The sequence below is a fragment of the Populus trichocarpa genome, chromosome 10, assembly GCF_000002775.5.
Source record: "Populus trichocarpa isolate Nisqually-1 chromosome 10, P.trichocarpa_v4.1, whole genome shotgun sequence".
Taxonomy (NCBI): Eukaryota; Viridiplantae; Streptophyta; class Magnoliopsida; order Malpighiales; family Salicaceae; genus Populus; species Populus trichocarpa.
The window spans coordinates 15,320,484-15,458,548 of NC_037294.2; the positions used below are offsets into that span (position 1 = coordinate 15,320,484).

A 138,065-nucleotide genomic window follows, 5' to 3' on the forward strand; every position below is an offset into this window, starting at 1 on the left:
TGGTTGCTATTTCCAAACCACTAAAGTTATATTAAATAAAAATATAAAGCACCGAATAGCAATTTCTTGTACACATAGCATAAGCCGTCAAATAAAATGAAAACATGTTGTATATTTTTTAATTAAATATATTCGGTTTAAGTTAAAACGCACAATGACTATACTGTCACCAGCACCGGGTAAAGAACCAATCAGATAAAAGAAAATCACGTCAGCATACGTCCGTTAAACTAGTAAACGACACACGCACGTAAAGGAAGCAACGAGAATCGTTCGTGCCTGGCAAGCTGAAATCGAAGGGGTAGCAAAAATAAATAAAACGTTGAAATTTCAACTGAGAAAAATTGATTAATTTTGAAAACTCTTGCTTACTTTCATCTACCCAAATATTAAAAAATATATAAAAATAAATTCCTAGCTATAACCCCCCCTCTCTGCCTCTAGCATAGCGCGTTGGTTCGATTTTTAGGAAATAGAAGAAGATTTCGTGTGAAAGGTAAGTTAAGTTTGGTATGCAATTTGTTATTTTGATTTTATTTTCTTCTTCTTTTTTGTGGTTTTATTAATGGAATTGTGTTTGGATTTTGTTTAATTAAGGTTTATTTCTATTTTTTTTGGTTGTTCACTCAGTGTACTTGTTGGTTTATTGAAATTTGTTTAGGTCTAGGGTTTTTAATTTACGACTTGAATTAGAAAGACCTAAGCTTAAAATTTGTTTATTTGTGTTAACAGAGCAGTGGATTAAATGAGGGGAAAGGGAGTGTCGAGAGATTGTTCTTGGCGTAGAACTCGATCAGGGAAGAAAACGATAGGGGGCCGCGAAGGTCAAGGGAGTCTTGATAATATTGTTGTGATTGATGTTGATAGTGATGAGTTTGAAAACGTTATTATCGTTGACGTTCCAGAGTCTTTACAACAGAAGCTAAGAGGTTCTAGTGCTGTTAGAGAAGGAACAAGATCTCCATGCATAATAAGCGTTGATGATGATGATGACGACGACGACGACGATGAAGAAGAAGAAGATGAATGTTATACAGTGGATGATCATGAAATTAATGAGCAAGTTGATGGTAACTTGGATAGTGATGGCACTTCTAGTCCAAGCAGTCCTGCCTCTGATCATATCGAGAAACCTGTTCACAGGGATGCTGATGGTTGTCGAGTTGCTGAGGAGAATAGACCTGTGTTCAAGCTGAGAAAGTGCAATAGAACTTATGCTGAGAAAGCTACCTCTAGAAATCGTTATGGTTTAGATTCAGATGCTGAGAAAGCTACCTCTAGAAATCGTTATGGTTTAGATTCAGATGCTGAGAGTGATTCGTCTGAAGATAATACCTCTGATTGTGAAGTTATGGAAGGTTCTTTTGGAGAGGTTCGTGAACAGTGGGAAAAGGCTTCCCTAAAGAGAAAATCCATGCGCTGTAAAGGTCTGGATGATCAGGCTAGTCCATGCAGTTCTCACAGTGATGTTCATCCAAATGTTGAAGTAGAAAACAAGACCAAACAAAATTCAGAACCTGCTGTTTGCTCTAGTTCAAGAAATGTAAATTTTGGGAAAGTAAACTCTTGTGCCTCCAATGATGCTGGAGATGGAGTTTTAGGTGGGTTTCCTGCCAGTGCCAAGATGGGAAACCCTTTTGCAAAATGTAATCAGAAAGGCGAAAGCTTTTCAGGGTCATGGAAATCGAGAGCAGATGAGAATATTCATTTTCATTGGACTGGTGATGATCTTTTTGGAGGAGAGACATTCACAGGTGATGGTGATATTTCCTGTAACAAGTTTCAAACTGTAAATGGCCCTGGCATTAAGTTTCCTCCAGGACCTTCTTCACAGTCCAATCAAGTTAAGGATGATAAACAATATCATGATAGAACATGTTTTCATTATATGGAACAAAACACCACGACAGAGCATTCTTTTCCAAATACCCAAAGAGGGCCTAGCTTGTACTCAGATGACGGGAAAGCAAGTGATTTGAATGACAATGACTCTTTGCCTGATGGTCACCATTTTGATGAGATACATAATGTTAATAACAGTCAAATTGGTTCAAAGGAGGAAGATAAAGAATTTACTCAGGTGCTATCTAGTTGCAAGACTTGTTCTAATGATGGAAGATGCAGAGAGAAGTTTGTGTCTTGCACTCAATCATCTGAGGATAAAGTGGTTGAAAATGTTGTAGCTCCCTCATGGACTACACAAGAAGTCAGTGATGAGAAATCTGATCACTATGAAAGAGCTCCTAGGGAGAAGTCTTCACAATGTCATGACACACTAAGTAAGCGAGGGATATCAAATTCTGCAGAAGGAAAGGAGGCATTTACTGATTTTGCATCCAGCAGTCAACCTTGTTATGAAAGGGATCCATTATGTGCTTCACACGGTGATCTTTTGCTTTCTGCTGAAAGAGATATAATCAATGAGCGAGAAAAGCTCAAGGAGACTGATGAATACAAGCAAGCAATAGAAGAAGAATGGGCTGCTAGACAGCGACAGCTACAGATTCAGGTTTATTCATAAATTAGTACTTTGATTTGTTGCTGATCATTGTGCTGTGCGAACAAAACATTATTTTATTAATAATTATACACGCATGTAAGATTGAGGTTGGTCTTATCACAATCATTGTCAATTAACTTCTATTACATTTATATGTTTTCTTAATGATCCTTTTGTGATTATTTCTTTGTCTATGTGAGTGGAGTTGTGGTTGAGTTGGAAAAAATCAGGTTGGGTTGAATAGCTAGTTTCTTCCCCACTTTTTTTTTTTAATCTTTTGAAGACCACATCTTTGAAACCTCTGGACACTTTAAGCCATGCTTTTGGTGCAAACCATGATCTCTGATTTGCTTTGGAAGAGATTCAAGTTGATTTTTAGTATAAAAGATAAACATCTGATATTAAATGACTTTAGAATGCTCATAAGTAAATGAATATTTCATCTCATTTGCAATTTGTGTGTTCCTTCTCAGGCAGAAGAGGTTCAGAGATTGCGGAAGAGAAGAAAAGCTGAAACTTTACGTATTCTGGACATGGAGAGAAGGCAAAAACAGCGCTTGGAAGAAGTGAGAGAGACACAAAAGAAGGTTTGATTCCACATATTCTCCACTTGCATTTATCTATTCAGCATTGCACGTGTTGACATCAGTTTTTATAAGTCCTTACCTGTTCTCTGATGCCAAATTTAGGACGAGGAGAATTTGAACATGAAAGAGAGATTTCGTGTTGAAGTAAGGAAGGAGCTTTATAGATTGGAGGTTACATGCTTTAACATGGCATCATTACTTCGTGGCTTGGGAATCCATGTAGAAGGTGGCTTAAAACCCTTGCCAAACCAGGCAAGTCAAATTCCCATGCACTCTGATTATACCATCTGTTTCTGAATCATATCAATACACATGATGTGAGTGAAGTCTTGGTTGCTTGTTGAATTGATCCATGTTTCCAATGGTCCTCGCATCTTCCAACTTTGCTTTTACTGAAGGTTACGATACAGAAACCTGAATCGATGGTGTTCCATATTGAGCTTTTATATATTACCTTAAACTAATTGGCCTATAATGATCCTCTGGCAATGCCTTTTTTTTTTATATATATATATATATTAGATATGCATGTATTTTAAGAATAGAACCCATGTGTATTAGATCTCATTCTCATGCAAGCAGCCTTAGAGAAATGGCCACCAAGACACCATATATTGTTTGATTCCGTGCATGTCTATATCTTTTAATCCCTTTAACTGTGTTTAGTGGTCATTTCAGGTGCATGCAGCTTATAAGCGAGCCTTGCTAAAATTACATCCTGACCGTGCATCAAAAACTGACATTCGTCAGCAGGTTGAGGCTGAGGAAAAATTTAAGCTTATTTCTCGCATGAAGGAGAAATTTTTGTCCACTTCATATCACTGAGTTGCAATAAAAGGTTAAAACACCACTAATTTTGTTCATTTGAATTGCTTCTCACTTGAAACGTGCAGAATCCTTTTTATGGTTTTCATCATTCTGTTGCCAGTCTGGCGAAGAGGGAAATCATATTTGTGAAGCAGTTATAATATTATGTGATCAGAGAATTGTCTTAGAGTGTCCTTTCCACATGTTATGGGTCTGTCAAGAATAGAGTTTGTAGCACTGTGTCAGTTTTTCGAGGAGATTACTTGTGTCTATACCCAGTGGTCGTAATTTTTCATTTTGCAGTTAGCATAGTTTCAATTCATTGATGCTACTGATTAAAATTTTGTATAATAATTATAAAAAAAAAAATTGCGAATGCTGCTCTACTTCTGCAGCTTTTTTACATCCAAAGCTTGGTGCATGTATGTCAGCAAGATGGACCTGGTGTTTAGCTTTGATGGAATGATTGGGACTTGAGATGAAGTGTTTAAGTGATGCCATCGGGACTGAGGTAGGTCTTTGATTCATTTTTTACAATGTAAAATAAAAGATCAGCTTGTTAAACTAAATGTGTTTATGATTCAATTTGTGTTGAAAATATTATACTTGCTGCAGCACCTAACAGTTTACACTGTTGTGCAAGGAAATTAAACAACAGTCGGAAGTGTTACCATCTAGTAAGATAATAAAAGTAAACTTATGTATTGGTATCTCGAAAATCAGGAGTTGCACATGTAGGATTAATGATGTATCAATTCAGTTAACTTGAGTTAACTCGGTTTTTTTTTTAATTTTTTTAATCAATTTTTTATTTTCAGTTTTACATTTCATTGTTTTATTTAATTTTTTTTGTACGGAGTTATCTTGATTTCACATCTAGATCGTGAATTTAACATGTTGACTTAAGTTAGGTTTTTTGTTTTCTTTTAAAATCGATTTTTTTTAATCTATCATTCACTATTTGATTTGATTTGGTTTGGTATGGTTTGATTTGGTATTTGAGCTTTAGATTATTTTTTTTTATATGTATTTAGTTATCCCATATTCATTTTTTTCTTTGTTATTAAATAGATTTCTTCTAAGGGTATTTTTTTATTATATTAGAAAATATTTTTTTTAATCATTGTTATTTTTTTTATCATTTTTTTATATATAATTATATTATTAAATTAATCAAGTTTATTAAAAATACTCAAATTAATACGTGAAATCCTAAATTTTTTCTGCTTGTTTAAAATATTATCATTGTCTAAGTATTTATCTATTTTTTGTTATGAAAAATATAACTTGGTCGGTGACATAGCATAAGCCACCCTGAAGATATTCGAGCACTTCCGTTCTAGCTCTCTTGCAAGAAGAACAGTCCTAGTAAGCTAGCTCGCGGCTGTTTCCTGCCCCGCAACGTAAAAAGTCTTGCACTCATCAATCAGATCATTTATCGATATCTTCTTGCTCCTATCTTCATCCTGATATGCCTTTAGAAGTTGGCCGAAGAAATCATGTCCGTAACCATCCAGTTTTCCTGAACTTGCTTCTTCCTCCCTTTTTTGCATCGTTTTTATGAAGTCTTCGATGCTTCCTTCCAGATACTCTGTCTTAATAAATCTTCTGCTACAGCGGATAACTCCAACAAGTTGTTCAAAGAACAGAACTTTGTACATGTAAAATAACGCGAGGAGATACTTTTGTTTCAATTGTTTTATAATTCCGTTCTTTCTTTCTATAACTGCTTCAAGACTATTAGGTCTAATTCGAGAACTGTTGGATTACGTACCTACCCCATGCTTTGGCGTTGAAATTCGATAACTATTTCTGGACATAACAAGAATAACTCTCATTAAACCTTGAGAAATAGTTTAAGCTTCTAAATGGTCATGAGTTCGAGTCTGTTCATGGTTACTGGAGGGTTATATGGTCGTTAATTCAGAGCGCATGTGATTAGTCGAGGTACGTGTAAGCTGACACCGATATCCATGTTAATAATAATAAAAAAGAATAACCCTCATTAACATATAAAAAAATGCAAGTAGCTGCTTCCAAAAGCTGTCCTGGAGATTACTTCGGATGTCAAAACCTTGAATTCTTGGAATATATCAATCTCCTTTCCTTCATATTGATGCCTCCATCTTTCAAGCATCGCACCCTCACCTGCTGAAATTACTGGAATCATACTCTATAGACAAAACAACATGAGATTTTTTTTTTATATAAAATTAATTATATATCAGCTTCATGAACATTGCAAAAGAAAATTTAAAGCAATAATTAATTTAGTCTCAAACTCTCTGCATGGAAATCATGGTAGGCCAGTTTCCTCATCCTAAACCACTTTTCACCTTCTGACGTTGCAAGCCCATTCCCTAGGTGTTTCTGCACATGGCTTTCAACTTCTATTTTGGGGTATGCTGCTTCTTCGTTGTTCAATACCTCTTTGATCAGCCCCGGTTCAGTGGTTACCAATCGAGCTCGAGTACCATGCCAATAAAGGAAGTTCTTCCCTACAGAAATTTGTTTCACAGATAATTGATAGGATTATTGGTAGTTTATATATTTTTCATAGGGAAATTAAGTCCTTATATTTTTATGTGATTGTAAACTACTCCTTTGTTTTACATTTTTTATGAATCCTATATTTTAAGCAAGAAAGTCATTAGAGTTAACTATAACTTAGTCTTTATAGTTTAATGAAAGTAATTAGTTAATATCCATAGTTTCAGAAGCTACATGTTTAATCCCTACATTTTTAATCTGTTTATAACCCGGTCCTTCCGTAAATTCCATGCTCTTTTCAAATTTGTGTTTTTTTTCCTTTTCTGAAAAATTGATTACATAAAATAAAATTAGGAAATATAGGAAAATTTATTTGGAAAGAATGTTTTTTTTTTTTTTTAAAAAAAAGGGACTAAATTGAGGCGTTCAATGTTAGTCAAGAGACTATCATTAGTTCTGATACTACAAGGACCAATTAATTTGTTACAAAAAACTAAGGGACTAAGTTATAACTAACTCCAATCTTTATCGATATATAAAAAAAGGAGGTGATTGTCACCGTAAAGCTTCATCCATGCATAAATGTGAGGTTGGATCATAGGAAACAGATGATGTGATAATTCATGAGCGCTGTTCTTTGTTTCATTTATCATGTTGATAATCTCTTTGGTCTTCCCTTACAAATTGTATTCCCATACAGAAATTTGTAAGAAGGTCCTTTGATTCCCTGTGGCTTCATCCGAGACTGAACAAGAATTGGAGTCCACCATACTTCGTTAAAGAATTTAATGAGAATTGTGATAAAGTATAAACACAAATAATTTGAAAAGTAGAATAAGTGCATGTTACAACAATCAACTGTCAAATCTAATATTCTTGAGTTTAGTTATGCATTAAATCCGAGTAGAAGTGGGTCTAGCGAGTAGCCATATCCAATGTTCTTGAACTCAACGACACACTGAGCCCGAGTACACGTGGGTCTAGCGAGCTACCAGACCAAACATCACTGAGCTCGATATCATGCCAAGCCTAGATGAATATAGAACTAACAATCTTTCTAGATCTCATATTGAGTCACAAGACTTTATTTGTTTATTCTTGATCTTTAACGTAAAATATTAAGGTTAATGATACTATCTCCCAACACCTCTAAGTGTATAAAATTTTAATAAGTACTTGCAATTTTTTCATCAATATTAATAATGTGTAAGAGATATTTATCCCTTATTGATACTATCAAAAGAAAAATTATTTTCAAGTTCTTTCTCTTCACAAAAGGATAAGAAGACTTTCTTTTTTAATTGTGTTTTACTCGAAAAACTAGTATTTAATATTATTCAATGACACTATATAAATTAGAAGGAGATCGTAATTTTAATTTTGTTTGTGATGATATTTTACCTGATTTTGTTGCACGTTCAAAAAACCATGAAAACTGTAATCCTTATCGGATGAATTTCATACGTGATGAAATTGTAAATAAGTTAATGGAACAATAAAAAATATTTGATATAAAGTATTATTTATTTAATGATGTAACAGTGGTAGTTAAATCTACAATATTTAAATTAAAAACCATCAATATATATATATATATATATATATATATATATATATATATATATATATATAGTTATTTTATAACCTCAATTTGAAAAGCATGTAGGGTGTTACATTTAGCTTTTGTGGTTGAGGTTGTGGTTAGGTATAACCCAATTATGCACAAAACTCAACCACAAAAGCTAATTTTTCTTGCTTTTTGTAGCTTTTTTAGTGGGTTCCACACCCAAATCTCAACCTCCACCTCTAAAACAAACACGGTCATTGCGTTTGAAAAGCGCTTTCGAAAAAATTTTAAATTTTTTTTTACTTTAAATTAATATGTTTTTGATGTTTTTAAATAATTTTGATATGCTGATCTCAAAAATAATTTTTAAAAAATAAAAAAACATTATTGACATACTTTTCTGAGTGAAAAGCACTTTGGAAAGCAATCACAACCTCACTTTCAAACAACCACAGTTTTAACCAAACATATATAAATACCAAACCAACTTCAACAAAAAATAAATTTTATAATTTTTTTTTTCAAACTACAACCACAAAAGCTATCACAATACCAAACACATAATGCCGTCTTCCGTACAGGCAACAAAACACAGCAAATGCATGCCAACATTTAATCGAAGTTTCAGAATATCAATATTCTTCATTTTCTTGATAAATTTAGTTTCAAAACCTCCAAAGGGAGGTTCTGAAACCTCATTAGATATGGATTCAGAGTCTTGTCAATAATCTTTGAAGAAATAACACATTTATGCTCGATTTGCTAATTTCTTGAAGTATCATAAGCTGAAGGTCCGAGGATCCCTCCAAATATATATTTTGGTGTAAGAGACAGATATGCGAGGAGTCTCTCTTCATATAAATCTTACGTTAAAAAAAATCCTATGGAAAATACTCTTCAATATCCATATCTAGTAAAGTAGACCACTTGTTTATGACAGAGAAAACGATTGTTGCAGCGAATGATATAGATACCTTCAATCTGAAAAAAGCCGTCCAAGAGAGTATTAAAAACCATCCTTAGTCTTGATTCGAGTTTTATTCAAATTGGTCTCTTAATATCAGCAAGGATAAATTATTATTATTTATACCTCCTCAAGATTGTAATAAATAATTTTTATTCACGAAAACTTGAAGAACCTGCTTTTTAGACGTTGTAGCAAATACCTTTTACATCCACAGACATGGAGCACTAAGCCGACTTGACTTGGTGGGTTATTCATCACCGGTTTTATTCAATTAAAAATATAAATTGATTATAACCCGGTTAACATGAAAAAAACCATTTAAAACATGTTTAATTTTTTTATATATATAAAAAAATATTAACTGATCCAGATCAACTTATCTAATCCATGATGTGAGAATTTTCTCTATCCTGTTAAAAAAAACTATGACATGGAGAGATTTCCACGCACCTCTATATATATCATACTGAATTTTCGGATGTCTTCACAAGTAGGAGTAGCCTGCGTCAACTAAGCAAGGCAGCAAGCAAAGTCCGGTAGCAGGATTTGACTTAAAAAAAGGAGCAGCTGGGACGGAGGGATCAAGAAAAAAAAAAAAACTGTGGTGTATATTTCAGAGGGGAGAGGCCTGTAATATTTAAAATTAGAAGGATGCCACTATATTCTCCCTTGCATTTGTGTTCCACTTTTGGAATGTGAAATTGCATTTTGTTTTAATTATAGTTTTAAAAATATTTAATTAATTTTTGCATAGATCCTATTTAAAATTAAAAATATAAAAAAATTTATAATTTATAATTTTTTTTTAAATCACAAAAGTTACTATAATATCAAACACTATGATGTTAAGGATAACCCAACCCTTGTTTCACATCGAGCTCGAAGTTTGAGTCTTGGACTAGACCTTGGTTTTCTTTTGCAGCTTGAAAGGGTGAATGAGCTTTAAGCATTTATGCTTAAGGAATTTCTAAATGCACAATTGTAATTACAGGTAAGTTTCGAAATTATTCTCACATACTAGAATATGTTAGATGAGCAAGTGACTTGATATTGTGGTTTGAATCAGTTGTCAACTCTAAGGGTTTTTTTTTAGTTCTTATTCGGGATGGCAATGGGCGATGGGGGATTTCGCCTCCCCTGTACCTTTTCCCTTGTTCTCAAGCAGAACAAATCTTTTCCGCAAACCCTGATACGGCAGGGTTGCCGACTTGCTGGGTGTGGACCAAGGATATACCGTCTCCACCTCGAAAAATCCATTCTGATTTGAGGAGTGAGGCACGAGTTTATCAAGGCAGACAAAATTTGCCACCTCTAGCTAGTTATTCTATATTTTGGCCTTGAAATATTGACAGAAGTTAAAAATATGTTTCTTTTAGAAAAGATCTCTGAACTGATGGATTTTTTATTCTTCCTACATCTTTACCGAGTTATCTGATGTGTTTCTTTTAGGAAAAAAAAAAAAGTACTGATAAAGGAGACTTTTTAAAGTAGAATCAAATATCCTGAAGTTACATTTGGGCTAAATACTAGCACAACATTTCCTCAACCTTCCAATCGTCATCGTTTCTGTATCTTTGGTGATCATTTATATTTCAGCTAAGTGCTTCGGGACGGAGTGTAGCGTTTATAGATATTCAATTCTCAATCTTACTACACAGAAAAGATTGATCTAGCCATCAAACTGAAGGCTTCAATCTCTTGTTATTGAGAGCGATATGCTCACATTTTAGGGAATACAGGAATTATCAGAACAATTTGGGTTCATATGGTTGGAGAATGACTTGAACTCCATGCTGTGGGCACATTGTTAGAACTTCAACTGGGCAGTGGGCATAAGTTGGTGAGAGAGTAAACCTGTAACGTTGCAGGATCATAGAGAGTGCAACCTTTGTTTCTGTAAGACTTCAACTGGGCAGTGGGCATAAGTTGGTGAGAGAGTAAACCTGTAACGTTGCAGGATCATAGAGAGTGCAACCTTTGTTTCTGTAAGTGCAAAGTTCACCCCCACACAAGTTCGAGGTCCCAAACCAAATGGAAAGAATGCAGCAATGTTATTTTTTGTAGCTTTAGCTAACCCTTCTGCAAATCTCTCTGGTTTAAAAAGATGAACATCTTCTCCCCATATTTCAGGATTTTGATGAAGTGCTAAAGTTGAAATGAGGACTTCCATATTAGCTGGAACAGTTATTTTTCCCATTTTAATTTCCCTTTCAACTCTCCTTATCACAACAGCAGCAGGAGAATATAGTCTTAGAGATTCATTAATTACCATACTCATCTACAAAGAAGAAAAGACAGAAAATATAGTCAAAGAACTGAATCAAATGGTAAAATGTCGCAAAGTTCATAATTTTGGTTAGAAGCCGTGGTGGCATGGTTGCTTACAATTTTCAATTTTGCAATGCTATCTTGACCTGGATTTTGTTGGCCAAATAATTCAAGCACCTCATTCCTTGCTTTATCTTGCCAATCTGTGTGAATTGCTAGAAGAAGAACACTCCAGGTAAGTAAGCTTGATGTCGTTTCCTGCCCACCTACATAAAAAGTCTTGCACTCATCAATGAGGTCATCTACTGATATTTTCTTGGTCTTATCCGAATCGTGATAGGCCTCTAGGAGCAATCCAAAGAAATCATGTCCATAGCCATCTATATTTCCTAACATTGCCTCTTGCTCTCTTTTCTTCATCATGTTCATGAAAGAGCTTCTTATTGTCGCTTCCAGATTTTCTGATTCAATGTCATCACTTGTCTTAAAAAATTTTCTGCAACAACAGGAAAGGCCATTCATTTGTACAAAATTATAACCTTGTAGATATGAAAAAGGGGGAGCCTGAAAATGAGAAAAGTAAAAGATTAAAAAAATCTGGTCAGCCAGATAATTCTCTACAAGGAAAAACTCATTTCAGGCATGATTATGCCGATGCATGCACATATATGCTGTTTACCCAATTCCAGGAATTCTAATTCTGTAATTGTTTCCTGAAATAATGTGAGCCATCCTCGTTAGCATATCAAATATGTGCTGCCCTTCCAAGTAGCTGCTTCCAAAAGCTGTCCTGGAAATAATTTCTGATGTTAAAACCTTGAACTCTCGAAACACATCTATCTCCTTGCTCTCATAATGTCTCCATCTTTGAAGTATAATCTCTGAACTGGCAATCATTGCTGGAATCATATTCTGCAGAACATAAAAACGGTGCTTACTAGTTGTTGGTTGAATTACCCTAGGTGGGTAACTTTCATAGATACTTGTGCTGTTTATCTACTTCAATAGTAGTTTAATTATATATCTGCTAGCTTCACGAACAGTTCAAAACCAAAACAAGAATTTACTTTTAAGCTCCCTCCATGGAAAGCATGGTTGGCCAGTTTTCTCATCTTTAACCATTTTTCACCTTCTGATGTGACAAGTCCATCACCTAGGAGCTGCTTTACGTAATTTGGGGCCTTTGCTTTTGGGTATGCTCTATCTTTGTTGTTCAATATCTCTTTGATCAGCTCAGGTTCTGTGATGATCAATTGTGGTTGTGGACCGTACCATTGAAGGAAGTTCATCCCTGTACAGAAATTTGTAGTCAAAATTAAATTATATAATTCTGCTGACATTTTGTTGATATCAAAAGTTATAATTCATCTAAATTTAAGCAAGGATATTGCTTTTTATCTAAAGTATGAGAAGATTGTTACCGTAGAGCTTGATCCATGAATAAATGTGAGGTTGAATTATAGGGAATGTATGATGTAATACTTCCTTGGGACTGCTCCTAATTTTACTTATCATGTTGATGATCTCTTTGGTGTTACCATGCAGGAATCTATAAGAAGGGCCTTTGATTCCTTGTGACTTCATCGACGACTGAATGCGAATTGGAGTCCACCACACTTTATGAAAGAACTTGACGAGAATAATGACAATGGATAAGAACAGACAGCTTGAAAAGTAGAATATTGGGTTCGCCATTGCTGCTAGAAGAATGTGTTCTTCACTGACTGAACATAAACAGAGGAACCCTGGTTTTAATATAGAGGGCTTTGGTACCTTGGAATTGTTGTTTACATGAGAGAAAACTACATTCCCATCTGGCTCTATCCTCTAGACAGGTAGCAAAAACAACCACCACGTGTAGATAGTGAGCTGCATTGTAGAATCTATCGAAAAAAGCAGCAAAAACAACAACCACCTGTAGATAGTGAACTGCATTGTAGAATCTATCGAAAAAAGCAGTCCAAGACAACCTGTCCAAAATCACAACCTTAAAGAACTTGCTCGTTTACCATTTTGCTAGTTTTGATTTTCCTAGAGTTGTCTTCTTCTTCTTTGTTTTGTTCATGACAATTTTATGAACTGGATGAATGCTAAATACGAACAGATTTGAATGGATAGATTTTTTTTAATAATTATTTTACTCGATAATATTGTAAAACTCGATTCAAACCTGAACCTAACTAATATACATAATGGATATGCAGTAAGTTACATGTAAAAATATTAATACAATTAACAATCCATCTAATTTGTATCAACAATTTGGTCTCTTGTTGCTGACGACGTGGTGCAATTCATTATCTTAACTATCACCAAAGCACCGGCCTCTTGCCGGCAGTCTGTAGACAAATTTCAGACATTGAAAACTACATGAACGTGGCGTTAAAAATCATGCTTGATGTCATTTATGGTAGCTGTGATCTGAGAAAACTTAGGAAAGTTTTCTCTTTTCTTGTTTGAACAAAACGAAGATGCCAAGACACCAGAAAACTTCTCTCTCAAACAGTACTGTAAGGGCAATTAAGGATGATTTATAAGCCTTGCTGTCATCGTTCAAAGACAAATAATTAAAAAGTTAACTATAACTTTGTCTCTGTAGTTTAGCAAAATCAATTAACTAGTCCCCATGGTATTTCAAATTACATATTTGATCTCTATGTTTTTTAAACAATTTATAACTTCTTTTTATCTATTTTAATTTTCAATTAACCAATCTCATGGTTTTAAAACTGTTGATGTAAAAAAAAAAATATATGTTGATGATATCTTAGAACAAAATAATAGAAGATGTTCCGTTTAGTTACATCCAATTTTATTTTTGAAAATTTTAAATTTTCTTAGTTTAATTTAATTTTTTTTGAATCAAATTGGCTATTAATTTATTATAATTTGTTCTAGAAAAACATAGTTTAAAGATATAGGATCAAAGTATTAAAGGAGGCAAAATGTTTGACCAATCTAAAATTAGCATGAAAGTTCTTTTTGATCACTCAATTTTTTTTGTTTGATTCAATCTTTTTATTTTTTGAAAGTTTCATTTCAATTTTAAATTTTTTTATTATTATTTTTCACTCTTTAATTTGAGAGAAAAGAGAAAAACCACCAAATTACAATGATAGAGAAACAAAGTTATCAATTTTTCACAATTCGATGAGAGGAGTTAGATGGTGATGATTTTTTTTCCTTATAAACAAGCCTGAAAGTGTAGATCGAGTTCTGTTTAGATTTTTTTGGTTCGATTAATTTTTGATTTTTTGGGAGGTTTTGTGGTGTTTTAAGGGTAATTAGTTTTTTAGGCTTGTTTATGTGTTGATTATTTGTGTTTTATGACGGAAATGAGTTGAAAAAAATGAGTTTTTTTAGCTAAAATTTCAATTCTCTAAATTTTCTAGTCACCACATCGGGGGTGGATTCTAGGTTTATAAGTGACGTGTCGTTCACTTCAGCAGAAATGATGTATCATTTTTTATATAAAAAAAGATAGATGGGCGGGCGATTGTCTACCTCTGGGTAAAGGAAAAAAAAACATTGCCTAGCATTTACTTTTTTTTTTTATTCTTTTTTTTATTTTCTTTCAAATTTCTTAGCAAACCTTTTTTTTTTTTCTTGCATTATTTTTTTTATTTAAGTTTAGATTAGATGGGTCACACCATAAGACCATAAGACTTGAGTCCACCTAAAATGTTATTATGTTAATATTTATATAAAAAAAACAACAAGGTATATAGTTTTTATAGTCAAATATGGTTTTGATTAAGTTTTGATCAAGTTGGACAAGTTGTACTTGGACCTATTAAATTTACTAGTTATACTAGTTTAATTTCCACACGATATAAATGACATGTTTTAATTGGTGAAAAAAAAAAAAGCATTATGGTAACCTTAGTCAATTTTATTAAGCGTACAACTTCGAATTTTGAATTCACAATCCGAATTTTTCATGTTGCTAAAAATCATGTTAAAAATGGTTGTATGTTTTTTTTGCACCAATTTTTTTTATCCGTACCGCAACGAAGCACCGGTGACTAGTTTGATATAGGGATTGAATAATTTATTTTGATAAACTATGCAGGGACTAGGTAAAACAAAAACTGCTATTGAAGAACTGTTCTGATGCACTGCCACCATGTCTGTCAAGAAATCTGTTAGTAGCCCTACTTTTCAGAAAGAGAATATGACATACAATCCTATCACCTGTGTGTTTGACAAGTTTAAACATTCTGTATCCTTGACTAGAATACTGGTTTTAACCCAACTAAATTTGTTTTTTCCTTCTGACAGGCAAGTCTTTCCTGTCGGTAAAAATATTTCCCTGTCATGTTGCAGCATCAACCACCGCCATAATGTGAGCTTATCCTTCCCTTCTGATTATTCAATGAGAGATATCGTCGGCAATGGAAAGATTAGAAATTAGGGGGCCACAACTATTGATGATGCCCTTCTCATCACTGACAATTCTGAGAGTGACAATTGACAGGTATGTTACACCAGAACAGATAAAAAAAAAAGGGCATTTAGACTTTTAGAGATTGTGCAAGTGCCTAAATTAGACGGCTAGAAGTTTTGTCATGGAATCTTTATATGGAATTGTAAGTAACTTCTTTCAACCATTCTGAGATGCCATTTTCAGCCTTAATTTATATCATTTGGAAGTCGAAATGCGGTGAAATGTTGCGAAATGAGATGAAATAATTCATTCTAGGCAAGGAACTAACATGATGAAATTATGGATAACATAAACTTGCCTAGTGGATCATATATCCTTACTCCTCCATTAAAGCTTTCAAGCAGTATTTGCTAAGCACATTGCTCAGACGGAATTTGATCCAGCTGTTCTTCGAAGTTAATAACCATGTTTAATTGTGCAGAGACTTTCTTTATGTGGCATAGATCCATTTATGTCTAATAAATGAATTATATTTCCATAACTTCCTGCATCAGATTTATTTCAAAGTCTTTGTTTTCATCAATACTATCTGCATTTTGCAGTCCAAGTGTAATCTAGCATATCTCAAGCAAGCCCCTATTTTACAGTGCCTCGAATAGGATTTGAAGTCCATATCGTGGGCTTATTGTTAGAATGTGCTCTGGCGAGTGGACATAGGTGGGTGACAAAGTGAACCTGTAATGCTGTAGAATCATAGAGAGTGCAATCTTAATTTCTGAAAGTGCAAAGTTCAAGCCCACACAACTTCGAGGTCCCAAGCCGAATGGAAGAAAAGCAGTGGCATTATTCTTGGTAGCTTCGGCCACCCCGCCTGCAAATCTTTCTGGTTTGAAAAGGTGAGCATCTTCCCCCCATATTTGTGGATTATTGTGAAGTGCAAGTACTGACAAACTCAGAGTCATCTTTGCCGGAACAATTAGCTTCCCCAGTTTGACTTCCCTTTGGACTTCTCTCGTGAGATTGAAAACTGGAGGATATAGCCTTAAAGACTCATTAACAATCATGGTCATCTACAGGGAAAAAGCAGAGAATTTATATACCTAACTGATCAGAACATGTTTATGCACGTATTGATGAATTTGATTAGGCACTAGGGAACTACGGTATGCTTACAGTTTTCAGTCTTCCAATACTATCAGGACATGGATTTTGCTGGCCAAATATTTGAAGCACCTCCTCCCTTGCTCTGTTTTGCCAATCTGTATGAATTGCTAGAAAGAGAAGCGTCCAGGTAAGTGAGCTTGTGGTTGTTTCATGTCCAGCAACATAAAAAGTCTTGCACTCATCGATCAGATCATCTATTGATATTTTCTTGGTCTTATCATTTTCATGATAAGCCTTTAGAAGTAGACCAAGAAAATCACTTCCATAACCATCTGGTTCAGTACCCATCATCACCTCTTCTCTTCTCTTTATAACCTTTAACATAGAGTCCCGTATCCCTCGATCAAGTTTCTCTGATTCAATATCATCCCTTGTCTTGAAAAATCTTCTGCCAAAACAGAATACTAATAATAACTATGCATGCGAAAATGAATTGAAAAAAAAAAAAACTTCTAGGAAAAACAAAAAGATACTAACTACACTACTATAAATCATGTTTTAGTAGAAAAGGAGAGGTATGATGCATACTTAATCCCAGAAATTCCAACTTTATAGTTGTTTCTGCCAACTATGAGAGCCATTCTGGTCAGCATATCAAAGATGTTTTTCCCTTCCAGATAACTGCTTCTGAAAGCAGCCCTGGAAATAATCTCTGATGTTAAGACCTTGAATTCTTGGAAGACCTCAATTTCCTTTATTCCCTCCCGTCTCCATCTGTCAAGCATTGTCTCTACACTCACGATCATTGCTGGAATCGTCCCCTATAAGAAAAATGATCTGTTTGTTCAATTTAGTTTCTGGAATACTTGCATCAGTACACTTTGCCGTAAATCTCGTCAACAATGTAAACATCACAATTAATAACTTACTTTCAAGCTCTCTGCATGAAACGCGTGGATCGCTAGTTTACGCATCTTAAGCCATTTTTTACCTTGGGACAATACAAGCCCATCCCCTAAGAGCTTCTCTGCATAATTCTGGATCACTAATTTAGGGTATGCTCCATCTTTATTGCTCAATACCTCTTTGATCAGCTTAGGTTCAGTGATTACTAATTGAGCTTGGGGACCATACCAATTAAGAAAGTTCATCCCTGGTAGCATTTGCAAATTTTAGAATTTTCATTTAAATAAACTTCCAATCAAGAATACAATCCTTGAGAACATATAAATCTTACCATATAGCTTGATCCATGAATAAACATGAGGTTGAATTCTAGCAAGCATCTGGTGTGATAGTTCCATTGGACTGCTCATGATTTCATTTCTCATATTGTAAATCTCTTTGGTGTTTCCATGTAGGAACCTGTAAGGAGGACCTTTCATGCCTTGTGACCTCATCGCAGATTGTATTCGAATTGGATCCCACCATACTTTGATGAAGAACTTTATGAGATGTAGAATGAAAAGCACACACAGGCAACTTAGAATGAAAATTATCAGGGCTTCCATTACTACCACAGCCAAATCCCTTCAACTACTAGAGTTATTGTCAACCCAGAGATTCACTCATTAACAAGGGCTCAGGAAACGTGAGAGGTTTGCAGAGGAAATAAAATATGTACTAGTTTTGTTTTGGTGTCAGAGGGAAAAAGATATTTTATTTTGAGAATCACATGTTCTTTTCTGCCCAAAGTCACATTCTAAAATAAACCTGTCCAGAACATTAACGAGAGATTCCATTTTTAACCAGGCAGCTAACTTACTCGGTTGTCACATGCCTCTCAGCTAAGGGATGTGGCAAAGAAAAAAGTTTGTCTGATAGCGATTTTTTTTTTATTATTATTCTTCACTAGCAGTGTAACTTTTCCTTGCTGGTACCATTCTCCCTCCGAGGATCCCACTGCCACAGGACCACAATTGATGGTGATCTTTTCTTTTTATTCCCTTTCCTATTAGAATAAGTTCAAATCTGTTAGTTTAATACTTTACCGCTATGTGTGGACGCAGGCCTGAATTATTATTATTTTTTTCATCAAAAATGACTTTCAGCATACGTGTTTTTAAGAATGAAAAAAAAATCTGTACTAGAATCATAGACTCAACTACATAAAATAAGTTGTTAGATGATATAAAAAAAAAGCATTAAAAAGGATAACAAATTAACTAAAAAAAAAAAAAACAATCACCATAACTTGGATTGTTTTTTTTTATATATATATAAAAAAATAAGACAAATAATATAATTTCATTTCTAGCTAATTAAATGTAAAAGAATGATGTTAGGTAAAAAAAAACTTGAATTAACCGAGTTAGAATAATAAATTTATAATTCGGGCAATAAAAACTAAGTGGATCCGGGTTGAAGAATTGAATATAAGCTGGTGAATGTTACATTTACTGTTTTTTTTTTTATTGGCTATTATAACTATAATGTGGTTTGACGTGCATTGGTATGCTTTACAAACACCAGAAAAGCAACATTGGTAACAAAAGCAAGCACCTAATCTCAAAGCTTTCTCCATGGAAAGCGTGATTGGCTAGTTTACGCATTTTTAACCTCTGGAAAACACAGGTCCATCCACAAATAACTTTCTGATGTATTTCCGGGACCCTCCTCCTTTGGAAAATGCGTCCTCACTGCTGTTGAAAATCTCCTTCACCATCTGAGGATCTGTGACCACCAATTGAGCTCGAGTACCATGCCAATAAAGGGGGCTAGTCTCTGTACCAATTTGTAGACGTATTATTGCAAGTTGTTTCAAGAATTCTACCGAGAACACTATCACTGAAAATCCTAATCAATTATTATTCTTACCAAAGAGCTTGACCCATGAATAAATGTGTGGCTGAGCTTTTGGTAGTGTATGATGAGACAAATGATCGATGGGATTGTTCAAGCTCTCCTTTCCCTTATTGTTTATCTATTTTGTGTTTCCATGGAGGAATATGTAAGTAGCGCCTTTTATTCCTTGTGATCTCATAATTGATCGCAAGAAAATTGGATTCTAAAGGACTTGCAAGAATAAAGAGGAGGTATAAACACAGATAACCTGAAAGCCAAGTTACTTTTTGATAAACCTAAATTTAATAGAAAAAAAACTATCAAAAGATCCAAAAAAATCCCGGGCATGGTAGCCTGATCTCATGCTGGGCACAAGCCCGGGCTTAGTCATGGAAACTCAAGCCCACCATTTAGCCACATGTCTATTGGTGGGCGAACACCCAACCTTGTTGGGTATGCTGCCTAGTTGGTGCGGGGTGCACTGCCCAACACCCTATAGTGTGCTGGGAGTGACATGCACAACCTTGTTGGGTGTGCTGCCCAGCTGGTGTTGGGCGTGCACCCTAATAACCCTGTGGGCTCGAGTTAGTACGCATGAGCCTGTTTTTCATCTCTAATGGGTTCAAACACCTTTCCCGCGGATCCTTCAGTGTTTTATACTGATTCAATACATATTATTTTAAGTAGAATATATTTTAAAATATGACAAGAATAAAATTACACTTCAGCCTCTCATCTCCACAAAGAACAAGACTCATGGAGTTTAAATACACCATGACTCCTTCAAACTTGAGATTCACAATCTTTTTATTCTTAACATTTTCAACATATATACTTTCAGAATCTATTTTTCTAAAATATCATTACACTTTATCTCTTTATAAAGTTAATAACTTAAGCATTAAAAAATCCCCATTTTCATCATAGGAGACTTTTTGATGATACCTTCTATTATTTACCTTAATTTATCAAAGATCATCTATTCTGTTACCAACTTCAATCCACCTAAGTTTTTTTATATTAAGCCATCAAGTATTTTGACTAAAAAAAATTAAATTATTTAAATGAATAAATTATCTAAAATATCAATTTTATTTCTAAACGTATTGAAATTCAGGCTCATGGATTTTTATCTACATCGGGTTACTCTCGATGATGCAAGGTTCCTAGGGATCTCAAACTTGTAGTGGGAGGTAGAAACTAAGCACTAGACTTTGGCTTTACTGGCAGAAGAGAGAGAGAAACCACTGTACATCAACTATAACATGTTTCTGTTTCATTGACTTCGAGTAATGCCAATGGGTGCATGTTTTTGACGTGATAGCAAGAGATTTGTAGCTCAACCACATCTAAGACGACACGTTTCCCCTCTTGTTTTGGTTTTAGACCATGCAGCTAGTTCTGTTCTCAGGCCTCTGTCTCCCACCTAAGATTATACAAAGTATTAGTTATCCTGTCATAATCAGTTCTGCTAGAGTAGTTTCCGATCACTGCTCAGTGCTCACAAGGAGATGTGCTACCACTATATTTCCCAAAGAAATAAGGTTACACATTTTGCACTTTTTTTCCCTTTTCTTCAATCAACACCTGTCTAACTTAACACCCCCAAAAATAAAAATAAAATCAATGCCTGTCTTAATATATTAACCGCCATCGTTATAAACCATTCTGCATGGAAACAGAACAAGCTAGGTAGGCTGAACAAAAAACAAGAACTGCCAACCAATATGCTTCTTTCGTTAGCTTTACTCCCAGCTTTTCGCTCACTCTAATATAACTCTTCACATTTTTGAATTACTAATCTCAATCATTTATGATAGCAGGACAATTATCACGTGAGGAAATCCATGAACTATAGAAATTTCGTGATTACATTCTTGCGTAGCTTAATGGATTTATATTTGATGATGTTACAAAATTCAAGAAATATAATAATAAGTTATTTAGTGTTTGAAATAGTAGTTAACTTCTTCTTCTTTTTAATCTAAGAAACTCTAAGCTTACAATATAAGTTTTGAGTACATGTAAAAACAGTCTCTATCGAGAAATGATTTAAAGACCATCCGATGATAAAATTAATATTTTTATGTAAAAGATATTAAATAACTTAAAAGAGTCTTAAATTCTAGGAACAAAAATATTTGTTCTTGAGTTTTAAGTTTATTAATGCTCTGAAATCTAAATATTTTTATCTTAAGAGATAAGAAGTTGTGAATCATTTTTCTAGATGGTTCATAGAGTATTTATACCCTCTCAACCTTGTCATTTTCATAAAAAAAAAGCTGGAAAGTCCTATACTTTCGGCGATATTAATTAGAGACAATATCTCTTACATATTATTAATGAGATAATAAATATGATAGGTTTTTTAAAAGACCTTATTACCTATAAGTATAAAGAAATCATTACCTTTATATGAACAATTATTCTAGATAGAGAGACATAATGATTTATTATATCTTTAACACTTATATTGTAGAGAATTGTATAGGATCATTCATAAAAAACCTTAGAATTTGATAATATCTATGTCTTTAACCCTTATATTATAGAGAATTGTCTAGAATCGGGCATAAAAAGCCTTAGAATTTGGCAATGTCTAAATTTTTTAGGTCTAGCCTTGGACTTGGTCGACTGTCAAGTCCAAGCGTTTTGGATTTGACATGTTTGCTAGACCCATTTAATTTAAAAAGATTTTTATTTATAAAAATCTTAACAAAAAAGTTAACTCATCAATATTGGATGCTCAATAATCTTTCGATTCATGATATCTGGAGGTAAGAAAAATACAATGACATACATTCAAAAATACAGAAATACAATTACAGTGAAGATTTACAAGGTCTCGAGCATGATTTGGACTCCATGTTGTGGGGACATCGTAAGAAGGTGAGCTGGTGAGTGGATATAAGTTGGAGATAAAGTAAACCTGTAATGTTGCAGGATCATTGCAAGCGCAATCTTTGTTTCAGTAAATGAGAAGTTTAACCCCACACAACTCCGAGGTCCCAAGCCAAATGGAAGAAATGCATTCATGTTATTGTTTGTAGCTTTAGCGACCCCATCTGCAAATCTCTCTGGCTTGAAAAGGTGAGCATCTTCTCCCCATATTTCAGGGTTATGGTGAACTACAACAAGTGGAATATAGATTTCTGTATTTGCTGGAATAATTAGCTTCCCCAATCTTACTTCCTTGCGGACCATCCTTGGGATGTGAATAGCAGGAGAATATAATCGTAGAGTTTCATTGATAATCATGCTCACCTATAGTAGGAAATGAGAGAAGGTTTGGATGAAATTAGCTGAAAATAATATACTTGTTCAAATTTCCAAAGTTGGAGAGAATATAAATTTCTAAAGCTGTTAAAAGCTAAAATAAATTAAGTACTTAACAACTAGAATATTATTGATGTGTTGTATTGAGGATGCATGGCATTTCATCAAAAATATCACTGAGATTTTTTAAATTTTGCTAAAAGTCGATCTTATTCTAGTTATGTCATGCTTACCGTCTTCAGTTTTGTGATGCCTTCTGGGTTTGGATTTTGCATGCCAAATAATTCAAGGACCTCCCTCCTGGCCTTATCCTGCCAATCTGTATGAAATGCTAGAAGAAGAACAATCCAGGTGAGTGAGGTTCTGGTTGTTTCATGTCCAGCAAAATAGAAGGTTTTGCATTCATCAATGATGTCTTCAACAGATATTCGTTTTGCCTTATCTGTTTCATGATGAGCCAACAATAGTATTCCAAGAAAATCACTTCCAAAGTCACCCCATTTTCCCTCCATGGCTGCTTTCTCTCTATTCTTAATCATATTTATGAAGCAATTTCTTATCTCTTGCTCGAGCTTGTCTGATTCAATATCATCCCTCATTTTCACAAATTTTCTGCAAGTAGAAAAATGATAATTCAAAATCCACCAAGGTTTAGCACTGACAAAAGGTAGATCAATGGATTGGTCGGAAAAACTTCAAATTGAATTTCGCATTTCCACAACTAACACAATGAGTTTTGGAGGATTTTTTTTTTGAAAAAAAAAAAATGGGTTGGGCCTATGGCTCGTGAACTTCTACAAAACAAGTCTTCTACAACATATATCCAATGTTTAAGTTAATAAAACGTAGAAGAAAAATAATGTATAGCAAAGAGAACGAGAATGTAAGATAATGTATATTATAATTGTTGTGTGTGATATTATATCATGACATGTTTGTTGTTTATTTAAGGACATAAGGTATTTATGCACCTCACTCACTTGAAATGGCGTCGTGGAAAGTGAAGTTGCAGATATTTCATGCATGAATAATCATGAAGAATAATTACCTCTTTAGTGCGCATGTAACCCGTAAAATGAGTCATTGGTTTAGGTTGTATTAGAAGTATATATGGAGGCTAATCAAAGAGACAATAACATTTTTATTGAAAAATATAAAATTTATTTCTCATGCAATTAGAAGTATAATTTCTAGAAATTATCTTATATTAGACAACGTATTATGGGATGTGTCAACCTCTTTTCCTTTTTGTTTATGTTGTATTTCCTTCTTTATAAAATATTGGATTAATCTTTCTATCTTTTTTTAGGGTATAATAGTTCTTAGTATCGTGCTTGTAGCCATGATAAAAGAGACAAGATTTATTGAGGTTTAGTGTATTTAAATAGTTATTTAAAGGAGAGGGATATTGCACAATTTTTTTTTTCTAATGGCAATCAATACCTCATTGTGTATGGAGGTTAGAGGAGTGGTAATAAGCTTAGAAAACATTAGTCGATCACAAATAGATCCCTTTGTGTTCCTCTTGGATGCATTAGGAATGACAACTAAGAGATGGATGGCATTTGGAAGATTGTATTATTTGATACTGGAATTGAAGGTATCCTGACCTGATTATGTTGGCTTCTTTTACTCAATATGAATTTTCATTGTCTATTTCACTTTAAAAAGAATTCAATCATGAAGAATATGTGGTCATTCCTATATAGTATAGTTATAGACCTTACTAATCAAGATTTCAGTGACAATGAGTTTAGATGCAGACCTTAAAATGAATATTAAGCATTTCCTCATTAAACTTTTAGAGATATACGTTGGTGCTTTTGTCTTCTCATTGTATGATGAGAAAGATATCAACTATGCCTTTTTTAGTTGGTATATCTATGTTGATGCAATATACAAAAGTCAAGGATGGAGTCAGGCTCTAGGTTATGATATTATGCCCAAGTAGATCCATGAATTATCATCAAAAATATTTTACACATAGCATCATTATATTGTGTTACAAACTCCAAGCTACTTCTTACATTCTACATGTGTTTCCTCGAGTATATAAGCCCGTCATATTTTTCTAAGTTCCCCATCACATACACATAATCTTTGGAGATATAGGTATGCAACACCAGATTACAAAGTGAAGACTCCCCTAGTTGGTGGGGGCGATATTCATTTTCAAAATCTTGTATCGTTACTAATCTCATCCCATGTCGAGTTCTTTTTTATGAGGAGTACGTTAGTGAGATTTAGAAGGGAATCAATGGTGATAACCACTCTTCTGACTAAGACTTGTGATGCTTTACTTTTAGATCTTTAGAGTTCACGTACATAGCACCTAGTTTGAAAATACTTTTCAATACAGGAGTGGCTCTTTTGGAGGGTTAGACTAAGACTATTCTCATGCTTAATTTCTCATGTGTCATTTTGTCTTATTCCTTTAGAAAACTGGAGTGCTTTATGTGTATTCAGTGGCACATATAATGAAACTAGTTATTGTGTCACTCATTTCACTGAGTTAGTGGCAAAGTTCAAAGTTGTTCTTGTGTGGCTAGAACAACTTTAATAAGCATTTTTATTTGATGGGAAATTTGTTAGAGATATGAAGGGATTGATGTACTTGTGATAAGGATGTTGGTTACTCTCTCATGTCCTAGCATTTCTAAGTCATCAGTCATGAAAAGAACTTTTAGTGATATGTGAAAAGAGAATGAACTAGTTTTTGTTCAGTTTTCATAGACAACACTACTAACGAAGCTGGAAAAACTTGAAATTAAATTGGATGTTTCCATAACTAACACAATAAATTATGAAGGAATTTGTTTAAGTTAGGTTTGGCATATGGTTTTTGAACTTCTTTAAAATAAGTCTCATGTGGAGATAAGGGACCTTTTAATGCTTGGGTTAGTAAATTATATGAAAAAAATAGTGAATAACAAAGAGAACGAGAACATAAAAGAGTTTATGTTGTGATTGTTGTATGTGGTGTTGTATCGTGACATATTTGTAAGGCCCGGCCCACTCCCCCTTGTAAAATATTGTCCGTTATGGCTTAGCCCAACCCAGCTTCCACGCCTCACGGTTTTGTTCCTAGCAACCCACAGGCTCCAAAACGCGTCCTACAAGGTTAGATACCAACTGCCTTAATATACCATGGCTCTGGACACTCTTTTTTCGATATGGGATGTTACAATCCCCCCACCTTAAGAACGAGCCGTCCTCGGCTCTGATACCATATGTAAGGTCCGACCCACTCCCCCTTGCAGAATATTGTCCGCTATGGCTCAGCCTAACCCGGCTTCCACGCCTCACGGTTTTGTTCCTAGCAGCCCACAGGCTCCAAAACGCGTCCTACAAGGTTAGGTACCAACTGCCTTAATATGCCTTGGCTCTGGACACTCTTCTTTCGATGTGGGATGTTACACTATTATTTGGTGACCTTGAGTATTTATACACCTTGTGGAGAGTGGAGATGTAGATATCTCATGCAAGAGTAATCATGAAAAATAATTACATTTACCTCATATGTAACCCGTAAAATGAGTCATTGGTTATTTGTCTTAGTAGGAGAAGATAACATCATATTGGCCATTAACAAGATAGGTAGGTGTATGATATCTATTTGCGAGGAGGGTAGGCACCTGTACCAATAACTCTACAATTGAGAATTAGGTGCGCGTAGTGTAAGGTGATCGTGCGACGCCTTACTGACAATGCATGTGCCCTAATAATTAGGTGTGAGCCACATAGTAGTAGTAAGTGCCGTACTAATAAGGCATGCGTTCATAACTTTGCAAATTAGGTGTGCCATGTATTTGTGCGGCAAAAGCATATGCATGCCATTTTATTTTCTTTTTTTCTTTCTTTTCCCTTTCTTCATTGCATATTGTCCGGTCAAGTAAATTTAGGAATTGAAGTTGAGAATCATAGAAAAATTAAGGATGTAATCAGAGAAAAAGAAGAAAAGTTATTGGTGCGTATATTACACTTGTCAATATGTGAACAAGCCTCGTCGGGTTCTAGCAGCATGTGTCGGTGAGATCATTCTAGCTCCAATAAAAATCTTTTTTGGTGTCGTTGAATTTGTATCAGCAAGCTCTCTCTCATGGTATGATGCAAGTTCCATTCGAAGATACAATAGTGCTCTATGGCTTGTCGTTCTTTTTTTTTTCCTCTCTATTGGGACGTGAGCCTACCTTAAGCTAACTTCTTTTGATGTTGATCTTGTTCATGCTTATTTTTAATTATTGGGCAGTTAGGCCTTTGGCCCAACTTTTTGACTGGATAACAAGCTATCCAATCCTTGTTTGTTTAGCCTATGAGCCTTTTCGCCCATGGCAAACTATTTATAACTTCTATTTTTGGCCACCACAAGTTCACAAAATATATAAACACCAAGTTAGTTAGGCACAAATAGATAGATGAAGTTGGAGAAATGTAGGAAACATACCTAATTCCAGGAATTGTAATCTTATAATGGTTCCTGACAATAATGTCACCCATTCTGGTTAACATGTCAAATACATGTTGTCCTTCCAGGTAGCTGCTTCCAAAAGCTGTCCTGGAAATAATTTCTGATGTCAAAAGCTTGAACTCTTGAAACACGTCAATCTCCTTGCCATCATGTTGTCTCCATCTTTTTAGCATCACCTCGACACTGGCAATCATTGCCGGAATCATGCTCTGTGAAAGAAAAGAAGAGAAACTCTTTGATTGATATGAGTTGTTTTAATCTGTATGCACTTTAAAAACAATTAAGAAAACTGGAAAACAGTACTACTTTCAAGCACTCTGCATGGAAAGCATGGTTGGATAGTTTTCGCAGCTTGAACCATTTTTCACCATTGGCTGCTACAATTCCATCCCCCAATAGCTTCTTCATGTAAACTGGAAGATTTCTTTTCGGAAATGCTCCGTTTTTATTGTTAAAGATTTCTTTAATCAGATCAGGTTCCGTCACAACCAGTTGAGCTTGAGAACCATGCCAATACATGAAAGTCATCCCTAGACATGATTTACATACAAGAGAGAGAATTTGTAAAATTCCACAAAGTTGGTGTTTTGGATTAAAAAAAAACTGCTCAGAACGAAGCTTTGTTGTTGATTTACCATATAGCTTGATCCATGCATGAATGTGTGGCTGTACTATCGGGAGCAACTCATGATGTGATAACTCCATGGGAGTGCTTTGGACACTCTTTCTCATATTGATAATCTCTTTGGTGTTTCCATGGATGAATTTATAAGAAGGGCCTCTGATTCCTTGTGACCTCATCATGGATTGTATGCGAATTGGTTTCCACCATACTTCTTTCAAGAACTTGACAAGAATTGAGAGGAAGGCTAAACACATGCAACATGAGATATAGAATGCCAGGTTTCCCATTAATTGTCGATGGCTTGAACTAGATTGGAATACGAAATTGGATTACACTCCTTGATCAAATTATATGAAGGACTTAGAGGAGATTGTTATATTTTGGCAGAGGATGAGGAAACTAGATTTGTTGTATATATTTACTGGATGGAAGTAACGAAGAAGGCACTCGGTTGCTGCTAAATTTCTAGCAAGAGATGTAGTAATTATTGGATAGTATTGCCGGCTTCCATGGCAGAACCAGTCTAATTAACTAGAAAACATTGTAGTCGTGCCAAAACCTGACAGCGACACATAATTAAGCCCCATAATTTTATACATATGCCACTTTCACAGTTAAGTGGCATTTCTTGCTTTCACACTGAGGGCGATGACATGGTATCATTAATTTCTTGCTTTCACACTGAGGGCGATGACATGGTATCATTATTCTTGTATGCTGTCATGCTCTTATGATAATATTTTACTAGTATTTTTTTTGGCAGATGCCTTGCCATTAAGTTACCCTTTTTCATAATGGATTTCTTTTTACCAAATCAAATGTTTCGACAGAGTTGTTACTGTTACATATAGAGATGAATAGATAGATTGTAGATTTAGTTTGGAGAGATGGGTAAACCCAAAATACAAAATTTGGTTTAATTCATTTTTTCCTTTTCAACTCTCACTCGTGTTTTTCTACAGCATATGTATTGTGCAAAAAATGCTTCCAACCTTCCACCCAGTCTCTTATCAGAATCATCAGCAATTACAGACTATTTTTGAGGTTTTATGAAACATAACAATAGTAATACTGTACTCTACACATTCCCAACTTTAGTATTTTCTTCTTCTTTTTTTCTCGTTCTGTTAATCACAGTGCCTGGATCATGACTTGAACTCAGTATTGTGGGCACATTCCAAGGAGGAGAACTGGTGAAATTAGTTAAAGTACTTTGAACATGACATAATAAGAAGTTGATAAATTCTGTTAGACGCTATAATGGTTTTTGCTTACGGTTTTCAATCTTGAGATGCCTTCTGGACTTGGATTCTGTTGCCCAAACAATTCAAGGACATCGTTTCGAACTTTTTTTTTCTACCAATCTCCGCGCATTGCTAGCAGCAAGACAGTCCAGGCAAGCGCACTTGTCGTCATCTATTGTTCTACAGTGTAAAAGTTCTTGCAGTCATCCATCAAGTCATTTATTGTTATCCAATTCGTCTTATCAGCACTGTGAGAGACCTTCACTAGTTGTCCAAGAAAATCACCTCCATAACCACCCATTCTCCCTGTCCTTGTCTCCTCCTCTCTTTTCTTTATCATCTTTATAATGCTGTTTCTTATGCTTTGGCCAAGTTTCTCTGCTTCAATATCATCTTGTGTCTTAAAGTATATTCTGCAACAATAGAAAGTGGTTGATGTAAAACACTAAACAAGTGAAAACAGCTACTCCATCATAACACTTGTATGGAGTGCTTTTCCAGTTGGAGATCAAGGAGATTTATCTTTCGTCTTAAAAAAGTTTTTGGAATAAAGGAGAACTATCTTCTTCAACATTTCAAATATCTGCTGCCCTTCCAAGTAGCTGCTTCCGAAAGCTGTCCTGATTAAAGAAATTCTGTAAAAGTTCAGCCAAATACAACAAATGACACATGAAAAGCTTTATTTCCTATCAGTTTACAGTTTCAGACCGTAACACTGCACAAAACTATTTACCCCCCTCAAGTACAGGAAATCTGATCATGACCTTTTTCTCCGCTTGTAAAGCATGGTTGTATTGTTTTCGTGGCTTGAGCCATTTTTCACCCTTGGCTCCTATAATTCCATCCCCCAGTAACTTCTTCTCTAAACTGGAAGCTTTCTTTTCGGGAATGCTCTGTCTTTGTTAAAGATTTCTTTATCAGATCAAGTTACGTCAAAATATGTTCATCTTGAATACTTGTGGATTTGGCCTCAATTTTATAGTTTGTAGTAATCTACCTATCAACTTCTCGACAAAGAACCCTCTATCCTAACAATATTTATAAAGCTGCATAAATTAAGACGAACCCCAACTCTTCATATGACTTCTTTATTGCTTTTCTGTTTTCATTCACTTCCTAAGAAGCGGAACACTTTTTCTTTCTTTTAGAGCTAGAATGCGTCATTATACATGTCATTTACAAACACACCAGTTGTATCCTCTCTAGGGGTTACAGGGAATACACAAGTCGATGAAATGAATGATTATTGAGGCATTTCGCGTACCCATCCATGGCATTAAAATCTTGCATACAAGCACATGCCCAACTTGGTATCTTTTGTTCTGTTTTTCACACTGCCTTGATCGTGACTTGAAGTCCATGTTGTGGGCATATTGCAAGAACGAGAACTGGTGAATGGACATAATTAGGTGATAGGGTGATCCTGTACCGCTGCAGAATCATTGAGAGTGTAATCTTTATTTCATTATATGCAAAGTTCATGCCCACACAATTTCTAGGTCCCATACCAAATGGCAGGAATGCAGAAATGTTATTTTTAGTAGCTTTAGCCACCCCTTCTGCAAATCTATCAGGCTTGAAAAGGTGAACATCATCTCCCCATATTTGAGGGTCATGATGGAGAGCTAGAGAGGGAACATGGACCTCCATCTTTTCTGGAATGATTAGATTTCCCAATTTTGTTCCTTTTTTTACTTCACGTAGGAGACCGACGACAGGGGGATATAACCTTAGAGATTCATTGATAACCATGCTCATCTACAAGGGAATAAATTAAAAACAAAATTAATCAGATTATAGTTTGAGCATGACCTAATAACAAACAATTGTTGAAAAATTTCATTAGACTCCAGACTATATATATTGATTTCACTTACAGTCTTCAATCTTGAAATGCCTTCTAGACTTGGATTCTGTTGGCCAAACAATTCAAGGATCTCATTCCTTACTTTTTCTTGCCAATCTGCATGAGTTGCTAGCATTAGAACAATCCATGTAAGAGCACTTGTTGTTGTCTCATGTCCAGCAATGTAAAAGTTCTTGCACTCATCAATCAAGTCATCTATTGTTATCCGGCTTGTCATATCAGCACTGCGATAAACCTTCACTAGTTGTCCAAGAAAATCACTTCCATAACCATCTATCTCACCTGCCATTGCCGCCTCTCTTTTCTTTATCATCTTTATGACACTGTTTCTTATGAGTTGGCCAAGTTTTTCTGATTGAATATCATCTTGTGTCTTAACAAGTTTTCTGCAACAACAGAAAGTGGTAGGGGTAAAAGAATAAGCATGTGGAAACAGTTACATGATATACTACAACCTGACACTTGTATGGACTATGGGGTGCCTGTTCCAATCTGTATATTGAATAATTGGAGATCAAGGAGAGAAGTTCGCTTACCCAATTCCAGGAATTCTCATCTTAAAAAGGTTTTTGGAGAAAATGAGAACCATCCTCGTCAATATTTCAAATATCTGCTGCCCTTCCAAGTAGCTGCTTCCAAAAGCTGTCCTGGAAATTATTTCTGATGTTAAGACCTTAAAGTCTTGGAATACTTCAATCTCCTTGCCTCGATGATCTTTCCATCTCCCAAGCATCATCTCCACGCTCGAAACCATTTCCGGAATCATATCCTATTATGAAGAATATTACCAGCTGTTCGAAGAAGCTCAACATGCCTAAATGACACCATTTGTTTGTTCAAATGAAGTATTTAAATGTTCAGACAATTATCATCTCTTTTTTTTAGTTTAACGTGAGTGTCCGGGCCAGCTTGCGCGTACCTCAACTAATCCCACGGACCCTGAAGTTAACGACCATGTAAGCCTCCAGTGGTCATCATATGAGCAACCACAGGGCTCGAACATGAGACCAGAGGGAGCAAACCTCTCTTCATCCATATGTATATACATTTTAATATACAACCGCGTAAATATGTTTGATGGACACTCGGAAGCAACTAAATGAAAAAAAATAAAAAATACAAGAATTACTTTGAAACTCTCTCCATGGAAAGCATGATTGGCCACTTTGCGCAGCTTAAACCATTTTTCACCTCTGGTTGTCACAAGTCCATCCCCAAAGAGCTTCTTTAAATAAGGTTGCACCTCAGGTTTGAGGTAATTTCCATCTTTATTATTCAAGACTACTTTAATCTGTTCTGTTTCATAGACTACCAATTGTGCTTGACTACCTTTCCACCAAAAGAAATTCTTACCTGCACCAATATGGTCGATATAATTAGTGATTTCAATCAAACAAGATTTCCATCAAGAAGAGAGTTTCGAAATTTCAACTGACATATGTTTAATAGTTACCATGCAGCTTGCTCCATAAATAAACATGAGGTTGAATTCTAGAGAAGGATTGATGGCATAATTCCGTGGGACTGCTCATAGCCTCTTTTCTCAAGTTGATGATCTCTTTCAAGTTTCCATGAAGGAATCTGTAAGAAGGGCCTTTCACTCCTTGTGAATGCAAGGCAGATTGTATGCGAATTGGGGTCCACCACACTTTGTTAAAGAAGTTGATGAAAAGCAAAAGAAGGTATAGGCATCCGCAACTTGAAAGGAAGATTATGGTGGTTCCCATGGCGGCCACCACAGCCATGTTTTATATATTGATCAGTAGATGTTTAGAAAATCTTCAGCTTGTGCTTGGTGGCATAAAGTGTATTTTAGGAACTCGTTATACGACGATGATCATCGAATTACAGTAGTAGAAACTTGAGAATTTTGTCGATTCAGATTTCAGACAGACTGGCATTGTAATAAACCACAGCATATCCCTTTCAGTTTTTATGTTGCAATAAAGATGAATATTGCAAATGAGAGGAAACAAGGAAGAACACGTAGTAAACACTGTCGGTTCAAGAGGTATTGGTAATTTCCAATAATACCCCTCTGCTATACACTACAATAATTGAATCATGCATGCTGACATTTACACAGGAGGAATACATGTACATGCAGAAACGGACACACATTAGAATTTGGATTTGTGAACGTTGGGTTTCACCAACATGGTTTGTTTTTTTATCCTACCCAGGCCATGACATGGGTCTGTTTCGATATTTTCTTTGTTGTGTTGCCGCCAAAAGGAAGACAAGAACACCTAGACGAGGGCACAGAGTGTTACAGAACTGGTTAAATCACGGAATCCAATAACCAACATACAACGAATGACACTTGACAAGCTATAGTTCCTGTCAATCTACAGAAAATCAGACTGCGCAGACAAAACTATACACGTCTCTTTCAATCACAGAATATTTTATCATCCTCTGCTTGTCATCCTTGTTCCCAAAGCTGCTAGAACAATTCTTGACCACCAGGCATTTTCAATTGAAATCTCTGTAAGCTACACTCTCATCTTGATTTAGTTACTCTGATTCTAATTGATTACTGGGCCTGGGTCATAGGAGCTTTTTCCAGATCTTTTATTCAAACCCACTTGGGCTACACTACTGAATGCTAGGCCCATAAGTGAAACTTCTACTACCACCTCGGCCCCATTGTTTTTCATCCTTGTCAATGTTATTCGATGCTTCTTCTAAACAGCAAAGCATCGTCACCGCTTCTCCACCGGAATTTCAGAAATGAATTAGGCTCAACATTAGCAAGCTGTATGAAGGCGGATTATTTTATGACCGGACATGGTTAATAGATTCGGAGGAGTGGGATGGGCTTCTGGGGTAGATTAATGTGCAAGGTCAGTATAAGTTGCATCCAGTTGAACAATTGTGAATTTGGCCTCTGGTTTCCACTCTTTAGCAATCTAATTATTGATTTTTCTGGCTGCTGTTTCAAATAAATTAATAAAGCCCTCTATCCTAACAATCTTTTGATACATTACAGACCATGATTTACTAGTTGTTTTCTTGTATGTGTATCACGTCATCAACCACAACACTTTTTCTTTATTTTACTTTTGGGTGAGTTAGCATGCCGGTACGGTTGAATTTGAATAAAATGATGAAAATAATGGATTTAATAGATTTAATGTATGGTAATAATACTTTTAAATTATGGGCTAGAATGCATCATTTACGAACATAACAATATCCTCAGAAGAGATTACAGGTAATACTCTTGTGTATGAAATGAACGATTGTTGTGAAAATCTTGATCTTCAACTCTTTCTTCTTTTTTTGTTCTGTTTTCACACTGCCTGGATCAGGAGTCGAAGTCCATGTTGCGGGGACATTGCAAGAAGGAGAACCGGTTCCTGGACTTATTTAGGTGATAGGCTGAAGAACCATTGAGTGTGCAATCTTTGTTTCATTATATTTGAAGGTCATGATGAAGAGCTAGAGATGGAGCATGGACCTCCATATTTGCTGGTATAATTAGATTCCCATTCTTGTTCCTTGTTTGACTTCACGTAGAACACTGACAATTGGGGGGTTTAGCCTTAGAGATTCGTTGATAACCATGCTCATCTACAAGGGAAGGAAAAAAAACAAAAAAAAATAGTTGAGTACATTGAACATACAAGTTAAATAGTTGTTTCCATCAGAATCTGTAGTGGTTTTCAGCTTTTCGCTTACAGTCTTCAATCTTGAGATGCCTCGTGGACTTGGATTCTGTTGGCCAAACAATTCAAGGACCTCGTTCCATACTTTTTTCCTGCCAGTGTGCTTGCATTGCTAACATGAAAACAGTCCAGGCAGTCTGCTTGCATCGCAGTTCTGACAAGCCGAGCTGATTAACAATAGATGACTTGATTGATGAGTGCAAGAGTTTATACATTGCAGGACACGAGACAAGAAGTGCACTTGCCCCTCACTTGTTGTCCATGAAAGTCACTTTATAACCATCCATTCCACCTGTCATTTCCTCCTCCTCTCTTTTCTTTATCATCTTTATAATGCTTTTTATTATGCTTTGGTCAAGTTTCTCTGCTTCAATATCATCGTGTCTTAAAGTATTTTCTGCATACAACAATAAAAAGTAAACGTGTGAAAGATGCAGCCCAATTTGTCAATAGAATAATTGGAGAGACAATAAGCTTCACCTGATTCCAGGAATTCTTATTTCATAAAGGTTTCTGCATCCAAAAGCTGTCCTGGAAATTATTTCCGATGTCAAAACTTTAAAGTCCTGGAATACCGCAATCTCCCTATCGTCATGATTTTTCCGTCTTTCAAGCTTCACCTCCACACTCGAAATCAATTTTGGAATCGTTTCCTATAAAGAACAAAAATATTGTCAGTTATTAGAAGAAGCTCTTCGACATACCTAAATTTCACCTCTAGTTGTTAAAATAAACTATTAAACTGTTGAATAATTAACACCTTTGCATGAGTATATAAATGTTAACATAAAACTAGGTAAATATGTTCGATGGACACTTGAGAAGCAACTATCCACAGTAACAAATTCAAGAAACTACTTTCAAGCTCTCTCCATGGAAAACCTGATTGACCAATTGGCGCAGCTTAAACCGTTTTTCACCTCTAGTTGTCACAAGTCCATCCCCAAACAGCTTCGCTATACAAGGTCTGGGCTCAGCTTTGAGGTAATTTCCATCTCTATTGTTCAATATCTCTTTAATCTGTTCATGTTCCGGGACTACCAATTGTGCTTCACTACCTTTCCATCAAATGAAATTCTCTTTACAAACCATATTTACATGGTTAACAAAATTAGTTATTTGCATGCAAGAAGCTTTCAATCAAGAAGAGAGTTTTAAATTTTAACAAACATATATATATGGTTAATAGTTATAACAGTTACCATGTATCTTTATTCATAAATAAATGTGAGGTTGAACTCTAGGGAATGGTTGATGGCATAATTCCATCTCTTAAGTTGAAGACCCCTTTAAAATTTACCTGAAGGAATCTGTAAGAAGGGCCTCTTACTCCTTGCGCATGCAAGCTAGAATTTATGCAGATTGGAGTCCACCATACTTGGTTCATGAACTTGATGAGAAGCGAAGGAATGTAGAGGCATACACAGCTTGCAAGGAAGATAATCGTTGTTCGCATGGCCACCACTGCCATGATTTATCGAGTATGTACAGGTTTAGGTCTTTCAGAATTTTTTATATCAGTGAGTTACAGAATAGTGTTTGAAGCTTCGGAATTTTGTCAAATCAGACAAACTGGCCTTCTAATAAAATAATCATCATGGACATGTCATTAACATAAAAACAAATCACACAAGTTTGATATAAGATTGATTGTTTGCCTGGAAGTTTCTGTCTAATCAGGATTGCATAGGTTAGTGTTGTTTGTCGTATCCCCACATGATATATCCCTTTCGTTTGGTGGTTGAAGACATGCTTCGATTATTCATACTGGCCTGTTTATATGAATGTGCATGTCCGCCCATGGACATGCATTAGAATTTGTTGGACATATCTTTAGTCTATAAACTACACCAATTAGCAATAAGGAATTTGAATTATGATCATTTCACCAAGAAACTTCTGTTTTTATCCCGTAAAAGATTTTACATTCAATGTTTTCTGTTGTTTGTTTTTACTAAAAGTTTACTGAAGCTCCAAAAGAACACATAAACACCTTGCTGATGGCACAAATTGTATAACAAAGCTGGTTAAATTACAGAACCCAATAGGCAAATACAACAAATGACACTTGACAAGCTATAGTCCCTATCAATTTACAGCCAATCGGATTGTAAAGCTGTACAAAATACTTATTTCTCCGCTAGACATCTTATTACAAAGCTGATAGAACAATTCGTGACCAAGAGGTTTTTCAGTTGAATTCTCTGTAAGCTTCAGTTTCAAGTGCATCCATATTTGCATTATGTTTTTCCAACAAGCAACAGCTTTCACTCTACAATGAGTGAAGGATTACCTGAACTCCATTTCGTGGACAGAGCGTAACTGCCTCATATGGTGAGTGGGTATAGGTTGGGGAAAGGGTGAAGAGGTATTTCTGCAAAATCATCGACAGAGTAATTTTTGCTTCAGTTGTGGCAAAGTTCAAACCCACACAAGTACGAGGTCCTAACCCAAAGGGAAAAAATGCAGCAGGGATGTTGTTTGTAGCTTTAGCAACTCCTCCTGAGAACCTTTCTGGCTTGAAAAGATGCACGTCTTCTCCCCATATTTCAGGGTCATGGTGAAGTGCCGCATTAGCAATGTACAGGTTCATGTTAGCTGGTAGAGTAAGCTGCCCAATTTGAACTTCTCTTTCAACTTTCCTCATAAGGCCAAGCACCGGAGGATATAATCTTAGAGTTTCATTGATAATCATGGTCAACTACATGAAAAACGAAAAGAAAAGAAAAACTAGTTAGAGCTTGAAGTGGAATGATTGGCAAGTAATTTAGAAAATATTTTCAGACGTTGGTAAGAACCAAATGCGTTTTTATCTATAGATTTGATTTTATAATTTCCTTACAATCTTAAGTTTTGCGATGCCATCTAGATTTGGTTTTTGTTGGCCAAATATATTGAACACCTCCTTTCTGGCTTCCTCTTGCCAATCTGTATGGATTCCTAAAAGCAGTATAGTCCAGGAAAGCAGTGAATTAGTGGATTCCTGTCCAGCAATGTAGAATGTCTTGCACTCGTCAACCAAATCTTCTATTGAAATCCTCTTCTTCTCGTCCGCATCATGGTATGAATTCAAAAGAACTCCAAGAAAATCATTCCCAAATCCATCTGCTTCTCCAGTCTTCACCTTTTCTTCTCTCTTCTTTATTATCTCCATCACAGAGTTATGTATTCCTTTCACGAGTTTCTCTGATTCTATTTCATCCTGAGTCCTCCAGAACTTGCTGAAAACATAAATAAAAAAGCAGAACACTAACTAAAAGGACAAGTCTTGGATTAAGATAACCATATTAAGCATATTCATCATCTTCTACAAAATGACATAGTTATTGTCTCCAAAGTTCTGAAGTTCTCTGCTTATCATTTTACTAGTAATTAGGCCTAAAACCTTCAGGTATGAGAACTTACCTTATGCCAGGAAGCCTAAGTTTGTAGATATTCCTATGTATTATCAGGGACAACTTCGTCAACATGTCGAAAATGCTCTTCCCCTCTACGTAACTACTCCCAAAGGCTGTCCTGGAAATTATTTCTGACGTCAATAACCTGAGTTCTTGGTAGACCTCGATCTCTCTGCCTTCATTCTGTTTCCACCTTTCTAGCAGCATCTCAACACTGGCAATCATTTCTGGAATCATACCCTGAAAATCATTCCTCCACACAATCAGCAATTGACCAGATATTCTCTTACTGAGTTGTTAGTGTGATGAGAATTGATAGATTCTGGTTTGCTTGTAAGTACAATTTATTTGCCCTTCATAAGCTAGCATTTTTTACCCTGCCAGTGTCTTTGGAGTTTTTTGTTGAGGATTGTTTATATGTGATCATTAGATGATTACAGACAAGGATTGTAATAGCATGAATGATGGGAGCTTACTTTCAAGTTCTCTGCATTGAAAGCATAAGTGGACAGTTTTCTATGTTTTGTCCATTTTTCACCTTCTGATGTTGTGACTCCATTCCCTAACAGCAATCTGAAATAGGCTGGAATGTCTCCTTTTGGATAAGATCTATCTTTGTTATTTAGTATCTCTTTGACTAGCTCCGGCTCCGAAACAACAAAATGAGCTTTAGGACCATACCAACTAAGATAATTCCGCCCTACTCACCAAAAAAAACAAAGATGAATTTTAGAAAGAAAAGTACAAAGAAAGAGAAGAATATACTTCGTTAGCTGTTTTCTTGAAGTTTGAATCATATTGAACAAGTTGTTACCATATGTGTTGATCCATGTGTAAATTTGAGGCAGAACTTTGGGAAATATGTTATGTGATAAGGTCATGGGTTTGGCCATTGCTTCTTTCTTCATGATCAGAACTTCTTTTGTGCTCCCATGGATGAACCTGTAAGAAGGGCCTCTGATTCCCTGAGAAGCCATGAAATTTTGTATGCGAATGGGAGTCCACCATAGTTTGTGAAGGACCTTGACGAGCGTAAAGATAAGATATATGCACAAGGAGCTAAAGAGAAGGATTATCATATTTCCTAGAAAAACCATTCTCTTGCTTCTTCTACAACGAATTTCAAAGAGTAGGTATGAAACGCACTAAAACGATCTTCAGTATTTTTTGGTTTTTAAGGTTTTTGAAGGGTTAGGAATCTAAGTTTGAGACAATAATGTATCAGTATTAAATAATCTGCAAAAGATTGCTTTCATTAGCTCAGCATTTATAAATGGTCCCAAAAGCTTTGATTCCATGTATAATCAGCCAGTTACGTACATGAATAATTTATTTGAATCTGGCTTATAATAGTTTGATGCTGAAAGCAACAGCATCCCTTGGTAAATATTGTTATAGTTCACTCCACATCAACAACAATAATGCAGAACTAGAACACTAAAGCAAGTTCTTCTATAATTTATGCACAGGACGAATTTTGGCATAATGTATGTAACGGTCTAAGGAGCATTAAATTGATGAGCCAATGGCATACCATAATCAAGGAGCATCTACAACATTATGCACAGCACGCGGTCTATAGCTGGACAACTTGCCTCCTGGAAGACATTTTCAGGACTTGTCATTATTGTTGTTGGCTCTGAATTTGTTAATATCCTCATAGAGGCAACTTTGGATTTTGCAGTTGTACCAAGTAAAGAAATGGGACCAGACAGCAATAACAAATTGAAATGAATATGGAATAAATCAGGCTAAGCGGCTGCATGAGGCTGGAACTTGATTAGGTGGAGGAAACATGGGTAAGAGAGTCAGCCAGACAGAGCAACGAGACGGGCATCGTCAGGTAATGTGGCTCCTATACTATAGTGGACTCCAGTAATCTGAACCAGTTCTGTGTAAATTAGATTAGATGTGATTATTTGCCAGGCAGTTTTAGCCCAAAGGATAGAATATGTTAGCATTGCTGATTTCACCGCCCAGGCTAATCCCTACCATTTGCAGGCAGCGGGCAAGAAACCATATTTGAACATCCTTTCCTGGAGTCTTGCTTTAGGCTATAAACCGTATCACTCGAGAAGCCTTGTAAATAGATGCCATTTGGAATTTAGCATTATGAGCTCATAAACATCGATGGATTTCTCCGATATAGTCGTATTATCTCTAAATGAACCGCTTACATGGTCATCTTCGCATGTTAATTCTGCTATTATTTTTGCTGAAATTTAATTGAAGTTCAATGAAGAGAACATGATCACCTATCTTACATACAAACTGCGCCAGCAATGATGGTTAAGCACAGAACCCAACAGATGAAACTTTACGAAGTTATGGTACCAATAATTTGAAGCGAACTAGAAGTGAAGGCCTAAAAAACCCCTTACCTTCCTCAATCACAGTCCCAGCATGACTCTACTTGACATAATTATTCCAAACTCCAAAGCCACCAAGAACTATTCCTCTCTCGGAGGCATATTCGGTTGAATTCTCTATCTGCTACGGACTTGGATGCTTCCATGTTTCGGCTTTGTTGCATTGAATGTTCATTTTTCAAAAGACTAACTCGGTGATGAGTGAAGGATTGCCTGAACTCCTTTTTTAGGGCGAAGTGTAACTGCCTCGTAGGGTTAGGTTGGGGAAAGGGTAAAGTAGTATCGCTGCAAAATCATTGAAAGAGTAATTTTCATTTCAGTTGTGGCAAATTTCAATACGACACAAGTTAGGGGCCCTGATCCAAATGGAAAAAATGCAGCAGGGTCGTTCTGTGTAGCTTGAGCCACCCCTTTTGAGAACTTCTCTGGCTTGAAAAATGCACATCTTCTCCCCATATTTGAGGGGCATGGCGAAGTGCCATAACATTGATGCACACGTTTATGTTAGCCGGCAGGGTAAACTTCCCAAGTTGAATTTCTCTCTCAACTTTTCTTGAAATGCCAAGTGCCAGTGGATATAGTCTTAAGAGTTTCATTGATAATCATGTTCACCAACATGAAAAAAACAAAACCAAAGGAAAACTGGTGAGAGGTTGAAGTGAAATGGATACCGGTTTATAAAATAATTTGCAGACAATGGTAAGAATTTGATGATGTATTCTGTGATTTCCTTAAAATCTTAGGTTTTGCAATGCCATCTGGATTTGGTTTTTGTTGGCCAAATATCTTGGCTTCTTCTTGCCAATCTGGATGGATTGCTAAAAGCAGGATAATCCAGGCAAACAAGGAATTGGTGGGTAGCAATGTAAAATGTCTTGCACTCATCAACCAGGTCTTCTAATGAAATCCTCTTGTTCTCATCTGTGTCTTGGAATGCATTCATGAGAACTGCAAGAAAAACTTCATCAAATCCATTTGCTCCTCCGTTCTTGACCTTTTCTTATCTTTTCTTTATTATTTCGATCACAGAGCAGCGTATTCCTCTCACAAGTTCCTCAGATTCTATCTCATCCTCGGTCCTCCACAGTTTACTGCATAAGGAAAATGGAAGCTTAACTGAAAAGAGGAGGTGTTGGATTAAAAGATCTATATTAAACAACGGTTACTACTATCTTGTCTGGAGATTCACTTTTGTTTTTCTATCCTGAGTTGTTGATGGTGTTCTCCGCTTATGAAACTTCACTCATCCCACCAGCATTTATGTCTAAACCCTAAGATCAGCTATGAGGAACTTTCCTGATACCAGGAAACCCAAGTTTATAGATATTCCTCTGTATTATCAAGGACAACTTCATCAACATGTCAAGAACATTCTTCTCTTCTAAGTAACTGCTACCAAAGGCGGTCCTAGAAATCAACTTCTGATGTTAACACCATGGATTCTTAGTAGACTTCGATCTCTCTACGACTCTACCTTCGTATTGTTTCCACCTTGCAGCGTCATCTCAACACTTTCATTTAAAGATTAATTATGACCATGAAAACTGTTGGTGATGAAAATAGGAGCAATTGTTGGAGCTTACTTTCAAGTTCTCTGCATTGAAAGCATAAATGGACAATTTTCCGAACACACAAGATTTTCAGAGAAGTAAAGGGGAAAGCAACGAGCAAAACTGTTGAGTTGTTTAGAATAATTTTCCTTTTTTTGGTGCCAAGAGTTGTTATCCGAATCAGCTCAATGATTAAAGGACCAAATCAATTAATCATGCCAGAAAAACTCCATTAACGCTATTGCTCGTCCATGATTGCCGCTCACGCGTGGAGGTCATAGGCCATTTACAAGTACGATCAATGGCTTCCTTGATTATGAGTTGCTGTGAAATTATTCTCGTTTATTACAGAACATCATTCGTTCTACGAACAGAGTACATGATTGAAGAAAATTAATAATCTTTCGGAATTAGGAAATGGGCAATAATTTCCTAATTGAGTGGGAAATGAATCCTGGCTAGAGAAACTTGTAAAAAACCATATAAAGCTCATACTCCATCTCTATTTTCCTATCCTGTAATGGAATTTACTATAAACTTTTTAAAAAAATCATATAAAATAAGATTTTTTTTTGAATTATGTAATTGAATTTTATTGAAATATCGGGGTTTTAATTTTAATTTAACACAATCCAAGAAATTAAGATTAATAAATGCATTTAGATAAGTTTAACGCATCTTAAGGGCACTTGTAAGCCTCCATTTAACTGAGCCCTTCAAGAGATAATGGGGTTTCTAGTTTATTCTTCTTTCCAGCTCCTTGCCATTAGCCGTGAAATCTCCATCATCCAAACAACTTAATCAAACTGCCCTATTTTTCTCTTTGATGCGGCTAGGAAGTGATCACCAATTAACCTTAGGAAATTGTTAATCGGAAAAAAAAAAATGGAATATTTTTCCGTTAGAAGAATGGTCAGCTCAATAAAAGCGCGTTGAAGGTAGAGTTGATTGCTAATTATATTTGAAATTTCTAAATTAGCCTTTTTAAAATGAAGTATATTTTTAATTTTCCTATTATAAGTGAGATTGATAGACTTGATTCTAAACGAAGTATATTTTAGAAGAATAAATAATAATTTAATTATCATGAAAATCCTTATAAATAAAGGTTTTTTTTTTTGCGTTTCAAAATTGTTTTCCAAAAAAATTAAATTTTTTTATTTTTTTTACTTTAAATTAATTTTTTTTATGATTTTAGATTGTTTTAATATACTGAAGTCAAAAATAAATTATAAAAAATATTATTTAAATATATTTTTAAATAAAATTATTTTAAAAAACAACCACTACCACAATAAAACAAAAAAAATTAATTAGTTATTTCACTAAAAACAAGGATCAAATAATAATTTATTCAAATAAGAAATGGAAATAGATGAAAAGGGAGTGACTGTAAGCAAAAGAAGATATTTTATTGAAAATAATTAGATATATGCTGTAATTTTCCTCCTCTTCCACAGAACTGCTAGTCTCATTGGCAACCATTGAAAATGGTCAGAATCACTATAGCTCACGCTGAATTTTCAGAAACTTTGAGACCCATAAAAGGTGTAAAAGAGTGCTGAAAGTAAAATTTTATCCTACTCGATGGGTAAGTAATGGTAAATATTCAATTAATTTTATTAAATGTAGAGAGCAGTGCTGTGAAGATAAGTAGCTAATTCTGAGGGTGACTATAAGAATAAGCATTTATTTATTTATTTATTTATTTGAGTGGCTAGCAGCTGATTTCAAAGAAGAAACTACATTGTCATGGGGCATCTATATTCAAGGTAAAACAAGCCATGGATCCGAATTCCGCCCATGAATCCGGATTCTTTATTTTTCTCAGTTTGTCTGTCTGTATTTGCACGTCCATTTCACTACAAATTAAGTCTACGCTATACTTTTTAGGAAGCATCGTTGTAGGGGTATTAATGTCTGAAAGTTTACTTAGATCAAAGTTAAAAATCAATAAATTAGAATTAGAGTTTTTTTATATATAAAAAAAAAAAAACACTAACTAAAATGTGCTGCTCATCAAAACTCTTCAAATTATTCACGTCACTATCCATGGTTGTTGTTTTTTTACCTCTTAGGTACTTGAATTACTTTTTTTTTACTTTGTGGTGGTTTTTGTGCATGCTCTTGCATACGTGATGTGACGGGAATTATTCTTGCATTACATTAATTGCAAATCAATATTACGAAGTAAAATTATAGGTTACGGTTAAAAAAACAAGAATTGAATTTAAAAAAAAAAAACTTATTTTTCTTTTTAATTTACATTGTTTAAGAGACGAGATTTTCTACACTTTGATACCTATTGTCTCAAACTCCCAATGGATACGTTATAGGTAAAAAAATCTTAGATAGTCAAGAGGGAAATTTAGGGCCCATGATTTGCCACCGCTATCCAACATATCATAAGCATGCAACTATAGGAACCATGTCTGAAGGTCCGACTAGAATTTCCTCCTCCTCTCTCTCTTACGAGATTAAACCGCTATAACAATCGTGCAAGACTAACTTGTCAAAGCAGCACCAAAAACCTTTCTGCCCCTGTTTCTCAACGTCCTACCGTCCAGTAGCCATTGTTCACTGCCTAGAATTCCATATTGTGTCAATGAAGACCGAAAACAGAAATGAAAACTCGTTGCTTGCTCCAATCACGTTTCTTCCTTTCTTCTTCATAGCCTGTTGCACACTCCCCTCCACTGCTGACAAGCCGTCATATTACATCCCCCCTGACAACCCTGCATTTGATTGTTCTCCGTCAGAATCATCACACGATGCAGGATTCCCTTATAGCAATAGATATGAAACTGATTATTCATCTGTTTCCAGAGTATATGCCATAGATCCTAGCAACCGTGAAAAACCGAGAATTTCTGCTTGCATCTTCAGGAAGCAGTTCTCCTTTCCATTCATTGTCTCTGATGGCCCCAAGTTCCTTCGACTTTACTTCAAACCAGTCACATATTCAGGGTTAGACGTATCTAAGGCCTTGTTCTCCATCAGCGTTGGTCCGTATACACTAATAACTACTTCAGAGTCATCCTATTCTAAATATTTCCCAAATAGTGATTATGCTATCAGGGAATTCTGTGTCAACACGGATGGCCAGATATTAAATGTAACTTTCACCCCCTCGTCAAAGGTTTTGGGTGCCTACGCTTTTGTCAACAAGATTGAGGTAGTCTCAATGCCATCAAAGCTTTACATACAAGAATATGCTCCATTGTCACTTGTAGGAAAGCCTTCTCCTTATTCCATGGGGAATTCTAGAGCCCTCGAGATGATGCACCGGGTGAACATAGGAGGAGATGTGATCTCTGGTCTAGAAGATACTGGCATGTTTCGTCGCTGGACCTGGGATGGTGATTATTTCAAGAGTAATGATGGAAACACAAGTATTGTTGAATCAGAAGTTGAAGTCAAGTCGAGCTTACTGGTGCCTGCATATGCTGCTCCACTCCAAGTTTATAACTCTGCCAGGACAATTCTACATACAACAGAAAGCAAATACCGAGCTAGATGGATGTTCCCAGTTGATTATGGTTTCTATTACCTTGTTAGACTCCATTTCTGTGAGATTTCTAGAAAAATTAATGGAGATGGACAAAGAGTTTTCAGCATTTACATCAACAATCAAACTGCTGAGGATCATGCAGATGTTTTCAATTGGAGCCATGGGGCTGGAATTCCCATTTACAGAGACTACGTTGTGAACTTTTCAAGCTACGGTGAAGGCGTAAAGTATCTATCAATTGCATTGGGAAGTACTGATGGATCATCTGCAAAATTTGGTGGTCCAATTCTGAATGGGCTAGAAATTTTCAAGTTGTCTGACTTTTCTAACAATCTTGCAGGTCCTCATCCATTTGGGGTCATAGTTGCATCTCATCAGCATTTTTCTGTACGACATGATGCAGAAAGCTATCATGATGTGGAAATAGTTAGACGGGTAGCCTGTGGTCTTGTGCTTGCTTATTTTGCAATAGCATTTCTAGGCCACTGTTGTTTATTTTCTTCTCGTTCAAATCGACGGAAAAAATCATCTAAGCAAGATCAATCATTAGGCTATTGCCGAATTTTTACAATTGCTGAGACAAAGTCAGCAACCAATAATTTTGCAGATGGCTTACTCATTGGCACCGGTGGATTTGGGAAGGTCTACAAGGGATCCATTGATGGTGGCATCACAAACGTTGCTATAAAGCGTGCCGATCGAAGTTCACACCAAGGCTTAAAAGAGTTCCAAACTGAAATCTCCATGCTCTCAAAGCTCAGGCACGGCCACCTAGTATCTTTGCTCGGATACTGCACTGAGGAAAAGGAAATGATACTTGTTTACGAGTACATGGCTCAAGGCACGCTACGTGATCATCTCTACAAGACACAGAAACCTCCACTTCCATGGAAGCAGAGGCTTAAGATTTGCATTGGTGCTGCACGAGGGCTGCACTACCTTCACACAGGTGCAAAACATACTATCATCCACCGTGACATCAAGACTACCAACATCTTGTTGGATGAAAAATGGGTGCCAAAAGTTTCAGATTTCGGATTATCAAAACTTGGCCCAAACAACATGACGGACTCTGAGTCACATGTTTCAACCATTGTTAAAGGTAGTTTTGGCTATCTGGATCCAGAGTATTATCGACGGCAAAAACTAACTGAAAAATCTGATGTGTACTCATTCGGGGTGGTGTTGTTTGAGGTTCTATGTGCTAGGCCTGCTGTGATCCCCATGGGAGAAATTGGGGAAGATGAGCCCGAGAAAGTGAGTTTAGCTGAGTGGGCATTACATTGCTGCCAAATGGGGACCCTTGATCAGATAATTGATCCATATCTAAAAGGTGAGATAGCTCCCGACTGCTTCAAGACATTCGCAGGCATAGCAAGGAAATGTTTGGAAGATAGGGGAAGTGAAAGGCCAACAATGGGCGACGTATTATGGAACTTGGAGCTCGCAATGCAGCAACAGGAAGGTGTTGGCCGGCAAGAGGCTAATGGGACAATGAATGGTGATTTGCGCATAATGATCGACAACCAACGCTGCAGTGGCTTCGATATTTCAGATCCAAACCCAGGGGTGGAGTTTTCTGATATTATGGTTCCGACCGGACGTTGACACTCTTACGTTCATTTTCAACTCCTAGACCACTCACTATATGTATATGGTAGCATTTTCTCTATATGTAGTTCCTGTACTAAAAGTCCCTTATCATCTTGTATTATTTAGGTTGGCATAAACTATCCCTTCGAAGAATATTCATGTTCTGTCATTTGTAAGGAGGTAATTTCTTTTTTACCTTTTTCTTTTCCAAAAGCATTTCTTTTTCGCATTCATGGGTTCATAAAGTTTAGTCTTAAGATATTAACTAACTTTTTTCATCTAATCTAACACCTTCTCGAGTTAGAATGATCAGAGCCAATAAGTAGAAATTTCCAATAACCATTCACAGGACAGGAGCACTCAAACAGTAGCATGGAATCGGTGCTAGAATAAAGGGGCAATTCTTTTTTTCTTTTTTTCTTTTTTTGAGAAAAAGGTGAAACTATTTAAAAATGAGCATCGCAATGTAGAACAATGGTCAACACGGTAGGATATAGATAGGGTTGCAGCTGCAGCGAGAAAGTAGCTTACCCTCGTGGCGGCAGTTTAGTGGATACTAGATAAAAATCCCACTCTACACGCTATTGGGTTTAATAAGATAAATTTATTTTATTATATAATAATAATAATAATAAATAAATAAACCGAATTTAAAAAAAAATGTGATAACGATAAAAAGCTAAATCTCAAAATAGATGGGAGTTTCAAATTTGACATGAGAAGGTTTTTTTTCTATTTTCAAATGATAAATTTTCAGTCTTTTAATATTTTAAAATTTTATTTAATAGTTTAATAATAAAAAAATCGAATTCTAGAGATAATTATAGAGATTGAGAGATGCCACACAAAATCATCATCGGTTGCAGATATGGCTATATTCGTAGTAGCTACGTAGCAGCCCATGTTAAAAAACCAGACACTTTTTTTAGCGGCAAAACTTAAAATGTGGTTAGTCCAACATCCGTATCCTTTTATCCATAATTGCCACCTGCAATATACGCAATCACAAAAAATAATGATTAAACGCCATTTTTTGTGTGACAATAATAGAAGTTTTATAAAGAGTAATTAATAAAAAAATATATAATAAATGGATTTTAAATTTCATCACTAACCATATATCACCATTTTGAACAAAAAATTCTTAATAATAAGGATTTATAGTTTTATATTCTTTATCTTATTATTTATTATTTGCCCAATATCAATGTCCCACAAATTAACAAAAATAATGAATTTTTTTTTTGTATTCTTCATACAACCTCAAAAAAAAATCATTATTTTTCTGGATTTTAACTTGTTTTTTCAAAATTAGTATAAAAAATAGTATTTGTTGTACAAAATAATTATTCTTCATGCAACCTATAAAAAATGATTAAATGTCAATTTTTTTTTGATAATGAATGAGTTTTGATAATGAATGATTCATCAATCTAAGATGCATGATTTTTAATAATTTAATGACAATACTACTGAGTATAACATCAATTATTTTTAAAAAAAAAAACATCAGCACTAACCATAAAAAAAAAAAATCATCTTTTTTTTTATATTATATTCGGCTAATTACGTCTCACTTCAAAATCAATCATGATTCTTTGAGATGTGTTAAAAAAAACTTGTTGTTCAGAATTACGTTGATGTGAAATAATAATAACCATCAAAGCTCAAAAGAGAATAATGACATTTTTGAATCAATGGTTGATTAGAACTAACCACTTTTCCAACATAGAATGTTCAAGCATCCTTTCACTATCGATTCTTGATTTTTCTTCAATTATTGATTTAGATAATTGATTACGTGTTCAAGTTTTTTTTATTTACCAAGATAAAATATATTTATAAAATATATTTAAATTTAAAAATAAAAATACATATGATATTGATACTATAAAATACACGTTCAATTCATTTATCTTCCCAATTCATTTTAATTTTATTGACTCAAAATCCTTAAATCAATTAAAATAAATTCTATAAACTCAAAAGCGCGAGTATTGTGGTAGTTGCCAATTAATTAAAATAAAAATATTTACGTGTTTGAAAGTATAGTGGCGGTTGCTTTTTAAAATATTTTTTATTTAGAAATGTTTTAAAATAATATATTTTTTTATTTTTAAAAAAATATTTTTGACATTAACATATTAAAATATCTAAAAACACTAAAAAAAAAATTAAAAAAAAAAAATTAATTTTTTAAAATACTTTTTAAATATAAAAATAAACAAACACAGCGATTCCAAAGTTTGTCTGCTGTTCACACGTTTACTTCAACAACTCGACAAAAACTACACAAAGTTTGTCTGATCGTGGAAGACTCGCAGTTTACTTACCAACCTTTTAGAGTAGACGTATCATTATATGGTCATCACTGTCCATTGTTAGCCATTAATGCTACGCGTAAGCAACACAGACTTCTCAGCATCCTCTGACTGCATAGTCAAGAGTGTTCATGCATGGCCCTAATTTCCACTCCATCTTCATCAATCTCTATTAATGACGACCTCCATCTATAGTCTATAATTGCAACCAATTATTGAAGATTGTTGTTAAGGAAGATTGCAATACAGATAGTTTTTAATCTCACCGGCCCTTTTTCTCACAAAAGAAGGATAAATTCCCGTTTTCACCCACAAGAATTGTTCTTTCATCAATTTAATGCTAAGTACTGATCATCGGCATAATGGTAAGAATTAAACCATATCATCCTGCACCTCTCGTTCTTTCGTGAGGGAGCGTTACATCAGATGAAAAATGTATGTTGAAAAGTTATAGGGCACATCATCCTTTTCTTGGCTTATATATGCTAGCAAAGTGTAGCACCAAAACAAACAGGATAAATAAATAAATAGAGCCAAACATTTTACCAAGTCAACAATGCCTAATTATTGCCTACTATATTAAATTAAATTAAAAAAAAACTAAAAATACCCAGTCATTCACTATGAACCAAGAGTTGATTTCAACAACAAAATAACCATTTTGTCATTCTAAACATACTCGAATATTTTTGGATTTCAACAACAAAATAGTCATGTCATCCGGATTTATTTGTTATTATTAAATTAATCCGGGTTAAAACATTCTTTTTGTATTTTATAGCATTATAAAATGATTGAATTACTAAAAAAAAGTAAAAATTAAACTAACATTTATAGGGTTTTTTTTAAATCCTTTTATCTTTTAGCATAATAAAATGACTTAGATTACTTTTAAGAGCAAAAGTTATTAAACTAGCTTTGAGGGGATTTTTTATATTTTAAATCTTTTTTTTTATTATAATCAAGTTGGCTTACAGATAATTTGATATTTTGATAAATATAAAATATTAATAAAAAAATGAATTTTCCTTGATGGTAGTGTCAAGTGACAGAACGTCAGCTTTCACGAAGGTGTTATAAGAGCTGTACGTGACGCCTCATTCTAATTGGGATGACGCGTGTAGTGTTTTAGGCGACGGTGTGTCGCCGATGGTCCCTTGTTTATTCTCTTTTATCTCCTTGAAATTCATGTTGACCATTGAGAATTTCATAATTGTCCTCTCATTTACTAATATTTTAACTTTGATTCTCATCTATTTTGATTTTTAGTTTTGATTTTTGGCTCTTTTATAAAATTTTAATTTGTTTTTAATTTCATTCTCGGATCTATGATTGTGATTTGTTATTTTTTCAAATCTAGTCCTCATTCTTCTGATTTTGATTTTTTGTTTTGGATTCTTTTTTGAATTTGATTTTTCTTTTCAATTTACCTCTTCAATTCAAAATTTTGGGTTGTCCTCTCATTTACTTTTTATTTTGAAATGAGGTCCTCATCTTTTTAACTTCTATTTTTTTTAAATCATTTTGTATAATTGATTTTTTTTTAATTTTATCTTTTAACATTTGATTTGTTGGGAGTTGTGCTTCGTGGTTTTTCAAGATGAGGTACTTTCGGTTTAGTAACTTGAGTCACGTGTTTAAAAAGTTAACACAAGTTAACATCATTTTTTTTTTCACCTGTTTTTTTTTTTCGATTTCATCATTTGATATTATTCATTTTGAAAAAGGTCTTCATGATTTTCTTCAGTTTTCTTTCAACCAAGTTATCACTATCTCATAACCTGAATAACATGTTTGACCAAGTAACACAGATATTTTTTTGAATAGTTTTTTTTAAATATTTTTTATTGGTTTCCTTTTAAATTTAAGCTTCGTCATTCAAAACTCGCAGTCATTTGAAGCCAAGAAATCCTAAAATAGTTCTGTTCTATTCAACTTATAATGTGCATTCCTCCCACACTGCTGTAGAAGAGTAGGGTTTTTTTTTTTTAAGCAGAGAAATGGATAGCGTATATTACTTGGACGCGGTTGCAGGTGGCAATTATGGATAAAAGGATACGGATGTTGGACTAACCACATTTTAAGTTTTGCCGCTAAAAAAAGTGTCTGGTTTTTTAACATGGGCTGCTACGTAGCTACTACGAATATAGCCATATCTGCAACCGATGATATTTTTTTCGTGTCTTTCTACTCCAGAATCCGGTATTTTTTTTTATTTTTTCTACGTTTTGTATCAAAAATAAAATTTTAAAATCTTGGGGAATCAGAAATTTATTATTTAAAACGTAAGACCAAACACAACTTTTCACATCAAATTTGAAACTTTCATCTATTTTCTCTTAACTTTTTCACTTTGGTCCTATAAGGATATTATTAAAAAAAAGTTGAGGGATGAAAAAAACAGAGCATTAACGCAATCCATAGTATTTTGTATCTTGATGCAGTGTAATAATTTTCCCATGCATTTTAGTGTTTTCTATAATGTATGGAAGAAACGAAGAAACTGAAATAGCTGTTGTGGTTGGTGCAGTGGCTGGGATAGGTCTTCTGGTCTATAGGCTTGTTTCAGGCTCTGGTCCTACTACTAACTGGGCAGGATTTTTGCATTTTACGGCAATTTGCGAAAGAAATAGGACATAGCAAGTCTAAAAGGATGGAGTAAACGTGACTTGTTTAGTTGAATTGTTATCCCCGAATATTGATGAAATTTCATTTCTGGATTGGCAGTAATTTCTACATATCAGAGAATGTTACCCAAACAAAAAATAATAAAGGGAAACACACAAGTAAAACAAACAGCAGAATCAGCTTCATCTTCTTCTCTTCCTCCCTTTTCCTTTTCCTAATTGCCCAGATTTGAAAGCGTGTTCTTGTTCTTGGAGGAAAGCCCTCGCCTTTCCATAATTCTCTGCTCTTTCATCCTCCAGCAGTGCCTTGTCTTTTTCCTTCACCTCAAATATGAAAGAATTGTCCTTCCGCAGTTCACGAGCTGCCCCTTTAGCTTCTCGTTTTACGAGTTTCTTTAACTTTCTCCTTTCAGCCCGTTCACGGTCTGGGTCATAATCTCTACCCTTCACAAAACTGCAGCACAAAATTGCACAAGATGTTTAGCAACATGCCATGCTATGACCAACACAAGAAAATAAGAGGGGAAAGAAAAATATTAATTACTTCTCCTCAAATTTTGGAGCAACTAATTTGATGGGAACTGGCTTCTTTTTCTGCATTTGTAGGGGTTTCCGCATCATATGATGTTTGTTGGCCTTCTTATTAATAAGTTCGGCAACATCTTTGAATTTATCTTGTAACGTTGCTGGCATGTTTTCCTGTTGTGCTACCTCAAGCAACAACATTGAAATAGGCAAGAAAATTTCAGGAAAGGAACTCAACTCTTTATAAATGTCAACAAACCCTTGAAGAGTTTCTACCATAGTAACCAGCACACCAACCCTGCATGCATAAAATTCATTTTTGATAGATTAGCACACAGTGGATATGAAGACAGATTTGAGGAAGAATAGTAATAGAACTCCTCAATAATGTTGGATTGCATCAAATAATCTTAAGCAATACCATGAACATTCTAGGATTGGCATGCATTTGTAAGCAACAAATTAAATTAACTAATGATGGCAATTGCAAGGTTCATAAAAACTAAAATACAGGAATACAGAATAAGGCCACAGTGCCAATGCAAAAAATCCCTGTCTGCATTAAGCACCATCGCAGAAACAAAATCCCTACAAACCTGAAATCATCTGAGCTGAAAAATGAAGTGTCCTCTTGCATGTCCATTACCATGAGGAAATTCAGAGGACGAATCTCATTTACGTGATCATGAATATGCAGCAAGGGCTTGATTTCTTTTAGTTCCATATGATGATAAAACTGCCAAAGTACACACAATTAACATTAATTTCTTCATAATACCAAAAATAGTGTGGCTCTTTTTCAGGTACACATGATAAAACTGCCAAAGTACACACAAGCACACGTTGTTGAGAGCAATTTTTTCTTATCAGGGTGGGGTGGCATAAATTAGGAAAGATAGAATGGCAAGTGCAGTAAAAACCACAAAGCATCAGGGAGTTCTATACCTGAGATTCCTGATAAGAAGATGGTTTTCTTTCTGTAGTTGCCATCAGCAAAGTTCGGAGAAACATTATGGCTTCAGGACAGAACTTCTGAGATTGTTTAGTGATCTGCAAAGGATGCTACAATCAATACTTGAAGCCTAAATGAGAGTGTTTGTAATGCTGCCACTGCAGCACTCTTGAAAGAGGTCGGGTGAGAATTAAATCAAGATGCAAGTTACTCAAATAAATACAGTCCCCCAAATATTGGCCCTTTTGCAAATTTTAGTTGTCCTGATTTTTTTGGCCGCTTTGAAGTCAATGTTTTATAAGGATTGAGTTTCCTACTATATGCTTTAGTATTTGATGAATATTGACTACTCAAGTTTAAAAGGAATACATTAATTAATGTGTAAAAAAGGAACAACACACTATGGTCAACATTAATTATTGGATTAATTGATGTTTCATAAAAACATACGTATTTGTAAAAGGGCCAATATTTGTGGGACAGAAGGAGTAATAAAGTTCTGACTGGAAAAGAAACGCATTTCAGGTATGCCTGTAAGTGCTTAGGCACTTTTAACCACCAATTACAAGTTGAAAACCTTTCCAGAAGCAAACAACAATCAAGGAGGCTTTGCTCCTGCCAAGCACTTCGATATAAACTTGTAGTATAAATGAATAGATGGGCAAGAGAGACATACAGAGAGAACCATGGTACATAAGAAAGAACCAATTGCAATATCACGCCCCGACAAGATGGGACAGCGCATCAGATATTCAGACATCAACAGTATTACTGGGGTCATGACAACATGCCGAAAGTCAGAGCAAGGAAAGATCATGGACCACAACCTCAAGAGAGAGAGCGTTTTCATAGAAGGCCAGCAACTATTCTCTGCTGGAACAATAACTTTCAGTTAGAGATACGCAGAACACTAAGAAACTCGGAATGAAAGTGGAAAGACCATCAATTCTCAAATCATATTACAACCAACCTGTATTCTTTAGAGCCTCACAAAATTGTGCACGAGTTCGTAAGATTCGCTGACGAGCACATATTGCAGAAAAGTATGGAATCTCCACACTCATCTCCATCAGTGGCTTGACCAGAAAATTCAATAACTCAATATTCAAGGGCTTTTTATTTGCTAAGACAGCAAAATACTGTAATAGCACACCATAAAATACCTGGGTGGAAACAGATGGTTATTTACACAATAGCAAAGAGCAGCCACACACACTCACTCTTAGAGTCACACAAAGACACACACACATTATACTATAGTTGCACAATCTGTATTCCCTGTCATTGTCAACACAAAACTGTCACTCAAAACTTATATCATGCTTATTAAAGCATTAGTTCCTAGCAAAAGCAAAACCACATTAATGCACCCCCCATAAAGCTTCTTTCATTGTTCGAATCTTTGGATGTGCCGTTTTCTTCTTATCAATTATCAACTTTCTGCGCAAGTCATGCATACCTGATATGAGTTTTTGTCTATTCACTCTTTATTTATGAACATTAGAGCTCGTGTTTGCATAAATCATGTGCATCTATCAGATATAGGGACGTATAATTGGTGAGGATCTATATATTATCAAACACGTGGAAATAAAATCCTGTTTGTTGCTTTTCACTCCCTCAATCACCCTTCCCTGCCAAAACAAGCACAGACCCACACAAAGCAAAGAAAACACAGCAAAGAATTCATACTTGAATTTTCTTCCGATTTTCTGCTGCAAGCTGTATTGCATTGCTTTTCCGAATTCGATCAACTACCAGAATAACATTTTCATTGGAACAATTCTCCAATATTGCACAAAATTCTTCAAAGCTCTTCGGGGCTTCAATTATATGCGGAATGTCTGGTTGGGTTGAATGCTGTTCACGATTTGCTTTTTTTTTCTTTCCATCCAGAGATTTTTCATCTCCTTTCCTAGGCTCAACAGGTTCAGTTTTCTTTGACTTTTTGTGGCTTATTGGCTCTATTTCTCCATCATCACCATCATGAGAACCATGTTCTTCATCCTCTTCCAAATCTGTGCCAAGATTGTCATCATCACTCTGCTCCCAATCCTTCAAAGATGTAGACTTCTCATGTTCATCATCATCACCATCAGTATCATCTTCATCAGATCCTTCATCATCACCATCATCATTGGCGCTCGCAGACTCCTCAGAAGAATCATCATCTTCATTGTCAGAGTCATCTGCCTCCTTTCTTGCAAGAATCTCATCAACCCAGCCCTTTGTAGTCCCAGGCTCTTCATAAAGAGAAAAGGAATCACCAAGATCATCACCAGATATTGACCTTGGCCTCTGAGCTGACAGCTTCTCAACATCATCATTCTCTTCGTCACTGGAGTCATCAGCAACAAGCATGCGTTTCTTACGATCCTCCTGAAATTTTCAAGTACCATAAAGTTAATAGCTGAGATTTAGATTACAGTGCAATAAAAGTTGGTCAGCGAGCTTTATCAGTAATGTATACGTAAAACAAGGAAACTGTGTCTTTTAGAACACAACAACTTATACCACTATATAAAAAAATCCTGCCCTTTTCAGCCTCTCTTGAAAGATTTCCGTATTACCAAGCTCCCATGCAGTAAAAACTTTTAATGAATAAAGCTAGTTAAAAGCAAACTCCATAGAACATAGCATGGTAGAGCTTGTCAAAAGTATAACTCCATGAAAACTAACATGCATTCCAAAACTCTAGCAGAAGTGTGCCAGCGCATGCACATGGAAAATGTCACCATCCAACAACTCTTCACATAATTAAACTTCCATTACTAGAAATAAGTGAACATTGGAAATCAACATAGTTAATTGTCAGATGTCAAGCAGCTCAACAGTTGCCTCCCAAAAGCTACTGATGTGCTTGATGATTTTAAAGACAGTCCTTTTGGTTTTCCAGTTTGGTGGACTATGAAAGATAACAGAAAATTAATGACAATATGAAGTGCCATTTCACACTGAACATCCAAGATCAACAAGAATCCACCAAGTCAGAGTAATGATGGTAGTAATGCCATGCAGCTAAGCATGTATGCGTGCTTTTCTGCGCAGGCATATGCAGATGCTTTCAAATAAGTGAGAAGAAACATGCCTCTAGTTGCTCTAGTCGTTCTCTCTCCTTCTGGGCAATTTCTTCCGGTGTCTTTGTCCTGTCCGATGGCCGTGCACGTGAATCTATCGCCATCTCGTAAACGAGTTTGTCATAAGAATCAGGTTGTTCCTGCTGCAAATCATATATATATTAAAAAAAAAAAGGATCAACTTCAAGAGTTCAGAATTATGCAAAGTCAATATTAACAGCTATTGGTTTACTGCTTCAAATTACATAGGAAAAGTGAACAAATTACAGCCTCAGGTAACAAAGGTATAAAAGGAATCCATCTTAATCAACAGAAAAGGAATAAAAGCTTTCATAGGATAATGCTTCCCTAATTGACAACAATGTGGCATGCCAAGGTGTAGAGTAAAATAATAGAAAAAAGAACATAGAAATTTTAAACATTCAAAACAGGAAGTAGCAAACTCAGGAAGCAATTAAATTTAGCAACTTGAAAAGGCTTTTCAAGATCAAGAACCGTATAAAAGAAAATACCTGCTTGAAAGTTTCAGGTTTTTGAATAACTGGTAACCCATCCTTCTTTACATGCTCATTAGGAATGTCCTTATTGACAAGGGCCTTCAAGGCATTCATCTTGCCTGGTTCTGTCAAAGAAGACAAGGCTTGAGACTGCACCAAAGATGTGAAGCTTTTATCCAATTCTTCCATCAATTGTTCATTTTCTTCCTTATCTTTAGCTTTTTGAGCCTGGCCACAATTGCAAAAAAAGGGTTAAAATGTAGACTAAATCAGAAAACAGATGTCTCATTTTAAAGCTGTTTTCTTAAGATGAAAACAAAAAACACCTTGAAAAACTTGCTCTTCAGAATAACCTCCTGCATTACTTCCTTCTTAGTTTTGGGTTTCTGCAAAGGGAAAGTCATGCTTTGTATCAGGGTTAAGCAATATTAGATATACAAGAGTTCAAAAGACAGCAAAATTAGATATAACAAGCTTGTAGAAACATCTCAGTTGTCTACTTTTCAGGACATATAATTTAGCCATGAGAATCATAGATAATGGACTCATATTTTGATATACTAATGGCACAAAACTGAGGTCACAAAGTGGATCTCACATTTTCCTCCCCGTCCACTGCATCCTGCGGCAAGCCATGAGCATTAAGTTGCCTTAAGATGGCTGGTTTCTCTGGAAAGAAAAGGAAGGACAATACTTGTGGTCATTAGCAAAATTCCAAATAAATCAAAGGAATAACATAAGAAGGTTTGGCAATCTTAGCATAATAATCAACAACAGAAATCTGGATTGAGATGGTGAAAATCAATGGCATTAAATGAACAGGTTTCCTACAACTGCAAGTGTCTACTAAAAACTAAGGCATGTTGCGCCATGGTAAAACTAAATTGAATGTACAAAAAGGAAAAGGAAAAAAAACCAAAATAAGGTCAGACACTTTAAAATATGATAGAATGTGGAAATTGAATCACTTTTTGTTATTCTATGTAAAATTCCTTGGAAACAAAAAAAAAAAGAGATGAACTTCAATAAGTCACATCACTTTTCCATGACCCGTTCAATTAACATCTATCAAAAAAGAAAACATTTTCCGGATGCTATGGGAGCATACTGAAGAATATCTGGGCTTAATAATTTCTATTCCACAACCAGTTTAACACTTTCTGCTTGAAGTTCATAAGTTCATACACACACACACACACACACACACACACACACACACACATATCCATGGATGGAGCGATCATAAGCTTAACTTGGACATGACAATAATAACAAAAACAGACAGCTTCCAGCATTATAAGCTAAACATAACCCAAATTTATTAACAAAAATTTTAATACATACTACTTGTTCTATCTGCATCAGCATCATCTCCATCATCATCAGACAAGATTTCATCCTCGAAATCATCTTGTCCCGAAAGTGGACCAAGATTCGGAATTGCAAAATCATCATCTTCTTCTCCATCTGATAAATTATACTTGCTCTTCTTGTTTTTCAACTATAACAAAAAAAATCAAATTTAACAAAATAAGCATCGCATGTAATAAAAAAATACAACTTAATAATAAATAAATAAATAATCGATAGTATATATTTTTAAGACCTGACGCTCGCGCTGGGAGCGGATGATAGCTTTATCAAATTCTCCAAGCTGTTCATTTTGTTCTCCAATTCTCTTGTCCAAGAAGACAGAAGACTTGCCGCTCTCTTCATACTCTTTTAACAAAGTCTTCTTCCTCTTTTCAATGGCGCGGCACCGGGAGAGCCCAATACGAAGCTCTTCGCCTTTGCGTTTCTTTCCGAGGATGTCGAATTTGCGGCGGGACCAAATTGTCTCAAAAGGGTTGCTGCTGTTTTTGTTGTCTTTGGATGCAGCGCTCGCTTTCATGGCAACGGAATTTGGGGCTGTCCTGCTGTTCTTCTTCTTCTTCTTGGATTTTGTATTGCTGCTGCTGCTGCTTCTGCTTCTTTTTGATGTCTTTGCCATTGCTGAGTTTGTTTTTTTTTTTTTTTTTTGGTGCAAGAGACAGAGATAGTGGAGATGGAAGGAAGTCTCGTGAATTTGAGGGTTTAGGGTTTTGGTTTGTTTCTTCGGCTTTGACTTAAACATGGGCCTGTTTTCCAGACAAACATAAACATGGGCCTATATTTCCATTTTCTAAGCAAGCAAATCCCATTAAACCGAACTATATAAATAAATACTTAGTTTCTAAAATTTTCAGTACACCTTCCGGGTATTTACCGTGTTACATTGCAAGTCGAGTAAAAAAAACTAAATATACAAAAAATTATTTAAAGTAATGGGAATTTTTTTGGTATGGCATTAATTTAGTTTAGTGTATCAAATTCAAAATTTTTTTGACTTGGCTGTAAAAGGATAAAAATAATTTAAAGATTAAATTAAAATCAAATAAACATTGAAAAATAAAATTAAAAAATAATAAAAATTTAATGTTAAAAGATAAAATTATATATAAAAAAAAAATTAGTCAGGTGAAGCGAATTAGCCACAATAGCCCAGCAAGTCTAGGCCTTGAAAAAAGTCTAACCGTATGGGTCTAAGGCAAGTCCGGGTACTTTGGCTGTTTTTTTCTTTGTAAGATGAAAAACAACATTTTATTCACCTTTTATTTTTTGAAGGAAAAAAAAAGGAAATGGATAATATATTGACTCTGCTAGGCGTCAACCCATAATCTAACTATTGATGCTTAAAAATCCAAAGCCGGGGTTTTTGGGATGAAAATTCATTTTAAAACCTATTTCTATATATAAAAAATACTTAATAAACACCATGAAAACCTCATTAAACCAAAAACAAATTAATCAATAAATAAATAAAAACAGAACTCGACTTGTATTTTATGCATGTTTATATATAAACTCACCATTATTAAGCTTTTCATGTCGAACATAACCCGTTAACACAAAAACTAATGATTTTTATAGTAAAACCGCGGTTAAACTAAACACTTTCTTCTTTTTTTATTGTTTTTCATTCAACTAAAAAAACCATAGGAACTATGAAGAAATGGAGAGGAAAGTATAAGGATGAAAAAGAACTTTCCCCTAGATTTTTTATTGGTCATGGATTTTCTTTTTATTCTATACTTTGATACTTTATTATTGAATCTTTTTTCTTTCTTAAACAAATATTGGACACGAAAGGTTGAAGTAAATAAATAAATAAATAAATAATTTGGCTTTGTTAGAGTATATTTTGTAATTGTAATATGTTAAACTCTCACAAAATATAATAGTAAATCAGTGATTGATATTAGTGGGATGCATCGATGTAAGAAATCGGGATTGCTTTTTAGGATTTAATAACTTCCGTGTCAAGTATTTTCTTTGAATGTTGTTTAAACCTTAACTAGACATGGTTGGATATAATTTATAATATCAGTTTTTTACTAGTGGTATAATAATCTATCAAAATTTTTACATACAATACAATAATTTTTTTAAAGAGATTCGATCTTTTATATATATATATATATATATATATATTATGGTTACGGTAAAGTAATATATTTTCATGTTTTTTCAACCTAAACTTGTTTTTAAAATCATCAACTATAAGAAATATATTATCTGATATTGTGATAATTTTATAGAAAATAAAAAAAAATAAAAAATAAATTTTATTTTCCAACTAATTTAACATTGAAGAATAGTTAAATAAAAAAACAAAAAAATTAAAAAAAAATATATAAAAAACATATTAGGTTTAATAAGTAAATATGTTAAACTCGTGAATTGAGTAATTTAAGTCAATACATCAAACCCACAAACCAGGTAATGGGCTCCATTAAGATTAATAACTTTTTTTTCTAAACTATTGTTTATTTAACTATATGATAATGAAAATAGACGATCACAAAATCGAAAGTCAAACTAATATTTAGATTTTAAAAAAAATTATGATAACCTTATAGAAAACAAAACGAAACAAATTATGAAACTCAATTCTCAATCAGTCTAATGTTGAATGATAAAATAAAATAAAAATTTTAAAAAAAGTTAAACTCCCCAAACTCGTCAATAGACCCATTGACTTTCTAAAATTTAATAATATGTTTTTTTTTCAAAACTATTTTTTAATCTATATGATAAAAAAATAGATAATCACTTAATCTAGTTCAATTAGAAAAAAATAAAAAAAAGTACCCCTCTAAACTCGCGAACTGGGGTAACCAGGGTTACATTGTCAAACTTGCAAATCAAGTCACTAACTCCACAAAGTTTAATAACCTAATTTTTTTTAAAAAAAATTTATTTAACTAAAATTTTTAAAAATTAGACCACACCGCGATGCTAAGATATTTTCTTGATATCAATCTAATGCTGATATATTTTTCTAATACCGTGATAATTATATATAAAAAAATTAAAATAAATCATGATAACATGACTTGTTTTATTAAATTACTTATAAAAACATCAATAAGATATTTATTAAAATAAAAAATATATTTTTTAAAAAATAAATAGAAGCTACCATACAATCAACTACTGGTGACTGCACTTATATCAGATGCACGGAACAAATTGGGTAAATCAGTTCTTCTCTGGAATTGACTTTATCTGCCCTGTAGGCTGACACGCCTGAATTATTAGTGCCGTTGCTGGCCATGGAATGGACCACCCTCCGGGATTTCAACCTCTGATCAGAATGCATACGGCAACGCCCAAACATTTGTGTGGAATTCAGAGGCTAGGAGTGGGGCTGGCATGAAAAGAAAAGTGCTCGTGGAGAAGGACTCAGCAGTACACGACGCATTGCCGAAGAAAAAGCAAACACCTGACCCAACTCATAATGAACACATTGTTTATTGAATACCGAGCCATGTGAGCAGAGGCATCAAAATTAGCTCTGGTTTCAGTTAAGTTGCCTCCATGTTTTAACCTGAACCAGCCGAGTATCAAGATCTCCAAGTCGTCGTGTTATTGAATCAACCTTTTGGGTCCTTCGGCTGATCCATGGGTCTGATTTTCATTTCGAGTAAAAAAGAAAGTCAACTAGTCGGGTTTTGACCGATCAATCGCTACTCCGATTCAATTACGAATCTGTTCAGATGGATTTGACAAACTGATTCTAGTAATTGATTGGTTTTGAAGAAATCAAACCTAACTCGCTTGAACCTGTAGCATTCGAACTCATTTGACTTCTTTAAGAAGGACAGGGCCCTTCGAGGAAGTGCAGCAATTTGATTTGTCTAAAATTAATCCTACAATGTCACCAATTATAGTCGTAGTTGGTCCCATTAAAGTTGCATCCTCAAATTCAAGAGTACGTACTAAACTATGCAAGAATAGCATCTTATCTTCAAGTGACAACAATGGCGGTTCTAGGTGGATCACGGGGAGTACCCCAGCCATGGACCATGGCCTAACCTAACAGAGTATCGCTGTCGTGAAAAACGCTCAGGAACCATGCGCTTTAGACAGTTACTGTAGCATACGGAGGAGACCCTAAAGGAATCAAGGGACCCCACTGTGTCTCCCTTAGCCATAATAGCAGATGCCCTGCATAATTACACACCTTAACTTTTCATTCGCACCCCAATCCCCATCCCCTTTTGATAATTTCTCAGCAGAGCAGACTTTATCATTAATTTACAAACAATGTTACAAAACAAAAACTCCACAGGAAAAAGGAAACATCAAATTGATATGCTACATATGTTTATTATAGTTAAGCTAAGAGCCAGAAATCTTTGTGACGCTTAGTGGTGATCAAGTAACCTCCATGTTTTTTGCCTTTCCTCCTCACAGCTATTGCCATACAATCGGCGTTTTGGATGCAGTATTCCACCACACCACCAGTGACTTTATTGCTTGCCCACATCATGATCAGCCGCCATGTCATGGACCTCTTTTTCTGCCCCAGAACTAGAAGTGCCGCCCCTTGTTTCTTGGCCTCTTCCACTATCAATGGACCTTTCTCTTTTCCTTCCACCACTGCAATCTCAATTTGTATCTGCATGTGCAAGCCACGTTTTATATCCCAATTTCTAGAAATAAATAAGATAAGACAAGCTACCTGAACTGAACTAATCACACTCACCTCAGGTCTCTTCAACTGACACATATTTTTCAGAGAATTTACAAGCTCGCAAGCCCTAGGAGCTCTATCCTTTCGGGGCTCTTCCCCTGTGGCTGCGGTCACAAATGTTAAAACCCTTCAGTTTAATTGCCCAACAATATATATAGTTGCATGATGTAGAAGTTAAAAAAAATAACATTACGCACACCAACCTTGTTTAGATGATGCTTTGGTTACATGAAGAAGAACAACAAGATCCTGGCTTTGAACAGTGTGAGAGAGTGCCCATTGTAGAGCTCCCTTAGCTTCAATACTTGAATCAACCACAATCATGATTTTCCTACCAAGTAACTCCACGGGTTTTTCCAGCTCCGACTTCCCGGACTTCTCTTCTCCAAGGCCGACATTCTCAGGATTCTCTGTCTTTTGATCATTTTTAGTAGAATTCAAATTAGCCTTGGCTTGTATAGGTGGTGAACGGACTCTAACATGAGGCCTAATCCTGTTTAGACAGAAACCTGGTAGTCTTGTGCCTATCTTGCCCATCTCCTGAGATGGGGTGTAAGGAGGCACCGATTATTAATTATAAGAAAGGAGAAGGCGAAGAAGAAGAGAGGAGATTGTTCACTAATGATAAAGGCCAGCTGCCTGTTGCTGAACCAGATTTCTAGATGTTGGCTTTGGGCAGCTAAGGACCATATGGCTATTTATGCTATGCTTTTTCCTTCTTTTTATCTTTCTTTTGTTATTTAATCATGTTGGTCCTCTGTTTCTTTTATTATTTTTTACCTGTGGGGCTATTGAGGAACGTGCTGGTCATGAAGCTGTAGGCCCATCACTCTAAAATTTGACCAGCTAGCTATATACTTCACAATATACGTGGCATATGTAATTGTTAAAGCAGGCAATCGAATGTTTTTGCTAGTTGTGTGCTTTCCACTCTTGTTTCCGACTCTAATATTTCTTAATTTCATACCTAGTTGTGAGGCATACATGATCATATAGACTGTCTTGATCAAATCTAGTGAAAGAATTTTCTGATATGTACAGGGAGCATGGAACAGCTGGTGATGATCATTTTTGGCCAGCACGGTTTGGCTTGGTGGCTGTTGGATTAATGCGGTCTTCTTGCAGAATGGCTCTTGAACGGTATATGGTACCAGATTTCAGAGAAATTAATCGACCTGGAGTCGAGCTATTCACCATTCTCTGTTCCGAGTCGATCTCCAAACTCGATCAGTTATGTTCTAATAGCAACGGATTAGTTCCTTAATTACCCCGCAAGAGATTTGAAAAAAAAAATCAATGTTAATTACACGGGTTAAAACATGAGTACTTGTCCATAATTCAATTGAGAATTAATGTATGTAATTATAACCTAGCTCGTTAAAAAAGATAAAGATTGGACAAAGTTGTCTGATAGTAAAACTAGCTTGAAGTTTAGAAACGGTTCGAATGATATATATTTTATAAAAATATATTTTTATATATATTTTTAGATTATTTTGATTTAATAAAATTACAAATAATTTTTAAAAAATAAAAAATCTCCAACACCCTCTAGATTAAAAAAAAATGTCACCCACCATGCCTTGATATTTCTTGTGCTTTCCATTGAATCGAGGAAAGAAATCAATTAAAAGTAAATTTGCAATAGATGGATTATTTTTGTGTTTAGTATTTATATATGTAGCCTTGGGACTCATTAATTATACGATCATCATAAAATTATTAAAGTAGCAAATAAATATATTAATAAATACTACCACTGAAAAAAGAAAAAAGTTGAAAATTCACCGGAGCATCTATTCGATTAGGTGAGATATGTAATTCAAGAGATTCATTAGGTGAGATCATGGTAATTATTCTGCCAAGGATATCAGAGAAATCCTGTTTACAGTCGTCACCAACCATAGGCAATTAATGATCAATAAAAGATTAGTATTTAGGTAGGGGACACTGATATAAAGTTGTGTTCTATGCAATATACCAAACTTGCTTCAAACGCTAGCTAGAGCTTCATCATTTCACAGAACATTAATACATTATGAACTCATAAACTAAGCGCTTGAATTAATTTTGTGTATACTTTTGGAAAGAGCCATGCTCATGATGATGTAGTCTTGCAAAGTAAAACACTGTTGAGCTTAGATCGAATATCAGAGAATAAATTAAAGGGAGCTCTGGGACATGCATAGACTTTCCTTTGCAAAATTGGCAAAAGTCTTGCATTATTTTTTAAAGTAAGCTTCAACTACCCTCACTAACTTTGTAGATTTAATTAACGGGTAAGAGGTCCTTTCAGCCCTTTCATTGCATTGCATGTGTGTGCATGTAAAGATGATTTCTGGACTTGCATAGTTTCTGAATTAGGTCGTGGCCACCGCGAGGCAATCCAGCAACATGAAGATTCTTCCATGGATGGATCATATATATTGGATTAAATTGGTGGTCCTGACTTTCCCTTCTATTTATGCTCCGAGCCTTAATCACGATCGACATATATATGTACTGGCTAGAGCCAGCAGCCCCAGCAAAGTTTTCTTGGATACCAGATCCTAGGTTACACTCACCACCTTTCACTCGATCTTTGCAATTATCATGGTGCTAGCTATTCATCCAAGTAATGGAATATATCTGAAACTAATTTAAGAAAACCCGTTTAATTTATGTGAATTGTGATTTTATGGGCTTTAGTTTTCAGCAGAAACATGCATCAGCTAATGAAGAATTTATTAATCAATACACACACACTCACGTATTGGTAGAAATTAAAGAGTGAAATCGGCAGCGAAGATTTACATGTTGCTTCGAAGTGGAACGCAAAAGTGTTAGTCCCGGACTCCTGATAGTCAAGAAAGTAGGTGCTATTTATTCTTTTGAGATAATATAATACCCTTAAATTGTTTAAATGACTATTATATACTTATATAATACAAGTAGATCTTCTATATTTCCAATATAATTTCTTAAATACGTGTTCTCTCTATTTAATTTTTAGGCCTTTTCTAATATAAGTTTCCTATATACTTTTTTTTTTTCATTTTCCATGTTTCATTTTTTTTTCATTTCCCGATTCAATATCTAATTTCAAATTTTATAAATAGAATATTCAATACACTTTTTTTTTTTGTTTTTTTAGACCATTAGAGCTTTTCTTTTTAGGTAAACCTAAAAAAATACCATCTAACTATGTAGATAGTCTCGATATTGCCACTAAATGATTCTTTATATCAATCTTACATAATTTCTTAAGAGATTTTAATTAAAGACTTCTATTTATTTTTAAGCGTCCATATTTTTATTCAAATTGTACTTTTTTTTAAAATAAAAAAAGACATCATTTTGTTGAATATTAACGTTCCGTTAAGTATTTTAATAATTGTTTTTTGAGAAACCACGCTTGTTTAGTGATAAAATTAATATAAAAAATAATTTGAATGTAAAAATGATAATACTCTAATAGTTTAGTGGTATATTTGATGTTTGCCCTTTCTTTTTACAGCACCATATACTTTTTTTTTTTTTGAACACCACCATAGAAGAACCTTTGATTTTAAGTCTACATAAAAATAAAAATAGCATGAAAAACACTTTTTTTCCCCTCATTCACATAATTTATAGATCATGGCTTTCAATTTTTATATTTGATTCAATAAAAAATAAAAACATGACTACAGTATTGCTTGCAAATCCCTTTATAATTAAAAAAAAGCCTCTATCATTTTTTTTTATCAACTATTAGAAATGAATGTTCTATTTTTTTAAGCCGTGAATGTTATATTTTTTTTTAATATTTTAACTACTGATATAATAATATTTAACAAACTCATAGAGTCCATATACCTGAGAACTAGTATTAAGCAATCCTCTTTAAACTCCGGGCCATCCCTTGAAGTTACAAATGATGTTTCTGCATTATGGCGTCGTATAATTCGATTGTTGGGTATATTTCGGTTGGGCCATTTTGTCTGGGTCAGGCACTGCTCGCAGATAATCGAGACAAATAAGTTCTGGGCTGCTTCTGGTCCAAGAGTTTGGGTCGACAAGACACAGCGAGACAATGGCCTGTAGGAAAAGGTTAGCAAGAAGGACCCACAAAATCCTTTTCGTTTCTCTCGTTTTTGTCGGCGAAGAATCATCCGTCGCTACGGGTCGTCTTCCAGCACAAACGTCTCGACTTGCGAATCTTGATAGTACTAGTCCCAGTCCAACTCGGATGTCTTTTCCCAGTCTTTTTTTTATCCTTCTCTTTTTGGTTTCTTCCTCCCTAAATCTTTTCCTTTTTTTAATGATGTTTTCGGTGTCAACGAATAGTGTTAATTCCTAGCTAGTTGATCAGCGGCACTCTTCTTTTTTTGATCTCTCTGTGTTTTGATCACTAGGTATGTGTCTGTCTTCTCTTAATTAATCCACAAACACATCATGTTTCACAAGTCTTGGTGATCAATCTGTTTCCGATGATCATCATAATAACTGTATGTCATCATCATCCTCCATAAACATCTTCATGAACAATATTTAACGATCCCCCCTCTCTCTCTATATAGTTGATGCTGTTGATATCTAGCCAGTACTGCATTACCTTTAATTGTATTTAGAACAAAAGCTTCTTTTTTTCCCCTTCTCCATATGATTAATAATTATCAGATCACTACCCTTCAACTATATAACCACAACAGAAGTAAGCGATTTCTGCTATTTCCATTATTATTGTTTGATACCTTTGCTATGATGTGGAATGTTATAATATTCTTTATGTCGAACTTTGGTTTTGGTCCAAGTCATTCTTAATTTCTTATAGCATATAATTACCATACATTCGTGGGTTACTCTTTTGATTCGATTAACAGATTGGCAAAGTAGCTAAGTATTCTTTTCTTTCCGAACTGATCAAATTCTAGATTACATATATTGATTCAGAGCCTAAATTTAAAGAGAGCAGTTGCATTATTTAACTGCAGAGGAAATTCGGAGCTGGATAATGGTTTCTCTTTGTTGTTGCTTTCATAATGATGACCCAGGAGGGAATGTCAACAGTTCCCACAGGGGCTTCATGTACACATTATTCAACAAGGTATATCTTCTAGTTAATCAAACTGTACAGCTTGGCTTGCTATATTCTCATATGATTAGTAATCATGCTAATTTTTAAGAAATCAAGCCAGAATTATCGCTCCAATTTCACACACCAAACTGTCCTATTCATGAGTTGATTCGCAGCTATTTTCAAATGAATTTGTTGTTACTACTAATTGAAAACGTGCACTTTCCTTCTATATCATTTCCCATGATGCATCTTACACCGTCCTTTTCTCACAGTACGCAGCAGTATTCAGCAACGAGGAAACTCCTGCCCTCCCTGCACACAACAGAGGGCCACCAACCCCTTCAGTGGAATCCAATGCAGCAGTTTTTAATATTACACAATCCGAAACTAGCATGATTGCTCCAGGAATCTTGCCATTCGAAGCCAATCCCGGACCCTCCAATACCGCAGGCCAAACACACCAAGATACAGAACGAGCAGTGCAAGGTAAAGACTGTATTGCCCTAGAATTTGTGCCCGAAGAAGGTAAATCAAATGAAAACAATCCAAAGGCCCCAATTAGCGTCTCAAAAGAAAAGGCAGAACCTGGAGATCGTTACCTTCATGCATCCATAGACGAGGAGGATGTTTGTCCCACGTGCCTAGAAGGTGATCAATCGGTCACGTTTTCATCAAACTTTCTTATCATTTGGGTGGAGTCTGTTGATTTTCTCATTTGAAATATCTGTTGGCAGAGTACAGTGTTGAAAATCCAAGGATAGTCACGCAATGTAACCACCATTACCACCTTAGTTGTATATACGAGTGGATGGAGAGAAGCCAAACCTGTCCTGTTTGTAGCAAGGTAACGTGGACCCTTTTTACCCTGTTTTTGGCTGGTTTAACGCGTGCCGATACATATTCTTACGGTATATCTTACAGGTGATGATATTTGATGAAACAAGTTGAATTCGCAGTAAAGCTTCCAGATATTGAAGATGGGCATTGGATATAAGAAGGTTTTCCTTGGCAGGCCCCCTCTAGACGTTCATAATTTCATTATTTTATTTTGTTAAATTTGTTCGTAAAGAGGCGAGTTAGTGACTCATTTTTTTATGAATTTTATTTCCCTGTAAAGTGTTTTATGGATTTGATTCTTGCATTATTGGTTCCATTGAAGTTTTGAATTTTATTGCCGTATAAAGTCTTGAATTACTATTTTATTACAGTAATTATACACCAATTAATTAGATGGTTGATTATTGTTCTACAAAGACAAACTTGGCTGAGGAAAACGCCTCACCACTGATTTCCATCTTCCATCCTTGTTTTTTTCCTCCTTAATTACTCTCAATCTGATTCATTTCTTTTTTCCCCTTCTTATCTCTTGTGATTGCTTGTTACTCTTAAATCGAAAAATAACTATAGGGAGTGCCATCCATTCTATCCACTTAAATTGGTTTCCATGCACTGATTGATGATCACTTATTTAATTTCATTTTAATATATTAATCTCACTTCACTAAATCACTTCAACAATATCATATTTAATGTGATTGTCAATTTATATATATATATATATATATATGAAAACATATTTCCATTCGTATATAGATAGAGCACGTATGAGTAAGTATTCATGAACTGGAGATATTTCCATTCGTATATAGATGAAAACATATGCCTAAAATTCTTGTATCTCTCTAAATTAAATTTATATTTTGTTTTTTAGTATATGATTTATATGTGTGCGCGCGTGCGCAATATTTTATGTATTTTTATTGCTTTATTTGACCTTTTGCTTTTTATATGACTAATAACTTTTTTATTTTATTTTATCTGTAAAGAAATCTTCAAACTAATCCTCGCACGTCAAAACTAAATATTTCTATCCAATCGGGTCTTGACATAATTTGTACATTCATAAAAATATATTTTATATGTTAATATATTATCAGATGACTTGCTTGAATTAATTAATAAAAAATCATTTTTTTTCTGCCTGTTTTTTTTTTCGGTATAATATTGTTTGATATAGTAAAAAAAATTGATTGGCATTGAAGATTTATTGTGTTTACATATACATATTACTGTTTTATACATCAACAAAAAGTTGATGAACTTATTATTAAAGATAATACGATATTTTTCTCAAAATCCACTAGTTATTATAAAACTCATCAGAGATAATTTAATTTTTTATATATTTTAAAAGCACAATATAATGATAAATTACCTTTATAAGCAAAAAATTTCTAACTAACACCCATGTTTTGTATTTTCAAATTAGTTTTTTTTTTAATTATCAAATTGACTGAGAGGCTATTTGGTCTTTTAATAAATATAAATATTATTTTAAAAATAAAAGTTGCACACGCTAGCGAGTGGGTGATGTATGCACTCTTCAGCGACAACGTTAAAAGCGTTTAACCATGATCTTCTTGGTGGTGTGGCGTTTATACATGGTAGCATAATAGTTGGGCTTCGATAGACCTTTTTATTCTTCTTATTTTCTCTCTTCTACTTGTCAAAATATAAATGTGTCATTTTATTTGTTTTTTGTATCCAATTTGATTCTCATTCATTAAATTGCTATTTTTTTTATTTTTATCCGTTTTGATTGATTTTTTTCTTTAATTTTCTCATTCATCATTTGGTTTCATTTAATTTTTATATCAAATATGATCTTTATTATTTTGATTACTATTTATTTATTTATTTTTTATCATTTTTCTAATTGAATCTTATTTTCAATTCATCTTTCAGCATTTGATTTTAAATTATTTTATATTAAATTTAGTCATCATTCTTTTTACTACTATTTCTTTTGTTATGGATCTTTTTTCTTATTGCATTTTTTTTCATTTTTTCCCTCAGTATTTTGCTTTATTATTTTTTTGGGTTTTCTTTCTATAGGGTTAGTCTTAGGCTCATGATTAGGGTTATGAGTTTTGAAGGTTAACATAAGTTAACTTTGAATTTTTTTTCTTTTTTTTAATTATTTTTTCAATTTCACACTACAACATTTGATTTGTTGAGAATTGGTCTTTGTGCTTTACTTTTCACTTTCTTTTCTATGGAGTTACTCCAATCTTGTGTCCATGTTCGTGGGGCTAGCGAGTTAACCTGAATTGATCTAATTTTTTTCTTTTTTTTTTAATTATTTTTTTATTAGTTTCGCCCTTCAATATTGAGTTGTTTGATAACTGAGTTTCATAATATTATTTAATTTGATTTCAATAGGATTACTCCTGTATCAAAACCAAGTTGCAAATTTGACTTACTAAATAAGATGGACTTATATCGAGTTTGTTTTTATTTTTTTTGCTGTTATTTTTCTAGTTTGTTTATTATTGTTATATTTTTTTATTTGTATTATTTAAATTAGTTATATTTATTAAATCTAATCGAATAAATAACTTGTATTTAAAAAAAAAATAGTTTTTTTTTTAAAACTGTGTTATTTTAGCATTTTTTTTTTTAATATTGAAAACAATCTACAGGCTAGCAGCGTAATGGAGGTCCTATCTAGTATATTCTATAATAGATACATGACCGTAATTTTCTTTTCAATTTTTTTTTTGCCGTAAAACAACCTACAACTCTCACCAGGTTAATATTCTTAGAAGAAAATATTAAGAAAAGTTATACCAATCAGAATTTCATGTAAATATACAAATTCCCTTCACATGATTACTTGCCATGGATCTCTTGCTTCTGCCTCTGGCTTTGCTAAGCAGCTAAGGGCACCGACATAAATATCCTTTTCGTGCTTTACAGTACCAAATGTAACTGCTTGGCGAAAGCTGGTGGATATGTGAATGATGATTGCTCAATCTGATCCTCTCTAACAACTGGATTCTCTCTCGCAATGGAAGTGATCATTTGATGTTGAGGTGACCTTGGCGGAGACGCGTAGAGGGCAGAGGCCTCAAGTATCTCTCGCCGTGTGTTTTCGTGCTCTTGGATCGTTCTTTGTGCACATAATACTGTCAAGTATAATCCAGCGGCAAAGAAGACTGTTAACAATGCAAAGATTCCTGCAGCAGAGAACAAGCCTTCTCTAACGATGAGGCAATTCGGCCTTGGTCTAGACCAATTCTTCAAATGCCCTGATTCCACACTCAGCCCAATTAACAACAAGATTTCCCCAACAGCAAAGCATATCCTGTTAAAAATCATATACATTAATGGTTGAGATAATTGGCAAGAGTTGAGATGACTGATAATTGCAAAACCTGAAGCAAAAATTGACTGATCATACCAAGTTGTAACAAAGAAAAGTCCTGCCTTCCATGTGATGGTCTTGGAATTAGCAGAATTGGGGTCCCAAACAACTAGAGCCGGAGGCGTTGCTTTGCTCACTGCTATCAACATGTACATATGTTCCACAACCATGGCAACTGCTAGACCTACAAATGCAATAGCAGCGCATAACAATGGTATCTTGCCACTGCCAGTATATATACATTGGGAATCCTCGTCATTTTCTTTACTATCAGAGTTCACCCATGTCACCTACAAGATCATACCCCCACAAAGTTATATGTCACATATGGCTGTCGTGGAAGGTGTAATTCAAATGTTTTTGTTTAAGGGTTACCTGGGAACGAGCTGCTTCAGCTATAAGGCAAAGAACGAAACAAAATAGGCCACAAACAATGGTCAAGACCATGAGGAAGGCAGCTGTTTTACTACCCAAACCCGTACTTCCATGACTTGGTGCAAGATCTGCGTGTGTGACTGCTCTTGTTTTTCCCATGGTTGATTCCAAGATGATTGCAATTCATGCAGGTTCAAGAGGATGAAGAAGAAAATTAATACAGACCGCTTTTTAAAAACCCATTTCATAAAAAGGACAGAAATTTGCAGAATAGCTTGGTGAAAAGGTTGCTTAAAGGCCAAAGATTCTCAGGTTCTGGCCTTTAGTGTCAAGCATTCACACAAGTATAGTTGGTTCTCAGGAAATTTAAAACTATAATATTCTGCTCAATGAAGATAATCAAATAAGGGCATTTGCTAATTCTCTCTTTGAGTCTTCCTTAGCTCCAAGTGCATTTTGTCCTTTCTTCTTTTCTAGACCTTTATCTCAAAGTGAATTTTAGTGTACATTTAAGTTATTTTTACAGCTCATCCAGAGTCAGTGTGAACACCTTGCAGCATCAAAAGGTTTCCGACACACTTCAATCCAATGATAGAAATGAACAGGTGAGCTTTTTTATCATAGTTCGAATCAGCACTAGCAGTCCTTAATGGACATGTCAGATTATAATCGTACTTGCATATTGCACAGTTCACGAGTGCTATAAAGATAGGCGTCTCATCAAGTTCATTAATCTCAGAACTTTATTAATTAATATTATTAAAGACACACCTGTTGATCAATCTCAGTCCAACAAAGGATGCATGATTTTTAGTATGCGATGTGAACTAAGAATGGACGGTTATGCGCAGCAAAGAAAAGTGAAAAGGATGGCCAATATGCATATATTCTTGGTAGATTATCACTTTATTAAGCCCTGATCAACTGTTGAGTGTTGACATCGCAAGGTATATTATTATGAACACCAAAGTATAACAGTATCTTGCTGGGGTGGCAAAATCCGGAAAAGTGAAACAAGAGGAAGGAACAAAATGACAGAAATCGATATTTAGAGGATTCTGGGTGGCTGGGTCTGGCCTTATAATTTGGTCAGACACATGGACCAGTATAACGGGGAAGAGTATAGTGGTTCTGAAATCACCTGAAACGGTGAGCAGAAAAGATGGCACGGTTGACCTAAAATGGCATCTGCATGGGTTCTTCTGATCAAAAAGAATTTCATACAAAGATGGTGCTTCGTCATATTCAACTTTGTCAACTCATACACTTCCCATTGTGCTTTCCCTTTATGCTGTTTTCATTGGTCACAAACGGCCGAAATTGAATTGCCCTTCACCAAACTATCTTTTCAATCAACCAACTATGGAATGAATGTTAAGGGAGCACCTCATGATGATTCCTCATCAATCTTCTCGGAGAACTTTTAGACCCAAGAAACAACGGCTAGATAATTGCCTTGGTGCATCTGCATTTGCTTAACACGGAAGAAATAGGAGATTTAAAATCCTGCTTTTCTTTTATTTTAAAAGTATTTTTAAAAAAATTTAAATTTTTTTCATTTTTTTTGTTTTAAATTAATATTTTTTTAATGTTTTTAGATCATTTTGATGCATTAATATCAAAAATAATATTTAAAAAATAAAAAAAATAATATTTTAATATATTTCCAAATAAAAAACATTTTAAAAATAACTATAACCACACTACCAAAACAGGAAAAAAAAAAATCAAGAGCAATGGTGTTAGATTGCTGCCAAGTAGGCTAAGCAAGGTTTCTTTGGCTGACGATTCATCCGACTAAGGTATATCTGTAAATGTCTTGAACTGTTTAGAATGTAAAAATGTCTATTATAGCGTCGAAAGAAATGTAGAAGCATTAGATTGTATGGTGATGTGTTAAAAAGAAAAGGACAGCGTATATATTATTAATTAATTACCACACTCACAAAACAGCGTATATATGTTTTTTTTTTCTTTTTTGATTTAATTCTTTTTTTTAAATATTAAATATTAAATTAATTTTAATAATTAAATTTAATTTGTTTTTTATAGAGTTATTATGATCTATTGATCCAAGTTATAAATTTAACAGGTTAATTCGGGTCGATTTAATATGTTATTGTCTTAATATTTTTTAAAAATATTATCTAATATTTCTCCAAATTAATATTTTAAAAAGATATTATCTAATATGTATTATTTTTTAAGTCGATAATTATATTATTTTATTAAAAAATATATTAACAATACTTGGATTTTTTATGTTAAAAATAATAATTTAACTAGTAATACAATACAAATCAGCGATTTAAAGATCTCAAACACGTGTAAAGAAGATGTGGTGTACATTAAAAATAAAAATAAATAACAATAGCAATAACGAGACTGAAATTTTCCCACAGAACATTATCAAATTACTCTAATGCTACATGAAATTTTAAGGACTTCGGAAAGAATCTAACTTGGGCTTACCATAAGAAGAGCTGTACGGCAGGTGCATTATCACCAGCATGGCTTGAAGCCTTGAAGTGTGCAAAAGACTTTGCCAACATGAGCGAAAAGGGAATAGGGGAAGGTCAAATTTATGGTGTTAACACTGTCAATGAAAATAATAGCAATAATCAAGCAGGAAATTGAATCATCAAAAAAGAGAATAAAAGCAGCATGTAAGGTATCTGCATAATTAGAACAATAAACAGAGATGGAAATAATTTAGTAATGGCCTTGAAGGAACGCTTCTTCTCGATAAAAAATATTCTCAGCAAAATGAGACATAAAGTTTCTCCCGTCCAAATGTTCAAGGTGGTTGATCCATACCTGTGCTCAAGTATTCTGAACCCAGAGACATCTTGATTTCCTAATTTGCAGCAAATAAAGTTTCATTTGGTTGTAAGGCATAAGAAGAAAACAATGATCGGAAGATATCTAAAAAAAATCAGAGATGATAAGAATAGGAGCCTTCTTTCATAGGGTGAACTTTAGAAATGGGGAGATTCGAATATTTTGTAATCCTGGTAATCTTGTAGGAATGCACTGTGGCACATACTCACCTTGCTTAAAAACGCCGTGATTTTAAAACAAACGAATGGAATTCTTTTGCAGGCTTGGCTATAATGAGACGTGGCTGTGGACATGTTATCGCTTCAATGAAAGTAAAAACCCTTGATAAATGAGCAGGTGTTTTTGGCTGAGAGCACTCAAATACTTGCGTAGTAACATTTGGAAGGATAAACGATGAACTGTTTGTAGAAATGGACACTAACAACAGTGATCTGATTTCTTTTGATAAAAACTACCATCTCCACTATCCTACTCTACCAGTATACTAGCTCAGAGCCATTCAAATGTTCGCTTCTCATCATTGGACAATCTGATGCATCATGTCCAAAACGCCCACAGCAAGGACTCGAGTAGTGCCTTCTTTTTCTAGAAATACCAACTCCACCTCTGGGCCGTCTCTCTTTTAGCTTTCCTAGAGTGACTGTTCCACCAGAATCTTCTACCTCTGGTAAAATCAGCGAGTCTGACGGGCAGTTAAAGGCATTTTCACCGTGTATCTGTCTAGGAAGGCCTCTAATATGCGATAATACCATGGAAATTTGCTCACAAGCAACATCAAGGCATTCCTCTGTTTCAACCGATTCTGCCATAACCGTACAAGCTATGGATTCTAGCAACTGAATTTTCTCGGACTGCATCCTTGAACTGGTAATTGAACTAACTTCACGCCATCGGGAATTTGAAAACAGTTAATTGGTTGACAGAACAAGGAGAACATGTCTACAGAGGATGCCTGGAAATTCAAACCAATTGCAGCCACAGCTGATGTGCCCTTGATATGAATCCCAGATGACTTTGCAAACCCCATTTATCTGAGTATAGTGTCTGACTTGGAAACAATATTCGTCTATTGGGAAAGATGCATACTGTGGAGCTAACACGAGCTATTCTTGGAGTTTGCCAAAGGCATATGGAGTAAGAACAGATGCTGCATGTGATTCAATGGGTGAAACTGTTTCAGGAAAACACTATTCAGCTTTTGTGGCATCTCTGACTTGTAATCAACAATATCAGCCAGCTGCAAAGAGGATAAATAGACAAGTTAGGCTATCGAAATTAATAAAACGAAAGCAAACAGAAGATAATGTACGTACTTCCTCTACAAAGCAATCTAGTTGAGACTGTGCACTCAAAAAACCTTTATTTGGCATCTCAGTCCCTTTATTTTGAGATATCCACTTGGCTTTCATATGACAAGCTAGTAACAGGGCTACAAAAAAAGAAAGGTCATCCTCAAATCACCAGATACATACCTTCAATGCCCAAGAAAAAGATTATGTATCTTCTTCACGTAGAAGTACGCAACTGAAAAAACAGGTCATCCCATGATTATCTACTCCAACCCAAATACCTAACCGCATATCACAGGCATCCAGATGGTGGGTTGTGTCAAAAACCATTGCATCGCTAAATGCCTCGTATAATTGAACAGATGAAGCATAAGACCACACGATATCCTCTAACCTGTTGTGGCGACCAATTTTGAAGTTATATTTAAAGCTGTGATCTTCATCTTTCAGTTTCTTGCACATCGCAATAAGATCAATCGCATCATTGTCTTGATTAACATTTCTGAAAGACAGTAGTAAGTTTCTTGCATATATTTCTGTAGAAGGCAAGCATCCTAGCTTCACACCTTTCTCTAGCTCCATCAATCGTAACAACTGTCGCACCGACATTCCAGCTTTTGCAAAAATGCAAATGCGACTCTTGTCATCTGAAAAAATAGTGCAATAGGCAGGAAGGAGGTGCACTTCATTCGATTTTAACATTTCATTGTTGTGGATGTTGCTAAAGCCTGTAACATGCCATTCAGGGACATCAAAATCCGCCCGCTTCACAATATGCGCATGGACGCTTAACAGCCGCAACGTGATGAATAGCGATTCCTTTTCATCTTTCCATCTTCAGACAGTTTCATCTGTGGATAACCACCGCGATGGCAGGTGAAATATCTTCTCGTGACTCCTCGACAAACTCCGTCCTTTCCATGAGTACGGTGACATCTAATTGAAAACCACATTGCTTTGCAAAACTCAATCCTTAATAACTATTCATTGGTTACAAAAAAACAATCAGCGATTAATCCATGGAGAACGTCAAGGTGAATTTCATTAGTTACAATCAGCGATTAATCCAGCGATCAAATCCTTAATAAAATCCCAATCAATCCACCTTCATTAGTTACAAAAAAACAATAAAATAATCAGACGTCAAGGTGAATTTCAGTGATTCATGAATCGGAATTATTGTAATGTACACAAATAAATTAAAAGTAGATGTACATACCAGGGGGGTTTGGATCTTGATAGTATAAATATAACGGTCAATAACGAACTTCAAGTTTAAAAGAAAGACAAAGGTACATGAAACTGGCGGTGATTTAACAGAAGGGGAGCAGAGCGCATCCATGGAGAACGATAACTATTCATTGGGGGAGCTGAGCCATTGTGCGCCGTGCTGATACATGGTATTATCCAACGCCACAGCACAATTTCTGGCCGTTGATCAGTTGGGTTTTCAATTGGCGGGGCCCACTTCTGAAGAGAATTTGCACAAGAAGTCAAGAAATCAACGGATTGCACGTCAGCTCTGTATTTTTATTGGTTCTCTAACCTAGGTGGCGTACGTTAGACTGTACTATAATTGGAAGTGTTTGGGCTTTAATTCCCTGGGAGCCCAGTTGCATCTAACGTTGAAGTCAATTATATCCACAGGCCGCCTGTATAATAATGGATTAATGGCCTAGCAAATAGATAATGGGTTAGTTTAGAATAAATGATTTAATTCTTAACCACAATATTTTTTGTTCTTTGTCTATTATATTAACAATATAATACTGGTTTTAGTTTAATACTTTACATTTTAAATATAATATTTTATTTTGTATATGTTAGTATACATACATATTACAATATTATTTGATTCAGTTACAACTTTAAATATTTTAATAAATATTTAATATGCATGTTAAAATATTATTTTAATTCAATAGCAATTTTAAGTATTTTACTTTAATTTAAAAGCATGATTGCTATCTAATTTAATTATCATATTTTTAATTAATACTTACTTTAACAAATTAAATTTAATCTAAACAATTACAATCTATAAAATATCATTTATTTGAATCTTCTCAAGAGAAGAAGTTTCTAATAAATCCTTGGTGGTCAAACTATAAATGAATTTAAAGTGTACTTGGAAGTGAGATAATTATTATTTTTTAAAGTATTTTTATTTAGAAATATATTAAAAATAATATTTTATTATTATTTAAAAAATATTTTTAATATCAACAAATCAAAACAATCCAAAAATATATAAAAATTAATTTTTTAAAAAAAACACACCATTTATAACAGAGTTTCAAGCAACTCCATGGTTTTGATGTATGAAATGATATTAAGGCCCCGTTTGTTTCCTAGAAAGTAGTTTCCTTTTGAAAAGTGAATTCTGGGGAAAGTGAATTCCGGGAAAGTATTTTTCGATGTTTGGTAGTGTAATGGAAAATAAGTTGGAAAACACTTTCCAGTGTTTGGTTATGTCATGGAAAATGAGCTGGAAAATAACTTATTAATGTTTTATTTTTCCCAAGTTTATTAAAATAATGAGGAACAAATCTTACAAATTAAAAAGTTGAATGAGAATGAAATTGAAAAAAAATATAATTTCATAAATTATCTCAAATAAAATAAATAATAATCAGAATAATAGAGATCAAATTTAAAAAATTAAAAAAAATGAAAGGTGAATAAATTAAAATAATAATAATTAACATTTCATAAATTATTTCAAATAAAATAAGTAACAATAAAAAAAATAAGGACCAAATTTGATAGATAAAAAATTTCAATAAAAAAATGATAAGAAAAAAGCAAATAGCAATTATAAAAATAAGGACCAAAATTAATATAAAAATTAAATTTTAAGAGATGAAATTGAAAAATAAATATTCAAAACAAATTATATATAGCAATCAAAAGTTTGAGGATCAAATTTGATATAATCAGCAAATAATGATATTTCTAAATTTTTCACAACTTCCGGAAAGTGTTTTCCGCCCAAATTTTCTAGGAAAACACTTTCCTGAAAACCAAGCTAAATTTTCCTTTGACTGGAAAGTGTTTTCCGTTGACCAATTTTTCTAATGGCAAATAAACACAGGAAAGTTTGGAAAGTGGTTTCCCGGAAACCACTTTCCGGAAAACAAACACAGCCAAAAGGGAAAATATTTTCCTGGAAACCAAGCCAAATTTTTCTTTGACTGGAAAGTGTTTTTCGTTGACTGAAAAGTATTTTCTATTGACCGGAAAATGTTTTTTGTTGATCAATTTTTTTAATAACAAACAAATATAAAAAAATTTAAAAAATAAATTTTTTAAAAATAAATTCTGAAAACAAATATGCCTAAAAAAATGCCTCAATAGTCGAACAACACTCCTTCGGGAAAGGCGGGGAAAAAGGAATTGGAAGAGATTTATCTAATCGAAGGGTCAATGACAATGACACTTGACATCTGATGGTGATACAGACATTTAGAATTGCAACCTTCCAAAGGAATATATATATACATATATATATATATATATGGTCCACGATCACCAAGCGTGGGGAAACAGTAAGTCAGCAGGTTTAGGTGACAAATTTCCACTTCAAAAAAAAATGGATAGAATTTGAAAGCCAAAAGACGAACTTGATTTAACGTGGCACCAAAATTGAACGGTCTGGCTTTGTCGACAAAATGCAAATTAATAGTCTCAAGAATGTCTTTTCTTCTTATATTCGATCGGACGAGCACATGAATGACCACCAATCATGGATAATGGAATTTGGTGTTTTATTAAGCATGAAAGGGAGATGTTAATATGTTGTCTACATATACTGATTCATTTTACAAAATAAAAAAAATATAAGGGGTGTATCTTAATTAATCAGATTTTGAATTTATTCCCTAAACGTCACTAGTTTGAATGCCACAAATATCTAAACCACTAGAGATTTATTTAGTCGTTAACTTTAGGGTTTCAGAACAATAGTCAAGGTATACGTAAGCTGACCCAAACATTCACTATTATATAAAAAAATGACACACACACATATATAACAAAGAGAGTTGCTTTTCATAAGGACATGAATAATTCAATCGATCTTGCATCCTGATATGTTTTAAAAATGTGTTTTATTTGAAAAAAAGTATAAAAGAAATTAATAACTTTTAATAGCTCACTTCTCTTGCCTATTGTGAATTGATTGATTTAATAAATTCAAAAGAAATCTGGATGACCAACAAAAACACAAATTAACTTAAAAAAATAAACCAAGAAGATTTTTTTAAAAACTGTTGAGATAATGATGCATTGGATCACCTCAATCACGCGTGACTCGGTTCATAAACCTTTCCAGGTTTAATAACTCTTTATCTAATACAGTTTTTACTTAATTATATGATAAAATCAGATGCTCGCAATTTCGAGCATCAATCCTAAAATAGATAGTTGTTCAAGACCGTGATAACCCTAAACAAATAAGAAAAAAAATCATTCATGAAGTCCATTTCCCAGCTAATTCAACATCGATGGATGAAATTAGAAAAAATTAAAATTATTTTTTTAATTATTATCAACATCAAGTAAAGCAACAAATTGCCTTTAAAATGATGATTAAGCCCTGAATTCAAGTTTTAAAAGTGATTTTAAAAAAATAACAATCTTAGACCCATGTTAAGTGTTGCTTTGCATTTATAGGCATTACAATAACTTAACTTTGCAAAAAAAAATAAAAAATAAAAAAGATAGCAATAACTTTAATCAATTAAAAATTGGCTAATCCACAATAACTGAAGGAGGGCAAGTATAAGAGTCATTATAGGAAAAACCAGTAAATTTATTGTTTCAACTTATAATAATTGATCCGGGCGAATATTCTAAACCTAGGTTAATATTTCAAATTCACAACCCATGAAATTAAAAACCCGGGTCCAATTAAGAATTTTAACTGTCAATCAATCTAATGCTAAATGATAAAATTTAAAAACAAATCCTGAATTTAAAACTAACCAAAGCAAAAAAATAATAATAAAAGAAGGAAAGAATAAGCATCAAATATGAAAGGAGAAAAAGATGAAGGGGTGAAATTGAAAAAGAAAAAGAAAATAAAAAACTATCTTAAAGAAAAAAAATTAAAAGCATGAGGACCAAATCTGATAGATAAAAAAAAATCAAAGAAGGGTGCAATTGAAAACAATACAAAATTTAAGAAATGTATTAAAATAAAACAAAGAGAAATAATAAAATCAGGGACAAAATCAAAAGGAAAATAACTTGAAGATAATATGAAAATATGGAGGGCCAGTCATGAATATCTAGAAGAAAAAAGAAAAGAAAGAAAAAAAGGATGCCGGCTATGCATCAGAGGTCAGGCAATTACACGAGCTGCAAAAGGAGGAAAGGAAGGCCAAGACAAATTGAATGACACGGTGGAATAACTTTTTTGACCACCGAAGTCATGTAGCGTCAGCAGGCTTTTTGCTTTTTGCTTTTTTATTTGTGAAAATACTACTCTACCCTTAGGACCCAAACATTATTACAAAAAAACCATTTTAAGATTACGAATTAGCCACTCGAGTCAAGCTTTCAGAAATTTGAATCCAAAGGTATTAGAGTAATTATATTATAGCAAAAAATATGAAATGTCCAAAAAGACCCCTAGACCATAGTTAAATGATTATTTGCTTTTAAGGGTAACAAAGTCTTTTTATTATGCAAAACAATAATAAAAGACTTAAACGCCCCTAAACAATTGAAAAATAAGAAATTAACCAAAGAAAAAGACCATTTTATCTCTAAAATTAAGATAGTTTATTGAGAGTTTTTTCAAGGACAAAACCGTCAATTTACTATTACAATCCATAGTAAACAAATGCATATATACAATATTTTTCCTAGATGTTTTAGCTTTATCTTCAATGAAAGAGAATTGAATGGAGCACTTGTCTTATTGATGAAAGCTTATCCAAATGTCTAAAAACGTGAAACAATTAACAAGTGCTCAAAATGCTGGCCTCAGATTATTGTCTACTGAGAAACTCTGGCAAGCACGAAGACCATATATATATGACATTAACTATCTAGCGTGATATTCTACAGTTTGATGGGAAATGTTGACAAAGCTAATTTAATTATGCCTAGAACACCTTCAATGGTGTACCTAGCTCATGGAATTAGCCATAAGCATGTGGACACGAGCAAGATCGAGATTGTGGGGGACACAGTCGTCATCCCCGTACGTGTAGAAGACATGCAGCACCATTCCTCTGTGAGTTTTAGTGGCAGACATTCACTTGGAATCATTGATGATCATCGTCACATAAGATCGACATCCTCTATTTCATAATTAAAGAAGTTATAAACTTATTAGGAACCCTAAATTTTGCCACAATGCACTCTCTGAAAAATACATACTAGCTAGCTAAGAATATTCCTTTATAATTATTTGACATTGATGCAAATAGTTTTAATTTGAGAGGTACTGCACTTGCAAATATAAATTGAAAGAACTTAACTAACATATTTTTCATGGGAAGTTCAATTATTTATGGAAAGAACTTAAAAGAAAGAGAGGAAGAGGACTGCAACTTCGGAGAAAGTTACGTCTAGGTTTGGCATGAACACATGACTTGACATTAGAGGCAGGTAAAAAGACAACGAGTCAATAACAGTAGCAGGCAAAACTCTACTTCCTGTAGGATCAGATAAGCTTAGGTAAGCGTCCTTCGAGGGTATCTGTGTCGTTTTCCATAGCAGATGTCATCTTCTGGACATGGGTGCATGGGAGAACATCATGGTGGAGATGCAATTTTTTTAATTATAATCAGACAATTTTAAATTTTAAATTGTTGGGACATGATTTAATAGTATCGTATAATCACTTACATATATATACCTTATATCAACAAATTTTTTGGTTTGAAACTTATTATTAGAGTTAAAACTTCCACAAATCTATTATATATTGCTGAAATTTAATTTAATAATTAGATTATGCTGCTATATAGAAGATTCAAACTTTGATTGCTTCTGGTTAAAAAAATTAGAATAACAGATTATTAGGTGATATTTTATGATATTGTTCATATTTTATATATACTTACTTATTGTGAAATATATTAAAATATAATTATTGTGAAGTCAAAAGGTTTGGATTTTGAACAGATTTAAATAATTGGGTTTCTAATATAATCACACATAATTTTCAAGCAATAAAAAATTACAAAGTTGGGATGTGTGCATGTAACACAATCTTTTTACATATATAACAATATCGCTAGAACACACATATTTAAAAATTATTTGAAATCAAATTATATGTGAAATTGAATTTAATTTCATTAATTTATGATTTGAATTTAATCAATTAATAACTTATTATAATTTTTATGTTTGAAATAAAATATCAAATCTTAAAATTTAAAAAGGTATTTTTAAAATATTATTTTTAGTATTAATTTTAAGAGAAATTAATTTGCAAATCAGATAACCCCTCTAATTTGTTTTTATCTATTTTTTATAATTTGAATTCCATTTTATCTATTTTAAATGCTCAAAAAAATTCTAAACACATGAATACATGAATGAAATGATTTAACTTAACATATATATATATATATAACACACACACACCATGTCTCCTGCAGTCCTACTGAGAAGTAGGGCAAAATTTCTAGGGTAAATCAGCATGAGTGCATCAAAAAACACAAACCTTGGTGACCCCCAAAAGAAACCACCGTCATCAACTTTAAAGCTACTTGGTTTTTCAGTGAAGCGCTATCAAGAGGAATTGCCAGCCACAACACCATTCAACATTGAATATATCAAAAAATTTGAATGCCAATACTGTCACCGAGGTTTTGCTAATTCTCAAGCTTTAGGTGGCCATCAAAATGCACACAAGAGAGAACGTCAACGTGCAAAGCGAGCCCTGTACTTCTTCAAAGATCATCAACATCAACGGATCAAACCAGCAGGTCCCATTATCAATGCACATGCAGCTAGATCCGGGCCGTTGATTTGTGCTAGTGGGTCTAGAAGTATTAAAGCAGCAGCTGGGGTAGCTAGGTTTGAGTGTCCAGCACAATCACCATCGTTGTTAATGTTAGATCATCATATAGATCCTCGTCCACTTGTGGGCCCAGTAGGTGCGGGGGCTATATCAGCAACTTCTTTGATTGCAGAAGATGAAGGAGCTGGGGTTGATCTTCACTTGCGACTAGCACCCTTACATCCATAGCCTTTTGTTGGGTAACTATTGGTTGATCCTTCTGACACATCTGTCCTTTTTACTTTGTTAGAAGAGAAGACGAGGAGGGACACGAATATCATAAATCCATCTTAGTTTGATGTATGCCATAATGACAGGTTGTTGTTGTTATTATTATTGAGGAGTTTGCAAGCAAAATGATTTGGATAATTATTACGAGGACGTTGAGAATTCTTTCCTTGATCATATGCGTGAGTTTTATCATGATAAATAGTCATCAACATCAGGACGTGTATATGATCTCCTAGCTCTTGCACTGAAAATAGAACTTTCCAAATCATTTTTCATATGCAAAATGATAAATTGTACGCAGGACGCAGTACGCCTACAGATATATGATGAAGATAGTCATTTCTCTCGCAGTCTTCCTGCTATTTTTTTTTTTAATTCCAAGTACTGATCATGGCTGTAAATTAAATTACTAATTAGCTTTCGTGATTTAGGCAGCATTACTATATATTACTGTTAGGTGAAGCTTCGCCCATGAATCTAGATGGCATTTAGTGCGAGGATGCTTAAGATTATGTGAAGAAAACAATTTGGAATTGATTAATTAAGAAGGGTTCGACTAATAGATGTTTTTAGAGTTTTTATTAAAAGTCATTTAATGCTCCAGCACTCAATCTCCACTTTTCTTTTCAGTTCAGATATTATCATATATAAAATGACACTTATTTATCTTCAATAATCAATATCTTTTATTTTCATTTAAATATTTGATTTTTATTTCTTTTTTTTTATCACAATTTAACTATAAATTAATAAAGTGTAATAAATATACTTAGATAATGTTTAAAAGGTGTTTTAAGAGCATCAGTTAATTACTTTTAGTAACCACTAAATATATTAAAAATAGAAATGTTAAATATCTGGAGTAACATGAGGGTAAACTTGTTGATGTATCAATTTATTAAAAAGTTCACATAAATTTCATTTGCATATATGTATAGCTCAACCTAATTTATATGCAATATTTAATTAAGGGGTTGTTTGATTTATTTATTTTTATATAAATTTCATTTGCATATATGCGATTTAACCTGTTTTTTAAACTGTTTTTTTCTTGAGAAAACATTAAATTAATATATTTTCAAGTGTTTTTTTTTTATAATTTTAATATGTTAATAAAAAAAATAAAATATTACTTTTAAATATCACTTATGCTCGGCCAAGAAAGGCAAGTCTAGCAGCCTAGGGACAAGCTTAAGAAAAAATTAAAAACTACATAAAAAAACGAAAATATACCAAACAGTTCCTGAGGACATGTAAGCTGTTGCATTGTAAAATTCTCATCCCAATGGCAGTGGCCCAAATAAAGCAGTCAAAGAAGCCACTATTTCGCCCACCAAACAGGAGAAGTTCAATGCCATCCACACTTCCCTACTCTTTCATTATCTCTTTTTAGAGTTTCAAAATCAGAAAAAGCTCATACTGCCACCGCACAACAAAACACAAATACATCAAAATAGAACTCTGAATTATCCCATTATTTTTCTCTAACAGTCTAATTATTCATTGCCGCAGTATTTTCTCTAGCTAGCTGTACCTTGTTACGTAATCCAGCTAGTAATGAACAAACCTCTTCCTCTCCCTCGTATATATAAAGAATACCAATAACTTGGCACCAGAACCTTCACAGCCTGAGGCGGAACATTCCGATGTTTCTCTTTCTCTCCTTGCCTTCTAGCTAGCTAGTACTCCTGGTGGAAAAGTGTAAGAGAAATGGAAAATCACTTTCAGGCATCTAATGTTAACAATCAAATATATGGCAACGTTGGTGATTCGAAGTTAGAGAAAAGGTGTAGACACACATACCTCAATCTTGCATGCTATCATCCTCACCAATGCCACCAGTACTATCTTCATGGAATGTTCATAGCGATCATAGCATATATAAATCAAAACGGAGTTTCAACGACTCGGCTGAAGCCAAGAGACAAAAGAGAGTTATGAAGTATAAGGCCTATGCTGTTGAAGGGAAAATGAAGACCTCTTTCAGGAATGGGATACGTTGGGTCAAGGACAAGTATTGTTCACTTGTGCATAGATATTGATTGACTATGTGAAAACATGAATTTATCTGTGTTTCTTGGATATATATAGAATTTTCTTCCCTTATGAACAATATTTAAGGTTTTTGGTTGTTCTGATGATGATGATTTAAATATTGTGGTCACTCAATATGTATGCCTATAATTCTTCGATGCTTGGTTTGTCCACGCAAAAACCTTGGAGAGAATGATTAAAAGAGCTTTGTCAAGGAAATATATGGGAACCAATTCTCTTTTCAAAAACGTTACCTGCTCGTGAAATCTCAGATCGACTAGAACATCAACGACTCCTCTAGTTCAATTATATAGCTCTGACCTATGGTGATGTTATTTATTTTTTTGGCAGGAGGTCATGGCTCAAAATTGCAAAACGCCGTACGCATACAAATATCCAATTATTAAATCTTCATTAATTGAGACACCTTTTCTTTTCTTTCCCTGGTAGTTTTTCGAAGGAGGAAATTCTTGAGCTTTGAGCTTCCAGGAAGCCTGGTTTTTAATAATTAAGCTATGTTTCAGTCACGAATTTGAGCAATTAATTACCTCGTATTAATTAAAAAAAACAATAAACTTAACGTTAGCTGGGTCAGAGAGCAAGAAGGTGTAGAATAGATGTGTGCATTAGTCCTGTGAATTTGAGCAATTAATTACCTCGTATTAATTAAAATTTTTTTGTTTTTTTTTTACTTCAAATTAATATTTTATTATTGATTTTAGATCATTCTGATATACTAATGTTAAAATAAATTTTTTTAAAATAAAAAATATTATTTTAATATATTTTTAAATAAAATTTTTTTAAAAAAATAACCAAACCTACATCCCAAATACTTTAACACTCGAAACCTCACCGGGACAACAAACTAGGCTAGCCCATCACCTAAAAACAAAAGGTGGTCTGTCCTCATTCGTTTCATATAAATTGCAAAGGTAGAAGACGATATATCTCATGACCCTGAATTTATTAATTTTCCCTTGTAAAAATTTCAGAATAGATAAGCTAGAATGTCCATAGCTATAGCAGTCCCATACAAGTACAATACGAGCTAGGATGTGCAGACCATCCATACATCAAGGGCCCATCTTCACCGAAAGAGGTAGAAGTAACATAGCCAGCTGATAAAACCAGTTATCCAAGTGCTTCTTTGGTCGTCAAGTCCAAAAATTAGCCCTTCACTAGGTTCACGTTATAACCATTTCAACACTTTTAAGTTGAATACGTCGCGGTAAGTAGGAGAAAAAATAATAATTAAGTTACCTCATAATTAGTCATACCCACAAATGATATAAATACTACTATTATTTTAGCTATATTTACATCATTAACATATTTTTATACAGGCCTTGAAAAAAAAGGATTTGATTATTAGTCGTTGTTCTTGTTTTTTATTATCTTCGATGGTTTCTATTCCTTGGATTATTTACAAGTGATATTCAAGTTTTTATTTTTGCAACCATAGCTGCAACTTATGTAGGTGAATCCATGGAGGGACACCATTCACTAAGTTTTGAAATAGTCTATTTTAGCTTAGTGCAAGGTAGTTTTATGCCTTGCTCGAGATAATTTTCATCATGAACATAAATATACATATAAATAGACAAAAAAAATCTATAAAATTTAGAAGAATAGTTAAAAAGATTACAATATTAGAAAATTATAGGAAAAAAATAGTTCCACCATAAAACGGTTTTCATTTTAGTTAATTTTTTTCAATTCAAAGACCGGCCAAAAAAAATATTAATAAAAATTAAATTACATGAACTTAGATCATTCATAGACTTATATTTCTATGAAATGATTTCTACTAAGAAATTTGGCCATTTAGATTGATTATATCAATATGGGATAATGATAAATTATAAATTAAATAAAAAAAGATAAGTGTGTACAAAAAGTGAGAATCAAGAGAAAATGATTTTGTTAAAAAGGTGAGATCAAACTAGATATATATAATTGCTATAAACCAACTCTTTTTTTATAGATGTTTCCGTAAAAGAGTGGGATCAAACTAGTTTTTCTCTTTTTAATTTAAGAGAAAAACTAATAACTAGAAACAAATTCATTTACCATCGACTCCTCACTTTATTTTGGATTTCTCAGCAATAAACCCTCCAAGATGTTCGGGTGTCTGCAACAAAGAACACTGTCAAACCTTGGTCAATAGCACGGCCGTATCGGTGTCAATTTTCATATCAGGATTTTGCCAGGGCGGAAGATGGCTCTAGCCTTAACACGTATATAGCCATGACTGCAATAATTTTCTTCACTTTGCTGACTCCAAACAGTAATCACTAGGCAACCACACCTAACCGCCCCAAACATGGATCAATAAAATTATGCGATTGCTAGCTAGTGCTTCCGCAATAAATATCACGTTACCTTTTCACGTCTAGTGTTAAAGAAATTGTTGGCCCGCAAGGGCGAAGCACATTTGTCGCCGATTCTGAAACAAAGTACTATAACAGAATGAGTTATTGGCTTGCATTAAAGATTTGAATTCTTGAGGGTTAATAGACACATAAAAAGAAAAAATTACTGTGAACATGTATCTGCGGGTCCATTGTTGCTTAGAGGAAGTACTTTTTCTTCGTCCTCTCCAACTAATATGTTTGTCTCCTTTTCACTTAACCTAAGGGTAAATTTATGATGTCCTGACTATTGCAAATTAATAAAAAAAAAACAGGGTAAAATAACACCTTTTTCCTTTTAATTTCTTTAATGTTTATATAATGACATTGGCCCACTGAATTATAGTAATTTCCCATTACTTTTCGTCAAAGACCGCCATGTTAGATTGTGAGCTTACATGCTTGTCGATCGATTTGTTGAATAAAATAATAATAATAATCATACACGTTCCTAAAATGTCATTCCTAAAATAATAATAATAATAATAATATTTGTTGTGGCAAATCTAGTGTATACCTTTCTCTACACCAATATTCCCCAATTGGCATGTGTCGAAAAAAGCCACGTTTCTATCCAGCAGTAAAATATCTCACTCTTTCTGTACACCTCAGTCTAAGTTTATCACAGCCTCAAAAGATGAGTCACTCAAACTGAGTGGCCCGTTTAGAAATTTGAAATCACTCCCTCTAAAAAAAGAGACGTTATAACTTTCTTCTTCTTCTTCTTCTTTTTTACCATAATAACAACTATCATTATTATTTTCTTTTTTTCTTTTTTTTTAAAAAAGAAAGCTATGGAAGTTGCTTCTGTCTCCATTTATTGCATTTGAACTACACACCACTGAGGGGAAAGACACCGCCTTTCACTCTCTCATTAATCTCTGCAAAATATTTCCATACTTTTCTCTCTCTCATTGAAACCTAGCCTCTCTGGAAATTTGCTTGCTTTTGAAGAAGGAAACAGAGTGTCCAGGGAGTTTTAGCTCATATATATCACCACTCACCCATTGGTTTCATGTAAGTTTTTTTTTTGTTTCAACATTTGGAGACACTTTTATGTATAATTGGATTGGATCAAGTGTTTATTTGAAGATAATAAGTGAAATGAATTTCTGGGTTTTGTTTGGTTATTCTAAAGTTTTAATCTTTGTAGGTTCTCTTGGTATGATGAGATAGAATTAAGTGATTATAGACTATGTTTTGAACATAACCAGTGAAAAAAAATTTATGGGTTCTATTTGTTTAGCTGAAAGCTCTAATCTTTGATATGGTGAAAATTGCGGCTCATTGATGTTGAAAAAATCCCAAAGAAATTTGAATCTAAGCTGGTATAGTGTACCATTTGCTTGAAATACATGGCTCTTAATTCAGGATGATAGGTTTCTGAGAATGGACTGTTAGGGATAATTATCTTGTATAACGAGTTCTTACCTCTTCCATGATTTGAACTGTCTCTATGAATGTGTAAATTGTTCGTGGAATGGATAAAGGAATGCAATTTAGTTGGGGAATTAACCATGTTTCCATCTAATCAAACTGCAGATGGAGCCTTCTATTTTTCTCCACTTATAGATGCTGAAGAGGGATCGATCTTTTGGTATTGAGAAAATGGGAATTGAGAAAGAAGGTTCCAAAAGTGGAGGGGGATACGTAGGTGGTTTCTTTCAGCTGTTTGATTGGACTGCAAAATCTAGGAAAAAGTTGTTCTCAAGCAAGTCAGATTTACAAGGTATAAGTTTCTTTTTCTTTACATTCTATATCCTCATGTACATATTATTCTCTTCTATGGTTGGTTATGAATTTTTTATCTGACTCTTTGTAGAGCTTTCAAAACAAGGAAAGAGAAATGGTGGGAGCTTGCGAATGACTCGGCTTCGTCTGGTGGGTTATGGCCATTTGTTAATATTTTGTTTCGTTGTTTATCTTGTTATTCAATTTTTTGAGGCAGTGATATATCTAACAGTTTTCATTACATTTGCAGATGGATGATGATGATACTGGAGCAGGATCGAGTATTAGAGGAGGCAGTGATTATAGTTGTGCTTCGTCAGTAACAGATGATGAAGGATATGGGGCTAGGGCCCCTGGGGTGGTAGCCAGGCTTATGGGATTAGACTCCATGCCAACATCTAATTTCCTGGAGCCCAATTCTACCCCTTTTTTTGACACCCAATCCCTTAGAGATGCCTCTCGTGGCAAGAGAAATTTCGATTACTATCATGACCATCAAATCACTTACTCGGGAAATCTGCTTAACAAGGAGGATGGCCCTCCTAGAAATTTGGTGAAGTCCAAGCCTCAGAAGGTCCTGAGCAGGCCTATTGAAAAGTTTCAAACGGAAATCTTGCCTCCTAAATCGGCTAAATCAATTCCAACTACCCACCATAAACTTTTATCTCCAATCAAGAGTCCTGGCTTCATTCCGAGCAAAACTGCTGCTCACATAATGGAAGCAGCTGCAAAAATTATTGAACCTAGTCCCCTAGCAGTAGCCAAAGCCAAAATGCCTGCTCTTGGTTCTTCGTCATTACCACTGAAAGTTCGGGATCTTAAGGAAAAACTGGAGGTTGCTCAGAAAATGCCTCTGGTAGGGTCCTCTTCAGCAGCCATAAGAACTCGAGAAGCGAAAGAGAAAGTAGAAGCTTCTCATAAAACCTCGAGACTTGCAGAAACTTCTCGAAGACCAGTTGAGTCGAGTGCTGCCAAGCATCTAAAGGGGCAGTCTTTGAACAAAAGCTGGAATGGATCAGATGATACATCTTACAGGGCTTTTTCTGAGACTGATGAAGACTCTTCTAGCTCAAAGACTAAGGTAAAGTCTATCTCACTTGCAATCCAAGCAAAGTTCAATGTTCAGAGAAGAGAAGGTTTGAATGCAAGTAGTAGTCAAGGCTTTGTAGGCCAGAAAGAACAGGCCGAGGTTTCATCAAGTCAGCCCTTCAAGAGCCACCCAAATTTCCAAAAGAGTTCGCAAAAAAGATCTCCTATACTTAAAGCTTCTGGTGCTCTTAGGCAGAATAATCAGAAACAAAATTGTATGATGGATAAAGACAAATTGCCTTCAAAGCCCTTGGTTTCCAACTTGCAGGGTAAAAAGGTACTGTCTGGGAATCCTCCAGCAAGGCACAAAACTTTTTGTAAGACTTTTGGTTCCAAAAATGGATCCAGGAAGTTGGCCTCAGATTCGAGAGAAGTTGAGAAGGGGACTTCTAACTATAGTACAAGGAGTAATCCAAGGAAGAAGCGATCGATTGATGGGAATTTGCATCTTGAGAAAAACCAGGTTGCTGATAAATTGCTGATTGACAGAAATCGGAAGGCTGTTGAAACTAATCCAGTTATTGATAGGCACTTTAGTTGGGTAGAAGAAAGCAAAAGGAAAGGCATGGATGTTGTTTCATTCACATTCACAGCCCCCTTGACACGGTCTATGCCTGGTTCTGAAACACCTACTCGGGTTGTACAGGAAAAAAGTGGTTCTTGTACGGATAATCGCAGCAAGAGATTGTTGCTTGACACAGATAGTATGAATCTATCTTCAGGGGGATATAATGTGATAGGGGGGGATGCTTTGAGTACTCTTTTGGAACAAAAAATGAGGGAATTGACCAAAACTGTCGAGTCTTCTAGTTCCCTATCCACGTTTAGTTCAGGCGGCACTGCACCAAGGTTACATGATAACAAGGATGAAAGTGTCTCATGCATAGATAGATCGGATAGCTGCTATGATTGTCACTTTCTCTCCACAGATCCTGCAGCTCTCAGATTGAAACGCATTCTTCAGGTGCATATTTCTGAATTTCCAACTGAAAGAAAACCCAACATTACTAAATCTCTCATTCTCTATATATATATGTGTGTGTGTGTGTGTGTGTGTGTGTGTGTGTGTGGAATACCTTGCTAGACACAAGAAATCCTGTTTAGTTAGCAGTGTATGATACAAAATACCTTTGGGTGCATATTTTAAATGCCATTGCTATGAATCTCAAAATGAGAAAATTCCTTCAGATCAATCTTTCTTGTAGTAGTGTGTGCCAACTGCCAACTGGTTTACCCCAATCCTTCTTGTCTGGCATGTAACGTGTAAGACCCCGATAAGGTGTCTGGTGTCTAGCTATCTTTATTAGGGCCAGCCTGGTTTTCATTCCAGAGTACTGCTTAAGTGCTTTCAATCACACATGTTTTTGTTTTTTCTTTCTCATACGTTTTGTATTTCTCTTTTGCTGGGTGCTTCAGTTATGCTTTCTATTTTCAGTCTGGAGTGTAAGTCAGTTCCAAATTCATGTCTATTTCATCAATCTGCATTTATCGCATGTTTTTTAACTTATAAAATACTGAAGCTGTATTTCTGTTATCCATACTGTATTATTAAGTGATCAATGTAACCTTGCTATAAAATGTTATTTTAAAGACCCACTTATGCTGTGAAGTCAGCACTTTAGATTTTGTGAAGCTCTGTCACTTGGAAAAATGCTATTCTCGATCTTCTAATGTTGTAGGCACACTACAATAGTAGGTGGTTACTTCTCATTATTAATCTGGGTCTTTAACGTAGTGTCAAAGGTTAATGTTGCAAACTTCTGCACCATTTCATATGAGGGTAGTTGATGCATTTATTACATATCAGGGAGTTGATGAGATGGACTGTAGCAGCAAGTCAAATGATTCCAGAAAGTTCCTTGATTGTAGACGTCCTAGTCCAGTCTCTGTTCTTGAACATTCTTTTTCAACTGAAAGTAGCAGCTCTTTAGACAGCGCGGATAGTTGCATTACAGAAGGTAAGGGCAATGCATTTCTCATTCTTAAACTTCATGTACTATTTAGTTTCAGTCTTTCAGAACTTAGTAAGGGTAGTGCGCTTTACCAGTTGATGTCAAGAAAGTTAAAATGATTGCAATATAATTCAGGGAGCAGGCATTGTTCATCCATTCAAGTCCAGGAAGTCCATGGTTTGAGCTCTTCAAAGAAGTTCCATTTTGTGGATGTTGATACGGAGTTATCAGATTCTGCTTCTTCATCATCAACAGGAACTGTGGATAGAAAACATGCAAATATGTTAGCAGTGACAGGTCTTGCGAGATCAACCAAGTGGGAAATAGAATATGTGAAGAAGATTCTCTGTAATATTGAATTGATGTTTCAGGACTTCGCATTAGGTCGGGCTTCCAAGATCATAAACCCTCACCTCTTCCATCAGTTGGAAAGGAGAAAAGATATGTTTGAAAGTGATGGTGTTGATGCTAGGCTAGAGCGGAAAGTATTATTTGATTGTGCAAGTGAATGCTTGGACTTGAGATGCAGACGTTATGCTGGTGGTGGATACAAGGCGTGGGTGAAAGGGACAACAATGGTGAGAAGAAAGGAATGGTTAGGGGAAGACGTGTGCAAGGAGATCTTGGAATGGAGCAGCATGGGGGATTGCATGGTGGATGAGCTTGTAGACAAGGACATGAGCAGTCAGTATGGAAGATGGCTGGACTTTGAAATAGATGCATTTGCATTTGGAGTAGAGGTCGAAAGCCAGATATTTAATTCATTGGTTAATGAGGTTGTTGCTGATATCTTGCTGTTTTGATGCCTATAGCCCAAGAAGGAGATTCACGGTGGCGAGAGATTGGGGAAAACTGTATGGTGGATGGTGCTTGTAGAGAACAAGGGTTGTGCTTTGTGTAGAATTGTTAGGTCTTATAGGTTTTAACCAATGCCTCAGCATAATAGCTTTCCATCTCTAGTGTTAGCCAATCCCAACGTATGTTTTCCTCGGGGTGTTTATAAGATTCTTTATTGTTCGCTTCATTTATTTGGCTAGAAAGTGTTCATAAGTTGTCGTCATAACTCATAAGCAAAATCACTGTAATCGAGGTTGGAGAAGCCAGCTTATGCATCCGCAGGCTATCATACGAACTCTGGTTCAATTGATTACAGCTCGGCTCTCTTCAGCTCACTAACAATTTTCTTATTCAACTGTTCAGTCTGCAATCCATGAAGTTTTTCTGGTAGCTATTTCCAGTCGTCTCAAGTATTTCATTGCTTGATATGATGTTGGGTACGAGGTTTCTCGGAGAATGGAATGTACGTAGTTTTATAAAACAAGTGCATGAACTTTCTAATTTTTCCTAATTAAGTATGGACGTAGTTTTATATTTGTTATTTAAGTTTATTAAACTGTCAAAAAAATTGTTAATAATGTGCTTTTGTCAGGAATAGCCTGTTTCGCGCAGATATTGAAGTGGGTAGGTTAAGTAAAATACATTCCAGCTAATAGGGCTTCGATATGTAGCAAAACAGAGCCTGTTTTCGTTAGAAGGAGGGAGTCCGTTGTGACAGCAGCAGAAACCAGGAAAAAAAAGAGTTGGGCAGAGACAAAAATTAAGAGAAAGGAGCTCTGTTGAAAGGATTTTCAAAACAATAGCAGGCATCGTTTTCGCAGCAGCATCACCAAAGTATAATTGGAATAAATGTCCTGTTATTTTTGTTCGTGTCCAATCTTTTTTCAGAACATGTCAATACAGTAGCTAGCATGATTCTTCGTATCTGTTTGGTTCTTGAGTTTTTCCTTCTTGACAACCCGGATGGTAAAAAGGAGTTTAGTTAGGCTGAGTGGGCTTGCTGAAGGAGACGAATAGCTTAGGTGGTAAGCTGGGCCTGGTTGTCTCATGATTCGACCGTTTGTGCTAGGCACGAAACCATTCTAGTTCCGTCTGTTATTTTAAGTGATGCCTGGCTTCATGCTGTGCCTGCCTAGGATGTTTTCTCTCCTGCATCCTAGATCGAGTGGTCCGCTATCCAAGAAAAGAAAGGCAGAGCAAGGTGCAGCGTTTTAGTCTCAGGCATTCATGTTTTTGGCCAAATGTGTGGTAGTAAAAGAATCTAGGCTTTTGGTGTCACTTTTTCTCATTTTTTAGATTCAACCGTATACTTAATAAGATTTCACAATGAACTTTACTTAATTTAGCTTGTCAAAAAATTCACATCTTATTTTACTAACTAGTGTTTTTAATCTTTTATTCTCGTGTTTTATTCAGCTATTTTCGCATTATATATATATATATATATAAAAGATAAATTTAAATTTAAAAGGTTTAAAAATCTTTAAGAATTTATTTTTTTTTAGGCTCGATTAAAAAAATAATATTATTTTTTTAAAATATAAACATATAGTCAAAAGAATAATCCTTTTTTTATTGGACATGGTTAAGAAAATGATGTCATTTATCTTAAGCATGGTCAAGAAAATGCCTATCTTTTTTGGAAATGATTAAGAAAGTAACTTTATTTTTTTGCTCGGTCAAGATAATAATAATCTTTTTTTTTTTTTTTAGATTTAACCAAATGAATTACCCAATACATTTGATTTCAGTAATTCGTGCTGACCCAAACAACATGTACTTGACAAGAGACTCGATATAATTGAAATCAGAAAAGGATTTGCCAACTATTTACTGATGCGACATTTATAATTATTTTCTTAACAATGAGTTTTCTTTCTTGTTTGTTTGTTTGTTTGGAATTATCTGAACTTTTGTTCTTCATGCTCTGTTCAGCACGGTATTTTTCAAGAAAGTCTTACCTTAATCTCTTGGAATTGAATTTCAACAGCAAGACGTGTTCGTCCACTGCACGACTTCGAAGGTATTTCTTTAGGATTATTGCATGCGCATATCTTCGACTCTTGAACTCACTCGAGTCTTAGTTCGGGCACATTTTTTATCGATGCAATAACAAAAAACAATTTTTGAAGGAAACCAAGTACTTTTGATGTCATCCATCACAATAGCGTATCTCTGATATTAATTGGTCTTCAAGACGATGCCAAGATTCACCAAATATGACTCACCAGGAGATCAAATCAGTCGAAGTGGATAAAAATGCGTCTCAATCATCTGCTCCCTCGAAATAACACTTGTAGTTGGCCAATATATATTTTCCAATATGCCAAATGCATAAAATATTAGCAGTTGTTGGAAAAACCACTTCATTGCATTCAGTAGTCAGCTCTCTGTTAGTGACAATAACTCATGGATAATTATCAACACCCAAGAATTTGCTGAGCATAGTCAACACCACTTTATAAATCTTGCAAAAGCACTGTCTAATCATATAATTTGTCAAGTAAAGAAAGATGAGCACAGGAAAAGCCTAAAAGAAAAGTCATGGTGAGAGATATAAAAGATTAAAAAAAGGTACATACCATCTATACAGTCAGATTCGTAGAACTCTGGCGACTCCAAATTAGTATACAGTCAGATTCGTAGAACTCTGGCGACTCCAAATTAGAATAGAGATCTTTATACCGAGTCAACCCTTCTATTTCTTCTTTGTCTCCTTGTTGGCCCGTAATTCCCTTTTCTTTTATACATGATGCAAAAATCGACTGCAGAACTTTTTTTGTTTTGTGTTTCTATATTAGAAGAGGAATTAGGAGATGAGTGTCTAATGTAAATGGGCTTTTTGGTATTTGATAAAAAGCATTTTAAGCTGTAACATTATAAACATTAACGAAGAAGGGTGTGTTGGTAGTTTTATAAAAATCAAATAGTGGGAATAACAAATTCTACAGTGAATTTAGCAACACTCTTGTTGGAATGGTAAATAGATTTATCTTCCTTGTCTCGAGTTTGAATTTGATAGAAGATTATGACAGATTACGTTCTGTTTTCTTAATGAATGTATGAGTTTAAAATGTTGAACATCAATCTAGATTTCTTTATAGCAGTACCTCGATATTGTATTGTAGGCAATCTCTAGGTTTCTCTATAAATTATCTCTAAAAGGTCCAGGAGGCTTTCGTCTAGCTAGCTATAGGATTTTCTTCAGAAAAAAATCTAGCCATACAAGAAGACAAATCCTAGCACAACCGCCCTAGTAAGGAAGCATTAGTGTTAGGGTTAGCAGCAAGAGAGAAAAAGAAGAATAAGGGTAGAAAAGAGGGGTGTGCAAGAGAGAAGTGTCCGAGTGCAAGTGCGTGTGCTGCCGTGAGTGAGAGGGTAAGAAAAAGAGGGTGTATTTGTGCTACCACTAAACAATAAAATCATAGTGTTTTTTGTTTAATGATAAATCCAGCAACTGGCATTAGTTAGAGTCGTTGCCCAGAATTTGTGGTCAACATAAAAGCATATATATAATATATATCTAAAATACGTATATATAATCTATCTAAGATATAATAAGGAAAAAAAAAATTATATATATATATATATAGAGGAACATTATGGTGGAACCTTCACGTCCACGAAAACTTGACAAAACATTAAAACATTCTTAGCTGGCCATAAAATCGATCTTAAATCTACTCCTTCTTGATTGTCATTACCAGAAACGCTAGTCAGCAAGTTGTCCTCTTCATATTATAACAATCCCCACCCACCAAGATCCCCAGCTATTGTCCAGTCCCAATCAAGCCATTCCTCATCAAACCTTGGATTCATAGGTGAAAAGCTATTGTACCATTCCCCGTTACTCTCTTCATTTGAGCTACAACCATTGCTGCTGTTGCTTTGTTTTTTCAGGTAATGGACGGCCACCCTTTTTGGTCCCATTACCCCATTATAATTTTCGCTCTCCTTGCTCATACTCGGTGCCTCATTGTCTGTCTCTAATGTCACAACTGTATTATTTCCAAAAGGATCTGCAACTTGACGTTGCAGTGCATATTCAAGGCGCTTTATTTCACTGTCTAGCCATTCATATGGTCCTAAAGTTTCAGTCTCTTTCTCGTCATTAATAGGGCAATGAGATATTCCAGCTGCATTAATTCTTTTAGCAATGTCTATGCAAGATTCTTGGACTTGCACACCAAGATTCTTTCTATTTTCTGGTTCCTTCTGTGGACCTTCAGTGGCCGAACTCTTTAATGAGCTGTTTGTACCTTTGGGTGAGATCGCTGCTGTTTCTTTGCTCGCTGGTTCAGTTACCTCATGAGCTATGGCTTTAGGACTCTTAGGCTTACCTAATGATATTAATGTGGCCTTGTGCTTTTTCATGGATGACCGGCTTGTTCTACCACCTCTACCCTTGTATGGCCCAGCTGCTACATCGGTGATATCCATGATGCTTGGTAGAGAATCATCATTTTTATACCGATTGAAGCTGTAAATTTTTCTGCTTAAATGAGAATTCCAGTAGTTCTTTATCTCATTGTCTGTTCGTCCTGGTAATTGAGCAGCAATGAAAGACCATCTGGAACGATCAAAATCAACCACTGTTAACTCATTAATGCGCAAAACGACTATTGAAGTCAAAATATAACGAATAGATGAACTCTTCAGTACAATAATATTTAGAGTAATTTTTTTATTAATTAAGCTCAACGTCTTGACTTCAGTAATATTGGTTCTTAAACATTTGACTTTCAGATTGTTTGTTTCTTCATAAAAATTGAACGGTGGATCGTTTGAACTTTGAACATTAGGTGCTCTCATTAAGTCGCCATCTCTGTTATCATCGCAATGATCTGGGAGCTAGGGGTCAAATACTCTCGGCCCGCTAGAAAACCACGAAACGTGATCGAAACTGAGGTCATTGGTCCATTTGATGCTCGGACCAAACATGGTCCATGCAAAAATTGCCCCAGGATGGCTATAAAGCAAGCAGCAGGTATAATTAATACGCTGCACTGGATTGGTCGACAGTAAATTATTTTCCCTGTGAAATCAAGCTACTTTCTCTTGGTGTCGTTACCAAAAAGACAAGGTGCTTTAGTTATCAAATATAGCAACATCTAATCAAAATTTTTGAAACGGGATTTCTGGACAACAATGCGGTATAGCCAACTCTCTTTTGTTTTAGTTTCAAATTAATATATATATTTTAAATTTTTGAATTGTTTGTTTTGATGTGGTGGCATTAAGGAAATTTTTAAAATTAAAAAAATATGTTTTTAATATGTTTTTTTTTTTTTAAAAAAAAAATCTACAAACATTCTCAGCGGCAGTAAAACATGCCACTTGAAATCGAAGGAAAAAAAAAGTCTACATGTTAAGAGGGTTTTGGAGGATTTCTTTTTTCAAATTTCTATATAATTGCTGTTGTCTGTCATTGTTTTAAATAAAGAAAAAAGTTATAAATATAAAATGATATAATTAACCATTAATTTTTGCATTTGGTCATATATCTATTTGGATTTTGTTTTTGCCAAATACAAAGCTAAAGATGTTTTTATTTTCCAGAGATTGTTATGAGTTCCGAAAAGAGAAAAATCAAAAGTGCTAGTCTACTATCAAATTGACGACAGAATGACTTTTCTGAAATGTATCAGAATACATCCTTAATTGGAAGAAGTAATGGAAAAAAGAGACCAGTAGATAGAGCCTAGCCTTCCTGGAGTTCTTCCCCTAATTATTCCTAGCCTTACCCTTAAATTCTTGCACAAGAATTCCACATTTCTTACATTCAAGACCAGTTCTGATTTGTATAGGGACAACATTTGCTTGCTTTAACAAGAACCTAATCATGTTAAACACCATGCTAAATATTTCACTCGACCATTTTGTCGCTTGAGCCAAAACCAAGTGCGTGGTAAGGTGGAAAAAAAGAGAGGGAAAAATAAGAATTTTCCAAGTCTTTTCTCGTAGAGAGAACAATCGTAACAATGAAGATAAAATTGTGAACGTTGATTAAAAAAAAAAAAAAAAGATGTCGAGCAATCGGCCATTGCTTTTCTTTGAAAAAGAAGTGGAACGGTTGATAAAAAAATTTAAACTCGCCTAACCAAGAATTGAGCTGATGAATTGAGAAAATAAAAATTAGTGGTAATGTGGATATGCGCAGAAGCAAATATAGAGGCAAGATTACCTATTACCCAAAGCAGTATGCAACTTAACAATGGTCTCTTCCTCTTCTTTGGTTATGTTCCCTCTCTTCAAGTCAGCTCTTAAGTAGTTAATCCATCTTAGTCTACAGCTCTTACCACACCTTAATAACCCTTCAAAAAACCAAACTCTATCAATCATCAATATGGAACAAAGAAGGGGGGCAAAGCCATTTGAGATACGTACGTGATTCATGTAGAAGACAATCATTTCTTACCTGCATTTTTAGGTAGTGATTTCCACGAGCCTTCACCGTTGGCTAGAATGTATTTGGTTAAGACTTCATCCTCTTCAGCTGTCCATCTCCCTTTCTTTAGCCCTACTTTCTCACAGCATGGTGCTCTTCCCATGTCTACTCACCCTTCAGGCTTTCCTGACGAACTACTGATCACTTCCTGCGTTAGTTCCTCCTGTTGAGAGTTGGAGAAGGAGACTTGTTCGATCGTTTCTTTTCGAGAAAAGGGAGAGAACTGATTTGTATAGGATCGTCTTTTTTCCAAAGCTTTTGTTGTATATAGAAGCAAGTTTGGTGGAGGGAGAAATTAATGGTGATGTAGATACATGAACGGTGAAAGAACGTGCCACGTGCGTCGATCAATGACTAATTTATAGTCAAATCTCGATATACATTTTTTTTAAGCATTAAGGATCAAACTAGGATTTAGAGAGCAAAACGGAAAAGAAAAAAACAGCAATGACCAAGGCAAATTTCTTAACTTAATTCGTGATACAATTCATGCGTTGTACATCATGGGAATTATATTATTATTATTATTATTGTTGGAATAAGTTAGAATAATATAAATTATATTTTAAAATTTAAATTTTTTATTAAATTAATTTTTTAACATGATACCAGAGTTATGATAATCAAGCGGTCATGATTTTAAATTTTATTATTTTTATTTATTTGATAAAAATTAAGCACAATACAATATAAATCCGTGCAAGTTTTAAATGAACAAAAAAAACTTTACTTGAAAAAATATATCAAAAAATAATATAAATTATATTTTAAAATTTTATTTCACACTTAAATTTTTCAATTGAATTAATTTTTTAATATTAAAAAAAAAAGCCACTGCTCCAAAAGGAATGTCTGTATTCTCAAGACATAAAATAAAAGAAGGAATATCTATAATCTAAGGAAGAATTCAAGCCTGAAGGGTGGGCTGTTGGAAACAGATGAAGCTGTCTGTTGCAAGAAGTGCCAAGTTTTGGTAGGACTGTGCCATGAGTCTATGAGACTGAGGTTTGCTTTCTATTTCCAGTTTTACCCCTCATAAGTTATGCAATTTACCTTGTCAGTTTGTTACAGTGATTTCGTTTCTTTTCTTCTTTTTTTTTTTAAAGTGAAATAGTGATTTCGTTTTGCTAATAAATTCTTCATTTTTTCCATTTTAAACACAAATTTACTTTTCTTCTATCTTTTTTATTCTCCTCTTCTTTATTTTTCAAAAAGAAATATTTCTATCCGAACAAAATAATATAAATTTTAATAGGTTGACCGGATAAAGATTTTAATAGGTTTAGTGAGCACATAAAAATTTAATAATCGATATATTTTACAAGTTTTAGAATTTTAGCATGTGCTATGTTAATTTAGTTATTTTATAGTATAATGATATAAAATATTTATTCGAATTAATATTATAAATAGTTTTTTTCATGAAAAAAAGCTAGTTAGTGAATTAATAAATATTTATTTAATTACAAATTTTCCTTGTTTTATTTTCTTCCTTTTAGAATTCTTAAATAATTTTCTTTTCTTTTATTTTAAGATTCTTTTTTTTTCTTATCATTTACCAAGAAAACATTCAGTTTTTCTTGACAAATAGACATTTTATATATCTCCTTTAACTATATGTAAGAAAAATTAATGGTGGATCTATAAAATAACTGAACTACCCAAATTTAAGAATATTAGGTATTTTAACCATGCCGAAGACAATTTAAGAAGATACGCGGATCTATATTAAACTTTAAAAGCATTGACTTTTTTCTAGTTCATCAATACAAAATGGTAAATAATCTTTTTTCATTTGAAAAACACAAAAGAATATATATAATTAGAACTACTGATTCAGTTGAATTAATAACTAGCAGATATATATATATATATGAGCTAGAGAAACAGAAAGTTTATAGTTATTGAACCATTTTATTTTTATGAATAATACATGTATTCAGTTGGAGTGTGGATAACATATTTAAGATTTATTTGAAGAAAAAAAAAATTATGTCGATGCACTAAATTTGGCTCAAAATATTCTCACCATTAAAGCCAATAAAAGCATGGCCAGAGGTTAGCTGAGCTGAGACATTATTAACCCAAAAAATACCTAAAAGCCTTCAAGTAAATACGGTGGACTGTTTCATTGTGAACTTTAATCGTTGTGTTTATGGTTTTTCCATTTATTTAACATTTTTTAGGAGTGAATTTTAACCCTTTTTTTAGTTAAAATTTAAAAAATATTTTGTTTTGTTAAATTTTTTTAATGTTTTTTATTATAAATTTTAAAAAAATATTATTTTAATACTTTTTAAATAAAAAAATATTTTAAAAAATAACGGTGCTTTTAAATATCCTATTAACAAGAAGGTTTAGTTTTTATGGGATGGTTTTTTAACACAGTCCATTAATTGTACCTTCTTTTCCCTAGCACGTTTTATCCCTCCTCTTCTTTCTTTGTTTCATGCCTTCCCTTTACTGCTCTTCCCTTTCTTTCTCTATTTTTCTGCTGACTTTTTATGATTGTTAGAATTCTAGGGTTTATAGGATACCTAACTCACTTATTCTCTCTTTTTCCTCTTCTTTGACTGACTATAATTGTTAAAATTCTAAAATTTATGTTTTTTTTTTTCAAGTGGGTGATGGGCTAACAGAGGTGTATATATGAAACAGTTGAGCTGAGAGGTGAAGGAGAGGGTGAAAAGGAAAGAGATTTTGGCAGATACATATTTATGTTGTAGTTTTTTTTTTTACTAACTTTGTGTTTAGGCAAGGTCTTTCATTCGAAGGAAATAGTTGAAAATATGGATTTATCAGAAATTATTAAAGTTTAATAAGAGTATTTAAATTCGACACACAAATTCGTGCTTCTATGGATTTAACAAATTTGAGAATGTCAACCAGCAACCCCATGTCTTGTCGATTAATTCAAGCCTTTTGGTTGGGCAGTTAATTTTATTAAATATATAATTAATTAAAATTCTGAAAACAGCTGGATTTCTTACATCTGATGGTTCGGATGTGGAGGTTCATCAAGGCTCAGCAACCCAAAAAGGTGTGGAAAGCTCTGTGACGGGTGCGGACGAGCAGGAGTCGGATCTCCCATGTTAATGCTCTCCTACATTCCTTTTGCCCCATCTTGGCCACATCGCGATCTGCTCCGTTGAGCCTCTCCTCGGAGTAAAGGCTTGTGCTAGGTTTAATAGAGGTGTCGTCGCTGCCCTACCAGTTCTCCTGTTCTATTAAAAAAATTAAAAAAAAGAAAAAGAAAAGTATTCAATTGCCATTCATTCTTGTCACAATTGATATTTGCTGCGGTACTCTACCTCCCGGGATGCATCGATCATGGTTGCTCGTTAGTACTTTCCCTTAGCACCAATCCTTTTAGAAAGATTTTTTCATGGTTAACCATGAGTTAGTAAAAAGCTGGGTCAAGAGATATGCTTCTTCTGTTATTTTTGCTTTCAATTTTTTTGCCTAGTCACACATTTTAGGGCATGCCCTGTTATTAAAAAGCCTTGTTCGAGAATAGAGAATTTAGTATGATGAGCGCAAACTATCAAACTAGCCTATAACACTCTCTTAAAAAAAAAAAAAAAAAAGAGGAAGAAGGAGAAGAAGTATTTTGTCGTAGATGAACATCCACACTTTCGCACTCACCCATCAAACAATAATGAAGAAAAGAAAGGAAGGAAAAAAACAAACCTATGCCCTTGCTCTTTTTTTGTCGGGTATTGAGAAAAGAAATGCGTCAATTCATTGAAAAGGTATTCAGAAGTTGCAAGTTCCCAAACAGAAGAAACTGGGACCATCTAACTAAAAGTCAATATCATTGTGTGCGAACATTGATGCAGGTCACATGCAAGGCTGGAGAAGCGAGGCCATAGATTGTCTTAAGATTTAACCGATGACTGTAACAGTTGTACTGCAAAGCATTCGTGCCCACCAACGCTTGCAAGAAGGCTCGTTCAATTGAACACTCGTATCATGATTGTTAGATCACCAATCCTTTTTCTTTGCTCCAACCAGAGTCTCATCAGAGAGGTGGTCTCTAGTTTTTCTTCCTAGTTTTCTCCTATAATTTAATAGTATCCTCGAAAGTCTCAGCTTATTGATGTTCATCATAGCAACGGTAGAACGAAGAATACGAGGAATTATGCCAAACGTGAAACCAAGGATTGAGGTTTCCAGTATAACTGCTCTTGCAGGCCATCTCTCCCCTTCCCTGACAACTTGCAGCACGGCAGATCATAAAAATTCCCCATATAAAATCTTCATGACACAGAGGCGGTCCAGATCCTCGCCATGACCGTGATATCTGTAACCAGCGTTTTGTACCATGCAAACTCATAGATTATTGGCCTACAGGCTACGTGTTCTCAAGCTCCCTCAAATCAAGCACAAGCAAAGATACAGCTTCCTTCTCCAAACGATATGCATAATAACACTCGTTTGTTTATAGAGTGTGCACGATCATATTTCTAATCAAATACATTGAGAGAGAAGGTTATGAACCCTTGTAACGTTCAGTGCGTTGCTCCTTGAACCAGCGCCTTCCATTCTGGAATGCTTGTTGGAAAGTGAACACACTCAAATACAAGTCAACAACACAAAAGCTAGCATTCAGAAGCCAAACAATAAATAGCTTCGTCCAATTACTGACATATTTGATCACAACCTTTCATCTAGCGATTGTAATTATTTACACAATGCCGGATTCCTCATGTTGACAATAATACAATCAATTGCAAAAAAAATTATCTTATACAGTGCGGTAATATCTGTGCATCTTGGACATGGAGGCCAGAAACTCTATCCAGTGGTTAAGAAACAAATGTATACGCTCTATTTCAACAACAATCTATTCATTGAAACAGTTGAATTTACAACATGTTGACATACATACTTGTTCTGAAGGAAAAAACTTCCATCGAGACTCTTCCTGCAAGAGATTTGCAAGCTTACCGAAGATCAACAACATCAAACTTCATAATGGAATTCATGTAAACATGAGAACAGTGCTCATAAATCGGGCTCCCATCCAAAGACTCCTCATGGGGATGAAACCCTCTCTGCTGGCAATTACGAATCACTGACACACCACTTGGATCAGATAGATGAAAAATTCCATGTGGACTGCACTAGCAGAATATATTTGTTAGCGGCCTGAAATAGAGAGGGGGGGGGGGGGTTCAGCAAGGGGTTATCTGGGTCATTTGTCCAAGACATTCATTAGGCTAGAGCTCCCCTAAATGAAACAACACCAACAGTTGCAGCCCTTATGGCTCAAGCAAGTGGCCAAGATGGGATTTTGTGGCTAGTAGGTGTCGTATCCTACACCTCTTATAAGAGTATCAGCATCAACTTAACCACTTGAATCAGCCCCATGTAGATCCTAATAGGTATTTGAACTGCATACTTTCATAAGTCATCTTTAATCTCATACTAAAACCCTGCATTATCATATTTTCTGACATCTTCACATCACCGACTGGGCAGTTGGAACTATAGGATAAGATATGGACCATGGTCCAGCCCATGTGGTTCAAGCTGTGATTACAATTTCAAAACTTGACCGACACCTCACAAATAATAGGCAACCTCATGACAATACATCTACAAATATAAGGTTCAAGTAGTGAATGCATTTATTCTTTATAGCTTTTAAGCATACATTTTTTAATCAATTTATATAAACTAGATTTAGTGAAGTGAAAAATTGGGGGGGAAATAAGCCCACCTTGATTCATCTGTCGGGGCCATAACAATTGCAATTGCTTCAGGCAACATGATCTAAAAAACAGGAAGCAAAAAGGCCGATCAGCAATACACATTATATTTCAAAACAACTGGATAATAGATCAAACAAGATAACGAAAACTGAAAATATTGATATTCTTTTCAATTTTTAGTATGTTCATAAATAATTGGAGAATTAGGGCATTGGTGAGATAAAAGGTGTCGTAGAAACCACTTCTTAAGTGATAATTGTTACATGTGATTAAGCAGTGATCTATAATAAGAAAAGGCAGCGCACAAGAGCTTTAAAATTTTCAAAAACTTCACACATAGTTAGCTGCATATATGCAAGCTCAAAGAGAACAACCCAATGAACTAGAAATAATGACATCCCACAAAGAAGAGTCAGGGATGTATTAGTGCAAACTCCAAAGGCAGCAAAAAAGATAGCTTACCTGATACGAGTAGTGAGTGTGCAGATCAACTGAAGACATGAAACAAGTCTGTGATGGATGTGTCTGAAAAGTCATGCAAGAAACTCGAATAAGGTAACACATAAAGCACAAAATCAAACACTACAGAAATACTTAACTCTTTTATATACCAATGGCTGATAGCAAGTTACTCAAAATGTGAAGGCAGTTATGGATGATACCAACAAAAACAAGACCAACAATATGCAGACTAAAAAAATTAACCAGAATGATGGAAACATAACTTTAACATCTAGCCAAATACTTTCTAACAGGACAACAAATATGAAAAAATACTAACACAACCAAGTCAAAAAAAAAATCTGACACTAACTTGCCATTATTGAGATACTTACATGAATCCATCCAAGGGGAAAAAGTGATAGTTTGTCTTGAACTTCAAATATTTCTTCTTCATTTAATGTCTGGCACTGCACATTAGCAATTGTTTCAGGTGATGTTACTAAAAGCATGGACATGAAGAAAAAGGGGGCCTAAAAATAAGAAATTATGATAGATGATATTTCAAAGTCAGATGCACATAATTAAGGTGATAATGTTGAATTGCATTCCATCATATAGTACATTTAGAGTCCAAAAATGTGGGCATGGATCTTCCAAAGAAACAAGAAACAAAGAACCTTAGACTGCGTTCTTAGTATATTGCAGTCTTGTTTGATTTGACTATAATGCTAATGGAAATTAAACTGAAGAATAGTTCCACTTTCCATTTGGAGGGATGATAAACACTCATGCATGTGCGCATATGTATTTATATGCATAAGTCAAAATATATTGAGACACGGAAAAGAGGATGCTCTCAAAGAGGGAATACAATGTGCTCTAGTGGATATAATCTTAATGTCAACTAATCTCCTGATGTCTCTAGAGTTAACAGATTTCATAACTCGAAATCATCAACAATTGCCCTTCAATGATTTACTGGTTGAAAGTAGTAGAGCAGGAAGCATATAGATAAGGAACTTCATAATTTTGAAAAAAACATTAGTTAAAAACAGTACATAAAATAAAAGGCTAAGTTGAGAAAAAAATGTTCTCATACCGAATCTGAAGTTGACTCTTGCTTTGGGATTATAAGCGTAGTAATGTGAAAAACCTTGTTTTTCTACAACACATGAAGTGAATTAGATAAGGAACTTTAAAGGCTTTGAGAGAAAAAATACATTTTTTTGTTGTACAAAAATTTGGCTCCCCTTACCAGTGAACCAGCAAGAACACCACATGTTTCTAAATTTTTCTCTGTATTTGCCCGAGCCAATCTCAAGAAGTCTTCCATCAAATTTACAGGCTGCAGTGACAGTCAAAAGGTGATAATAAGATAGAAGTACTAATGATCAAGAATCTAGAATTAAAGTGAAAGATTAAAGGACCATGATAACTTTTTTTTTAAAAAAAAAGAAGATAGTGGAACTCCCCTAAATATGAATTTTCAAACATTAAAAAGATTTGGACACCTACAACATGTAAATGTTGATAGGAATTAGAGCTTGGCAATCCATCATCAGAAGGTTTTGCTGGTCCAGGTCTTGGATCAGCAACTTTAGATGAAGGAATCGGGGTAGATTCCTGCTGCACTTTAGCAAGAACGGGAGGAGGGGAGGGTTGCCTGATGCCAACAAACTGAAAAGGATCCTCCCTTGCTTCATTAATTAATGTTGGGCATGTGTCCTCAGCCAGACGTGGCCATCTACCATCATCTAAGGATAGAACTGATTCCATTGTAGATTCAACAGCCGCAGAATTGGCATCTTTTACTGCCATAGCATCATATTGTCCAGCTTGATTCAGGCTATCATAACCATAATAAAACACAATGTTACAAGTAGTCCCAATTTTTTTTGGGAAAACCTTACTAAGTATTATGAAACACATTCAATATTTTAAATTCGTCACAACATATAACAAAAATAATCCAAAATTTCAGAAAAGAAAAACATATTTGAAGGTTTAAACAGATTAGGTAAAGTCCTCACCTTGAATTTTCAGTAGAGGTTAAGTCAGCATTGCTAGGGTACTGAACCTGCATATAAAAATAAACCGATTAGTCCATGGATTTTGCATGTTTTATTGAAAGCACACACATGTGCAAAAAGCAAACAAAAGAAGCAGCCAACAATTTTACCTTTATCTCTGCACTCGGTCCTGACCATTGGCCCCGGAAACCATTTGGGCCTAAAAACGAGTGCCTTGATAAAGTCTCTTGCTTTGGTAAAGGTAAACTAACAGACCTGCAGGTTTTCAGAAATAATTAAGTGGTTCTTACTGAAAATTTGAGCTCAATACCCTTACGCATCACATTTAAATTCACAGTTCGCAGGCAAAAAAAAGAGTAGAAATAGAAAGACATACAACCATCAAAATGAGAGATTCAATGAGTGTCAGCCTTCTTAAACCAAAGACATATCTTTCACAACGAAAAGCAATGCCATTTGAATACCATACAGCTACAGAAAATACAGGACTCGTGTCTCTAAATAATAAAACTATTCTTGAAATATTATACTCACAACTTCTGCAACTGCTTGTCAATTCGCGACATGTCTAAATACAACCCTTGAGTATGATTATTATCATACTTCCACGATGACTGTGGCGCGACAACAACAAGCTAAAACCAAAAACCAAAAACAATGTTAATAATTAACAAAAACAACTTATGAAAAACATAAATATAACACAAAATAAGCCACGTATCATTTATCCATAATGCACAGATCAAAAGAGAATTACTTTATAATTACCTTGCTCGAGTAAGAATTTTTATTAGCAGGTGGCCATTCCAAAGTAGATGTTCCTGAACCATTAAATTCGACTTGTTGTGTTCTTGAATAAGCTTTTTCTATCTCATCCACTCGCCTATGGAATTCAGGCTTAATTGATTCAAGCTCACTTAACACCGCAAATGATCTCTGTTAAATAACAAAATAATCACAACTTAATTGTGATAATAATTAACACAATTAACATAAAGCTAACTGCAAGAACAAATATAAAATAAATTAAACTTACTTTCTTGTAGTTTGCTCTTTCTTTTTGATACAAAGCTTGGTAATCTCGATGATAAGGTATAGTTTCAGAAACCAAACTGAACAAAACACAAAAAAAAAATGAATTCCAAAAACAATTGAAATTAAGGTAAAAACGGTGCAGTTTGCCGATATTGACCTTAAGTATCTAAGTAGCATTATGTACAAATCTACTACATTCTTCTCTTCTCTGTGTATATTTGCCTATCAAATCCACACACGAAAAAAAAGAGTAATTAGGGCAAAAATTAAAAATTGTTGCATAGTTGAGATATTATAGCTAAATTGGAATTCAAATGCAATTAGGAGACCTGACGGAGGAGATTATCAGCGATTCTGTAGTAATTACGCAGAGGAATCCGATTATCGACTTCGACTTTTCGAGTCATTTTATCGACGTTGATCTTCATCGCGTTGACGATCAATTATTCCGGGGATTATTTCACGTGTGCCTTGATGAGAACACGGGTTTTACAGAGATCAGTTTCTAGACTTCGTAGCGAGGAAAAGGACAGGAAAGCGGAATGCTCTGTCGTTTCGGGTAGTAAGAGGGAGCTTCTTTGCCTCTTTCTGTTAGGCTCTCGCAAGTTTAATATGGTTTTTTTTCGCTTACAGTCGTGGTTATGACCATCCTTGCCGTGGCACGGCGTTATTGGAAAAATTAAGTGCTGCCTTGTGTAAAATTTTAAGGTACCCAATAAATAAATATGAATTATTATTATTATTATTATTATTATTATTTATTTTAAGAATGGATAGATAATAAAAGAAAAAAATAAATTTAAGATCTAAGAAAAGTAATGAGAAATTTGTCTCTGGATATCTTTTTTATTTTCTCCCTTATTTCTCTCAGTTTTTTATGTCTATTTATCTATTGAGAATAAATATTAGTATTGACATCATAATTTTTTTATATGGTCTTTATAATATAGGTTTCATTACTACAACCCATATAAAACTTTTCATTGTGGAAAAAAAATTATATAATTTATAATTATCTCTTAATAAACAAGAAATTAAAAAAAAACAGAGACACAACCAAGTTAAAAACAAATTCACATATTTATGTTGGCGCATTGATAGTTTCAAAAATAAAAATTATTTTGCTAATTTTCAAATAAATTTTCTTATATGTGTGTGTCAATATTATATTTTTTTAAAATACCTTTTAAGGATGTAATTATATTAAAAAGATCAAAATAATATATAAAAATAAATTGCTCAAAATAAACTACAAATTATTTTTTACAATTTAATAGCAATTTTTTTACGTGCTAAACAACAGCTCATTTGCCTTCTTCACAGCTATTTTCTTAACTTCTTTTTACCTTCAATTTTTCTTAGCTTGTACCTCATTTTTTATTTATTCTAGAGTTTAGATTCTTATTTTTTGTAGAGTGATTTGAATTAAATTGCTTTGAGTTTATTGGTATTGTTTAGAAGTGGAACTAGACAATATGAGGAATTTGAATCATATGAGACTTGTGATATTATTATGTTTACACCAAGAAATAAGCAATATAATTATAAAAACATAATCGATCATTGAAAATAACTTATTACTATCTGATTTTGATTCCAAGGTTTACAGCAAATAAATATCTTACACACACATATAGATTTTAGATTAATTATAGAATTATCTTTATATGTGAATATGTAAGCTGTGATGATTTATAATTAAAGTATAATTACAAATGCTTACTTCTATGCTTAAAATGCATGCTAAGTTATTGTTTAAGCTTGTCGTAAGTTGATATTCTTTTACCGAAAGAGCAAGCAACTTAAACAAAACATTATAATCCCTGGTCCAACATCAAATAACATTTGGATTTTTTTTAAACAGTATTTAGAAATGCAGTTGAAATCTTGTTATTTAAAAATTTAAATTTTTTTAAAAAATTTTAATGTTTTCGAATTGTTTTGACGTGTTAATATCAAAAATAGATTTTAAAAATTAAAAAAATTATTTTAGTTTATTTTCGAGTGAAAAATACTCTAAACCATAACCATTATCAGACTCTCAAACACCCATTTAACAATCGGTGTTTGATTTTGATCGCAACATTTTTTCCCGTCAAGCCTACACAATACAACATGTAATAAAAAAATCACAGATCATATGGAAAAATCATCACATATAATAATAATAATAATAATAATAATAATAATAAACCAGATCATATGAAAATTAAAGGGAACTGGGTGAATTTGTCTTTAGACCATGGAATGTGGCATCAATGTGGTTCCCATTGATATCGAAGATAATCCAAGTCAGGCCTTCTGTTAATGAAACAGTTAAAGGCATCATTTGAGAAAGGGTAAATAGGATCAGAACCATCTACAACCCAATTTCCATTAAAGATTGTTAGATCATACTGTAAATTAATGTTTAGTTTTACTAGATGTGATTTTCATAAACATAAAACTAAAATTCTTAGCTTGTTAAGCATGTGTATAGCTTAAGCCTAATGAGTTTATATTTAATGTCGTGTTTGCTTCTGATTTTCAACTTGTTTTTTTTAAATAATTTCTCAATAATTTTGGTATATTGTTCTTAAAAATAAAATAAAAATTCAAAAAATAAAAATATTATTTTAATTAAAAAATATTTTTAAAAAATACATTGCATTATGTACAATATCAATTATACAAATTCAGAACTTCTTTCCTCTAAAAATTTTGATATTCTACGGCATAATTTTAACATTTCAACTTCCAAGAATCACGAGAAAATATTGTAATTGTAGTGTGTTATTGAAGTTTTTGAGTTTATAAAAACATGTCAGTAAAAGATTTTTTAAGATCCGATGAAGTAATGAAAACCTCAAAGGTTTTCTTGGATTTCCATTGTTCCGCGTCACAGATTCTGCAGGTTTGTTTTTGTATGCAGCCTGTGTGTGTAGCAAAATAAAGTCCCCTGTGAGTTCTAGGGAGTTTGTATACTTCCCATTGTTCCGCGTCACAGATTCTGCAGGTTTGTTTTTGTATGCAGCCAGTGTGTGTAGCAAAATAAAGTCCCCTGTGAGTTCTAGGGAGTTCGTATACTTCCCATTGTTCCTTCACAGAAAACTTCGTTATCCATATTGTTGTTTGTAGAGGGTTCTGTGTAGCTTGAACAAAGTTCAGTTCCAGCAACTCATCAAATCAAGCTTTCAAAACTGCACATTTTGCTATTACATACCAGGACACAAATATAACTTGTTATTTTCTTTCTGAGTGCCAAAATGTGAACATTAACTTCAAGCTAGCGAAAAATAACGCTCGTCTCCTCTCTCAGAACATCTCAACTGGGAGATATCCCTCTGAAAACAAGAAACCTCCAACCACAAATTGCAGACATCATAATAAATATCAAAGCAATAACGCAGGCCCAGCAAACATGAAGCCAAGTCCTAGCAGAATCTGATTCGCGGTGTTGTATGCATTGTTTTGTTCAGCTTGAAGGTGCTCAGACACGTCAAAATTACTTGGGTGACACCAACACCAGAATTTGACTTTGTGGAAGAAACCAAAGCAAGATGACAACTTCATAAACTAGTAAAATACCTCTTTCGGGACCATAGCTACATCCTGCCTTGATTGTGTCTCGAACATCCTCTCTATGGTGGCTTTATTATAGAAAACAAAGTTTTTCGTGATGTTTTCGATGCAGTTGAGCACCAAATGTGTCTCTGAAAGGCACGGTCCGCTGCAGTAGGGATCAACATATTCAGGAAGCACGTCAAGGTTACCAGTCTAGGTCAATCTATAGGCTTCTTGACAGCTGCTGTATATCCGGGACTTGGCAAAAATCAATGCCAAAGCAATTTGTAAGAAGCATGAAAGAATATTTTGACTAAAGATCAAACGTTTCACATGATAACTCTTTTGGTGCTAAAGAGAAAATGAACAAAGACCAAGGCCTAAGAAAGGCCACACCAGAGACTGCTCCCAGAAACGTAAGTACTTAACCCAGTAGCGGAGTGAAGTGAAGGAAATTATAAACCTAATAGGCAACATTAATATGCAAGTCAGAAACAAGCACAAAAAAGGATCACTGGGTGAAGCAGCGATGATTAATCGAACATATTTCAACGTACTCGACCAGTCGACCGCATGTATCCTACCATGGGTGGATAAAATCAAGATCCCACCTACATATTTATTGTTGAAACATAGCAAAGCTTTTGCAACAACTTCAGCCGGATCACCATCTACAATGCCTGTGCCTGTTTGAGGCATACCGCCAGCAATTCCTGTGCCTGTTTGAGGCCCATCTTCATCTGCCTTCCCTGTGAAGGATCAGAAAATTATCGTTAATGCTCCAAAATCAAAATCACTAATTTTTGACCATCTGTTCGTTATCTGTCAAATACCTAGGTTGCAGCAGAATATAGACACCCCAACAAGAAATGCAGATAAAATATCCAGGCTTTTTCCATGTTTTTGCATGTCTAACAAGAGTTTCATTGATCTAGCAGCATCCCCTCTAACACACAGAGAACGAATCAATATATTGTGCGTGACAGCATTAAGAGAGATACCCCACTCCACCATTTCACTGAAACAGCCTAAAGCATCATCAACCTGTTGTGCTCGACAAAGACCATCAATTATCAAACTAAAAGTGAAGATATTTGGCTTCAATCCACGTTCTAAAAGCATCAGCAACAGTAACAAGGTTGGGAGAAATACCTCTATCTTGCATCACTTTGAAAGCCTTTGCTGCCTCGTTCATCACATTGGCTTTGCAGAAGCAATCAATTGGCATGTTATAAGAAAAGACATCTGACACAAGTCCATCTTTGACCATTTGATTCTATTACGGATCACCCTCCATACCTCTTCCTGCCTTGTACAAAGTTTCAATCAATTCAAGGTAAATGCTAAACCCCAACTTCGCACCCTGCTCAATAAATCTATCCAACATCCCACACGTCTCATTGACATCCAAACCCTTTAACAAACAAGTCACTGGGATGTTAAACGTCGAAATGTCAGGCAAGTAACCTCCCTCCCCAAGTTTCCTCGATAATGCACCTGCCTCTCTTGGCATACACTTCTCTGACAGGCAGCGGAATAATGTATCGCAAGCCAATCTCCACGAGGCAGGCTCCTTTTCTATGAAATAACCTTTTGGGACTGGAAACCGAGTTGGGTTTTTTAAGCTGAGAGATTAATGAAGAAAGACTATTATTACCTGTCAAAGTAGCATCAGTGTTGTTGGTTTGCCTTTGAAGTTGATCAGTTTTGGGTTTTGAGAGGTTTCTTTTGTGTCGGGGAACTTTGACTGATTGAATGATTTTTTAGATTTAGGGAGGTTAATGAGTTCAGGCGATCATCTAGAAGCTAAAGAATGAAAGCCCTCTCATGTCCGTCCTTCCTGCACAAACTGGAACCAAGTGAAGCACAGGGGTTTCGCTTAAGAGAATTTCAAAGCCGGACTGCAAATGACCTGTCGTTTTTTCTTTCGTTTCTACATAACGACGACTTGACGGTTCTAATAAACTACTTGGTGTTTTCTATAACGGTTATTTTGTGTTTTAAACGAGTTTTTTAAAAATATTTTATTTTATTTTACTTTACTTTCTATGTTTTAAGTTGAATTATTAATATTAAAAATAAAATTTAAAATAAAAAGATTAATTATTTTTTAAAATAAAAAATATTTTAAAAAACAATAAATGATTTTTTTTTTTTTACTATGCTAACAAAGTCTATCATTCGCCAGGGAGAAGAATGGATTTGCTTCGGAATGTGCTATCTTTTTTTTTATTATTAATTTTAATTTACTTCTTAAAACAGCAAGTTGGTACCAAGGGATTGTTTAAAATAAATATTGTTTTTTTAAAATAATTTTATTTAAAAATAATTTTTTATTATTTTTTAAATTTAATTTTTACATTAATATATCAAAATAATCTAAAAAAATTAAAAAATTCAAAATTAAAAAAAAATTAGTTCAACCAGAGCCAAACACTCTAAATTAATGAAATCCAATCGATGTAATTAACTCATTCTCTTATAAACTAATTTAATTACAATGAATATGCAATAATACAAGAGCATTTTCATCTCATAAAAACTATACATGGAGCTCGTCAATAATAATAATAAATAAATAAAACTAAACATAAGGAGATAGGTAAGAAAAATATGTATACATGGAACTTATTAACTTTTTAAGAGAGTAGCTTCCTGGGTAATTGTTTTATGTTATTGTCTCTTTGATTTTCACTATTGCACTACTTTTTGTCGGGGAAGTACTAACTCGCGGCGAATTGCTCTTGCCTTAATGCCTTAGCTTAATAAATAAATATTCGGTTACCCCAAATTTTTTTCCGAACGATTTTAAGAATATATATTTTATATAAATATTATGTATTTAAAGAAAACAAGTCACTCTTAAGGATTTATTTGAACTTAAGAGTGAAGAAAGAGAGCGTATATTGGGATTTATCTCAGACGAAAGCTCCTTTATTAAGAATAGTTTAGATCAACATTCAAAGGGGGCAATTGCAAGGAGCACAATTTGGACGAGTAGAGATGTCTGTAAAACGCATATAATCACTTCCTCTGAACATTTTAATCAATCTAACCCTGCCTGCAACAACAACAACAACAACAGGGCCAAGAGTAAAAAAGCTAGTGTTGAAGCATCAAAGAGCAATCTGGTAAAACACGTTACGCGTCCAAGTCAAGACTCACATTGCTACCAGATGTACAGGCCGGTCTCCTGGGAGGGAGTGGATGATGAGGTGTTCTCTGCAGTTTGTAAATCCAAGTTCAATCATGTAACGATAAGTTCTTATTTTAAAGGATCCTGGTTAGGAAATTCTAGGAGTCGATATCAATGATGTGTCATTATTTAGATCTTTTATCTACAAATCGGTTATTTTTACTGGAAATCGCGTGTATAAAAATTGACAGATATCAAGTTCTATAATAGAGTTTGAAATTTTAACATGAAACTTATTAATGAAAATTTCAAATTTTAATCACGGGAGCATCCCGTATAAACAACATTCTCTTTGTTTTTTTCCCCTTACAGCTATGTTTTTTTTTTTTCCCCTCTTGAGGAAGGAGATGGGGGATACAATTCTCCCTGCCACAAAAAAAAAAAAACCCGCAAGCAAGAAGAAGGGGGGGTAAGATATTATTACCTGTAGTTTCGGGCGCAAAGTTTCTATTGCCACTGTTGACTTTTGATTCACTCCAGCTCCTTGCTGTTTGGGGGGAAAACCCAAAAATGAAGACAGAGAGGAGGTCAGATAGAGTTTTAGGCACGGAGGATTAGTAAATCAGTATGCATTAATTTGTTCTATTTGCAATTAAAGTCGTCGCCTCTACTCTGCACCAATTAGCAAATGAGATGACTATAGTTTACTTGGTTTTTTCACACTTAAAAATCCATAATAGAATATATTTATTGGAAAATACCTCTAATGTCATAATGGCTGAGATGAAAGTATTTTCGAAACAAATCCAATTGACTGTTTTTTCTATTAAAAAACATGAACTCAAACAGAAATTGTCGAATAAAAGACATATAATTCTGTTTTTTCTAGCAATTACATTCAACTTCCAGAAACACTCCAATGCAGATCAACTTAGACTTTTAAGATAGTATTTAATCATTATCTCGAGATAAAAAACACAGAAACACAGTAGAAGCAACTTAAAAAAACATAAATAAAACACCGGAACACAGTAGAAGGCAACTTAAAAAAACATAAATAAAACACAGAAACACAGTAGAAGCAACTTAAAAAAACATAAATAAAATAGAATGAAGTAAGAGTTTCATGGCCTTAAGTAGAAGCAAGCAACTAGGCATGCAGGTTGGTTGCAATTAGCAAAGAATAGCAGTTGCTGCTCGGTAACTGGCAGCATCTCATGTGGCGTTGGCTGACCATGTTAATACATGGGACCATTTATTTTAATATAGCAACTGCCCCAAACCCAAACCTGTACCGACGGGACAATACATGAAAAATTAGTGGGTTTTTCTCTGGTAATGACAAGTACCTTGCATAATGCCCAGTCTGCCGAATCAAAGAAGGCGCGTTCATGGTCCTACATGCATTATTAAAGGCTCGTTTATCATATAATAGCACGGATTTTCTTTAATATCACTTGTTAAATCATGTTATTTAGCTTACCTTTGAAATCAAGGGCTTCTTTTTGGGTGCCAACCCTCCATATTTCTTGGTCGCGGATGCTGGCTGTCAACAACAGCAAAAAAAAAAAAAAAAATTAAAGTTTGACAAAAATCTTCAACAATTTTATTTCCAAGAGAATAATACTGATTAATTAAATAATGCTGGGCACAGCCGCCCCTGGTTTTTCTTTTTCTTTTTCTTTTTCCTAGCATTATTTTCTTAATTAGATTTTGCTAGGCTCCACAGAGCCGATGTGGGTAATATTTCTATCGTCTCTCAGTTTATTTAATTTAAGACTGATTCGTTGATCAAAGATGGCGCTCCTAAAAAAACAAAACGTTCATCTCAAAATTAGGTTAGAATGAGCACTCGAAAGCTCAAGTTAGGTACAACGGACCAGCCTCAATTATCCTTTACTTTGACCCCGTCAACTGATAAGGCCTCAAATCAAAATTTATAATGGGTGACTTGAATCTGACTCCCACCTTTAAAATCTTTTATTTCATCAATTACAATATTGGATATATTAGTATAAAGTCTTTTTCTAATTGAATTTTCAGCGAGCTCAGAAATAAATTAAAACATTACTTTTTTAGTTTCTAAAAACTTATTTTTATTATGAATGTATCAAAACGATTAAAAAAAAATAAAATTCACATGCCTATATTTGTACCGTAATCCGAAACAGTGGCTAACCGGTGTGTGAAATCAATCGAGTGTATTGGGTAAAATCAGATGCGATACTGTATGGTAGTACTGTGGTATGTACAAATTACGACTGTACATTTGCCGACACCTCAAAGAATGTCAGCATTTGGTGCCCAAGTGAATGTCATGTCATACTAATAGCCGTTCGATGTAGGGACCACCACAACATTACCATGATTGCGACGAGGATCCCATACTACTAATTATAAGCCAAGAAAAGGACAAATCTAGTGTGGAGAGATTTATTTTTGCCCCTTCCATTAAGGCCCCACTTGAAAAATATCACAGATACTCAGGCAGGCTCATTTTTGGGATAAGCTAAAAAGAATTGGTAAGACAAAGCTTTTGCCGTTGAGATTTTAAATATATTATTTTTAGTTATGATTTTTAAAAACTATATATATTAGATTACATTTTTTATGAAATAAATCTCTACATACAAAATAAATAAAAAACAAGATTTTTTAACTTTTACAAAAATAAAATATAAATTATATGTGGAAATCAGTGCAAAAATCATAAGCTATTTAACTAGCTAAATAAACGATACAACAAATAAATGATTGAGAAATGTCCACGTAGGTTTGAGAATTGTTATGCACATTAGCTTGACTGTATTTTTCAAGACAATTTTCACGTGTTCGATTTCAATGTATATATAATGGCATCAAATTTAACAAAAAAATAACGTTGTTTTTATGTGAAGTGAGGGATTGTGTTATGCTCGAATGCATATATTCTAGATTTTATGTTTACAAACTAAATTATGTCTGAACTGACAACGAATTAGTGTTTGTTATGAAGATTAAGTATCAATTCGCAATTGTTATTTATATATAATTAAGGTGCATTTTAGACATGCAACCAGGAGCTTCAAATACGAGCCGGCCATTAATCATATTAGGGCCTAAACTGCATATAATTAGTAGCAATGGTGAATTCATCATCAACGAGGTAGTTCTATCACATTAAACGAATGAGTTAGTTGGGTCCCATATGCCCAGCACCACAAATCTTGTATGTGGTTACCTCACACGAGGCATGCTTCCAAATTTTTAGTCGCGTTCATGTAACAAGTAATATTTCTCATAAATAAAATATCTTGTTTTGATTTTCCTAAAGAAACACGGTAATGAACCCATCGGGTTTGTGCGTACCTCAATGTCTTGAGAGCCATAGAAGTTTTCGCTGCTGTTGCAGTCTGCCATCTCTCTTCTCCCCTGCTATTCATCAATCAAACAAAACGATCAGAACAAAAACTTCTGAAGGCAAAAACAACTCTTAGGATTGCGAGTGAGAGGAAAGATCAGGGAGAATGGATACCAAAACTCTCTATCGACCCAAGAAATTAACACTAACACTAAAATGGTCAAGAAATGAACCCTTTATATACAAAAGGGCCACACCACTCGCAACCTTTGGCCAAAAAGAAGGTGTGTGTACGTGTCAGGTTAAGAGAGAAGGGGGTGGGAAGGGATCTTTCATCCCTGAATTACCTTGCAGCAGAGAAAAGGTAGAGATGCGAGAAAGAAAGCAGAGGAACGTTAAAGAAAGAAAAAAGGGCCGAGAGAGAGAGAGAATCGGATTGGCTTGGAGTGAGAAGGTGGGATAAGAATATACAACTACAACATGGGCAAGGGAAGATAGATATATGATGATAAGTAAGAGAAAAAATTAACCCCAGATTTGAAAAAGTAAACGAGAAAGGGGTGGATAATAGATACGCATGTAACGAGATATTGGAAGCGAACTAGGAAAAGAAAAGCTAACTAACAAGACTCCAGTGCGAGGAGGAGGAGGAGGAGAGGCGGTGGGTGGAAATAAGGTTTAAAACTTGTGGACAACTGCTTGTATTTATGTATCTTATAAGTAACTTATGTGTATATTAAAAATTAACTAGCATATGTGTATCTTATAGTATAAAAGGTTTTTTATTATATGATCCTTTTCTGCCATCAATTAAATATCAAAGAAATTAAGCTATGGTTTGCACAGTTAGGATATCAACATCAATATAGGTCGGTCCATGGCAAACCCAGCACCGTACGTTCTCAGGCAACAGCACATCCTCTCTGTTACCGACACTTCTATTCATTAAGCACGTTTTGTATTTGTGTATTTATTTCTATGTTTTTTTTTATTAATATTTCAATATCTGGCCTTTTCTCTTTAGAGATTTGTATTAGGTGAAAATTCCTCTTGCCGTTTTCCTTTTAAAATTTAATGAAAAAATGAAAGGTGCATCTAGAGAGAAATCTACATAATCTGTATCCCTTAATACCCTTCTCCGTCCGAGCTTGTTTATTTTTATGTTTTAAAAGTATTTTAAAAAAAAATTTAAATTTTTTTTTAATATTTTTAAATTATTTTAATATATTGATGTCAAAAATCATTTTTAAAAAATAAAAAATATATATTATTTTAATATATTTTTAAATAAAAAATATTTTAAAAAACAATCATAACCACTCCAAAACATTCTGTTGTTTTTGTCTCGTATGAAAATCAAACAAATATCTCCGTTTGTCAACATAACATGCACTTCACAGCCAGGTTTCTCAATAAATGTAATGTTACTATGTAACTCTTAAAGATTTAGCAACCTCGTGTATTATTATTAGATTTAAAAAGTAAAAATATATATGTAATTAATCCTTCATTGAAAACATTTGCAACGTCTTTATTTTTTCAACGTTTTTTTTTAAAAAAAAAAACTTCTCGTGATGTTAAATATTTGTAATCAATTAATATCGTCAAAAACATTTACTACTTCCGAGAATATGCAGCCCAGAATATATCATGGCAGGGTACCCAAAACCATGGGCACTGAGTTTTGCTGCAATTGTTACTGCAATTTGTTGCAGAATCATGTTTGACCATGATACTTTTATAGCCAGGTATAAGAGGTTGCAAAATCAGGATCACAGAGAAGACAAGAGGGGCGAGGTGATCTACAGAGTGTTTTTGATACCTTACCACAGTTTAAAAAGTTCTTCGTAAAATAGCACCACCGCTAGAAAAATATGAAACAATTTTTTCTGCTATTAACTCTTTGTTTAAAAAAACAGTAATTTTTATAATTTAAATAACCATTTTTCCAAGTATCAAAACACAATTTATATAAGCAGTACATAACATATTCAATCATAATTAATAAATTTAAACCGATGATTAACATAACATAATATTTTATTAAAATTAAACTATCCATACATCTATTTATAATTCTCATAACATATAATTAATAATATGCAATTATATTTAATAATTGTCCTGACTCGTAGAAGGGTCTAAATCATCACTCCAACTCGTCCAACTCGAAAATAAGTCTATAATATCCATGTAAGTGTAAGGATGACCAATATCATCTCAGCTCGTGGACAGGCCTATATCCCTAATATCCCTGGAAAAACAATCTCATGTTCCTTTTTAGGCCCCGTTTGTTTGCTGGAAAGTAGTTTCATTTTGAAAAGTGAATTCCGGGAAAATAAATTATTTTTCAATGTTTGGTAGTGTAATGGAAAATAAGTTGGAAAACACTTTCCAGTGTTTGGTTATATCATGGATAATGAGCTGGAAAATAACTTATTAATGTTTTATTTTTTCAAAGTTTATTAAAATAATAAGGAACAAATCTTACAAATTAAAAAGTTGAATGAGAATGAAATTGAAAAAAAATATAATTTCATAAATTATCTCAAATAAAATAAATAATTATCAAAATAATAGAGATTAAATCTAAAAAATAAAAAAATTGAAAGATGAAGAAATTAAAATAATAATAATTAACATTTCATAAATTAAATTATTTCAAATAAAATAAGTAACAATCAAAAGAATAATAACCAAATTTGATAGATAAAAAATTTCAATTAAAAAATGATAAGGGAAAAGCAAATAATAATTATAAAAATAAGAACCAAATTCAATATAAAAATTAAATTATAATGGATGAAATTGAAAAACAAATATTCAAAACAAAATATATATAGCAATCAAAAGTTTGAGGACCAAATTTGATATAACCAGTAAATAACATGATATTTCTAAATTTTTCACAACTTTCAGAAAGTGTTTTCCGTCCAAAATAAAAGGAAAACACTTTTCTGGAAACCATGCCAAATTTTTCTTTGACCGGAAAGTGTTTTCCATCGACCAACTTTTCTAATAGCAAACAAACACAAGAAAGTTTGAAAAGTAATTTTTCGAAAACTACTTTTCAGAAACAAACACCCCATTAATATAGCTTGAGATTCCAATCAACTAAGATGGGCATTTCCTGTGTGTAGTCTCTTTCATAATATAAATGCAAATACTTGAGATCCCATGTGAATTTTTCAGTCTATATTAGGGGTATAAACTATATTTTTCTTTTCAAAATATAGCTTCATCAATGTTCTCCTTTTAATCCCGTGGTTCATAATTTTTCGATGTTATCTCTACAGTTTTTTAAAAGTTCAGTTTTGTTCTTGATTATCAAATAACTAACAAGGACTCTCTCTCTTTTTCTCTCTCTCAAATATCCAAAAAAACAATTAAAAAAAAACCTAAAACATGATTATGGACATCACTGAAACTTGTAAAAAACTACAGTTTGTAACATTGGAAAATCTCAAATGTATGGATAGAGATGGGATTTTGATGATGTAAGATTGAAGTGTACCCGGAAAGGAGATGTCTTCTCTCATCGTTTTTTTTTCCGGCCAATTTTTGAAAGAGAAATCTCAAGTACTTGTCCAACTCCCCCGGCCTGATTTATGTCTCCATTAAACAAGTTGTCCAAATAGGTTTCAGAAAAAAGAAGCAGCATCTGCATATTCCAGTGATGTAGAAATTGGTGCAATTGGGGATAAAATCGATGCCAATTTGATTACGACACAAAACCACTGTAGAAACAAAAGTAAGTTCATCCCGTTTTTGCAAGCTTTTTTAATATATCGATATAAAAAATCTAAAAAAGCAAAGCTTTCTCGACATTCATTGGTTAACAACATATTAATTAATATTAATTAATGCACAGTGAATAGTAACTTGTTGTGATGCAGTTGTTTTACCGTTTGTGTCCGCTTTTTATATATTTTTTTTCAAAATTAATATTTTTAGATTTAATATTAAAACAAATTTAAAAAAATTATTTTAATATAATTTTAAACAACCACAAATCCGTCCGTTTCTAACAATCCAAGTAGTGCATAGTTATCAAATTTGCAGAAACTTATACCATTATTTGCAAATAAAGATTCCTAGACAATGATAATAAATGGTAAATGGGATATTTGTTTTTGTAATTTAAAAATAATTTTTAAAAGTAATTTTTTTTCACTTCAAATTAATTTATTTTTGATATTTTCAAATTATTTTTATATACTACTATTAAAAATAATTTTTAAAAATTAAAAAATATATGATTTTAATATATTTCTAAATAAATCAATATCTCACTACTAAAAATCCCATGAATAAATCCTCCATATTTATTTTCTTTAAGCCTGATTTTTGTGGGGTTCGTGGCGGGTGGTTTTCAAGGTGGTAGCGTCTTGCGGTGATGGTGGGGCATCAAAGTGGGGGAGAAGTTTTTGTTGGAGGGGACGGCGGTGGTGGATGAGAATTGAGAAGGAGTCGGCGGCGCAAGAATTGAATAAATAAAGTAAAACGAAACGAGAGAGATTTTAGATACACGAATAATCAACTTCAAGATATTTTTCATTATCAACGCAACGGTGTTCTTTTTTTTTTTTCTTATAATTTTTAGGCAAACCTAATAAATGCAAAATTGAAATAAGTCTATTCAATGGATGGCATAGATTGTATTATGATATGCTAGCTTTAATGGATGGGTAGGATTTAAAATATACAAAAATTGGGTGTCAATGTATTACATGTACAAGAATCACCAAATCATTCGTGGCAGTCGGATGTTGTGGATTTGCCACATCGATGTTCTTATATCCACAAATTTATGAACCCACAAAAGCTGTGTAAACCCCACTCTTTCTCTGCTGTGTGCTGCCCCTCGCTGTCGAATTCAGAGCTACCTTCATTGCACCGCCGTCAGCCTCCATATTTTCTATCAAAAAACTATCCTTGTTGTCAACTACATCCTATTTTGTAATGTTCCCATTCATGAACAATCGCAATCACAACCCATATCATCAATCCTTTTTCAAAAAAAAATTATCATCCACACTTCTAATTGAAATCGCCACACCACACGAAGAAACCCATCTGTTATTAAAACAAACCCAGCCTGTCCTGGTTAAATTTAAGAGATTCCTGATTTATTTTTCTTGGTTGTTTGAATTTAAGAGATTCCCAGTAAAAATATTTGTTTATGTTCGGTTCTTCCTCACCGTGGTTAGCAAAGGTGAACAGCCATGGCTTTTGGAAAGGAGTTTTGGGGAAGAAAGCATGAGAAGAGGAGGAGGCCGAGAAAGGGAGAGACGGTTTCGTGAGTTTTTTTTTTTTTTTTAAAAAAAAAGTAGAAATACGGCCCCGTATATTTTGCAAGTACGAATATTTACCTGGTAGAAAAAACAAAGCAAGGTCATTTCAGCTATTTCATATGTAAAAAATCGGTGAGGCTGTGCTCACCGTAACAAAAGCCATTCCCTTACTAAAAACAACTTTTAATTTCATAAATATATTACAATCATACATGGACATAGTTGTGGAAAAGAGAAAGACAGCAACGCAGCCTATTTTTTGGCTGGTTATGCTGATGGCTTACCTTGACCCATATTTGTTTCACTCGGTCATATATATATATATATATCCTTCGGCAAGCTTATGGACTGGGAATCGACGCCTATTTAGTATTTGCATCACAATAGCACTCTGTTGTGTGTTTGTATCTTACAGTTGCTGTTGGTTTTAGGACTTGATCTCCTCCAAATTTGCTTGGAGTGAAATCGAATGCTTGAGATCTCCAATGTAAAGATCATGTTCACCAATTGGAATTCTTCGAATTCCAAATCGGTCCACGACACTCAAGTGCTTACACACATGAATGTCAATCTTGACTCGTTTTTGAGACCCTGTTACTAAATGAACCTTCTCAAAGCCAATCAATTGCTTCTGTGTTGACCATTTTCCTCCCGGCGGACTAGAGAACACAAGAAGTGTGTGAGTTCCGTCCATATCTCCAGTGTTCTTCACATCAATGTGAACTCCTAATGCGAGTGCCTCGCAATTTGCGTGCGAGACCCTGATTGCGTTGCTTGCGCCTGTAGTGTTTCGCGAGACATGGAGACTTGCGAGTGGCACTGAAACTTCTCGTGGGGCTTGGACTAGAGAGTGAGCAAACGTGGTGTAACTCATTCCATGGCCGAAGGGGAACACGACAGGCCCCTTGTAGAATCTGTAGGTTCTACCAGGATAACCCCTTGACGGGTCTGCTCTCATTCCCATGTTTGTCATTGGCACCTTTGCAAGGTAGTTGTGTGGATACCATGTCATTGGCAGCTTCCCTCCTGGAAAAACGAAATCACAAGCACATTAGCACTCATCTTGAATACTCTGACCAAATGGTCCTAGCTCAGCATTAATGTTCAATTAATTTGGAGATATATCTAACACACACACACACACACACACCTGGATTAGCTGTTCCAAACAAAACATCAGCAATGGCAGCACCACCAGCTTGACCAGGATAACCAACCCACAGTATAGCACCGATACGAGGATCATTCTTAGCGAACGAGACATCAATTGGACCGCCACTCATCAGCACCAATATAGTTGGACCTCTTGATGCCCTGGCCACTATCGATACAAGTTCTTGCTGGTATCCAGGTAAGAGAAGCCCTTTCCTATCCCTAAATTCTGCTTCTATAGATTGATCAAGTCCCATTACAAGAATAGTTGCATCAGCATGCCTGGCCGCAACCTCTGCTGCATTAAATTGTTGGTTCCCATTGCAGAACACATCATTACATCCAGGGTGATGAACGGTCTTAGCATATCTACGAATCCCTTGAAGAGGAGTGGTGTAACCACATGCAACACCTGCATTACAAGGCAAACATTAGATTTTCCTCTTGTAAAATGAACTTAAGATTTGATAACCGTTAAAAAAAATGTTTTTTATTATGAACTGAACTTAAAATTTGATAGCCAATAAAATAAAATGCAACTCGTGGACATACCAGCATAATTTCCTATCATGGTAACAGTAACATCAGAATTGGGCCCAATTACTGCTACTGTTTGAAGGGTTCTTGACAAAGGCAAGGTCCGCCCGCGATTTTGAAGCAAAACAATTCCTTGTCGGGCCGCCTGTAGGGCCAATTGTTGGTGGGCTGGAGTGCAAACATCTCTCGGGCCCAAGTTACCAAATGGCTGGGCTGATGGCTCTCCATCAAACATGCCGAGTCTCATTTGGACAGTTATTGTATTGGCCAAGGCCATGTTTACATCTTCTTCCTTTAGCAATCCTCCCTTTACAGCATTTTCGGTATGGATGGCCAAGAATGGGCCGCAGTCCAGATCCAGGCCTGCTCTAATAGTGGACGCAGCTGCTTCTTCTGGCGTGGCAGTGTAGTGTTGGGTATCAAATAGAACCCCAACAGAGTCACAGTCTGATACAATGTATCTGTTTAGGCCCATCAACATATTTAGATCAGAAGCCCATCAAAATCACAAAACCATTTACTACATGATAATCCAGGACCCAAGGGAGGATGATGCAACTCACCCATTAAGGCCCCATTCACCACGGATGGTGTTCTTGAGGAGGTAAGGATCAGCACAGGTGGGCTTTCCATTGACTTGATTGTAAGAGCACATTACACTGGCTACTTTTCCTGCCACCACACAGGACTTGAATGGCACATTATACGTGTCTTCCAAATCTTGCTTGCTTACCTACACAGATTATCGCAGAAAAATTAGGGCTCGTGCACGAACAAAAAAAATTACTATTCTAGTGCATGTACGACAAGACTGTTACGTTGCTTATAATGTTAGCAATGAAGATCTCAACGCAACAACAACGTCACATTCGTTTGATAATTCTAAGGATCATAGCACCTGTAGGTGAGCAAAAGCCTCATGTAAGAGTCATGACAAACAATTTCAACTACGCAAACCCGAAAAGGGGGAGACCAAAATCTCAGCTGATCTTACAGATATCCCATTCAGTGTCCATGGTCATGGAAGGACGCCGAATTCACGGCTAAGTTGTGCCCGTGATATTGGCTATGGTTGCTAAACAAAAGATTTAGCTCCACACTACTTTTACTCATGATTATAGAGTGGTCCTGATCACATGAATAAACTGTTTTACCAATCTCCCTGTTCCGTGCAAGCAATCTAGAAAACATTCTCACACCTTGCACATGGAAACTGATAGTTCAATTAGCTGGATAATCTGAACAACTCATTGAATCAAAGGCGCTTGTCCTAATTAAAATCAGGTGATTAGATGACAGATTCTGAGGAATTTTGCGAATTATTAATGGCGAGGCGCAGGTAAAAATGGCTTACTCTAGCATTGAAGTGGTACCGGTCCACTCCATTCCAATTATCAAGATCATAGGCAGTGTAGTGTTTGCAGCAGGCAGCAACTTTTAGTCTGAGACCATTATTACCTTGAAGCCCTCTAACATAGCTGGCAGCATATTTTCCTGCTACAACAGGGTCTTCACCGGGAGTTTCCTGCCCTCTACCCCACCTGGGATCACGGAAGACATTAACATTTGGACTCCAATATGTCAAGCCAGCCATCCCTCCATTGTACATTGCCCTTGCTTCATCAGACACCACCTGAACGATAACATGTTATATATAGTCATTAAATGATTTTCTGCAAAATTCTAAATGCTCAAATGATTGATTTTTTTTTTATTAGATAATTTTTCATTCTTAAAAGGATGATTAAATGTGGACCTTAAGTATATAACCGTCTTTAATTGGACGACAGTCTCAACAAATTAATCAATGCTTGAATTGAAATTTGCTTGCAACCTCGCTAACTATCAACGCTATATGATTAGCTAGCGCTAGCGACGGCATTTCTCAGCTCCACACAAGTGATAAAATTAATATGTACAATGTGACAATCGAAGGGAGAGAAGGCCAAAGATTCCATATTTTAAAATTTCTAAGAAAAAAAAAGGGTAAGGTGAAGTGTACATATGAGATCAGATATTCCCTTCTAGACGCGTGGGACCCAGAGCTAGTCTCATTGAATTGTGCAAGCAAGATTTTGGAAGGTGGCCTCGGATGAGCAACGAAAAAGCATCCATTCACGTGTGATGGACCAAACTCTCATGCTAGAAAATTTGATTTTGACGTTTTAATTTATGGTGTATCATGCTTTAAACATTTTATAACCATGTCTTCTTCTTGTTGGTATTGTTTGCAATGGTTGATTTGAAGGATTTTCTAAGTAGAAAGTACGTATAAATTCAATAACGGGGAAAAAAAGGATAAGAAAGAAAGAAAGAAAACCTTGCCACAAGTGACAGTACTTCACACCTCAATAACACGTTGATAACCCTCTACAAAACGTGTAAAATTTAAATGTTGCTATGAATTAAGACTAAGTTTAGCATCATGGTAGAAGAGGGACAGGCTGAGGTTGGTGTCGTGGAGTTTTCATGGACTAACTACAATTAATTAGAGAATATTAGGCACAAAGTTTCACTCCATTACTCTCTTTTGCATTCTTTCCCTCAAACCAGCCCTTCAGAACGCTATTTGTGACTTGACTAGAGTGAGTAAATTGTTTTTTCTCCATCATTTTTAACCGAGGCCAAGTGAAGATTAGCTAGATCCTTGCAATTGGCTTCACTTTCTCCCCACCTACTTCTAGAACCACAGTGAATCAGAACCAGCCTCTTAAACAATTTAACACCTTTTTTTTCTATGTAACTAGAAGCAAAAGCTGCGAAGAGACAGTAGTGCATTAATGGAGGGTCTCAAAACTTAAAAGTGGACCTAGGGGCTGTCGTGCGCACTAGGCATGGGGTGTGTAAGCTGCCCATGCTTAAGTCACCCTCCCTTTACACGGATGCGATAGTGGTAGCCAAAAATAGCTTTCGGTTTTTTTTGTCTCACCTCTTGTATTATCAATGCCATATTGGTGTGGCAGGCATCGAAACAAACTTTACTAGTAATTGTTAAAAAAGTAGCCGTAGAATATTGTTAAAGAAAAAGTAGTAGTTAAATTAATCAATGCTTGTGCACTTTCTAAGCTAGCAATTTTAAGGATCGGATTCGAGTCAATATTTTTGTTTCGAAGGAAGAACATTTATTGAGGCCGAACACGCGTTGTTTTGGTGATCATACACAAGAGATTAGGCTTTTGGATTGTGACCGAGGATGTGAATATGCTAATATTGGGGTCATGTTGTCAAGTTGTGTATCCCAAGTAGAAACTAGAGTGAACGTCCTTATAAAAGAAAATAGACTTAATTTGGTTAAATTGTCAATCACTCTCTTGAATTTGAGTGAAAATTAAAAGTAATACTGCCTTGAACTAAAATTTATCATTTTAAGCAATATGATTTTTTGAGTTTTCCCATTATCTTAGGATCATTTCGTTGAGAAATTAATGGAAAACCCCATATAATTAAATCCTTCTAATTTCTCTCATTTGGTTATTAGCAAAGATTTTTCTAAGTTGATAGAGAAAAGGATGTAGAAATCGGGGAGGATTTTTATGGATATTTTCGTTAATTTTTCAACAAAACCGTAATGAAAATGACACATTCAAAAGACTCAAAATATAAAATCAGTTTTTTTTGTTTTTTGTAGTTCATGTGATATTTGCTTTTCACTCAAGTACTAGAGGGAGATTTTTTTAAAAAAATGGCCATAAACTTCTTACACCAAGAAGCAATATAATAGTATAAGACAAACATGTATAGTAAAAGAAGAAAATTTTCAAGGATTCTCACCCGTCCGATTTCCTCCCACAAAGACTCATTGAAGGAAGCAGCAGTGGTGATAACCTGAGGGAAGGCAGTGGCCCCAGGAAAGGCCCCACCAAACTTGGTCCCTGGCCCCACATTGGACACACCATGAAGAGCCTCAGACCACCATTCGTACCCTTGAATGCCAAGCCTAGGCACGGCAGCAGCGTTGTTGACCAACAACCTAATCTTCTCTTGCAATGTCAACCTCCCAATCAAATCCCTCACTCTCACATGTATTGGCAAATTAACCCTGCAGAACTTCAAGCTTCTTGTTAGCCCAAGTTTAGGGTCACAAGCGAAAGGTTCCCGGGATTCTACTATGTGATTGGATAAGCAAAGAAGAAACAAGAGAAATGGGAGTGTGTTGATTTTGTCAGCCATGTTTGGGAGAAATATGTGATGTTGTAGTTGTAGTATAGCTGGGTTAAGAGGAGGGGGGCTTATATAGAGGAAGGTTGCGTTTGAAAGCGAGAGACATTAATGGCTATACATTTCTTGATTAGGTTTCCACGTCAAGATGTTATAACAAATGAAGCTAAACTCAAACACAGTACTGCATGGAGAGGGACTGTATCTGTGAGTTGGTTAGTAGAGCACGCAGCTGGCACTTTGGTGGTCACTACTGCCTAAGCTCACCTGGACGACTACTGATCAGAAACACTGCTTTTAACAATATTATTAGCCATAACCTAGCATGACCAATGGAAATGATAAAAAAAAAAACCTATAATATTTGAAAGATGTGATCACGGATCAGAGAATCTCTTTCAGATGATAATATCTTCATGTGTTATTGTCACGTTAGCCGCACTAAATGTAGAATGTTGCTATCCCCAGTTGTTCTATTCTTATTTTTTATTTTTTATATATATTAAGAAAATAAAGAAATTAACAGATACAGGTTATATATATTTATTAAATAGACAACCTGTTGCCTGTAGCTTTTCATAACCTGTATATTGTTTTCAAACTTAGTTTTAACCAATAAAAACCGAAGGTGTTCAAATTCTGAGAGGGATAGATTTGTGGTTTAGTAGAAAGAATTGCTTTTATATAACCAATAAAAATCCTCGACCTCTGTCCAAACAAATGAAAGGGCCAACGTTAATTAGACATTGAAAGTTGAAACCGAAAGCACTCTACAAATTGCAGTGTAATTTGGTCTCCGGTTTGGCAAATCTGAGTTTTTTTTCCGAGTAATATTAACTTTTCAGGGAGAGGAGGACTGCACACGTATATATATGGTCTAAATTTTCAAACACATGCATGATATTTCTTTGGGTGCACTGACTAATTAAAACAAAGCAATCTCGTGACTTATAAATACTTTCCAATATCATAGATGAAACAAGAAACTTTATCCTGTCACTGACAGTTTTTCATCCTGTGAACTGTTTTTGTATATGGTATTTTACCCTGGAGTGTCTATATTTTATTTTATTTATTTTTTATCATAAGGAATTCAGGTTTATGTTTTTCAGATATAAATCGAAAGAATTTGGATATATGAATAGCAATTTCGTACGTCTTGGCTAGCTACCGTTTGAAACAGAACTCTTAAGTTTCTTTATTATTATTATTATTATTTTAATATTCTGGGACTATTTATAAGCTTCTTTTGTCTTCATGCATTGTTTATTGGATAACATAATATTATATGGATATGGAAGTTTATACGTGGATATACGGCGGATATGATCCGATACAATATCTCTCATGGATGCTGCAATGCTCTACTTGAGCTTTGCAAGTTAAAAATTTTAATTTCAGCCATCGAATTTCCAAAGAGTTCCAATATGTGTCCCTTCATTTTAAATGGCTAATGTCAAGACCCCTTTATTACTATTCATTTTATGTTGAGATTTTTTTTAATTTTTATAGGATTTTTGTGGAACGATATCGTGCATATATATGATCTTTTTTTTGTGGGGAGATGTAAATAATAATAATAATAATATGCTAGAAAAAAACTAGAATTCTTTTAGTTAACCACATGGTAATTAAGGGAACATGTTGAAACTTTTGAAAAATATATCATTAGTATTGAAAATCTTAAAACTATAAGGATCCAAATAAATATTGTTGATTCTATAGGGACTAAAATATACTGTTTTTATTATTTTTCCTTGCATTTTGTGATTTCCTGGACCAGAAGCATGTGCATAGAGAATAATTAGTTAGCTAATCATATCCCAATTGAATTAAGCTCTATAATCCATTATTAAGTTAATTATTCCTTTAAATTTGGCATGGTTCAACCACCAGATTATAGGATAAGAGAGAATTAAATAGAGCACCAAATAAAGGTATCCCTCCTAATAATTGTAATGACGACATCCTATAACTAACTGCAATTTCTGATGTTACGCCATAACCATAGCTCGAATAATTGGTGGATTCATCAATATATTCAATATCTCATTATCAGCTACGTAAACACCTAATTAATATATGGATTACTTTTAAAAAAAAAAACTTTTATGGGGAGTAAGACATGCAGGAAGCTAAATACTAAATAGTTCTGTCTTTGAATTGGAATTTTTATTTCGGGCTTCAAGATTGGCTTCCGCACAGGACAATAACGGGTGGCGATTAGATTCCACGAGTTTAGTCGTGTCTCTATACTGACGCTATGTTGTCCAACTAAAAATTGATTATGGAATCTATCCTCGTACAATGAACTATATTTAGAGAGATTAATTAATTAGATGCATTGTTAAGGTTTGCCTGGGTGTTGTTTGGATATTAAATATGCCACGCCTCTATGAAATGTTAAATTCACTTGACACTATGAGGAGCAAAGGAAGAAATAAGCTTAATTTTTACATGGAGAAAACATGTCTCGACACGACTTTTTAGCCAAAAACCGCTGTGGATTGGCCCGATTATTTGAGAAAAAGAGAATAGAGAGAGATCATATATCCGCTTGCTTCCAGCTAGCTTTTTAAACTAATATCTGGATTGCACATGCAATTATTAAACAAAAAGAGGAGTGCAGAAAGTCTGTGTATACATAGCAAAATGGAGGGGGCAATGTATCATGGATAGATAGAAGTTAAATCAGGAGGACTTCGAGCAAACCCAAATTCCAAAGGTAAGAAATTATGTATTTTAATGGCCCCTCTTTTTCAACTACTTCAAGTATGAGTCTTGACACCCCATTTAGAGAAGGTCGTCCTTCGACGTCTTTGACACGAACAACACTAAGATTTGAACCAAGCTTCTCTTTCTATTGAGCTTGTAGTTTGATCAGTAATTAATTCAAACATTCCCCTGGCGTGCAACAAAAGAAAATAAAACATTAAAATTTTGAAGGAAAAAACAACAAAAAAAGAGCAAAAAATCTGGTATGTAGAATGAATGCCCGCCCGTCATGTTACATCAAATATTATCCTTTACACAAAACTAGGTTTTGGAGAGTTGAGTAACAAACTCTTAGACAGACCTTGAGGGATTTGCCTAAGAAATGCACCCAGCTAGCTAGCTGTGCCACCATCACTTAATTTGTCTGTCTATATATTGAGTGCTAAACCCATCAACGCGTAATATTTATCACACTTTCGAGTGGGCTTCTGGGACTTCTATTTGTGAGCTTTTTTCTTCTTTCGTTTTATCTTGGTTTTCGTTTTTGTTGATCTTGATGTTTGAACTTAAACGATATTATGGAGTCGATGTTAGCATGCTTCCAAGGGTTCTCCACGGCCTTACCCTTTTTTATTCTTGTTTTTTTGTATGATCTCCGTGTTCTTACTTGAATACCGCACTCCATTATTTGAAGTACGGCAAATTACCTGCCAACGTCTCCTGATTTTCCATGCCAGTATATGTCTTTCATTTCTACGTTTCTTAGTTTTTCTATATATATCATATATATATATATATATATATGCAAGTAATTATACTACTAATTTTTATTCTTTTTAGTATTAGGGGTGCCCTAGCCTCTTAGGCGATGCTCTTACACATTAACAATTAAATCCAATTCAATGAAAAGCAGGACCTTATCATGTCATGAAATGAGAAGATTCATGATGTGATCTTTGAATTCAACCTATTAAATTAAATAATTAAATTTTAGCCAGTCAAGCTTTATTAGGTAAAGCTATAGTGATATTTAATTTTATATTATTTTCTAAATAGAATAGTGGGGTTTTTTTCTATGAGACCTGATTATTTTGGAAGTAAACCTCTAGATAAAGATCTCTATTCGAATTTTACTAAATTTAAGTGGGTTGTAATATAGAGATTTACCATTTTTTAATTTTTTTTATAGATAGCATTTGTATTTAGTGCAAATCTATATATACGTATTAAATTAATCACTTTAAAATAAAGATAATAATAATAATGAAGTTAAAGGACTTGAAACTTGCACAGATCCATATATATTATCTTGTGTTTAATTTTTATCAAATAAATAGAGATGGTAAGATTCGAACTCATGACCACTTGATCAACAAAGCACTAATATCATGTTAAAGAATCATCTCAACTCAATAGTTTAAGCTATTAAGTAAGGTTCTAATATATGATTTATATGATAATTAAATAAGAGCTTAGGAAATTGTTCTACTGCTAAAAGGATGTAAATTTCCTTATGTATTGGGATTCAACCGTTTGTCATATCTAAGATAAGACTTTCACAGATTCTTAGCTTTACAACAGAAACTTCAATCAATATGCAAAAATAAGACAAAGAGGAGGTGCTTGGCTGGAGATGGGGCCGGCGCACCGGATCGGCCTAACTGGATCATCCATAATACGGACCCACGTCCACTTGCAACTTGGAGGGGATGAGAATGAACGAATGATCTATCTGGCAAACACAGAAAGAGAAGGAAAAAAATAATAATAGAGGATATGAGACCAACATCTCTGGATGATAAGGCTGCTTTAGAGACTTGGAACAGTTTTGCATGGATGGAGATGTTGATTGGATATAACATTCTTATCCCTTGCCTGACAAATACCATCACTGACGTTGTTATACTTATTGCAACCTCTCCAGCCAACCAATTCGTAGCTCTCCTCGCCTTATCTGTTCTGTTTACTTGTCTTCACAAATTCATGTTCCTTAAACAAGTTTACACGTAAACTTCTATCTATGCCCCTGTCTTAATCCAAACTATTTATGGCACTATCTGTGACTCGACTTACCTAGTGGACCTTCATGACATGGAATATTGATGGATTGCCCGCCCTCCTGCGTAGATTGAAGAACGTTAAGACCTCGAGAGCACTCGTCGCATTCTGGGCCTTAATCTATCCACATCACATCATCTTAGCCTTTATGGGCCTTCGACCTGCATCGCATTTTGGGCAGAGGAACACCTATTCACTTCCCGAAGGAAAGGATTTCTCAATTAATATCGACTTCTTCTATCAAATCAGATCAACTGCCAACTGTGGACTTCCATGGTTGTTAAGGGTTTTTGAATTGTTGTTATGGTTATTTGAATTGAATTGAGTACTCCACCTTCGTTATGCCAATGCTACTTGGAATGGATATTTCCCTTGACTTGAATAACATTACTCTTCTGGGCCACGTATGGATTGAAAAAATTTCATGTCGATTGGAACATAAAGGCTCCACATGGTCGATGGACAGAAACAGAGTCCACAAGCATAAAAAATATAACATCACTTCTGCTTTGGAAAAATTCTTTGAAGTGGAAGCATTCCATCTGTTCTATATGCAAGTTTGCGGACTTGAATCCCCCAGGCCCCTGGGATCCTCGATTTAAATCTTATATTGTAAAAATAGTCATAAATCATTAAAGGCTCAAGCCTCTCAAAGATGGGTGTGTCCATTTAACCAAGGGGAGAGGCCATAGAAGAATTTATTTCCAGTAGACTTTTCAAGTCCAAGCTTTAGTACTATAGCACGAATTGTTCAACAGCCAGAAAAGCCTTGTCACCAGCTATAACTTGCTCGCCTTGATACGTCCCATCTCTTTTGCCTTGGCCCTGAGGAGATGCTTCCGAATCTTCCCTGTCGCTGTTTTTGGCAGGGGTCCAAACACGAGATTTTGAAACCCGGTAAGCAGGCATCTGCGCAAGGTGACTCGCCCCAGCTCTCATCTGGCCGAGGCACCACCGATACAATACATTTTCCACCTCCAAGCTACTTATGTTCTCACCTCCATAGATGATGATGTCCTTTGATCTGTCCTTAATTTCTACATATCCATCGGGGTTCTTTGCACCAAGATCCCTGGAATGAAACCATCCATCTGCAAAAGCTTCCTTGGTGGCTTTTGGGTTCTTTAAGTAGAGCCCTTCATCACTAAATTGCCTCTCATCACAATTTCTCCCTTGGTTTTTCCATCTGCGGGGACGGGTTTCATGATCTTTTTCTGACATGGCGAAGGGTACAGAAGGGGGAGGGGCAGCGCCAGCTGTCATTACATGCACCAAACGGGGCAGAGGAAGGGTAGTCTCCT

General features: G+C 34.5%; 18 protein-coding genes, 2 long non-coding RNA genes and 2 pseudogenes across 40 annotated transcripts; 7 read left to right on the top strand and 15 right to left on the bottom strand.

Moving 5' to 3' along the window:
* The first annotated feature begins 745 nt into the window (after positions 1–745).
* Positions 746–5,620, top strand: LOC7489408 (uncharacterized). Of its 3 annotated transcripts, XR_002984412.2 has the most exons (6): positions 746–2,509; positions 2,974–3,087; positions 3,190–3,339; positions 3,766–3,925; positions 4,290–4,405; positions 5,198–5,620. XR_002984412.2 is itself a non-coding variant. In XM_052456744.1 (5 exons), exons 1-4 carry the CDS (start codon positions 746–748, stop codon positions 3,910–3,912), a joined length of 2,175 nt encoding a protein of 724 aa, XP_052312704.1. In that variant the 3' UTR covers positions 3,913–3,925; positions 4,290–5,620. The 3 variants fall into 3 exon arrangements, 2 of the variants coding, with proteins under 2 accessions (XP_052312704.1, XP_024466699.2); XM_052456744.1 differs by having other exon boundaries at positions 4,290–5,620; XM_024610931.2 differs by having other exon boundaries at positions 3,766–5,620.
* On the bottom strand, positions 5,268–7,228 carry LOC112328968 (cytochrome P450 CYP749A22-like; annotated as a pseudogene).
* Positions 7,229–10,788: 3,560 nt separating this feature from the next.
* On the bottom strand, positions 10,789–13,198 carry LOC7489409 (cytochrome P450 CYP749A22). The gene is made up of 7 exons (XM_052456484.1): positions 13,184–13,198; positions 12,993–13,101; positions 12,725–12,910; positions 12,254–12,477; positions 11,866–12,098; positions 11,304–11,682; positions 10,789–11,196 (listed from the first exon to the last, which is right to left on the bottom strand). Exons 1-7 carry the CDS (start codon positions 13,196–13,198, stop codon positions 10,789–10,791), a joined length of 1,554 nt encoding a protein of 517 aa, XP_052312444.1.
* A 2,883-nt stretch (positions 13,199–16,081) lies between these two features.
* On the bottom strand, positions 16,082–18,374 carry LOC7482247 (cytochrome P450 CYP749A22). Of its 2 annotated transcripts, none has more exons than XM_024609870.2 (5): positions 17,915–18,374; positions 17,607–17,830; positions 17,266–17,498; positions 16,747–17,122; positions 16,082–16,643 (listed from the first exon to the last, which is right to left on the bottom strand). In XM_024609870.2, the coding sequence occupies exons 1-5, from the start codon at positions 18,186–18,188 to the stop codon at positions 16,215–16,217; spliced, it is 1,536 nt and encodes a 511-aa protein (XP_024465638.1). In that variant the 5' UTR covers positions 18,189–18,374; the 3' UTR covers positions 16,082–16,214. The 2 variants fall into 2 exon arrangements, with proteins under 2 accessions (XP_024465638.1, XP_002316007.2); XM_002315971.4 differs by having other exon boundaries at positions 16,747–17,125; positions 17,915–18,373.
* Positions 18,375–22,199: 3,825 nt separating this feature from the next.
* LOC7482248 (cytochrome P450 CYP749A22) lies at positions 22,200–28,357 on the bottom strand. The gene is made up of 5 exons (XM_002315972.4): positions 27,841–28,357; positions 27,512–27,735; positions 27,182–27,414; positions 22,971–23,349; positions 22,200–22,725 (listed from the first exon to the last, which is right to left on the bottom strand). Exons 1-5 carry the CDS (start codon positions 28,115–28,117, stop codon positions 22,297–22,299), a joined length of 1,542 nt encoding a protein of 513 aa, XP_002316008.1. The 5' UTR covers positions 28,118–28,357; the 3' UTR covers positions 22,200–22,296.
* Positions 28,358–30,129: 1,772 nt separating this feature from the next.
* LOC7482249 (cytochrome P450 CYP749A22) lies at positions 30,130–32,859 on the bottom strand. The gene is made up of 5 exons (XM_024609267.2): positions 32,395–32,859; positions 32,071–32,294; positions 31,478–31,710; positions 30,952–31,327; positions 30,130–30,832 (listed from the first exon to the last, which is right to left on the bottom strand). Exons 1-5 carry the CDS (start codon positions 32,684–32,686, stop codon positions 30,404–30,406), a joined length of 1,554 nt encoding a protein of 517 aa, XP_024465035.1. The 5' UTR covers positions 32,687–32,859; the 3' UTR covers positions 30,130–30,403.
* Positions 32,860–33,382: 523 nt separating this feature from the next.
* On the top strand, positions 33,383–36,276 carry LOC112328818 (uncharacterized). Its single transcript, XR_002984026.2, has 3 exons — positions 33,383–33,787; positions 34,256–35,596; positions 35,963–36,276. It is a non-coding gene; the product is annotated as an uncharacterized LOC112328818 (long non-coding RNA).
* Positions 36,277–36,591: 315 nt separating this feature from the next.
* On the bottom strand, positions 36,592–39,215 carry LOC7482250 (cytochrome P450 CYP749A22). The gene is made up of 5 exons (XM_002315974.4): positions 38,825–39,215; positions 38,487–38,710; positions 38,018–38,250; positions 37,455–37,833; positions 36,592–37,313 (listed from the first exon to the last, which is right to left on the bottom strand). Exons 1-5 carry the CDS (start codon positions 39,105–39,107, stop codon positions 36,885–36,887), a joined length of 1,548 nt encoding a protein of 515 aa, XP_002316010.3. The 5' UTR covers positions 39,108–39,215; the 3' UTR covers positions 36,592–36,884.
* A 132-nt stretch (positions 39,216–39,347) lies between these two features.
* LOC18102599 (uncharacterized) lies at positions 39,348–40,194 on the top strand. Its single transcript, XR_002984027.1, has 2 exons — positions 39,348–39,853; positions 40,012–40,194. It is a non-coding gene; the product is annotated as an uncharacterized LOC18102599 (long non-coding RNA).
* A 4,046-nt stretch (positions 40,195–44,240) lies between these two features.
* Positions 44,241–47,262, top strand: LOC18102601 (receptor-like protein kinase FERONIA). Its single transcript, XM_024610224.2, has one exon. The coding sequence runs from the start codon at positions 44,535–44,537 to the stop codon at positions 47,046–47,048; it is 2,514 nt and encodes an 837-aa protein (XP_024465992.2). The 5' UTR covers positions 44,241–44,534; the 3' UTR covers positions 47,049–47,262.
* A 4,746-nt stretch (positions 47,263–52,008) lies between these two features.
* Positions 52,009–59,072, bottom strand: LOC7482254 (uncharacterized). Of its 3 annotated transcripts, none has more exons than XM_024610889.2 (13): positions 58,639–59,072; positions 58,377–58,533; positions 57,631–57,701; positions 57,359–57,418; positions 57,048–57,260; positions 56,547–56,675; positions 55,151–55,837; positions 54,429–54,621; positions 54,135–54,331; positions 53,452–53,556; positions 53,103–53,242; positions 52,526–52,804; positions 52,009–52,435 (listed from the first exon to the last, which is right to left on the bottom strand). In XM_024610889.2, the coding sequence occupies exons 1-13, from the start codon at positions 59,020–59,022 to the stop codon at positions 52,165–52,167; spliced, it is 2,886 nt and encodes a 961-aa protein (XP_024466657.2). In that variant the 5' UTR covers positions 59,023–59,072; the 3' UTR covers positions 52,009–52,164. The 3 variants fall into 3 exon arrangements, with proteins under 3 accessions (XP_024466657.2, XP_002316014.4, XP_024466656.2); XM_002315978.4 differs by having other exon boundaries at positions 54,135–54,328; positions 56,547–56,678; positions 58,639–59,071; XM_024610888.2 differs by having other exon boundaries at positions 56,547–56,678; positions 58,639–59,071.
* A 3,540-nt stretch (positions 59,073–62,612) lies between these two features.
* LOC7482255 (universal stress protein PHOS32) lies at positions 62,613–63,770 on the bottom strand. Its single transcript, XM_002315979.4, has 3 exons — positions 63,294–63,770; positions 63,103–63,194; positions 62,613–63,015 (listed from the first exon to the last, which is right to left on the bottom strand). Exons 1-3 carry the CDS (start codon positions 63,625–63,627, stop codon positions 62,731–62,733), a joined length of 711 nt encoding a protein of 236 aa, XP_002316015.2. The 5' UTR covers positions 63,628–63,770; the 3' UTR covers positions 62,613–62,730.
* Positions 63,771–67,218: 3,448 nt separating this feature from the next.
* LOC7485870 (E3 ubiquitin-protein ligase At3g02290) lies at positions 67,219–69,314 on the top strand. Of its 2 annotated transcripts, none has more exons than XM_024609231.2 (5): positions 67,219–67,765; positions 68,046–68,158; positions 68,404–68,779; positions 68,866–68,975; positions 69,053–69,314. In XM_024609231.2, the coding sequence occupies exons 1-5, from the start codon at positions 67,714–67,716 to the stop codon at positions 69,077–69,079; spliced, it is 678 nt and encodes a 225-aa protein (XP_024464999.1). In that variant the 5' UTR covers positions 67,219–67,713; the 3' UTR covers positions 69,080–69,314. The 2 variants fall into 2 exon arrangements, with proteins under 2 accessions (XP_024464999.1, XP_002314992.2); XM_002314956.4 differs by having other exon boundaries at positions 67,221–67,466.
* A 2,348-nt stretch (positions 69,315–71,662) lies between these two features.
* Positions 71,663–78,346, bottom strand: LOC7482256 (uncharacterized). 8 transcript variants are annotated; one of them, XM_052456746.1, is made up of 8 exons: positions 78,063–78,343; positions 77,027–77,948; positions 75,764–76,791; positions 75,531–75,570; positions 75,186–75,253; positions 72,714–72,853; positions 72,375–72,628; positions 71,663–72,278 (listed from the first exon to the last, which is right to left on the bottom strand). In XM_052456746.1, exons 5-8 carry the CDS (start codon positions 75,223–75,225, stop codon positions 71,885–71,887), a joined length of 828 nt encoding a protein of 275 aa, XP_052312706.1. In that variant the 5' UTR covers positions 75,226–75,253; positions 75,531–75,570; positions 75,764–76,791; positions 77,027–77,948; positions 78,063–78,343; the 3' UTR covers positions 71,663–71,884. The 8 variants fall into 8 exon arrangements, with proteins under 8 accessions (XP_052312706.1, XP_024466856.1, XP_024466857.1 ...); XM_024611088.2 differs by having other exon boundaries at positions 75,186–75,309; XM_024611089.2 differs by lacking the exon at positions 75,531–75,570 and having other exon boundaries at positions 75,186–75,309.
* A 6,110-nt stretch (positions 78,347–84,456) lies between these two features.
* Positions 84,457–85,259, top strand: LOC7482258 (zinc finger protein GIS3). The gene has a single exon (XM_002314887.4). The coding sequence runs from the start codon at positions 84,507–84,509 to the stop codon at positions 85,056–85,058; it is 552 nt and encodes a 183-aa protein (XP_002314923.1). The 5' UTR covers positions 84,457–84,506; the 3' UTR covers positions 85,059–85,259.
* Positions 85,260–90,316: 5,057 nt separating this feature from the next.
* On the top strand, positions 90,317–95,551 carry LOC7489412 (uncharacterized). 2 transcript variants are annotated; one of them, XM_002314889.3, is made up of 6 exons: positions 90,317–90,565; positions 91,091–91,277; positions 91,371–91,429; positions 91,530–93,332; positions 94,176–94,326; positions 94,456–95,551. In XM_002314889.3, the coding sequence occupies exons 2-6, from the start codon at positions 91,121–91,123 to the stop codon at positions 95,121–95,123; spliced, it is 2,838 nt and encodes a 945-aa protein (XP_002314925.2). In that variant the 5' UTR covers positions 90,317–90,565; positions 91,091–91,120; the 3' UTR covers positions 95,124–95,551. The 2 variants fall into 2 exon arrangements, with proteins under 2 accessions (XP_002314925.2, XP_024465414.1); XM_024609646.2 differs by having other exon boundaries at positions 90,317–90,558.
* Positions 95,552–98,712: 3,161 nt separating this feature from the next.
* LOC7489413 (transcription factor MYB111) lies at positions 98,713–102,010 on the bottom strand. The gene is made up of 3 exons (XM_002315981.4): positions 101,576–102,010; positions 101,342–101,471; positions 98,713–99,727 (listed from the first exon to the last, which is right to left on the bottom strand). The coding sequence occupies exons 1-3, from the start codon at positions 101,706–101,708 to the stop codon at positions 98,896–98,898; spliced, it is 1,095 nt and encodes a 364-aa protein (XP_002316017.2). The 5' UTR covers positions 101,709–102,010; the 3' UTR covers positions 98,713–98,895.
* Positions 102,011–106,207: 4,197 nt separating this feature from the next.
* LOC7482259 (AMSH-like ubiquitin thioesterase 3) lies at positions 106,208–111,481 on the bottom strand. Of its 2 annotated transcripts, none has more exons than XM_002315982.4 (14): positions 111,161–111,480; positions 110,989–111,053; positions 110,833–110,908; positions 110,565–110,732; positions 110,331–110,431; positions 109,946–110,051; positions 109,797–109,843; positions 109,282–109,612; positions 109,022–109,111; positions 108,866–108,928; positions 108,159–108,233; positions 107,785–107,847; positions 107,331–107,383; positions 106,208–106,726 (listed from the first exon to the last, which is right to left on the bottom strand). In XM_002315982.4, the coding sequence occupies exons 1-14, from the start codon at positions 111,257–111,259 to the stop codon at positions 106,552–106,554; spliced, it is 1,512 nt and encodes a 503-aa protein (XP_002316018.2). In that variant the 5' UTR covers positions 111,260–111,480; the 3' UTR covers positions 106,208–106,551. The 2 variants fall into 2 exon arrangements, with proteins under 2 accessions (XP_002316018.2, XP_024467204.1); XM_024611436.2 differs by having other exon boundaries at positions 106,609–106,756; positions 111,161–111,481.
* A 2,536-nt stretch (positions 111,482–114,017) lies between these two features.
* Positions 114,018–117,131, bottom strand: LOC7482260 (uncharacterized). Of its 3 annotated transcripts, none has more exons than XM_024611386.2 (4): positions 115,527–117,131; positions 115,208–115,418; positions 114,990–115,123; positions 114,018–114,540 (listed from the first exon to the last, which is right to left on the bottom strand). In XM_024611386.2, exons 2-4 carry the CDS (start codon positions 115,386–115,388, stop codon positions 114,466–114,468), a joined length of 390 nt encoding a protein of 129 aa, XP_024467154.1. In that variant the 5' UTR covers positions 115,389–115,418; positions 115,527–117,131; the 3' UTR covers positions 114,018–114,465. The 3 variants fall into 3 exon arrangements, with proteins under 3 accessions (XP_024467154.1, XP_024467157.1, XP_024467153.1); XM_024611389.2 differs by having other exon boundaries at positions 114,018–114,837; XM_024611385.2 differs by lacking the exon at positions 115,208–115,418 and having other exon boundaries at positions 114,018–115,123.
* Positions 117,132–117,286: 155 nt separating this feature from the next.
* On the bottom strand, positions 117,287–121,550 carry LOC7482261 (uncharacterized). 4 transcript variants are annotated; one of them, XM_024611391.2, is made up of 7 exons: positions 121,198–121,550; positions 120,859–120,924; positions 118,994–119,056; positions 118,860–118,907; positions 117,995–118,057; positions 117,540–117,596; positions 117,287–117,435 (listed from the first exon to the last, which is right to left on the bottom strand). In XM_024611391.2, the coding sequence occupies exons 2-7, from the start codon at positions 120,907–120,909 to the stop codon at positions 117,421–117,423; spliced, it is 297 nt and encodes a 98-aa protein (XP_024467159.2). In that variant the 5' UTR covers positions 120,910–120,924; positions 121,198–121,550; the 3' UTR covers positions 117,287–117,420. The 4 variants fall into 4 exon arrangements, with proteins under 4 accessions (XP_024467159.2, XP_024467160.2, XP_024467158.2 ...); XM_024611392.2 differs by having other exon boundaries at positions 120,859–120,921; positions 121,025–121,550; XM_024611390.2 differs by having other exon boundaries at positions 121,025–121,550.
* Positions 121,551–126,311: 4,761 nt separating this feature from the next.
* On the bottom strand, positions 126,312–132,227 carry LOC7482262 (putative beta-D-xylosidase). The gene is made up of 6 exons (XM_002315985.4): positions 131,605–132,227; positions 129,188–129,466; positions 128,397–128,566; positions 127,849–128,294; positions 127,295–127,708; positions 126,312–127,170 (listed from the first exon to the last, which is right to left on the bottom strand). Exons 1-6 carry the CDS (start codon positions 132,001–132,003, stop codon positions 126,572–126,574), a joined length of 2,307 nt encoding a protein of 768 aa, XP_002316021.1. The 5' UTR covers positions 132,004–132,227; the 3' UTR covers positions 126,312–126,571.
* Positions 132,228–137,543: 5,316 nt separating this feature from the next.
* The window catches only part of LOC18102604 (acetate/butyrate--CoA ligase AAE7, peroxisomal-like), a 2,171-nt pseudogene continuing 1,649 nt past the window's right edge, over positions 137,544–138,065 (bottom strand).

Bases quoted from the DNA above. Each gene is read 5' to 3' on its own strand.
- LOC7482254 (XM_024610888.2), bottom strand. From the start codon at position 59,022: ATGGCAAAGACATCAAAAAGAAGCAGAAGCAGCAGCAGCAGCAATACA. The intron at 58,534-58,638 runs GTCTTAAAAATA...TTTTTGTTATAG, and splicing joins GCTCCCAGCGCGAGCGTCAG to TTGAAAAACAAGAAGAGCAA. The intron at 57,702-58,376 runs GTATGTATTAAA...TTTTCTTTCCAG, and splicing joins TGATGCAGATAGAACAAGTA to AGAAACCAGCCATCTTAAGG.
- LOC7489409 (XM_052456484.1), bottom strand. The intron at 12,478-12,724 runs GTAACACCAAAG...ATTTCTGTACAG, and splicing joins TTCTTATAGATTCCTGCATG to GGATGAACTTCCTTCAATGG. The intron at 11,197-11,303 runs GTAAGCAACCAT...TCTTCTTTGTAG, and splicing joins GCATTGCAAAATTGAAAATT to ATGAGTATGGTAATTAATGA.
- LOC7482261 (XM_024611391.2), bottom strand. From the start codon at position 120,909: ATGGCAGACTGCAACAGCAGCGAAAACTTCTATGGCTCTCAAGACATT. The intron at 119,057-120,858 runs GTACGCACAAAC...TGTTGTTGACAG, and splicing joins ATGGCTCTCAAGACATTGAG to CCAGCATCCGCGACCAAGAA. The intron at 117,597-117,994 runs GTAATAATATCT...TACAAACTGCAG, and splicing joins CTTTGCGCCCGAAACTACAG to AGAACACCTCATCATCCACT.
- LOC7489412 (XM_002314889.3), top strand. From the start codon at position 91,121: ATGCTGAAGAGGGATCGATCTTTTGGTATTGAGAAAATGGGAATTGAG. The intron at 91,278-91,370 runs GTATAAGTTTCT...GACTCTTTGTAG, and splicing joins AAGCAAGTCAGATTTACAAG to AGCTTTCAAAACAAGGAAAG. The intron at 91,430-91,529 runs GTGGGTTATGGC...TTACATTTGCAG, and splicing joins GAATGACTCGGCTTCGTCTG to ATGGATGATGATGATACTGG.
- LOC7482260 (XM_024611385.2), bottom strand. From the start codon at position 115,644: ATGGTCAAAGATGGACTTGTGTCAGATGTCTTTTCTTATAACATGCCA. The intron at 115,124-115,526 runs GTATTTCTCCCA...GATCCTTCACAG, and splicing joins CAAAGTGATGCAAGATAGAG to GGAAGGCAGATGAAGATGGG.
- LOC7485870 (XM_024609231.2), top strand. From the start codon at position 67,714: ATGATTAATAATTATCAGATCACTACCCTTCAACTATATAACCACAAC. The intron at 67,766-68,045 runs GTAAGCGATTTC...ATTTAACTGCAG, and splicing joins ACTATATAACCACAACAGAA to AGGAAATTCGGAGCTGGATA. The intron at 68,159-68,403 runs GTATATCTTCTA...CTTTTCTCACAG, and splicing joins TGTACACATTATTCAACAAG to TACGCAGCAGTATTCAGCAA.
- LOC7482248 (XM_002315972.4), bottom strand. From the start codon at position 28,117: ATGGGAAACCTGGCATTCTATATCTCATGTTGCATGTGTTTAGCCTTC. The intron at 27,415-27,511 runs GTAGTACTGTTT...TTTCTTTCACAG, and splicing joins TCCATGCAGAGTGCTTGAAA to AGCATGATTCCGGCAATGAT. The intron at 23,350-27,181 runs GTATGTTTCCTA...TTCTACTTGCAG, and splicing joins ATTACAATTCCTGGAATTAG to AAAATTTGTGAAAATGAGGG.
- LOC7482262 (XM_002315985.4), bottom strand. From the start codon at position 132,003: ATGGCTGACAAAATCAACACACTCCCATTTCTCTTGTTTCTTCTTTGC. The intron at 128,567-129,187 runs GTAAGCCATTTT...TAATCTGTGTAG, and splicing joins GGTACCACTTCAATGCTAGA to GTAAGCAAGCAAGATTTGGA. The intron at 128,295-128,396 runs GTGAGTTGCATC...GGGCCTAAACAG, and splicing joins GGTGAATGGGGCCTTAATGG to ATACATTGTATCAGACTGTG.
- LOC18102601 (XM_024610224.2), top strand. From the start codon at position 44,535: ATGAAGACCGAAAACAGAAATGAAAACTCGTTGCTTGCTCCAATCACG.
- LOC7482255 (XM_002315979.4), bottom strand. From the start codon at position 63,627: ATGGGCAAGATAGGCACAAGACTACCAGGTTTCTGTCTAAACAGGATT. The intron at 63,195-63,293 runs GTTGGTGTGCGT...TTGTGACCGCAG, and splicing joins CAAAGCATCATCTAAACAAG to CCACAGGGGAAGAGCCCCGA. The intron at 63,016-63,102 runs GTGAGTGTGATT...TTGCACATGCAG, and splicing joins GTCAGTTGAAGAGACCTGAG to ATACAAATTGAGATTGCAGT.
- LOC7482247 (XM_002315971.4), bottom strand. From the start codon at position 18,188: ATGGAAGCCCTGATAATTTTCATTCTAAGTTGCCTGTGTGTGCTTTTC. The intron at 17,126-17,265 runs GTATGCATCATA...CTGTTTTGGCAG, and splicing joins GTTGGAATTTCTGGGATTAA to AAGATTTTTCAAGACAAGGG. The intron at 16,644-16,746 runs GTAAGCATACCG...TTTTCCCTGTAG, and splicing joins GTATTGGAAGACTGAAAACT to ATGACCATGATTGTTAATGA.
- LOC7489413 (XM_002315981.4), bottom strand. From the start codon at position 101,708: ATGGGAAGAGCACCATGCTGTGAGAAAGTAGGGCTAAAGAAAGGGAGA. The intron at 101,472-101,575 runs GTAAGAAATGAT...GGTTTTTTGAAG, and splicing joins ATCACTACCTAAAAATGCAG to GGTTATTAAGGTGTGGTAAG. The intron at 99,728-101,341 runs GTAATCTTGCCT...TGATCGTTCCAG, and splicing joins CATACTGCTTTGGGTAATAG to ATGGTCTTTCATTGCTGCTC.
- LOC7482250 (XM_002315974.4), bottom strand. From the start codon at position 39,107: ATGGTTTTTCTAGGAAATATGATAATCCTTCTCTTTAGCTCCTTGTGC. The intron at 37,834-38,017 runs GTAAGTTCTCAT...TTATGTTTTCAG, and splicing joins CTTAGGCTTCCTGGCATAAG to CAAGTTCTGGAGGACTCAGG. The intron at 37,314-37,454 runs GTAAGGAAATTA...TTTTTCATGTAG, and splicing joins GCATCGCAAAACTTAAGATT to TTGACCATGATTATCAATGA.
- LOC7482249 (XM_024609267.2), bottom strand. From the start codon at position 32,686: ATGGCTGTGGTGGCCGCCATGGGAACCACCATAATCTTCCTTTCAAGT. The intron at 31,711-32,070 runs GTAATTCTTGTA...TCTTCATAATAG, and splicing joins TCCATGGAGAGAGTTTCAAA to GATATGATTCCGGAAATGGT. The intron at 30,833-30,951 runs GTAAGTGAAATC...ATTCCCTTGTAG, and splicing joins GCATTTCAAGATTGAAGACT to ATGAGCATGGTTATCAATGA.
- LOC7482258 (XM_002314887.4), top strand. From the start codon at position 84,507: ATGAGTGCATCAAAAAACACAAACCTTGGTGACCCCCAAAAGAAACCA.
- LOC7482256 (XM_024611087.2), bottom strand. From the start codon at position 75,225: ATGCTGGTGATAATGCACCTGCCGTACAGCTCTTCTTATG. The intron at 72,854-75,185 runs GTAAGCCCAAGT...AAACAAGAGCAG, and splicing joins GCCGTACAGCTCTTCTTATG to TCACACACGCAGATCTTGCA. The intron at 72,279-72,374 runs GTATGATCAGTC...GATTTTTAACAG, and splicing joins CTTTTCTTTGTTACAACTTG to GATATGCTTTGCTGTTGGGG.
- LOC7489408 (XM_024610931.2), top strand. From the start codon at position 746: ATGAGGGGAAAGGGAGTGTCGAGAGATTGTTCTTGGCGTAGAACTCGA. The intron at 3,088-3,189 runs GTTTGATTCCAC...TGCCAAATTTAG, and splicing joins TGAGAGAGACACAAAAGAAG to GACGAGGAGAATTTGAACAT. The intron at 3,340-3,765 runs GCAAGTCAAATT...TGGTCATTTCAG, and splicing joins TAAAACCCTTGCCAAACCAG to GTGCATGCAGCTTATAAGCG.
- LOC7482259 (XM_002315982.4), bottom strand. From the start codon at position 111,259: ATGAAGATCAACGTCGATAAAATGACTCGAAAAGTCGAAGTCGATAAT. The intron at 111,054-111,160 runs GTCTCCTAATTG...TGGATTTGATAG, and splicing joins CTGATAATCTCCTCCGTCAG to GCAAATATACACAGAGAAGA. The intron at 109,613-109,796 runs GTGAGGACTTTA...TGGTTATGATAG, and splicing joins ACCTCTACTGAAAATTCAAG to CCTGAATCAAGCTGGACAAT.